Genomic DNA, 139,268 nt, shown 5'->3' with positions numbered 1-139,268 from the left:
TCACATATCCTCAAACAATCCCTACTCTCAGTACTGCCCTAATCAGTATTTTCAAGAGACCGCTGAAAGCAGCGGGATAAGATCATGCACCTTATAGCCATGCAAGGTCAGGCCAAGTGTCTGCCTAAACCCAGTATCTCATTACCAGAGGATGCCTGGCAATCAGTACAGAGCACAGGATCACTTGACAGTCATATCTCCCTGGACAGCCACTACATGAGCTATGAATAACTCAGGGACTTCTTGTGCCAGAGACATCTTTGCATTTAACCATTCTGTTTTCATCTTTATATCCATCCAATGATTTTCCTTCCAGAACCTATCAAACTCCCTTTAGAAACCAATGCAATCTTTGATCGCAGCCTTTTAGAACCCTTAACTGCCTGTGGCAGAGCAGAAACACATGCTGTGCGATGAGCTGTCCTCCTCAGCTTGTCTTTAAACCCGATACTTCCTGCGTTCACTTGATGCCTCAGTTCTTGGGCCAGACGAGCAAATAGTTTTTCCCTGTCCCTCTTCTCCACTCCAATCCTGGCTGTACAGATCTGTTCCAGGCCCTTCCTACCATCCTCTTTGCACACACATTGGGATACCACACTGGGTAGGACAGAAGCTCGGGGATTGTCAGAAACAGCTGGGGGGAGGCAGAAGGGCTCTATACCTGCCTGCACTGCTGGCAGTGCTGGCACATTCACTGTCCTGGCTGCAAGCAGCAAGCTTCTGAGCAGAACGGCAGCAAAGAAGTCAGGATCCTCAATGTGCTCTCCAGACAGCAGCCAGGGAGGCAGCAGAATTGCTGTGGGCCCAGCTAGCAGGGGGAAGGCAGGGAGTGCGAGGAGAAGCGGAGCAGCAGGGTGTCAGCCTCAGTGCTGCCAATAACATCATCTAGCATGGATCAGACCCAACTAGTTACAAGGATTATCTCAAACACCAGGCGCAAGCCAGACCTCTAAAACAAGCCAGATGGAGGGCTGAGGGCAGGCAGGGATGGAGAAGGCAAAGCAGACTCTGTGTGCCAGGGGAAAGCTGTTGAGGAACCAGCACCACCCAGGCTTTGGCTGAGACCTGCATTACATCCCACACTAAGAAACCCCCTTGGAAATAAAGCAAGAGCATCAACTCTGTCCTGATGCGGATCTCTCCTGCTTTCCTCACCAGTGAGCTTGGAGGAGATGTTGCGAGGCTTTACAGAGCTGCTGCCCAAGGGCAGATTTACCCTGGTGAGCCTCAAGGTGTTCCACCAGCACAAAACTAACCGTACCCAAAAGTAAATTACTTCTTGTTGATCTGACATTGCAAAGAGGCTCAGAATTGCAGATAAGCTCTGAGCAACCTGAGACAGGAAGGGTAGGACCTGCCTGTTCAGTGATGGCTCACCGTGATATCAGCTTAGCTGAAACACCAAACCAGGCGTGAGTCTTTGTCACCTGCCTCCCAAAACACCTCCCGTCTAAAACAGCTTTCACATAGGCTCCAATGGAACCACACACCATATCCCTCCCAGAAACATATGCTGTCACTATGCACTGACCCACTGGTAGCTCTGACAAATGCCCTCAGGGGGTCAGAAAAACAGGTGAATTTATCCTGAGATGCTGTGGGGACAAGCTAACAACACAGCCTACAGAACAACCAGGGACCAGGAAGCAACTGTAATCATGGGACATAAAGCAAGGGACAACTCGTGCTGATGTCAAACCCTGAGAGCAGGAGGACAGCCTGCCCCACCTCACCCCAGCTCAGAGGCAATGGCAGGAGCTCAAACAAAAGGTGTATGCTTGAGCAGATGGCTCTAAAAGCAGACTGTGCAAAGAGCACAAGTGCTGCTACTGAGATGCTGCAGTGAGAATCGGCAAGGCAGGCTGAATGCAGAAGTCATGGTTCTTTAATTTCTGTGGCTACACAAGCAACCAAGCCAGCACTGAGGGATCTCACTTCGAACCACTTAATGTAATTAGCTGAGAAATACCAGTGGAAACTTCCTGTCTTGGAAGACACCAGGCAGACCCATAGACAGGAAATTCAAGCTGCATTAGAAAAAAAAACAAGGGGAAAAAAAAAAAAGAAGGTTTTGGATTTCATGCAAAGCCCTGCAGGCTGATACCGGTATGCAAGAGATGCAAGGAGTGCAAAGCTTCACCTGGGAACCAGGGATCTTGGAGAAGTTCAGCTACGCAGAGCCAGAGGGTCTTAAACACAGGCTGTAAGAACATCTACCAGTGCGGTGCAAATGGCTGTGAGCCAATCCCATGGCCATGAAAGCAGATCCGAGGTCCCTGTGAGCAACTCCTTTCCCTGATTTTCAGAAGACGGGGATCACGATGGAAACCAACTAAAAATGTGCTCCTATGGGCTTCCAAAGGAGCTCTGCGTAGGACATGAGGGGCACGCAGGTCTGATGCCCTCATATGGAAGAGGTGAAAAAAGCTCAAAAAGCTCTCCTGATTTCTGCTAGTGCCTCCTGGATCTGTAGCTGCACTTCTCCATAAACAGGTAGGAAGATGACTCCAGCTGCAATCTGCTAACATTCCCAAGGCAGCAGGCTCTCATCTTCCAGGTCCTTTAGTTCCAGCAGACAAAAGACAGAGCAGGAGTCAGTACACAGAAGTAAACACTAAAATTCCAGCTCTGAAGACACCACAGCCACTAGGAGAAGCGAGCCAACAGCAGCAGTGTCACCAGGTGCTGTGCTGTCCCCTTCTTGTGCTGGCACAGCCACCCCTGCAGCTGCCTGGTGCAGAAAACAACCCCTATCACTTGGCAAAGAAATTAGTTTGTTCCAGCCCAGGCTCCTTCCCTGCTCCAAGTCATCGTGTGGCTCCATGAAACTTGTGGCAGTGCAAGGAGAGGGGAAGCAGCAGGAGCAGCTGCAGCCAGATGATGGAATCGCTTCTCCAGGCAGCACGGTTTGAAGTGATTGTGAAAACATGGCCCAAAACTCACATTTGCAGCACTGTGGGAAGCTAGCAGTGATCACAAGGGGGAGGTGGTAGGTTCTGCATCTCTTGAGGCCTAAATTATTTTCTCAGTGCAGGTGCTGAGTGCGGCAGGAATTAAGTACTACTGTTTCACCAGAGGCAGAGTGAATTTTTGCTGGAGTCGCTGGACAGGAAAACAACTTCACAGACTTCTCCAGAGCTGACAGCCAAGCCTCACACATGGAGAGCTTCCACAGAAGGGCTTCCAAACTTCCCCTGTTAACCAAAGGCCAGCAGCACCAGCAAGAGCAGCCAAGTACAGCAGACTGGGCAGAAGCACCACCTTTCCCATTCTCCTACAGCATGTGTGTCCCAGATGACAGAATGACACTCATGGCACTATGCAACATGTGCCCCCGAGCCCAGACATAGTCCAGATAGTGAGCAGCAGGCACCCAGCTCCAGCTCTGAAAGTAAACCCAACACAGAGCCATCCACAGCCTTCCCTGAAACCAGCAAGGGGAGCAGCAAGCATAAAACACAACCAACACAGAGGAGGGAGCAGCAGGAAGCTTTCTGGAGCACTCTGGTGTCTTCATCCTGTTTGTGTTTCTCCATGAACACACCCTGCAGCTTTGCATGGCACGGTATGTGATAGCCACGTTCCTGCTGCCACATCCTCATGCCTCGCTCAGAGCACACCGCTTATGGGCTGCACCTGGGCAAGGGCTGATGGCAAGACTGCCTCATAGCTCCAGCAACAGCACACTGAGCACTGCAGCTGAGCAGCGCCTCCCTCCCCTGGTGAATGACCACTGCCTGATCCTCCAAACGGAGCTGGCTCTTACCTAGATCCACCACCAGCCCCCAGGCAGCTGACACATCTCTGTATGCTTGCACAGGACATCACACTGCTGCTGGTCCGGTGCCACACTTCATGCAGCCAGACTGGGTAACAGCATAATCACATGAACAACCCCAGTATTAACAAATCCAATTATAAATAACCGACTGCCAACACTGGAAGTTCATGCAGAAGAAGGTTCACCTAAACAAGCCTTGTTCTTGCAGCCTTCCCAAAGGTGCCTAGGCTGAGGCAGTAGAGCCCTGGGTTCCCCAGCAGCAGCACAGCAGGCTCCTGGGACTGTGTTCTTCGGCGTCACTGGAGCTCACCAAAACAAAGAAGCAGGAAAGAGTAACCACAGAAACTATTTTAGTACATATTTAACTCACTGCAAAAGCTCACTGGGACTCCAGAAGACACGGCACTGGTTTGCATTAGTAGCACAAGGGATGCACAGCAGGGCTCACCAACTGGTACCATGAGCACTGCCTGGATGATGTGGTAAGGTAAGGTTCAAAAATGGTTTTGTCAGCACAGCCATAATCCCACATTAGAAAGTAAAAGACAACAACAACAACAAAATCCTACCTCTGTGTTTTAAAAAAGGTATCCTTTTTCATTGGAATTTTGCATTTGTAACTTTGATTTTCTAGTAGCCTGCACATTCATTACAAGAACTGCAATTCAGAACACAAGGAAAGCTAAGAACAAGGCACCAGAATGAATTTCAAGGCAGAGAGACTGCTGGCTCTGGCTGCTTTTGGAATAGCTGCTGCCCATGCACCAACTTCAGCATTAAAAGCAGCTAAGAATCACAATTTGTTGCACTAAATAAAAATATCTCGCTGGCAAATGAGATCAAAACTGCCGCAGATGAATGACAACATTTCCTATGGAAAGTTACATAGATCCACGGTGAATGGCAATCTAAAAAAAATTCTTAGAGGAAATAACAAACACAGAAGCCACTAGAAGACATTGTGTATTTGGGAGGGATGGAAGCAGCAGCATTTGAGCCATTTTTTTACACGTTCCTTTGAAATGCAGTGCATCCTCACTCAGCATCACACATCTGACAGGAGTTCTGTTCCTCTAAGTACAACTAAAAGAGTAAGCCCACACACACCAGCAATGCCACAGCAGCGAGGACTGCTCTTCTTGCAAAAGGAGATGCTCTTGTTGCTCTAATTTCTACTCTTGCTGGGGCTCAACAGCTGGCCACCCATCTTCTCTTTCCTTGTCTAAGGGGAAAACAGCTGTGGGAAGAGCTCGTCTTGCTCTGCAGGTGTGCGTTCATGTAAATTCATGCGTGCCCCATGCTCCAACTCACAAGGTGAAGAAAAATGATCAACATTCTAACTTTGTTTCAGAAAGAAGAAAAATAGTGAAACATTTTTACAATGTAATGTCCAGTCTGAGTGAAAGGCAGTCCTGCCTCACTGCTCCCTCTGAGCTTCCAGTCCCAGGGCAGCCAGTGAAAGGGAAGGCATGCTCACACCTTTTGGCAAAGCAGTTCAGAGCCAGCTGTCTTCTGCAGCTCACTTTAAAGTACTGATCTTGCATTCAGGTGAGGGAGAAACATATCTCCCATCTGCCAATTGCTACGGGGCAACAACACCTGAAACATGGAAGCTGTCTTCACCAACCCCAGACATCTGAGTCCCCAAGATTTTAAAATTCAAGCTGCTACAACCTGCATGAAGTTAAAGCTGAGTGAGCGCCAGACCTGCAGAACAGTAAAAGCAGCATCTTGTGCAGCTTCAGGATGATCTCATCCAGATTAAAAGGAAAACCTTCCAAGCAGACACTGCTGCTGACCGGCAGAGCAAGGGGCTGCCTTGCAGCGAAGTGGAAACAGGAAGGGGAGGAGGCAGCGAGGTAGGCTACCCAGAAAAGGCATGATCAGGCATGCCGTCCGATCTCTTCTCCCCTGGGAAGACTTTTGCAACACACTGCTGAGATCACAAAGAAGTTAAATTTCTTTAACGATCACTGTTTTAGAGCTGCTGATTACTAAGCCCCAGAACCTCAGAGTGCCCTCATGTACTGCTCAGGTCTATACTGCAGTAGGTCCAACGTTTCTGCAGCACGCACAAAATAGCTTCAACTAAGTTTGAAACACACGGTGCATCTGTAGAGCTGAAGAACAAGCCCAAAGGAAATTTCAGCACACGCAAGCCTTTTGTCAATTTGGCATTTACTGTCCCTACTGCAAACAGAGCACACAACCAATAAACTTGCACTACATAACATTTGGGGACTCAACAGCTGAGGTTGATACGAAGAATAAACTCTGCTTTCACCATGCAGCAAACAGCCACTGTTTGTTATTCGTAAGGATTTGACCAGAGTTTGGTGAAAAACTCCTCTACCGATTTGTTCTTTGTGGTATCATCTCGGCACTTGGGGTTTTTTTTGTATTTTTTGTGGGGGTTTTTTGTTCATTTTTTTAAAACCACTTCCTCATTCCTAGAGCAGCATGGATTGCTGCAAGTATTGAAGCATCAGGGATGTGGTCTTAAGCGGGCTCCCACTAGTCCTGGTCAGCAGCCAAATGAGCAGAACCAAAAAGCCCCTAAAGTTCAGCTAACAGGACATGACAACACGTAACCTCAACACCGACACACCGTGCACCAACTCCACCAGCTACTGTCTCACTGTTAGAGCTGCCCCAGCCCTTCCCAATGGCACTGCCTGCAACCAGAGGGAGGGCTGACAGACAAGGCAAACCCTGCCCTGCCCTCCCTGTGCTGAGTGAGGGGTTCTGCATCTCAGAGCAAGTTGTGAGCCACACACCGAATCTGTTCAGGGCTCTTCAGGGACACAGGAACACAACCATGGGAAATGGTGCCTGATAAATCCACTCACTTCCAAGGTGAAATCTCGCCTCTTGCTTCCCTCATCCCTGGGGGTCTGACTGCTGCCAAGGCTGGGAACATCCTTCCTGAACACTCTTCTGTCACTTGCATGGCGGGTGCTGACCTGTGAGAGGAGTTACTGGACACTAACAGACTGAGCAATAAGTCCTAACATCCATTCAATCTATAGTTCTACTTTCCAGGCGCACCAGGACATTTTACCCATGAGCCAGACACAGCAATTGCCATTAAATCCAGGTTGCAGCCCCCACAACGCAAGTTGTAGCTAGAGAGGATGCAACACAGCTCTGTGAGCTGGCAGGCAATGCACACATTCCATGGGTTACCTAAAACAACAAGTATATACCCAGCAGCAGGGAGGCAACCTTACGGTAACAGTGCCAAATCTGCACAGTTCCTGTCTGCTTCATTCCAACCAGATGATGACAAAGTTACACAAAGGGTCTGGCACCTCTTCAGCTGAAAAGAACCTAATCCACATCTGAGCTCAGAGAAAAAAGAAAAAAAAGAAGGAATCCATCCTCAAGTTTTAAGTCCTTCTACTGAAACGGGCCATACGATGGTGACAGGCAGGTGGCTGCGGGCATTAATAAGCATTGTGTTTGGTCACAAGTAAGGGTGGAACCTCCACAAAGGGTGTACGGTCTCCACACGATGCCAAAGCCTCCACAAAGAACTAAGGAAGAAAGGTAGAAGCCGCGAGGATTATGGAAGACAGGTTAAAAGTTCTGGAGATGAAGACACAGACATGTCCAGCCCATCTCACCCATAGGCAGCAGCCCCAGCAGCACACAGGGTGCTCTGCCAGCCCTGTCGCTGGGTGCACTGAATAAGAAAGGAAAACAACCCAGGACTCCTGCTCATGCTGCCCGTCTCAGACATTCAGCACTAACTGGGCTATGTGCTCACACTGCAGAAAGATCCAATACATTGAATGGAATAAAATCTTTACTATTTATATCTAAGCATGCGGGCTCCGTGCCCAAAATAAACTGCCCTATCATGCTACACTCAGCAGACCCTGCCTGGCTCAGGGCAACATGCTGGGACTTGCTGGCTACTCTCTGGGGCTGGATTCCAGAGGAACAGGACTGATGATCCCAAAAGGAATTCCTATTCCTGCCTCGCGCTCAGCTCTCAGCTGCAGAGCTTTCAGTCCCCACTGCAGAAGTGCAACATGCAGTCGGCCAGACCCAGCGACAGGGGCTGCTCCCCTCCATGGGGCATCACCCCCAGGGCCGACCTGGGAAGCCCGAGCTCCGTGCCACAGCCGGGCTGAGGCCCACCCCGCACAGAGCAGAGGTGTTGCTCAGCCCTGGGCCACGGCTTTCCCCAGAACCTGAAAAGCCAGTTTGTAGGCAGAGCTCCTCCAAGTGGATTGCTTTTAAAAAAAAAAAAAAAAAAAAAAAAAGGCCTGTCATGGGAAGTCCCAAAGCAGAACGAGTTTTGTGGGAGTTGCTTTTACACTGCCCAGCGTTAACCTCCTTTCATGGGAACACGCTGCAGCGGGCACAGCACTGACACACGGCTGTACCAGAGCTGCTACTGGCAGGAAACTCGGGACAACGAGCTCAGGGACAGCAGCAGAGCTTGCTCCCCTCTCCCTGGCCCAAACCAGGTCTCCCACACCCAGCACAGGGATGGCAGAGCCCTTTTGGCCACGGAGAGACCTCAGTAGCAATGAGGATCTCTGTGCAGAGCAGCAGGAGGGGGAGATTCTGTGAGAGGATAGCTGTGACCAACAGACTGGAGGGACAACCAGCAAACAAGCCACAGGGCCTCTTCTGAAGCTCTTTCATCAGAATTTGAAGGAAGGAAGCACCTAAAAGCTCACCTCTTCTTTCCAACTGTATCAACTGATCTAACACAGCTTATCACCTCCTCTCACAAACATTGCATCACAGAGATACGTTGCTTTCCAGCTCTTCTATTTCCACACACAGAGCAAAGACCTGATTCTCCTTCCCAGGGTCCGCTTCCCAATTAGCCTCAAGTGAGCTCTTCTAACCCTGCATTTATTGTCTTTGTATCAGCATTACCACAGCAAAAACACGGTGTTCCCTCCTCGGCCCATGTTTTGTTTCAAAGCGCCTTCAGCTCCCTTCCTCCAGCTTTCGCAGCCTCGTCCCTTCCCATTACGTATAGCTTTTTTCCTTTACTGCAGAATGCACAGCTTTCTTCCCAGAGGAAATCAGCAGCCAAGGGGACAAAAACAGGAGGAAAAGAACCAACTTCCTGCTTGTTGGAGACATCCCCAACCAACACCACCACAAAGCCAACCTGCGAGAGCACGAGCATTCAGCAGCACGAGCAGTCAGCACCACAGGAAACGTTCCACTGGGCAACCTTCATCTGTGCCCCTGCCATCACTCGAGTTACACGAAAGGAAAGCACAAGACAAAAAGCACTCAGGGGGCCCTTTGGTGCATGCTACAAGCGGGAAAGAGGATGGATGGCTTTCTGACAAGCCCAAAAGGGCTTGGCTCTCAGGGTGCAATTCATACAGCGATTCCCTCGTTTCAGTGAGAAAAAAATCAACGTGGGACTGAATGTGGAGGAAAACTCACAGAAGCCACGAAACCCGCTCAGCTCATGAGGCAGCTGCCCAACGACCAGTGCCAGTGCCAGGGGAGCAGTGGGTGGGAACGCATGGTGAGATGGGGCTGGGAGGGCCTTTCAAGCATGGACCTGGCTCAACTGAAGCGAGCCATGAACACGCTCCTTCCCCTGCAGCCAAACTCGCCGGGGTCGCCAGGGTCACCGGGTCCCCGCATCACCACTGCAGACCCTGTCACTCCCGGTCCTAAAGGCTGAACGGGTCCCGCGCCGCTGCTCCTGCCCTTGGCCGGACTCCGAGAGGTGACGGGACCGGGCTGCCCATGCGGCACCGGACGAAGATCCGCAGCAGTCCGAGGCCGACAGCTGCACCCGAGGACGCCTCGGTGCCCGTTTGAGAGGCGCCGGCCGAGAGCTGAGAACGAGATGCCCAGCCGCAGCGCTCGGAGCCGGCACCTTGCGCGCCGCACCGCGGAGCTTTCTCCCGCCGGCGTTCCTCCGCCGGGCGGCCGCAGCTCGGGACGCACGGAGCCCGGGGGAAGTCCGGGGGGAGTCCGGGGGTGCCCGCGGGACCGGGCCGGGCGGTGCCGCCAGCAGGGGGCTGCCGAGCCGCGGCGGAGGCGGCGGGGCCGCGGAGCGGGACGGAGCCCGCGACTCACGTGCGCAGCGGGGCCGGGGCAGCGCCCCTCGCCCGGCGCCCCCCGCCCCGCCGCCCCCCTACCCCGCACTCACCGGGAAGGCGGGGAAGCGCCTCGGCGAGCCGCCGGACTCGGGCCGCCCCAGTGCGGCTAAGGGGCCGCCGCCGCGGAGCACGGCCCGAGCAGGGCGCGGAGACTCCTCCCCCGTGCCAGGGGCCGGCCGGCCGGGCACGCCATTCACAGCCGCGGCATGCAAATGGCCGCTGGGCGCCGCGCCGGGCTCGGCGGTGCGCGCCCCGCCGAGGAGCTGCGAGCGCCCGGGGCCGCGGGGCGCATCCCGCCGAGCCGCCGCCTGACTCACGGCGCTGGAATGCGCCGCGCCGGGCGGAAGCGGCCGGTCCTCGGCCCCCGCCCGCGGCCCCCGAAGCGCGGAGGCCGCCCCCCCTCTTCCCCCCCGCTCCCCGTCTTGCGCTGCCGCTGCCGGTTGCGGGACGGGCTGCGGCTCGGAGCCCCTCGTGGGGCCCGCCTCGGACGGCAGGCTGTACCCCCCGCCGGAGCCGAGCTGAGCTGCGCGGAACCGCGGTGCCGTCAGAAAAGCCGGTCCCGTTACTTTCGAGCCTTTGGCTGCTCCGGAGCTGCTTTCTCCTGAGCAGCCGTGCCCGGGGTGTGCGGAGTTGATCCCCGACGGGCATTTGCAGAGCCCAAAATCAGGAGTTGGGCAGTTTGCATTGCCGGCCCTGTGTTGGCGGAAGGGACCGGCAGCGTCCGGACCGCAGCCGGCCCTCGGGGTCCCACCGCCACTCCCAGGAGCCTTCGAGGCTTCCCCAGCACAGGTGTATGCTGCCGGCCCCTAGAGCAGCTGGCACTGGCTGCGCTGCTCTCAGCCCCCTCGCTCTTTCTTGCCACTGCACTGTCCTTGACCTCCCTGCCTCATTTTCTTGTCTCTCCTACCCCTCCGTTATTCCTGCGTTTCCCATCAGGTCCTTCACACCTTCTTCTTGCCCAGGGAGGCGGTCGAGTTGTCCCTGGCAGTGTTCAAGAGGCGTCTGAATGAGGAGCTATGAGATGTGGTTTAGTGCTTGTGTTAGCAGTGGTAATGGGAGGATGGTCGGACTAGATGATCTTGTATGTCCTTTCCAACCTTATGATTCTCCCCCAGCCATTTGGTTAGTGTATCATCCCTTCCCCTAGCTGTTTCTTTCCTCCCAGCCCAGCCATTCCCCCTCCTGCAAGGCAGGCTCCATCTCGCTGCTCAGCCTCTGTCCTGGGACTGCTGCTGATGATTTCTCCATCCAGTCCCTGCAGAGCATTGCTCAGCATGCACAGCTCACACTGAGGTTTGCTAGAGCCCCATCAGACGCTCCCATAAGGCCAGCAGCATGTACGTCCACCTTCATCCAGTCCCAAAACCACAGCTCCATATGGTTTTTATATCAGAAATCACTGTCGGGAGCATCTTTTGCTATATTGCCATCTCCATCATGCACGGGTGATGGAGTCAAGTGGGAGGGCTGCGTGCACTGGGAGCTCAGCAGTGCTGCACTCAGCAGTCCCCAGGGAGCCCTTGACAAGGTGAAAACCAAATTGCATGCAGAACCCCAATTGTCCACAGAGCTTCATGAAACTTAACAGTCACAAATTGTTTTCATATGTTTCCACCACACAAACAAGGAGAAGGAGTGCATGGTAACATAAGAGAGATGAACTTGCAGGCCCCTCGGAAGGAATGCACTGGAGGCAGAGCTGCTCTGACCCACCCCTGCTCTCAGCCTCCTGCCAGCAGTGGGTGTGTTTTGTGAGGAAAACAAAGTTCTTGCACTGAAACGTGATTTTTCACTCTTATACAACACCACTGCAGCACTCCTCACACCACTCCAAGCTAAGGTGTTCCTCCTTCAGTGCACTGTATCTTATCAGCCCAAAACACACGGAATGAGGTGACTTAAAGCCAGATTCTGGCAGCAACAATCAGCCTGTGGTCATGACATGAGGCACATCCATAGGATGTGTGGGCATGGAAGAGGCTCCATGGGGCAGTGGTCACAAACACTGTTCTCAGACATGGGGTTTGGGTGGTCCTGTTTGGGTCCAGGAGTTATCAGTGTATTTTCATCTCTGTTCATTGAGTGTCACTCCCCAGAAGGCCTTAGGAGGTTCCCCTCCATACCTGGTACATGATGGGGTAGGTTGGCCCCAAGATGCAGGGCTGTACTACATCCCTCTCCAGGAGGGAGGATGGTCCCCTCTGCACTGGGATGGGATATCAGGTGTTTGCCTCCAGCAACATTTCATATGAATAAATCAATCAGAGTCAATATGAGCCCAAGGCTGGTCGTACTCACCCTGACCAGAAGAGCTTCCCAGATGCAAATGCACTTCTGAGGAGGATGAAAAATGCCTTCTGTGTTTGCTATTTGGGTCTTTGGTTTCCTTATCTGAAAGAAAAAGAGATCTCCTGAAAATAAAGAGGAGTATTTGGTCTTTTTCTAAAAAAGGAAATGCCCAGCCTAGGTCTCAGCCAGCAAAGGGGAGATGATTTGCCTGACTCAGTATCCAAGGGGCTGCTGTGGGAAGGAATGTTAGAGGGAGAGATTGCAAGGAGTGCTTCTGTTTCAAATGGTGCCTCTGAGGACCAGCTGAGGGACAGCACTCTCCTGGTGCTGGTTACATCAACATGAACATGTGATTACATGATTTGGCCTCATCCTTCTCTGCTGAAAACTGGCATTTCCTGTCTTCTGATTAAAATCCATGAGAAACTGTGCTCCTGCCACAGAACGTGGCTGAACTGCTCATGACAGCCACAGCCCTCTTGGTTGGCACATTGCAGAGCCACGCAGTGCTCAGAGCCAGCGCAGTCCCTTTTCCATCACCTTTCTGTAGCCTGCGTGTGCTGCCCAGCAGCTCTTTGAGGACAGCTGGGACACATCAGGAGCACAGAGGTCTATTTTTATCTGTATCACTTGTTATCTAGACAGATGGTTTGATTTTGACCTGCTTTATTCAGTGTTTGGGCCAAAAAAGTATCCCAGTATACAGCAAGCACAGCTGAGAGCATCGGGTTGCAACCTTCAAGGGGAAAACAGGGCTCCCCTGGCCCCCTGGAAGCACACCAGCTTCACAGTGCCTCCTGTGCTGACATGAAGCTGCAGCACAGCCCTGGCAGCTGGCCTAGCATGGAGGGAAGAGGTCCAGAACAGCCTGGGATTTCTCACGGGGAGGATTAATAACATAGAAACCCAAGCAAAGTCCCATGGACTTTCAAACGCAGGTGGCCTGGTCAGGAGCCAGAGAGGGAACTGCCAGGAGCTTGAGGATGGGGATTCCCCTTGGAGAATGCTTTGCCATGGCAGTTCTGAGGCCGCACGCAGCCCCTTGTCATGTTCCTGGGCAGCCACGTCAGGTTGGATTTTCAACTCGAGCCAGGAAGGTTTTTGCTTTTGTCCCCCATGCACTGCGAAGATCCCATGGCCAGCACAAGTGGGATCTGCTCACCAGGGCTGCTGCAGAAATTGTCCCCTGCTCATCCTTGCTACATGCGTGTGCAGCTGCTTTCTGCCACAGCCTCACGCTGGGAGCACACTCAGCCTTTGCTCCTTCACCATTACCGAGGATTTAGCAGGCGGTTGGACTAGAGGTGAGAACAGAATTTAGGCGCTGGTGACCTGATGGCCAGGGTGTGCTTGGCACTAACAGGCAGAAGAGAAGAAAATGAGACTAATGGGTGATGGCTGACCCAAGTGCCTGCAGCACCTTCCCACCCCCTTCCTGGTACAGGCAGATACGCAACAACAGGGGTTCTGTCTGGCAAAAAAAAATAATATTGACACTCTTTAGAATGCAAAATAAATACCAGTAAAGGCCAGTAACAAGTAGCTTTGTCACAACTTGAATTTCTTACAATCAATTTACATTAAGTTCAAAAAACTAACGTCAGGCTGAAGCGTGACCCTCAGGCACAAGCAAATATTGCCAACACCATTATGTTTGATCACGATGTGGCAATGAGGGGCACGGAAGTGGATCCAGCTTGGCAATTTCACACAGCTCACAGAGTGCTGAGGGGCTGAGCTGGCGGGGCTGCGCACAGCAGGGACTGGAGTTGAGCCAGGCATGAAGGTCCAGGGAAGAGCCCCCAGAATAAAGCCAAGCCCCACCGTCCTGGAGCAGGACGACTCATTCACATGTGAGGCACGTTTGGTGAGTCCGTGTGGGATGTGGGGAACAAAACCAGGCTTCTCCCTGAAGACAAGGAGGGTGAGGAGGCAAAATGTGGAGAATATGGGACGCTGGTGGTCTGCCCGACCGCTGACAGCCACAGGAGCTGCTGCCCAGCAGGAGCATGAAGAAATCACATCAAAACTCAACCCAGGCATTTCCTGCCCCAATTAATTGCAATTGATGATTCCTAGCTCTGGCTGTGGGAAATGTGTGTGTTTTCAGCGGCAGAAGGAGGTGGAGGAGTGGAAATAACATAAAATTATGATTTCAGTGCCAGCCCTTACAGAAATATTTATTTTGAACTGCATTTCACCCAGAAAAGCCATTCAGATCAAAAGGGCAATTTTCATTTTGGTCAACCATTGGGGGAATTGGCAAAAATAATATATATAAAAAAGCATGTGTGAGGAAGGCCATTATATCCAAAATATTTAGGAAATACCACTTAGCAAAGTAACTCCCTTCTCCCCAGTTTATCCCACAACAACAAAAAAAGTTTTTAACGTGTGTACATAAAGAGAACATACATATGTGCACGTGTTTCACAATGAGGGAAGAAAAATGTGACGGGGAAAGCAAGATGAAACCCCCAAAATATCTGCTATGCAGCATGAAAGACTCTTATCATTTCCCAATCCAGTGCTGGCAAGAGATTAAATCATACTGCTCCAGAATTTTGAAACTAGGCAGACCTATTCCAGAGGCACACAAGGGCTCTTACAAAGCAGTCAAATACGGAGCAGAGTCACTGAGCCCATGATCAAACCTTGCTATCACAATGCCAGGACACAAGATGCAGAATTCAGATGGCACAAACTACCTCCCAGTTGGTGATTTGTAATTCTGGAGTTTGAAATGGTGAGCTTCATGTCCAACCTCTGCTGAAGACTTGAGAAGAACCTCCTCAGCCAAAGTAACAGGGCTTTGTACAAATCCAGTAAATCCTTACAGAAATCTTGACAAATGCTTTTGGCATAAGCAAATTGGAGGCAAAATAAGGCTGAAATTTCAAAGTGAAATCCTTTTTCCCTATTTCTGCAACACAGCCCAGATCCACCTTCATCAACAACCAACGTAACCATATCAAAGCTAGCAAGATATACTGTAGTGGGTTAGACTTAAGGTGCAATATTTAATGTAAATTCTATTTCAGACAATCCAATTTCAGGGATTCTGGCCTAAACCAATGGATCCCTGTGCTTCCCAGGCAGTAGGAAAAGGTGCAACTGGAAAGGTTTATTGGTACAACTGGAAAGGACCCTTTCCTTGTCCTTTATTAGTTTGGTCTTTCTGCACTAGTCCTCATTTTTCAAGCTGCAATGGGAACCAAAGAAAAAAGGCAGCTAGCTAACCAGGAGGAAGGCAAGTAAGGAATGAGAATTCTTCAGCTGAAAAAGACAACAACAGAGCTGAGTAGAAATCTTGACTCCTACCCAAGACCTCTGCATATATTACATTTTATTATAAACATTTATTTCAAAAAGTCTTCACTTGGAGCAGATGAGCCCAGTGGAGTGATCCCAGTGGAGTGGTTTAGCACCAGCCAGCCTACAATTATCCATGCTGCTTGTTTATCCTCCCCTGACATTCTGGCACACGAAGCATTTCAAAATCATCCGGAGCTTCCTACTGCTCTAGGAGTTGTGAAGCCCCAAAGCCAGTCATTCAGAAAAGTCCCACGTTGCTGTTTGGAATACTTTTGGGTTTATGTGTGACCAAGAGGACTTCTCAGAGCCTTGGCTAAGGCAGAACATCTGCTCCAGAGACTCCTTTTAATGGGCATGACAATTGTACCAATAAATATGGCCAAAGAGTCAGTTAGGCAGAAAACAAAAAAATTAGGGCAACCTCCTGCAGGATTTGAAAAAACAAAACAAAACAAAACAAAACACAGTGAACATGTCTTCATTCCAGATTGCGACAAAGCCCCAGGATTTCAAGCTGTCCACAAAACGTCTGTGACAAAATGTCTGAGTCTTTCAAAAAATAAACCCCAAAACACCAGCGTGTCGACACAGTCCATTTTTAATGTAACCTACAGAAACATCTGAAAAAATGGGTGGGGAATGGTTTCAGAGAAGGGCAAAGCCTTCCAGACTGCTCCCTTCCGAGGTCTCTCAGTCCTGAGGATGAGATGGAGAGCTGTTTTACTGGTACCCAGTGCAATCCCCACAGGGCCCACTCAATTCTCTGGGGAAGGACAAGTTTGCAACTTCACTAGCCCAATCTCCTGCAGCAGATGTGTTGTGCCCTCTGTGCATCTTTCCAGCAGTGGGGCCTTTCCTGGGTTCTGATGTCTATTTGGATTGCAGCCCTCAGTGCTAGCAAGTGAAAGAAGCTGCTCACTTGTCTCAATCCTATTCTCCCCTGAATAAAGCCTTGCAGGAAAGGGAAGGGATCATTCCATTTCTTAAAGGGCAGCTGACTCCCCTCTAAATGGCCACATTCTTGTCCCACTTGCAGAGTGCAGCTGGTGCCAAACTTGGTCACAAAGACGTATTCACGGCTTTTTCCTTCCTACACATTCAGGAGTTGAAAGCCAGTTTGGTACAAACTCTCCGAAATGACTTATTCAGCAGCTGCTCGCCAGCTTCCTGTTTGCAAAGCAGTGGAGCTGGAGCCAGGGCACGAGCCCATACACTGTGCAGGCTGCCATGGGGAGACCCTGCTCCTCAGACAGCCCTCAGGCCAGAGAGCCTGCCAGCCATCACTGGTGGGGCTTGGTTTGGGTACAGGCCCCATCACCACGCTGGATTTTTCACCTTTGCTTTTGGTTTCATCACCAAATTTGCTCTTTCTTGAGGTTGCAGCTCCCTGGGACATGTTCCAGCTGTAATGAGGATCTTTTCGGCAGTAAATAATTCCTGCTGTCTCCAAAGGAATGAAGCAAATACTCAGCCTCAAGCTACTGAGCACTGAGGGCAGCCAGCTCCTACCCTTGCCAATAGCCATGGAAGCTATTATACTCCCTGCGATCAAGAGACTGAATGTCTTGTCTGAAAACCTACAGGAAAACATTATGGGAACAAGGACAAAGCTATCCCTTAGCTCTTAGGTTCATTTATAGCAGGGAGATTAGGCAAAATGGATAAGCTTTGCACAAAGCTTAACAGAGTGCCATCTTTGCACTGGATCCTTCCTGGTACCCACTCACCTACATCACACTTTGGAATTGCAGAGATGCCAAGCTGTCCAGGTGCTTTTCAGTGGTGGGCTAATTGCTCCCAGTGGCTTGGGATGGCAGGGCGTCCCTGTTTTGGGGTCACCATTGGTTAACCAAGGAGAAAAACCCCTCAGGCTGTGCGAGGAAGGTGAACAGCCCATGGGAAAACCAGTGTCTGCTGTGAGCGTGTTGGTGGTAGCTCCTGTTTGCAGGGGGAGGTGACCACGAGGTTTTCTCAAGGGCAGCCTTGGGTTATGTGGGTTCTTCACCATGTGAGGCTTTAGCATGACTGCCAGCAACATGGTTTTTCCTCTCAGCTTCCTACATGGCCTTCTGCTGGAAAATGCCTGTGTGGGTCTGCAATTCCCACATCCACGCTTGCTGCTCAGGTTACAGGGGAGAACTGAGAGCATCTGCAAGTCCACTGACATCTCTGCTAAATGACTTGCCTCATACAAGAGACAGCCTTCCCAAGAGCATGCCACAGCCTACGGGAAAGGATCCTTTTGCTACCAGATACAGGCGTGTTTCTTCTAAAGTGCCACCACCATTACAGCTCACTTCTTATAACCAAGCAAGCTGGCTCCTCGTGGCCACCAAGCTGATGATGTGAGGCAGCAAGATGGCATCAGCAGCCCCACGCTCTTTCACAGCTGTAAACACTGGAAGCTCAGGCTGTCCTCAGATGGAATGACTTTCTCAGCAGCATGCTGATATGCTGACTACAAAAGCTGGTAGAACGGATGCACAGATGATCATTTGTTGCAGTTTGGTGGCAAATGAGCTCCTACCTGGTTTCCAGGAAGCAAGGAAACCCTTCTGTCCTTTGAGTGTTTGCCCCTTCAGCTGTGGTTATTTGTACATGAATGAAAGTGGTCACACCTGACCCTGGCAGTGGATCATAAACATTGCTCCATGATCTGAAGAAATACAGAGACCTTTGAAGGTGAAGTGCTTTCTTGGTATTCTGGTGGTGAGAGAGCCAAGAGTTTGGCACCTTTCTGTATTTAGGATAAAGATCTGGAAGGTTTTCCTCAGAACTGAGGTGTGCAGTTACTGTGGTACCACGAAAAGAGATGGCATGGATGAATAGTGAGCTTCCTAGTGGCCGTGGAACGGTCCCAGAGAGTTTGGCCGTGAATCAAGAAAGTCTGAAATGAATTTCTAGCTTTCATAAGCATATCCTGCATGCGCACATGTATGCAATTACATATGGTCAGAGAGCCAGCATCAGAGCAGTGAAAAGAGAACTCAGTCCTTGATCTAAAAGCCAGAGGAATCGTGAGATCTTCATAGCGTTAAGTCAGACTGAGGAGTCAAATGATTTCTTCTGGATTTGAAATCTATGATTGTATCACACACGCTCTAGGCCAGCCCTTACTTATGCAGAATTAACTAAGAGTTATGTTGGAGGGGCAGGGTCTGGGGAAACAGCCCCATGAAGCACAAGGCCCCACAACCCTTTTGGAGCATCTTTGCAGGGCCAGCAACAGCAGCGCTCCGCATCCCCTTGCAGTGCCTGCTCACACCCTTCCTTAAAGAGCTTCGTTCTCAGGGCAGCCCCCTGCCCCACAGACCTGCCTACACAGCATCCATAGCAGTGATGGTGTTGGAGGATCCCACAGCTGCTGCCACCTGCACTCAGCTGCATGACCTGCCCACGGGAGTACACAGCACCATGCTCTGCCACAGTGCGCTCCTGAGATGAGGATCAGAAGTGCCTGTGGAAGGAGCAACAATCACTGCCAAGAGTGGATTAGAGCAGGAACAAGGAGGGATTTGGCAGCTCAGACACCAGAGATGAAGGATATGGGTGTTGCAGGCATGGAGCCGAGGCATGTCGGTGCTCACGTCTTTCAGACACAGTGCACAGATGGCACCGCTGGGACCTGAGCTCTCCTGGCCGGCCTCCATCCAGTGTTTTCCCTTCTTCTCCTTGAACTGTTTGTGCTTTCCCTTCTGCTCAGCTCTCTCTTGACCCTGCAGCTGTCTGGCTCTGAGCCACCCAAACCTGGGCATCCTCTGGTTCAGGCCTCTTAGCTTGGGATATGGGAGCTATTGCAGACCTCTTAGATTGCAAGGTGTGGATCTCTACTTTCTGGAAACGGGCCTATCCACATCAACATCCTTTGCATGTGATTGCCATGGAGAACACAACAGAAATGTTGTTGTGCCATTACACACAGCTTAAGTTTGAATCTAGCTGCAGCTAGAGTTGTTGATTAGCAGAAGTACTTTGATGACTTGTTCAGCTGATCCACAGGGTAAGACTCTGCGTGCCAGGCTGTGCTTTGTGCAGAGACAGCTCGTACTGATTCTAAATGGCTACTTCCAAGGAAAAATGCCACTGAAGCAATGTAAATTCTCAGCGAATTTGGGTTTGAAAGAAACATTTAAGGAAGTGTTTGAAGGACAGGAGGATCCAGCACAGCACTGGGCCCAGGAGCCCCTCCACACTGGGGGAGCTGGCAAGGCAGACAGAACGTGACATCTGGTGCTACTGACTCAGGCTCAACAGTCACAAAGTCACAATATCTCATATATTTTTGTTGCCTATAATCACACTAAAGCAGCCAGCTCCTTTGGCACACCGTAGGTGAGCGGTGCTGTAAGTAAGGCCAGTTTTCCATGGTATGTTATATATTCTTACAGCCTTTGAATTCAGCTGAAAGGATGTTCCACCCTGGGGCTGGGCAATTACAAATTTAGCAGCTAGAGTTATATGTCCATAAATGTTTTTGTGGTAATGTTTCTCACTGCATCTGGGAAAAGCCCAAACAGGAAATCTCAGGTAGAAATGGGAAACGAAACCTCATAATTTGAGTCATCAGTCATACGGTAAAGTCAGGATTGAAGCTAACCTTAGCACAAAGGAGCTTGTCTCTGGCAGGACTTCTAGAAATAGAAGCAGCAATTTCTTCTAGTTTCCTGGAAATCTTGCATTTGAACTTGCTTTTAATTATCCTGCTGGAAAATGAATAAAATCTGACCTACTTTTGAGCAAGAGTGCCATTGGAATCAGTCTCAAAATAGGCTTGAGCATAGATGCTTTCCTGGTGCCCTCTGAAGCTGGTTGTTTGATGCAATGGGATAATGCCTCTGTGGAAGAATTTCAAAGGAGTTTCTGTAACTGGAGCTTCAAATAAAAATTATCTGCCTTGTTTGTGGCTAAAGAGTCCATATTAATACTGAAAGGCAGTTGTGTTTTCTGTCTAAAGCTAGAGCTTGTCATAAACAATAAAAAAATCATAACCCTGGTAACCAGACTGATGAGAAGCCACTGCTCACAGTGAAGTCAGACCCTGAAGTCAGCCCTCACAAACAGTTGCTTTGCTGGCCTTTCGAAAACAACTCGTTACAAATGTGTGATTGGGAATTTGCCAGGCTGCTCCAGATCCTTCCCCAGAGGTCCAGATGGTATCAGCAGACATGGAAAACAAAATATGTCATTCTTAAGTAAGATAGCTGACGTCCTGCCTTGCAGTAAAATACTGTCATTGTGTTAGCGGAGTTTGAGTGCGTAACCCTCGGGTTTACAGTCCTTTGCAAACAGAGGGTGTTGTGCTAAGCAGGAGGGATGTGTGCAGGGCTGCATGTGCCCATGTGAACCACAGTGCAACGCACCAGGGTGCCCAAGCAGCCCAGTCCGGCTGGAGGAGGTGAGAAGCACTGTCCAAACCACCCCCATGATTTTCTTTAGTTTTAACAGCTAAAGCACTGTTTTTAAGAAAATCCAAGAAGCCACGTAGCAAAGGGCGAGCCTTGTGAGAGTCCCTCAGAACCCTTGCCTCAGCCTCTCAGTAGGGTAATACTGAGAGCTGTCCGATAAACATAAGTGTCTGCAATTTGCTGTTTGCTTTGGGTGAGGAATTCCAGAGAAGGGAGTTTGGGAAAAGTTGCCATTCAGTTTCACAATGAGGACCAGATTGTCAGTAATTCCTACTGAAAGGAAATTCCATCACATTTGGAAACTAATTTTGGAAAACAGAAATATTTCCATCTGTTTGGGGGTGGGAGGCGATTTGTCCTGCACAGATCACTATCCCCAGCATGGCTCTGAGCACCAGGGGTTCACCTGGAGGACGAGGGCTCCCGGCTGGTTGAGGACCTCTCCCAGTGCCATGGGGAGTACGTGGAGGAGATGGCCCGTCAGCCCCAGGGAAAGCTGTCATTGATTCGGGTGCATCTGCCTGACGTTTTTGTTTGTGTATCTCCTTTCACAGGCCGCTGCTGGTCATCGCCCCTGGTGCCCTGCTGCAGCCCCCAGGAATGCTTCAGGGCACAATGATAGTGCTGTGGAACCTCGCTGCCCACCAGACTGCTGTGTGCTGCTCATGCAGAATACTATTTCTGGCACCATCGCCAGCCTAAAACCCAAACCAGAGAGCTGGAGCTGGAGCCTGCCCAATTCCCAGAAATTCCAGTGACTGATGAGACAGGGGATTCTTCTCACACACCCACACAGGAACTCAGAACACAAAAAGCTAAATACAAACGTAAAGCTATTGGTAGGGTTACTTAGGCCTGGGTGCCTGGTGAAGCTGCTTCGTCCTGAGATGTAAAATAATCTCTGGATTCTTCTTTGGAATTTGCTCCTGGGGTCTACTTTGAGCCACCCTGGGGAGAAGGGCCCATCGCTGAGCTAAAACGTGTCTGCCATGTTGAGAGGAGAACAACTCGTTGGGAAGGTGAGGAATCTGAGTTTCTCCAGGGATTATTCTAATTAGACACTAGCTATTTTTAGCCCATATCATGTGCTGGAAACACAACTTTAAAATCACCCTAGAGCAGCCAAGTTAAATACTGTAATAACCCTGAAAATAGGGTTAGTGAATTTAATGGCTAACAATAACATTTCTAGCAATAACACTAAACCAGAGGCACTAACTGCCATGTTTCTTGGCACAAGCTGAATACCAGGAGGGTCAGGAAATAATCTGCAGCACTTGATGGAAGCTCACAAGCCTCTTGTTCTGTTCAGCAGAAGCAGTGCCATTAGCCACTGTGAGTGATGGGTGTCCGAAGTCGCTTGAATACACACTGTCAAACTGTAGAAACAAATTATATTTACAGCAGCTTCTATATTTATGAATATTGCTGCAGTAAGTCTCATAAATTATCCAGCAAACCAGTGATTATGGCTAATGGGAAGCAGGCCAGTGGCTTAGTGCCCAGAGTAGCACAAGAATCCTGGGCTTTGTCTCAGCTTGCTCTGGGACCAGGAAGGAGCAGCACCAAGTCCTCCCTGAGTGCTCCACAGTCCCTCTGTGCCACGGTGTTGAGCACCTCAGCTCAGCAGAGAGCTGTAAGTATAACATACTGGTGAGCCTGATCCATATTTCTTTCTCCTGGGTGATGTAGTATCACCTCGGATCAGGATCGTGCTTCCTGGGCTACATACATGACGAAGCTGAGGTTTGGTAAAAAAGGGAAAAAATCCATTCTTATTCCTAATGTAGCACACCTCTACTACAGCAGCCTAATCTGACAGTCCTCCCATTACATGAGCACAGGTTTGGAAAGATTCGAGTTAAACAGCTCCAAATACGCAAGTTTGATCTTATTTTACAGCCATAGAATTGCCACCTGCTTTAAAACCTTTATGCTGTGCCCTGAGGAACAGCATCAAGTATTGTCCCGCCGTGCTCCCTGGCATATGGGAGCCTTCACACCAGCACAGCCTGGGCAGAGATCTCCATTCCCAGGAGGGCAGGCAGAGGCTGCTGGAGTGGTTTCTGTCTGGCTTGCAATCTCGCACAGCCAGAGACAGTTCAAGTCCTGGTTCCCTGGAGGTAACCCTGCAGATCTGTGCAGTACCATCATCCTCAGACATTTGGGCTTTGTCTGCCCTTATCCACATGTCTTTCACTCTGCAACCTTTTAGCTGCCTTCCCACAGGGTAACAACTGGACCTAGTTCAAGCCACCAGCTGGAGATTCAGCTCCCAAACCAGCTGTGGGAGCAGCTTTATTTGAATATAAGACTTTGGTCCAGACCAAAGCAACAGAGCACACTGCTTCTCTGCTTTCCTGCACCTGGCTCTCCCAAGGGCTTTGTTGTTGGGGATGCAAAAAGCCCCTGGGGTTACACAGTTGGAACTGTCACAGCAGTCAGACTTCGGGTTCCCATGCATCTGGCTGGGGTAAAGACTGTCAATTTGCATCATCTTCAGCACAGCTGTCTGCAGAAAACTGAGATTTCAGTTTTGGACTTTTTTTGCTTTTCTTTTCTTTTCTTTTCTTTTCTTTTTGTCCAGGCTGAAAAATGAATTTGGTTCCAACAGGAACTGATATGTGAGTGAATTTAGTGATGCCCATGTAGGTTGTGTCCATAGCATGTGTAAATAACACCTCAGCTATTTGGATGTTGGTGACTGCAGCAAAGGCACTGAGCTATTCTGCCTCCCTGTGAACGCAACGGCTGCATGAAGGCATTCTTCAAAATTATTTTCTCACTGTAGGCACAAAGAGAAATTCTACATCTGCTCAGACCAAGAAAAGCAAACCCCAAAGCCCAACTGTGGTCATTTTATCAACACAAGGAGGAATTCTGGAATTCTGACTTAACTCTAACGTGTCTTTTGTTACCCCACATCACCATACGTTTGTTAAGACTACAAGCCACACTTCCAGTGGAGACACCATGGCAAGTTTTATGAGAAGGTTTAACTAGCAAGCCCACAACACGTAGCAATGCACAGCTCCTGCTGCACTTGCAGAGAGAAAACAGATAAGTAGGAAAAAGCCACGAGCTAAGTAAATGTGATAAATTTTCAGGAAGTGGGAACAAATAAATTGGAGCTTAGCTATTTTGAAAGCCATTCCTATTTTGTCAGTGCATATTTATATTGGCTCTGCGTTCCTAACTTTCCAGTAAAAATTCTGTTTCTCACCATGTGACAACATATTTTAACACACAGCCAAAAGCAATCCATATTCCAGCTGAAGCACCGTCGATGCACACGTTGTACGTACAGAAAATCCCCGTTATGGCTGCTTGGAAAAAGGGGGAAATGTTTCAGATCACTGCATCCAGGTGTGATTCGTATCTTAACCAGCTCCAGGACTAAGCCTGAAGGGAGTACAAATGTTCCACTACAAGGGCACAAAATGTTCCCAACTGCAGTGCTTGCGTGTCTTTCTTTGCCCACCCATGACCACAGAAGGGTGAGCAGATGGGGAAGAATCAGACGCAGTGTGCCAGCTAAGCCTGCTGCTCAACGAGCATTCAGGCCTTTAGTTAGGGTGGGTGTGCTTTAGAAGAGTGCTGATTTCTGTATAACCACCCCAGACTGCACAGAAGTGACAGGAGGATGTGGCATTGGTTATTTAATCCTGGTTACCCACTCAAGGCCATGTGAAAGCTGGAGGTCCTGAAGAGTGGAGCCCCTCCACCATCTGTGCCAGGATCCAGGGCAAAGCCAACTCCTTCATTCTTCCTTCAAAGCCCATTAAAAACCATCACATAAAGCTTTTCTCTTACACTGCCAAAAGTCTCTCCTTGTCAGTATGGAGGAATTACCACCTCAAACAGGGTAAGATCCCTTAGCAACGGGACTTTTTTTCATTAATAATTAAACTACACTGGGATTTTCCCAACAGAATTTGATTGGTCAGAGCATGACTTTTTTTTCCTTGGTCAGAGCATGATTCTCCTTTTATTTTATCTCTTATTTTTTCTTTTTACATTCCTTAAGTAAAAGCCACAGCAAAGCTGCAGCACAGACCTGTCCTGGCTGAAGCAGATGTTAAAAATGAGAGAACACTGCAGAAAGCCTTGGTGATTTACATTCAAAAGCAAACTTCACCTACATTGCAGTTATGCCCCAGGACTGCTTTTTTTTCCTGGGAATATCCGAGTTCCCATCTCTTCAAAAAAAAAAAAGACATTTGTTTTCAGTGACAGTACTTGGAACTGGAACACTAAGTCCAACGCCAGCTGAAAAATTGATATGCAGAGGGTGCACCCCACTGCTTTCCAGCTCCTTGCATTCTCACCCCAGAGCCTGCACACCACTGCAGGCAATAGTCACATCAAACCCAACGATTTTCTTTCAAATTTGACAGTTCAAGAGCCTTTTAAAGGGAAGAAAAAAAACAAAAAAAAACAAAAAACGAGACCTCAGAGAGAAGCAGGAGATCTTTCCTATTTTAGCTGCTCTCTGAGCAGTGAAACAAAGCACAACAGACCTCCATGTCTGATTTCGCTTTTTTTTCCATCTCCTCCCATCCTCCTGAGGACCTCAGCATGCTATCAGCTCCCCCATCCCCACCTCCCCATAAGCTTCCTGCCCCCATGCCCCATAGGCAGCATGGGACAGGAGGGTGGCCAGTACCCGTGTTGAGAGCCTGGAGCACTTGGAGCAGTGCAGGGAATTGCTGAGCACTTTGTTCTTCTTTTTCTAATGTGGCAGAGAGAAAAATGTCATTCTAGATCTGTACCCACTACCTAGAAACTGGGTCTCATAAAATCTATAGGAACTCAGTCTCAGAATTCAAAAGGAATAGACACCTATATTAAGGCAGTGTGCATCAGGATTCCTCACCCTGGGATGGGTTTAAAGGGAGATGAAACAGCAATTTTAGTCACAGTTACTACATGTGAAACACAAAACCCTTGAGAGGAGGATCTCTGGTTCTTGTCTGGCTTACAAGCCCTGAGATGAGTCTCTCTTATGCAGCATTCAGAATCTTTTCTTTTTTGTATCTACTGGGACACGCAGCTGGAGTTACCAAACACTGGGAATATAATTAACTTACACTTAAGTCAGAGCTCATCTTTTTGCTGCTAGCGCTGCTACACAGGCAGCAGAGCCTTTCTCAGATCACAGCCCACATACAAACAGCTCTGGTCAATGATTATCCCTTGCAAAAATCCTGTGACATCGTCCCTCCGGTCACCTGTTTACATCCCAAATGTTCTCAAGTTCTGCTATTTCAAGCTTAACTCTTCTGACCTTAGTCAACGATATTCAATCCAAGCCCTCCTTCCTATATCCTGCAAGGCAAACAACTTCAGGTCAGTTTTAGCAGCCCGCGCTGCGCCGTGCCTGTGGTCAACGACTAAACATGCCCACGTCTCCTAAATTTGGATGTCTGTGATAGCAAACAGCAGGGGCTGGCTGGGCAGCTCTGTTTCACTGAAGATGATTTGGGGCGATTTTGCTCTTGAACGATTTCTTTCACCTTCAGACCATTGCCTGGATGATTTCTGACTTATTGGAGGGACCAACAAAGCAGGATAAGCAAAACCATTGTGACTCCCACAGAATGCCTCTGCAAGCAGATGAGTCAGATAACAACTCCACGAAGAAGAAGAAATCTGCCTCCAACAGTGCAAAGTACAAAAGCTTACAGATGGTACAAAACCAGGTCAGATTGTCATATTTCTCCTAAATACTTCACAGACTCAGGATGTTGCAGCTCAGAGACTTCCTGGGTTGGAGATGGTGTGTCTGTGTTTAATACCCCTGAACGGAGCTCCCTACCAAGCATTTACTCAAACAGTTCTTGAGCCCATACAACTTTCTGTGTCCATAGTGCCCTACATAAAAAAGCTCCTCAGCTTATGTGTGAACTCCTTCTGATTCTGCTCTTTCCATTTCAGTCTTCATTCACTGTCCCCAGGACAGTGAGAGGCTGAATCCCATTCAAGAGGTGAGCACCTGGTCTTGTTTGGAAAATGCTCTGTTGTCCCAGGAAGGCCAGTCAGCAGGCGACCAGTCTTTATTCCAGCACACTCACACAATACAAACATCACCTTTGCAAAGTTCCCTTTGGCAGACACCAATGCTTTGGTGTAACAAAATGACTCCCTGCAGCTTTTCTGTATTTAAAGGGGTAAAGGATTACTCCTCTAAAAACAAATGTTCAGAAGCAGCTCAGCTGCATCTTAGTTTGTACATTTTTCATCTCTTAGGAGACAGTGCTAAAGCTTACCTGAACTACTCCACGCCATTGCATGCTGACATTGCACAGGTTGCAGAAAAAGCGTTATTCAGTTTGTTGCCCTGACCTCAGCTCTGCTGATGCGTCTCATTTGTGCCTGCTTCTCCTCTTACTGCTCTAGCCTATGCATGCCAAAGGTGATCTGTTGCTGGTCCAGGGATTACAGACACGCTTGCGTGCTTTCACAGAGGTAGACAGCTCTGCACCATCACACCACTCTCACTCTTCCTTTCCTCAGAAGAACCAGTTCTAGGAGCTGGTTTAAGCACAGGTCTGCAAGTTACTGTGCCAGCACAGTGGAGGGGAAGCTGCTATGCAGGACAGGGACAAGGATAAGTGCCTGGAGGCAAAGAGCACTGAAAGTGGCATTTTCCCTGCATCCAGAACATTTTGGGCACTCTTTGCAGATGGGCAGTGCTGGAGGTGGCTGGTAGCTCTTAGGCTTGCAAAGCTCTGACTTTACATACATACATATACATACATGCATACACGTGTACACAGTTCCTTCCCACTATATTTATAAGTCAAGCATGCAGTATGACTTCTACTGATTTAGGCAACACTGAATAAACCATCTTTAACACCTTCAGAAAAGAAAATGCAGTTTTTAGAAAAGCCTGGCTGCTGTCCTGTGGCAGCTCCATCTCATGTCTCCCAACATCCAGTCAGTTCAGCAGACCTTTTGGCCTCTGTCTCCAGCTTCCCACCAGTCCTGCCCCATGCAGCTGGGAGAGATCCCAGGCGCATCAACACCACCAAAACCCAGCAGACCGGCCTGCTTGTTTTTTTGCTATTTGTTCCTCTGCATTGAGTGATCCTGTAAAGCAAAACATTTCTGTCATGTCAGAGAACCAAAATGTCCTGTATCCAAAACAAAAATAGAGACCCAATAAAATCCATTAATATGTTACTAAATAAGACTTGCCTGCCCTCTCTGGCCCAGAGCTGAGATTCCCAGGAGGTCTGTTAATATTCTGTTTTCCCATTACATGCAATGCACTCGCTAGGATTCTTTGCACTCCGAGTACAAAGTGAGTGGAATGGCATCCATCATGGATGTCATCAAATTTAGAATAAAGCATACACATCTGCTTACATAACAAGTTGAATGGGCTTGGTTCACAGAACTAGATATTTGATCCATGGCCCATGGGTGTGGGAGATACCAAAGTGGCTATGAGCCTTTCTCCCAGTAGCCGGATAGCTCTGGTACTAATTTGAGGACCATGTGTACATACCTCTAACGCACTGGCTGGGAATAGCTCTGAACAAGACACACTGGGAATTGAAGCAAAGGAGGCAGCAGCAACCAAGACTGGATGTCACGGGAGGCCAGGAGTGGATGTCATAAAATCCCTATGCTGTTTGGAACTTCTTCATCCACCAATAGGTGGCCCATTACATTTTGCAGCTGACTTGCAAATCCTGGTGAGAGTTATGTGGCCACAGCAAGTGACCAGTCAGCATCACTGTGGGGAACTGACTTCGTGTGTCCTTCTAATTGAACACTAAATCCCATTTCCACAAATATCACGAAAGCTTTGGCATCTTACATGATGAAAAAATTTGGACATCTGCCCCTTAAGCTTTCTTCTGCTCTCATGCTGATCTGCTGTCTGCACATCCTGGAAGCTGGGGACAACCAGTTTGCAAGCATTGTACACATGCAGTGTGCCACAGAGCCAGGACTCCAATAGCCAGATTTTCCAACAGTGGACTCCATTTCTTTCAAGGAAAACATAAAAAATGCTTTTGCCCAATAGAGGGGGAAACTTTAATCTCCCCTTTAATCTTCCCAAACTAATCAGCTTTTACAGGAGGCTATTTTAGGTGTTGATTCTGTAATAGTGAAGTTATTGGACAAATGAAGAACACGGTATACACTGCAGCTTTGAACGATTCACATTCCTCAGGTGCTAAAAGCTTGGAATACTTCCTCTGGGCATGAAACAGATCTGCCATCAAAGAAGTCAGCATTCCTCACAGTGCCTGTCCCACAGATTCCCGTAGGAGAAAGTCTGCAGAGCTGAACTGCTCTGACCCCAGGAAGTCCTTTCCACATCTCTCATTCTTGCCTCGTTTTGCCTTGAATTTTCAGGATTTGCTGAAAGGCCAATTTGATGATTGGCTGTCCACCTTTCCATACACATTCTTGGCCTTCCTTCTTAGATTAACACAAAGGCTGGATGTTAACCATGTGAGTGAGGGGGTCCAAGATGCTAACAAAGCCCTGCTGGAGAATTCTCAGAATTCTGGAGAACTCAGTCAACACTGCTTACACTTTTTTTTTTTTTTTTACATGTCCTGATTTCTTTGCTAATAGCACAAGAAACTGATTTCAGACTGAAGCAAAGTGCAGCCAGACAATAACATCTCCCCAAGGAATTCTAACTATTGTGAGCTTATCTGCGTCCATTTTAGCAAAACAAAGCGCTGCACAGATCTCCAATTAAAATGTCCATAACTTTTCTTCCCTTTCTTGGACCACTGATGAGTAAAGCATGAAGAAAATAAAGCAAGCACGGGGTGTTGCATGGAGAACTTTCGATGTAGTAACAGTTGGAAGTGAACCAAGTAAAAACCAACCCAGCAACTCCCTCCTTCCTATACTGGGAGATAACTACCCGCAAGTTTATGAATTAGATGATGCTAAATGCTGCTTCTTGGCACGGCTGCCTCCTGCACACCCTGCACAACCCGCGCAGTGCTAAGTATCGTTAGGACATTTTACTGTAGGAATCACTTAGGAACCAACAGCCCCAGCTGCATCTCCAGAACGCGACGAGGAAAGCTGCGTTTTGAGCTTGCGCTCATCTGGGTAAAAGCCGAGAATCTCCTGCAGGCCAGGCACTCGTTCAGGGAGCCCTCTGTAAAGTCGGCCTGTGGCCCTGAGCTTTATTCATAGGAGAGAGCAGCGTGCTGCAGAGGCGATGATGAGGCAAAACCGAAAACGCGCAGAACGCTTCACAAGCCAAGGAAAGCCAATACGCGGCCGCCCTTCCACGCACGCCGCCGCGGTCCGAGGCCCAGCCGTGCGAAGGGAGGCGGCTCCCCTCAGCAGCCCGCCCCGCCGCAGCCCGCCCCGCCCCGCCCGGCTGCGCCCAACGGCGGAGCGCGGCCCGGTAGGTGCGTGCGCGGCGCGGCTGGGCCGCCTGCAGGCCGCAGCGAGGCCCGGCGGGGTGCGGGGCGTCCCGGGGAGCCCTTGTCCTCTCTGCGCCCCGGGTGGGCCGAGCGGGTGTCGGCGGGCCGGGCATTGGAGTATAAACGCGTCCTGCGGTGTGAGAGCCGTGCGCTTCTGGGCTGTTCTCAGCGCGGCCCTGACTGCTCTTTTGTGCCGGCAGGAACGGCGAATGCGTCGGGGTTTGTCGTCAAAAAGGCTGCGAGGTCTCACCCAGCTGTCGGCGCGGTTATCGGTGCTGTTTGTTTCCACGTTACAGGGCTGCGTCCTCAAGCATCGCTCCTCTAAGAACTTATTTTCTGTGTGCTGTGAGTCAGCGATGTTGCAAAGGCTGTAATGGACGCTGAGAATCACAGAATGGCCAGGGTTGGAAGGGACCTCAAGGGTCACGGATCTCCAACCGTCCGTCCCCACTGTGTGCATACATTTGGGCTGGGCAGAACGCGGCCTGACGAGCCATGCAGTAATGTGTACACGTGCATTTTGAATAAGGCTGCCCTGTGGTTTCCTGTCACATTGCTCCTGTTCTGCAGGGAGCTTCCTTTGGCCTGCCTGTGCATTAGGTGAAAGGCTGTGGAGTCAGTGACAGGTGGTGCAGAGATCTCAGAGAAGAGGGATCTTGTAGCTGAATGCTGGAAGTTCAACCACTGTGCAGGTGTGTATGTGCCACAGAAGTGACAGGATTTGGACCCGTTCAGGAGGAGAGATGCCCAAGTACAGGAATGCCATCTGACTGGAAGATCTGCTTTGAAAATCTCTTCTAAATAAGATTGCCGTGTGAAAGGGAAAGCGTTTGAGGTCAGCTGGTTCGCGTCTGTGTTTGACTCAGATTTTCACAGCCTTTACAGTAAGCAGTGATTTCATAGCTTCCTGGAAGTGTCTCGTTATAGGAGAGGCGTTAGCTTTTGTTCCTGTGTTATCTCATCAGAAGTTTTGTGTCTCACCAGTAGCAGGCTCACATACAGCATGTGATCCAGAGCTGTGAGGGAAATTGTCCCCACTCCTCAGATCCTTTGTTGATGTAGAGCCCGAAGGCTTCGTTTTGGGGTTCTGAAGGTGCTTGCTATTGTGGTAGACATCAGCTATTCATCTTAACCTGCATTTACAAGTGTGTCTCTGCACATCGTCATCCATTAAGGCCTCGAGTCAGTATTTTGTTTTCTTACTTTAATTATTTGACTGTGTCTGGTAATACAATGCAAAACACAGACAAATATTCTCCCTGTAACCATACAGATTAATCCCAAATCACTAAATGTAGGAAATCTTTCCTCTGAAAATAGAAGAAAGGCACTTTCTCACTCACAGACACAAGTTCATAGCATGTGTGATTCAACGTCTCAGTTGAATCTCCTAGAGCAGCATCTTGGCTGTTACTGAGTTTGTTTCATGACTGATTTTCTGCATCTGGTTTTGCTGGAGAGTTCAGGCTGTTTGTGCAGGGCTTCAATACTAAGACTTTTTAAGCTGGCCTGAAATCTGGAGGAAATTATCTGTCCCATACCCCTACCTGTCAAAACTTTCTCATAGGACTTCAGATATTACTCCTCTGTAGGACTGGGTATGCAGCAGATCCTCTCTGTGGGTTTGAGCTGAGGAGGAACCATGAGCACCTTCTGCTTCTGTGCTTATGCAGGGAGCAACGCCAGGATGCTTCTGGGGGTAAATCTTTGTGCTCTGTGCCTTTCCTCCTGGTCCTTAAGTTGCTGTGCTTCAACAGAAGCCCTTAAGTATAATATCTCTGGATATTATCTGGATGTTTGAGGGTTTCGGTCACAGGTTTTCCTTTTTATCAATGCATTAATGAGAAAGACATCTTTGGTCATTCAGTGAACTTTACAAATCATGAGTGTTTTCAGTGCCGTCATGTAAGTGGAAAAAAAATTACTCAGAGTTTTTGGATGATTCGCCAGACGTTCCCAAAGGACGTTTGCTGCACATGATGTCGATGTGCATCAGAAAACGGAACTGCCTGTCAGTGTTGGTGGCCTCACTGAATGCTGCTTGATAATGGCTTGGTTAACTTGGGTCTCTGGGGACTGAGCTAACTAACATCCGTTGCCAGTATTATACTTAACTGGTGTGCTTTCATTTCATGCAGCTTTGTCACACTGCTAGAATGGTGGGGAAGAATTAGGATAGAATAAAGCGACTTAAGAAAGTCAGCCAAAATTAAGTGGAATTTTGATGAGGGATTCTTTTTTCTTCATGATGTTTCATTGCTTTCTCTCAAGTTGTGTCTTCTTTGGTCTTCACAAAAGGATGATTATTTTTCACTCTGAAAAGCTCAAGACGTCCAGCAGGCAGTAGGAGCATAGACTGGAGCTGGAAGGACTCTGTGCAGGAAATGACATTGCCAGACCTATAGAGCACTCAGTAAGGTGTATACAGTCATTGTTTATTTTACCATCCTTTGGGGGTATGAGTAGGATTGCAAATACTATCAAAGTCTGCCTCCGAAGAAACTGATGTAGTATTTGTGATTACAGTTATCAACCCTGCCTGCACTCTTCTTTCAGGAAGGTTTTTCTGCCTCTCCTCACACTGTTCTCCAGAGAAATGGCTGCAGCCCTCTGGTTCAGTGTGAGCAACTCCTGCCTCAATAAGATGATTCCCATCCTAAACACTGTGCAAAGATAGGAGAGAGGATGTGAGTAAATAGGCAGCCTTCAGAGTGGAGGTCACCTCTAGAGTGCTGCAAGGATGTGCTGAGCAACATTTTGCAGTGACCTGGAAAAGGGGCACGGTGCTGACTGTCACAATGTTTCCAGCTGGTTTAACATTATTTTAGGAGGTGAAGAGGAAGGGTGACTGGTGAATTGTAAATGCAAACTGATTCATGTGGCCGGGGAGCAGTCCTGATTTCACACACAAAACGAGTGCAATGACTACTTCTGTGATGTACTACTGCAATGACTACTTCTGTGAGGTGCTTCTTTGGTAAAGGCAAGGCATGCTTTACCACGTCTCTTGCAAATACAAGAAGTAGGGAGAACCAAACTGCATTTGTGAGAGGCAGGCTCAGAACTCCTTAAGGGAACGTGTAGCAGGGTGTAGGTAAGTGGTGGTTGTTGCAGTGTGGTTGGGTGATGTTACCTTGGTTCAGAGGACCACTGGATAGAGCTCATGGTTATGAAGCACATGGAGCTGTGCTTGCTTCAAAGGTCTCTGGCCAGAGATGTGGAGGACGCTTGGAGAAGCACTGTGTGTTCCTTCTATTCTTTCCTTGCCTTCTGCTTTTGACCTGTGATGAGAGCAGGATGCAGGAAGAAATGTCCTTTGGTTTTGCCCGCTGTGCTATTTGTATATACAAATCTGTACAGCTGGAAATTGTAAAGGAATTGTTTCCCCAGAAGTGGCAATGTAGCCTTGCATACACTGTATTTTTACATCAGTTTCAGTGTTTCTGATTCTGGCTTACAGGGGCCATAGACAATTGTCTGAGAATAGCCCAGCAGGCCTGAACATTTCAGGCACTGCACAGAGCTGTTCAGTTCTTAATCTTTCTCTTCTGACTTCTCTGCTTCTTTATGTGTGCACACAGGTGCTTCACAACTTGCAGCTGGTTTGGTTACAACAGAATTAGTAAAAATGGAATGAATCCACAGCTGGTTCTTATTTGGGGGCACACAGCCTCAAGGCCATGGGATTTGTCTGCAGACCTGCATGTGAAGAGATGGTGTCTCTTACTTCCCAAATAAATAGGGCTTGGGTACTTGAAATGCACTGATGCCTACACTGTGTTTCTTCCTATGCAAGAAGGGATTTGCACATACAGGTTTTCTTTATAGAAAAAGCAGATAGGCTTTGAGGCATAGAGTTTTATGTCTTGTATCGTGGCATGGGCAAGCACAAAGCATGCATTGGGGCTTTTCTGGATTTCTGAGACAGTATTGCTTTCCCTTCACTCTGTTATTGCTTTTAAAGCAATCTCATGTTGTAGGCTCTGAATTTCTCATGACTAGAAGGCAGTATCCTACTGCTGCCTCTAATGAGAGGTGAAGATGCTGAGGTCTGTGTAGGATCAGCCTATAGCAATGACATTACAAGTGCCCTTGGGCTGCCAGTGTAATGTTTGTGTAAGAGCACTCGTATCCTCTAAGAACAACTTAACTGCAAGGGCAGCAGGTGTCGGGCAGCTCAGGTCCTGTGTCTGATGCTGCACTCCATAAAAGCACAAATTACCAATGCAGTTCATGCTCACACAGACAGGTTACGTTTTCAGCGTGTCTTCATGTAGTTCCAGTTAATGCTGTCAGAGAAGCCTGGAAGCAGTTTTTAGCAGGAAACATTCACTCGGTTGACTTTTTAGAAGTTAGCCTGATATGGAGAAGTGTTCCTCTTTTGTCCCTTCCTTCCTGAACTTTCTGCTGTTCACATCCTCCTTCCCAGACAGGACTCATATTTGCAAAGGCCATCAGGCAATTTAATCTGAGCGAGGTAAGTGGCTTCTAGTGACATTTTTAGGAGTTGCCACAAAGTGAAAGCTATAGAGCGGAGCAGAACACCTGACATGGAGTTGGCAATTCTATGGCAAGTCTCTGACATGGCTGAATTATTGCAATACCGAATGCAGATGTTGCACTAAAATACCTCCAACCAAAGCTGGTTGCAGCCTCAGTGCTAATCCATCACCCCCAGCTTCCACACTGTGCTGTTAGCCAGCAGACATTTCAAAGAGCTTTATAGAGTGAGTTTGTTCTGGTTTGACAAGAGTAAGGACTGCAGCACAGAAAAAGACACACCAACTTTTTGAAGCCAGCACATTGGTGAGGAACCTGGAAGAACAACTTCAGGTTATGCAGTTGTCACAGATACGTTCTGTAGTTTGGAACACACTGTTCTTCATCTCTTTGGAAGGTGAGCTGAAGCCTTGCTTTGTGGAGGTCTCAGTGCACTCATTTCTGCAGCGTGACAAGCTTGACAGTGACCGTAAATCAGGCAGCTCCCAGCTCCAGCGCTCTGCGTCCCATGGAGATTTGCATTCTTACCCATTACATCACTATTTGAAATGATTGATATGTCACTTCTGTGAACTTTTTGAACCAGCATTTTTAGAGGTGTTTTCATATTCTCTTTTGTCTGCTTAATAGATTATTTAAGTTCTCAGTGGAAAGAAGATGGTACAGGTTTACCTTTGCTTTCGTGTTTCCTAACCTAACAGTTAGCAAACATATTTTTACTGCTACGTGGACCAGAGTTTATTGTTATCTTAAGCCCTTAGAAGATGAAAGCTCAAACTGCAGTATTCTGTTTGCATGTCAGTAGAGCCCAATATTTGCCTAGCCTGGCGTAAATCCAGCTGAATGTCAGCTGCTCCTGTGCTTTGCCTGCACTGTCTAATCAGTAATAGCTTTCAGAGCCTTTGTATTAAAAATAAGAATTCGTGGAAATGAATTACTTTAAAATAATCTTTACATTTCCAAATACATTTGCATTTATTTTCTAGCACTATGTCAAGGAAAAGAAAGCTGTTGGCTCAATTAAGTGCCCTCCAAAGTAACTCCAGCATCCCTCTTTCTGATGCCTTGAAGAGCCCCACCACGACTCCTGATGGCAACTCTTCTCCAACAAGCAGCAAATATTTTGTAACAGAGAAAAAACAATCTTCCCAACTGGAAGCAGATTTCTTCAACCAGCCCTGTATCAGCCTGGCCAAATCCTTCCTGGGACAGGTAAGCCATAACACTGACACCAGCTCTACATGCTGCAGTACAATAATAATTTAATGTAAAGGGATGATCTTTTTCTTTTTGCAGTTTGCCTCTGGGGCTCTGCTATTTCAGGAGTACTGTTCTCATTATTTTTCTTGTAAAATTCTGTTAAATTGAAGACTAATGATTAAATCTATTTTGGATGTAGTCACAGAGGTAATTGTTTAGGTTTAATTTACTGTTGCACTTCAGAATTAGTTTATTTTTTGTGGAGTTCCTCCTTTTTTTCTGGCTTACTGAAACACACTTTGCTGTCTGTGGTTTGAAGGTTGTTTAAGGCCAATTATTTTCCCTTCAGGTACTTCTGTATTTGTTTTTGGCTCCTGGTTTTCCCACTGGAAGGTAATGCTGTGCAGCCAGCATCATTTCCTCCTCTCCCTCCATTTGATTACCTTGTGATGCTAATAGCAGGTCCTTGGCCTTTTTTGACTGATATCCCCTGTCGTAGTGTACTGACATACTTTATTCTCACCTGGCAGTTCAGCAGCCTGCTTGATACTTTCCTTTATGCTGCCTTGTATGCTCTAAAAGCTCCATCTGCCTTCTTTTATTTTTGCAGTTCTGAATAATTCAGGCTTACCAGTAGAGCTGGTGCTCACCTCTCCCACATTATGAACAGAAATATGTGAGGCAGCACAGGCCCTGGCATGGAGGCCTCTGGGACTCCACAGCTCTACAGTTAAACTCTGTTCACTCTGAAACCTGTTCTCTCTACCTTCCTGAGGTTTTAAGTCATCACCTGTTCATGAAAGGACCTCCTCCCTTTTCCCAACTCAGAAATGCTGAGGAATCTTTGGACCCTGCCTTTGGGAGGAGGAGAGCTAAACTGTCTCTTCTGCTCTGTGAGTCCTTCAAAAAACTCTCATTTCAGAGAGTTCCTCCAGTGTTGTCCCTGTAAACAGTTTTGAGTCTGGAAACCTTGTAAGCACAATTGCAAAATGTGTTTTTAGTACCAGTGCTGTGATCTTACCTTTTCTGAGTCCTCTTTATATTTTTATTACTTGTAGGGTGAAGAAACTTCCTGGGCTCTCTTTGCTTTAGATACTTCAGGAATTTGTTGCAGTAACTTTGTTTTGGGCTGTATCTCTGTGTCTACCCTTGGTTTTACTTCTGAAGGATATTGTCTTGCATGTAATGGACACCTTTGCTCTGCTTTGCTCCTGCTGTGTTTATTTTTGGTCTTTCTCAACCTCTCTCTTATACATCAAATGTATTTTCTCTCTTTATAGACATCCTGCTAGAAGTTTGCCTTTCCTGCTTTGACTTCTGGCTGTCTCTTTTAAGTTCTTAACAAGCTTCCTTGTTTTATGTAGTTTCCCTTTTTGCTGATAAGCAATACTGTAACAGATTATTTTTGGACCTTAATACTTGTGTAAGGATCCTGAATTTTAGGCTTCACGGTCATGACACAAAGTTGTTTTTCAGTGCTGAGTCTTTGGCGAAGAGTTTGGATCAGTTTGAGAGCTTTGTTTTCTCTTGGGAGGTCCCTGATTACTGACTCTGCAAAGCACTTCTTGGTGTCTGGAAGATACAGTCTGTGTCCCATTGCACTGTGAGATTTGTTTGCTGTGTATGAAGACACCTGAAGCTGCATTTTTTGGTGTCTCAATGTCTTTAACATCCCCAGATGTTAAATAGGCAGATAATACTTTACTCCTAATTCGATCCTCTTCCTCTTTAGGCCTAGAATTACAAACCAGGCAAATTCGATGTCACTGTAACATTTTCTTTGAAGTATAACTTAGGTCCTCCTGTGACCCAATCTGTGCTCTTGTTCTCATGTAACTGCAGTTATAATAATAATAATTCAGTGTTTTGTTATCTTTGTTCTGCCAGATCTTGGAGGTGCTTTCTGCACTAGTATTACTTACTGCATTTAACTGTTTCAGCTGCAGATATGTTGTCAGAAGAGGCAGGGAAATGCCTGCATACCCTTAAAACTGTAACCTTGCAACTGCTTTTCATTGTACTGAGAGTGCTTTTGGAGTATTCACATGCACCAGTACTTTTCTGAAGTCATTGTTTTTCACAACAATAAAATACTGATGTTTTCAATTAATTGGGAAATACTGTGGGGAAAGCATGAGAGGCAGGAATTGCAGCTTTGTAAGGAGTCACTCATTGTTTTATTTTCTTCAGGAGAATCTTCTCAGACTTGTGGCTGTTTATTTTTCCTTTCCTCGTCTACTTGGCTTTATTAAGGAGCTGGCAGCGAGGAGCACGCTGCAGTGACAAAGACCTGCTTTTTCTGCCCCAGGCCAGTTACCAGCTCTCCTGCCCTGCTCCTCTACACGGTGCAGAAAACACAGAAGCAGCACTGATGTTTCAATTATGGTTATCTCTAGAGTTAGGCGCCAGGGCTTTTCTGAAACATCTCCAAGGGTCTGTGCAATCACTGCAGTTGCTGTCCTGGTGGTTTGGGGTGAGAATGCAGAAAAGAACCACAGAAGCAGTTCTGTGGGCTGTGCAGATTGCTGCTTTGTTGTACACGTGGTCATACATTAATTCTGTATGATACTGCCACAGCTTTGCACCCCGAGCATTTTGCTGGGTGAACGATAGGTAGAAACTTGGTGTACTGGGATGTGGTCCAGACAGTTGAAATTCATGCCAGCTTACAGACTGCATTCAGAGAATGAGAGGAGAGCGGGCACTGCCTGAGGGCCCTTTTTCTGATGACTTTGCCTCAAGAAGCCTTGTGCTCTGCTTACTTGGCACAGGGGCTGTTGCTAACCGATGCCCTCTGACCTGTTCCAGATTCTAGTTCGCAAACTTCCCGACGGCAGGGAGCTCTGGGGGAGGATTGTTGAAACAGAAGCTTATCTTGGTGGGGAGGATGAGGCTTCTCACTCAAAAGGTGGGAAGCAAACTCAACGGAATGCAGCCATGTTCATGAAACCAGGAACTCTGTACGTGTACCAGATCTATGGGATTTATTTCTGCGTGAACGTTTCCAGCCAAGGTGAGTTGAGGCCAAAGCACAGTGCCTATGTGTCAGCTTCAAACACTATGAGCAGGGCCATCTCTGGCTACATGGCCAGGTGGGATTCTGGTCCCAGCTGTGAGTTCCTTGAGCTGTTCAGATGCAGAAATAAAGATGAAGGACTGGAAGGGAATCTTTACAGGATGGTGCTTTCAGTTTGGATGACCTGAGCCGATGCCTTATCCGTGTGATGTGGTACACTTTGTTCCTTCAGGGTGGTGGTGTGAAAAGAAACTTGCAGTCTAGTGAAAGTCTAAATCTTGGTGTCCACTGTCAGGAGAAGAAAGTTTTCTGTCTCCTGCCTTTATCCCCAGAAACTAAACGCCAAGGAAAACAAAAAGGTCTAACATGTCTGAGCATTAATATCTGAGTTGCTACAGAAGCTTTTTAGCCGCTTTGCTTTATCTTCAAGAAAAACTAAAAAAGAAAATCTCAAAAGCAGGCTGTGACAGGATCTGCAATCCTCCTTTATTGCTCTCATGATAATAAAACCAATCTTTAATCAAATGATTCTCCTTTTAACAAGCAGGTGTTGTTTTCCTTACAGATGATAGTTTTTGCCTCAGAAAAAGAATGTAATTACGTACCTTGAAGCTGCAGTATGTGTTCCTTAAACACTGATTTTGTTTGAAAAATCTCAAAAAACTCTTTTCCACCATTTCCAAGATACAGCATGTTGTATATTCCGTTGTGATGATGACCATTAGCCCTCTGGTTTTGGCCTTTGGAAGGTAGCCAAGCAGAAAAACAGTGCCAGGTAATAGTGTGGGGAAAGAGCCTGTCTTCCTAAGTGGAAGTCTGGAGTCTGATGGATGAACACATGTGAACTGCATTACCACGTCTCTGCCAAAGCTGTTCAGATAATGAAAGCAGAATGATTCTTTGTTCAAAACGGGGCTCTCAGCATTTGAAATACTGGCAAATAATAAAGGGAAGAAGGGGGGATCTTTGTGTACATCATTGAGGTAAAGCTGGGTCCTATGGGATTTTACTGGAAGGAGCCTTCCTCTTGCTGCTGGTAGCCATGCTGTGTGTCTCTACATTGCTTCGAGGAGAAATCCTAAATGATAGCAAAATCTACCCAATGTCTCAGTGCACATGGATCCCACAGCGCATCTTGGTGCTGGCAGCAGAATCATCTTAGCACAGAGACGCTTCCCAAGAGCTGAGAGACACACTGGGCTTCCCTCGCCTCAGGAAGGCAGCAATTGCTGGTCGAGCTTCTCTTTGACTTTGCTGTGGTTTGTTTGTCGGGAGTTTGCCAATGTGAGCATTTTGCTGCCAGACCTGAAGTAATCTCTTGTAAAATGGGGATCCCGGTGCTTCTGTACCCAGGCGTGGGGTCACACAGCGGGGATCCCAGACCGGGACTTTGAAGGAAGTGTTTTGGGAGCAGTGAGTCAGATGGGTGGAGAGAGGAGAAAATTTTCTTCTCTCCAGCGGCCAAGAGCTGTTTCCAAGAGTGAGAGCTGGACTCAGTCCAGGGAAGGAGAAGCGAGCAGCGCAGTGCGGGTGTGGGACTTCCTTATCGTTCTGTGATTCCTGACTGCCCAAGGACAGAACCAGCCTCTTCCTTGTTGTCAGATCCCAGCTTTTAGCTCTAAATCTACTCCTTACATGGAGCGACTCTGCTAGGCATGAGAGGGCAATGTGTGGTGCTTCTGGGCTGGAGCACAGGATGGGCACTGCTGCCAACGGCATGGCAGCAGCAGTGTCTGTGTCAGGCAGTGCTGAAGGCAGGTAGCCCTGGGAGCAAGCTGGGCAGGCTGCACAGAGAAGGCTGCACAGAGAAGGCTGCACAGAGAAGGCTGCACAGAGAAGGCTGCAGCACCCTGGCAGGCAGGAGGTGAGCCAGAAGGATGCAGCTACTGGTTAGTGGTTAAAGAAAACTGATGTGCAAGCACCCTTAAGTGGTCCCGAACTTCCACCTCTGGAGGAGGTGGGCAGAGAAAGCAGTAGCTCATTGTGGCATCCCTGAGCTCCTGTCTTCCCCTGGCGGTCTTGCTCTAACTCTCATCTGTTCTGCACACAGCTAGAAAGAGTTGGAAAGCTTTCCAGTGGAAATGCTCACAGAGCAGCCAGAGACAAATGCCAGGTACCCTGCTCCTGCTGCGTGGGGGTCTGGGAGCGCTGCAGCTGCTCTCAGCATGTGCCTTTATTCACATCAGCTCACAAGGACACTTGAATTCAAGTGCCCGCAGTTTCTACTTGCATTTGTGATGGATGAGGGCAAGGAGTGTAATTAGCAGTTCCTCAGAATCTCACAGTTGGTGAGAGCATCCCAACGTGAAGGATATTTCTGTGTGCATGGATGAAAAGCAGAACTAGGACGTGGAGGATGTTCTTAAAAATCTAAAATGACCTTTGAGCTCTAAATCACTGTAGCAGCTTTTGGCTTCCAGATTAGCCTCATTCCCTTCCTTAGCAAAGGGAGTGCCTGCAAACAGATTGTGGACAGCTGTTGGAAGTGTTTGCTTCACAGAGCTGTGCAGAGGGCAGGGGGGCTCTGAGCAGTGCAAAGCAGGAGGCACACCTGGCAACAGCAAGAGATCAGGCTTTCAGTTGGTGAGCTGAGAGCGGCTTGTTGTGGCACTTTACAAAATAGGAGAGGGATTCTATTTTGGGGAATTGCGGGTCCCTGGGGATCTGCTGGGCTACAACAGCCTTCACCAGGCTTGAGCACAGCTCCAGATGTTTGCGGCTGGAGAGGGAAAGGAAGTCCTTGCAGAGCAGCATCCCCAGTGCTGAGGCGGAGGGGAGGAATGCCGTGGGCAGCCCCGCACAACAAGCACTGTGTGGGGCAGCACACAGGCTGCATTGCCAGGCCCTCACCTCTCCCACTCAGGGTCAGACGAAGACCTTCCCCGCTTTCCGATGGAAAATACTGGAGAAGTATTTCTGTCCCACTTGGGCTGGAAATCCTCCTTGCAGGGGATTTTCTCTGCTCAGAGCTGCCTCGTTGCTTCGCCCTCACCAAAAGGAGGGGGAGCAGCTGGTCACAGTGGCTGTGGGGAGCCATAAGTTCCTAGGCTCCTTCCTGGCAGGGTGATGAATCACACTGGAGAAGAAAGTAGGAGTTTTCTTCACTTCTTGTCACAGGTGGGGCTGTCTCTGCTGAAGCGATGCTCCCAGGGCTGTGCAGCCCCCTGCTACCCCAGCACCCATCTCACAAGAGCTTCCCTGGCACGAGGACGCTGACCTCGCTCCTCTGTATCACCCAAGGCCGTGTTTGTCACACCCACACCTCAGCCCGTCACTTGGATCAGTAATGCTTCCACCCAGGGCTCCTTCAGAGCAGCCCAGCTGCTCCCCAGCCCACAGCTTCATGCCAGAAGCCCTCCTCCAGTCCAGCTCTGCCTCATTCTGTTGGCAGCATCTCGACTTCTTTCTCCTCTCATTTGCTGGCTGGAGACCTTATCATCAGAGTTTATTATAAATCCACTGGGTTTGGGAGCAGTTTTGGATAGTTATGCCAAAACTGAACCATATGTGTATTTATTCCTCAACATTGTGGTGATATAAGAAAAACCTCTTGCCCTCTGGCAAGCCTTGGAGCTGCAGCTTGGCCTAGGAACATCAGGAAGTGGGGCTGGGTGAGGTGAATCAAGTACACAAAGCTGTGGGATGCTGGACATTCAGCATAGGGGAGGGAGTGCACTGACCATGGCTTAGCAGTCTGAGGGAAGCACAGATGCTGCAGGCAACTCCCTGCTCTGCCAGGGGCAGGGAATGCAACTTCTGCTGAGATATTCCTTCCAAACAAACCTGTACTAACACGTGGCTCTTTTTCTGCACAGGGGAAGGGGCTGCAGTCTTACTCCGCTCTCTGGAGCCTCTCCAGGGTTTGGATGTGATGAGGGAGCTGCGCAGCACTTCAAGGAAAGGACCTGCAAAGCCACTGAAGGACTGGCAGCTGTGTAATGGGCCCTCCAAGCTCTGCCAAGCATTTGGGATTGATAAGGCTTTTGACCAAAGGGACCTGACTCAAGATGCGGCCATCTGGATGGTACCTGGACAGGAGCTGCCCAGGGAGCAGGACGTGGTAGCCACGACCAGGATTGGTATTGGGAACAGAGGAGAATGGTCACAGAAACCTCTCAGGTTTTATTTAAGAGGAAACAAATTTGTGAGTGTTGTAGACAAGAAAATGGAGCGAGAGATGGCAGCAATGGAACCCATCTCTTGCAGCTGATGAATCTTGCAAGTGTGCCACCAACCAGGACTTGAGCTGTGTGCTCTTTTGGAGAGCCTCAAGCCATGTTGGGGCAGCAGCAAGGGCAGCTTGGAGGTTTTTAACAATAAACATAACTTTATTGCAGCAAGGTGGAATTTTATTCATGAGGCAGACTAGAATGAATCTTCCAGCCAGAACTGAGGTTGGATTTGAGCACTGAAAGCCACTTTCTCTCTTGTGAATGGATCCAGGCTCTGGTAAGGTGGATGACTAGTGAAAGCTCACCGCTTTGACCTGCTGTGTTGCTCCTCTTTGTGCTGGCCCCCAGGAGAGGCCAGAAGATTTGGTTTCTTCAGTGGAATGCCAAAAGAGTGGGTGGCAGTAGGGCTGTCAGAAACTGAGAGAGCTGGTTTTGATCGGTCTGGAGATGAGGAGGAGAAAGAAGAATCCTGCAGCTGACTACAGCTGCCTAGTGGGAGGGTGCAGAGAAGGCAGAGCCAGAGTTTTGTCAGAGGTACACAGGGACAGGATGAGATGTAATGGGCACAAGCTAGAAAACAGGAAATTCTCATTAGCTATATGGAAAACTGTTTCACCATGAGGGTGGTCAAATGCTGGAACTGGGAGCAATCAGACCACCATACAAGCTCCTGATTGACCTGATGTAACATTTTCTCTGAGCAGAATTTGGACAGAAGATCTCTAGAGACTCTGACCAACCTACACTGTTCTATAAAATCCAGTGAGTTTTTTGCTTTGTTTATTTTTTCCAGCTGCTTTTGAGACCAGTTCAAAGTTTACGAGTGTGGGAGCCTGAACACAGAGAAAGAACCAATGCTGAGATCTCTGCCTCACAGCTCTTTCTGCAGAGCTGCAGCCTGCCATGAAGTACAGAGGGAGGGAAAAAATAGGATTCAGGGGAGAATCCCTAGAATTGCAGCCATGCTGGCAGTTTGCCTTGCACGTGTGGCACCAAGCCCTGCAACTAGGCCAAACAGTTGCTTGGATCTCAGGTTAGCTGCACGCTTCTCCACAGACAGGTGCTCCCTGCCTTACCTGTGCTGTAACCTTGCATCATCTTGCACAAATAATCCACTGCCACACTGGTGGCACCACTGTGCTGTGCCCCAAGCAGCCCCTGGATAAGCTTTGTCTTTTCACAGCTGGGTGACAACCAGCAGGCAGCTGTCCTGCCCATTCCAGACAGTGATTTTTCTCCTCATTTGGGATTCTTGTGCAAGAAAAAACTCAAATTTTGAAACCCTCTGACCCACCCGTTCTGAACAGACTGTGCCATGTCTGGCTCATTAACTCACCTTCAGATGCAGCTGCTGGGGACTGGGTGGGTCGGTGTTGTGCTGACCAGCTCAGACATCACTGTTGTTCTTCTGTAACATCCCTGCTTGCAGCTGCAGGGAAGGCTCACAGAAGGGACTGTGCTGAAGTAGCTGCCATCAGGTATCCACTGCGCTGCAGGCCCTGTGCTGTTCCTTGCAGGTAAGTTGTTGAATGCTCACATTTTCACCTCTAGTTGTGTGAGCAAGTGAAGCCCCTCTCACAGGTCTGCAGCTCTGGGAAAAAGCTCCACCTTGTGTGTGTAATAAGGGAAAGTCTAAATGAGGAACCTGACTGTGTTCACACACCACGCACCCCTGGAAGCCATCAGCACCATGGAAGTTCTTCCCACCCTCCTCGGGTACAGAGCTGTGCAGACACCCTGGGCTCTCTCTTGGTCTTCCCTTCCTGAACAGAGCAGCAATTGCCAGTGCAGCTGCTTTGGCTAGGCAGCCCAGCCCTGTTCCACCATCATAGCTGGCTTAAGTTCATGATGCAGCCAAAAAGAGTAGCAGCTGTCTGTGCTGCTGCCTCTTGTTGTAGCCTTGGCATAGCTGAATGAAGATTGCTGGACCAGATCAGGAAGCAGAGCCATGTACATCCCTGTACCTTGTTCTTCATCCGGACAGCTTTAGTGCACGCCAGCTCCCTAATCTGCTTCCCTGCAACCACAGTGGGACAGAGCAACAAAACAGGTCCCAGAGGGCCAAGCATGACTGCCATTAATCTGCAGCTTTGGGGAACTGATACAATGCTGCACCTGCAGCACAGCCAGCCAGGTTCAGTCCTCCTCAGAGCCAACCAAATTCCTCCCACCACAATTTAAAACAGACCTGCAGATCAGCTAACAAATGGGCTGCCTGGTGACAGCACTGCCCCTACAGACATTCTGTAATAAGGGTCCTGGGGAGAGGAAAGCTGTAACAAGGCAAGTAAATCATTTTCATTCACAAAGCTGTTTACTTGTGATGCTTTGCATTCCTATTTATGTCCCCATTGCTTCTGGATAACAGTGGTCAGACAGAATTAATTCCTCAGTACCCAGGATCATTCCCCTAAGAGCCAGGCCAACTTCACTCTGCCCTTAAGCAGAGGCCAAGCAGTGAGGACAGGCTGCTCATGAGCAACACCCACTGGTGGTGGAGAGCAGGGAAAGCAGCTCTGGTGCGAAGCATCCACCCACAGGTCAGTAACACTCCAGTAGAAGTCATGGACCACTCTCACCCATCTCAACAGCCCCAATGAAGGAGCAGACCCAGGGAAGGTCTGCGAGACAGCAGCTCCTGTGCTGTGCTGTGTGGCACGGCACAAATCCAGGCTGGGAAGGAGCACGCAGCCCCTCACACAGAACTGAGCTGTCGCACGGGGAGGTGTGAAATGGAGGCACAGCAGCAGAGAGCCTGCTGTACGCCGTGTGCTGAGAAGGAACTGGACTCATCTCTTTTAGGCAGCTTGCAGAATATCGAGAGCGCGGCAGTTTCCACTAGCAGTCATTTCAAGAGGGACTGAAAAACCGAAATGACCGGGTCCTCGTGGCTGGTGACCACCAGCACACTGCGGAACTTGTCGAACAGCATCAGCAGCTGCGAGCGCCGCATGTTCTCGTTGTACATGATCTCCTCCAAGTGGTGTCGGCCTCTGAAGTAGTGAAGCAGCCTGCAGGAAGGAGAGCAAGGCAGGCGTGGGCCAAAAGCAATTGCATACAGCAAGAACTGGTACTGTCACCCTCGTGCTCCTCTCCAATTGGACACCAACCTGGAGGCATTCGGGTTGTGTCCTTCATTTAGGTGCAAAGTGAAATGAATGAAATCTGCTCATAGCTCAGCCATGCCTCGCACACAGAATTCCCCTGGAAAGGCAGCACAGGGACCATTACCCACCAAATTCTCATCTCCTGAAGTACCCAATTCCCATCACGCTCACTTGGCTTCACAGCAGCTCTCTGGATGGATGCCCTGCTCCCATGCTGGCCTGATTGGTAACAAGAAAACACAACCCTGGGGTCTTGCAAAGGTACCACAAGGTCTCTTAGCCTACTGCATTTGCTGAGATTGTCAATAATTCTAAAAGAAGAGTTAAAGCTAAAAGGATATTTTTGTGCACAGCAGTCCATTACATGGTTGGTATTGGCAGGCAAGCCCTGAGGTTGGATGAGTCTGGGGGTGGGGGCAGAGGCTGCAGCAGGGAGATGGAAATTTTAGGCACAGGCGCCCCAGGGAAGCTCTGGGCATAACAGAAGCCCAAAAGAAATCCTAAACACTGACTCTAAGCCCGAGCCATGGTGACTACTGAAATCCCCCAGTCCCCTGTGGTCAGTACAGCCGTCCCCTTCGTGGGCACCAACCTGTCACACAGACAGAAGCCTCGGCCCTTCCTCTCCTACTTTGTATCACTGCTCAATAAGTGACTTTAAAGGAGATTTGAAAAGCACGGTGCTCTCTCTGCTCTACGAAGCTGCTCAGGTGACTGTTCCCTGGCACAACCATCTGTGCAAATGATCACAGCCTGGCTTTCAGCAGTCACACGGACCATGGAGGGGTTTTCCAGTAAGTACATCCACCCTACATTCAGAAAGAGTCTGGATTTGTAGCGGGTGAAGATGAAATAGTTTCCATTCCAATAAAAGCTAGAGAGGATATTAAAGAACACAAAAATGCTGCTGGAAGACACCCCAGAGCCCAGCCCAGGCTACTGCTCCAGCCGGACTGCTGCCAGCACTGGAGAACTTCTTCAGCCTTTTTTTCACCTTGTTGGGCAGTGAATATTTATGGGACCCAAACGAGGCATAAGATGGAAGTTTTTAGGGCAGCAATTTCTTTTGGGTCCTTCTGAAGCTGCACAAATACATCTGCTGACAGATGGGTGCCTCCAGATTCAGATGCAGTGATGGAAGATTATTCCTTTCCATTGCTCAGCACTGTTCTCCCCTCTCTGACTTACAAGAGCTGCTCTATGATCAGCAGTGTGGTGGTACAGCAGTTCCCTAAACTACTTCACATTAAAAAAAAAACAACAACAAAAGCAACTATTTCACCTTAGTCATTCAAATAACATTAGCTTGTCTGGCCAAGGAGACCTTCTCTTCCACCAGCACTGCTTGAAGATGGAGCACAACTGTCCACAGCTTGATGTCACCTCTGAATATTCCTCCATGGAGCAAAGGACTCCTGTTTCTCAAGCTAAGAGCAATAAAGAAAATCCTCAGAGTGGCTCAATGCCCATGGCTCAGGAGAGAAGCCACGAGTGAGGCCTCAGCCTGTCTACAAAAGCACTGGTTGACGTGCAGTGAGGAACAGTTTGTGCTCGTAACTGAAGATCTGGTTCAAAAAGAACCTGTGGCTTTCTCAAGTTGATTCTGGAAGGACGTGTCCCCCTCTTCCAGCAGCAGCTATGGAAACATCTTGGCTTTGAATTCTGGTTCAACGCTGAGAGGGTTAATGCAGCCAACGCTGGAGCCAAGCTCCCATTTTCCTCATTTCCCCCTTAAGGTTTCTGCTTGCAAACACTGCTGTGCATAGCAATGGACAGACACAAGTCCCTTCTGTGCCATCTGTTTAATGAATACCAGGAGTTCAGAGGCATAGGCACGCAAAAATGTATCAGGCTGAACTTTACTGCCTTGCTGAAAATAGACCATCCCTTTGTGCACACAAAACTAAACTTGGAAGGTCAGTTACAGTGTATTTAGTGCACTAACTGAGCATTTATAGCAGGAATTTGTTCAGGGAGGCAGCTGATCCAGCACAGCTATTTGCCATAGCACAGCCCTCATTAGGTGCTGCTCCTGAAGACGAAGCAGAAAGCAGAGCTGATGCAGTAACCTTTGCTGGGGTAATGAGGAGGATCAGCTCATTCACTGCAGCAGCTTCTCTGCAATTATTTACACTCTCATTAAGAGCCACAGGTTTACCCAGACACTCACTTCAGATGGTTCACAGCACAACACGAGAGAAAGTACGTACAGAACCACCAAGTTGCACTGCCTCATAAAGTCACAAGCAACCAGAGCATCTTGCATTACCATTCCTATTTTTACACTCCAGCATCCTACCCGCAGGGCTGCTTTGTTTATTCTACCTTCCCTCTTCCTCACTGTTGACTTAAGAGTAAGTTACAGTCGTCAGCTCAATCTACAGTGGAATGGAAATTCAGGCTGCAGATGCCTGGGATGGCTCTGCTAAAGAACCTGGTGCATGGGCAATCTGCAAAGCAAACATCATTATGGCAGCTGCCTGCTTACTGAGCCAATTTGCTGAAGAAGCTGAAGTCATTTTTGGCATCTGCAATTCAAAAGCTTTCACGCTGCTGTTTCACCCAGATGAAGAGGTGACGGGGAAGCAATCACGAGATCCTTTCCTCTCTCCAGGATAATTAACAATCTGCGGTCCATTAAACCAGCCCGGTGTCCCCACAGAGTTTATTTAAAATAACACTGGGTATGATTTTTTTTTTCCTTCCCTTTTCCATAGGTTTTGTAACCACTTCTCCAGTAATGAAGAAAAACATTTCAAAGTTCTCAAGTGGTCCAAAGTGTTGCCACTCAAGCAGAGAATATCCTCTGAAGAGTTTACAGAAGGTGGAGGAGACGCCTACCCAGCAGCACCACAGAGCTCTGCACAAACCCCTGAACTGAGCTGCAAACCAGGAGGAGCAGAGCAGGCTGCAGGGATTCCACCTGCATTTGTAAAGATCAGGGAAAGCTGCAGCTCTCACCCCTGGTTGTTTTCTGCTCTGTGAGTACGTCAGCCAGTGAAAGAGGCGTTCCAGTGATGCCGCTGTGTTTTGAAATGCTGAGCAAAGAGATTCCCCCACTTTTTTCCCAGCTGTTAGGAAGTCGTTCTGCTTTTCACAATGTGCAGAGCCACATCTTGCTTATTTTAAGTGTTGAAATTTGTTGCTGCACAATAAGACTTTAAGCTACAGAGCTAACTAACCCACTCACACGAGCAGCTCTCAGCTAAACAGGCTTGGAAGTCTTTGCAGGCTGTTCTGTGGAAGGGCTCAGGCTGACTTACCTCTGGTGCTTTTTTCCTTTGTCTCCTATTTGTATGTAGATTGCAAACCTTAAAATAAATAACAGCTGTCTTGGGAATACTAACAGACACAAAATGACAGCACCAGCACGACCAGGTCTTTGCTTGGATGCTTAGAATTATGTTCTCAAGCTAGGCAGTTATGTCTACCTGTGTGAACACAGCAAAACTGGAAGGCAAAAAGTGAAGGCCCTCTTGTCTGACCAGATGTCCTGACACTCCTTCACCATCCAGAACTCTGTTAACAAGTGTTCTTGTGACACATACATTAGTTTTTGTTCAAAAGTGCTGTGTGTATATGAAATAGGTACATGAAACAAAATCAAAATGATTTATCTTCCAAAATCCCAAGCTAATGGTATTTGATAAGAGCCCACACCCATCTGCCCATAAAACAGCAAGGATAGGGAAAAAAGGTCACACTCTGCACTCCCCATTTCCTACCTTGCAAACATGCGAAGATCTTCTGGATTCTGGGCAGCAGGGACATTGAGAATAGCTTCCCGCTCGTGTTCCAACAAGCTTGCCAGGAGATTCTCTGTCATCCTTTTATTCAGGGGTGAGTCCCCGCCAGGTATCAACTCAGCACTGGAATTATCCATGCTGGGACTTGTCAGAGTCATGTCATCACTGCTAGCTACCAGGGGAAGAGAAGAGACACAGAATTTCTATGTTGCTCAGCATAATGAAGTACAGATTATCATTTCAGGCCATATCCATGCAGGCTTTCCAAACAGTCCCCTCAGATTTATAGGACCAAGAAAGTGGGTCTGGAAACGCTACGTGTAACTGCAATTTGTGATATGACAATGTAGGGATTTTCTCAATGGGAAAGTAAAGTGTTTCAACAACACCATCAATTGATGTGGAAAACTCTACTTCTGGAGACTATAAACAGTCCATAAAATATTTGAAGAGAAAATTCCCAGCCAGCTCTGCTGGAACACCATGAAGTGGTAACACAAAAAGCCTAACAACACAGAAGATGGAAGCATGCAGAAAGCAAGGCCAAGAAGCAATATCCTCTTGTGAGTGAGCCAAAACAAGCAGATCGCAGACTTATCAGACTCGTGTTCCAAGAGTTCTGCCCTCATTCACGAGCTGCGTAAAGCTGCAGGTTGCACAGAGAATCTCTCCCACTACCCAACCTCAGTGTTGTTTGGCATTCTGAGAACACTGCTCAGAACAGCATAACATAACCACATCCTGGGGTTTCAGCATTGTATCTCATATGCCTTCTTGAAAATGTGCTTTCCTGGAATCACCCTGATGAACGGCACTGAGGAGATTAAAGAGCCCAGGGAAAGAGAAATCAGCCATTTGTGAGACTGACAGCCTTGCACTTCCTTAGGGCAGCTCTGCGGCCCACAGAAACAAATTCTGCTTATAGCACATCCTCACAATGCTATTCCTCTCCTGCTAACCAGAATCCATGCAGCAACAGCAGTGCAGGCAGAGGACCACTGCTGTTACTCTTTAGTTACTGCAAGGAAGCAGGAAGTTCCCTGTCTGAAACACACTGAAGCGCCTCCAATAAATACTAAAATTTTTGACATGACCAAATGAGATCTCAGCAAATTACAAAGAACTACTTGAAGCACTTCAGACATCCACCAATGCCCAGCTCTACGTTGAACAGGGGCTGGTTAGCAAGCACCCAGTAACGACAAGCTATCTTAATGCTACGACCTGTCACCCTCGGCACTGCTAAAAGGAGGGCTAGAAGTGGGCTGCAGTATGAACAGCAGAGCAAAGCTGGCTCGTACTTGGAGAACCAAAGCTAAGAGCATTGGGGGTGCTTAAACTTCGGCCTCCAACTCTGGCGGTGAAGGGCATGTCTTCATCCTGGGCACGGAACTCCTCCTCGTTTGGGGGCACCATCAGACAGACGTAGGTGTGGAGCTGAATGAGGAGTCGGTGTTGGAGCATCCATATCACCATCTGAATGAGCTGAGTCTGCAGAGCGAGAAATGAGGGATTGAGCTCCGTGAGAGAAAAAGCAGTGCTCAAAGCCTAAGAAATCACAAGGAGAAATGCTTTCCAAGACTCAGAACGGTTTCTCATGTTCTCTGAACCATTATTTTGTGCTTCCCATCACAAGAAGGTGACCAAGCACACATGTCCATCACACCAAAGCCTCCACGGATGCTTTGCCTGTAATCAGACCTTTGATGACCAACACATCTTTATGCAGCACTAACCAACTCAGCCAGCGTCCTCACACCAACCAACCCTGCAGCCAAGAAGAGCTTCAGCACCCACTGTGTTTCAGCAGAGCCCTCAGCACACGATGCCAGCCGTATGAACACAGCCACACTTCACACTGCAGTCATACAAACCCACATGTTTGGTCCCCTTCCAACAAAACAGTTCAGAAGGTGCTAAATAAGAGATAATTGTCCTTTCCAGAGATGGAAGAGATAAAAAACGAATCACCCAGGTGCACACCTCAATGGCCAAGGCGCTGGGATCAGTTTGGGGGCCCATGACAGTCAGAAATCCCCACAGGGTTCACCCAAAGCAGTCACATTAAAGCCCAGGTTCTCCCAGGAAAACAGGGAGAAGGCAGGGAGGAGGGACAGGGCTGGATATACTGTGATATACTGTCACCAATTTGCTCTCTGCCATACGAGGGCAGGCCGAAGGCACCTCGCTTTCCATGGTATGGACGGGCAAGACTGAGAGTGGCAAGAGATGAGACTCAAACCAACATGCAGAACACCTCTATAATTGCTGAACAACTCCACAGCGCCCCAAAAGTGATGCTGAAAGCACAGGGCGGGATGAGGGAGAGGCATCTGTAGGTTCTTGGCATGGCCTCTCTTCAGGAGTTTCAGAGGAGCATTCAAAAGCCATCATCGTGTCTGAATTTCTGCACAAAAAGCCTTTTCATTTCAGTGCAGGCAACCCTTCCTGTAGCTAACAGCTCTGAACACACTGAATCACTGACAAAAGCTGTTTGGGGATTTCATAGCAACCAGTGCTGTTTTGGTGAGAGACACGCAGAATGAGCTCAGGCAGAGAAGGAAGCTATAGCTCCACTGCATTAATCATCAGGAGAACAGCCAAATCTCAATAAAAGCCCCAAACTGAAGTTCATCAGCCCACATCATTTTCCTTTTCCCATAAGTCATTTAATTTTCAATTTCTCCTTTGCTGTCGAATCACAAAAGAAACATCTCCTGCCTGCAGATAAGCCCACACCCCCTTTCCAGGGATTACTACTTTCTGAGCCGAACGGATTTCAATCTTAAATCTGGGATCACCTTCAAACACTTATTTTCCAGAAAAGGTATAATTCATTTTCTACATTTAAAAGAGAACGTACAGCAGAGGAAAGTTGGCACGGGATAACAAGGACGTTTGCATATCATTCTGCTAACATCTGAAATCAGCCTGGAGGAAAGACGAGGCCGAGCGCTCGAAACCTTCCAGATGCAGGAAAAGATGCCCCATATGTTTCATGTCAATTTCTGACCTGCTGGCATGCGGTGACGTCCCACCAGCTGGTGTCACAACAAATCAAAAGGGGTCTGACACTTCATGGGACAAATCACTGCAATTCAAGGAGACAGCTTTGCTAATACAGTCTGCTGCCCGTTCTTCTGGACACAAACACAGAATTTACAACCATGCTCCATCTGCTTCTCTCGAGCTTTGATGGACCTCTCAGACAGGTGTGTAGGGCAGGTTTCCCCATCCCACCTGCATTGCTGTCTGTTGGTTTATCTCCACTCTTGGGCTCAGTCCATTCGACTTGCTGGTCTCTTTCCTGAAGCCAAAAAGAGCTGAGAGCAACTCTGCAGGGCAGGGCATGCTCCACCCCACAGCTGCCCCATGAGACATCAGCACTGCAGGAAGCCACAGCCCTGCGAGGCCGAAATGGAAATACAAAAGGAGACCCATTTCACTGTTCAATTCAACACTCAATTTCATCCATCCCCCTCCTTCTCCCCATGCTGCCTCTCTCCAGTCTGGGCTGAGGGGCTCCCATCTGGCACCAATGGGACTTTCCCACTGGAACGGCTCAGCCACCCCATTCCTCACCCCTGCAGTGGCACAGCAGCACACGTTGTGAGGCATGACACAACGCAGGGCACTGCCAACCATACACTGCTTTGTGCTTACTGACCAGAGCAGAGAAGATGGGCACTCTTATGTCAGCTCATCTGGGCAGGGAGAGCCCCTGTCCTAAAGGGGCAGGATCCAGCACTCGTTGTTTTTGTCCCTCTGGGAGTCAAGGGGAGCTTTTGTAAAACTGTTCAGTGTGTGTTAAATAAAGTGCATTTCTTACAAAGATTCTTTAAAGCTGTTTCTTTCCCAGGCCTAAGAAGCTAAATGCCCAGAAAATGGGGACTGGGTCCAGGCTGGATGTGGCTCTGGGCAGCCTGGTCTGGTGGTTGGTGACCCTGCACATAGCAGGGGGGTTGAAACAAGATGATCACTGAGGTTCTTTTAAACCCAGGCCATTCTGTGATTCTATAATTCTACGACTGGCAACATGTTCAGGAAAGGGAAGAGAGAACAGCAGCATGGAATCACTCAGATCTCAGCCTGGTGTTTCTCTCTGTGTGAAGATGCACTCTTAGTTAAAGCACGGCTCACTTTCCTGCTGAAGGACGAGTGCCTCTCCTCCAGCTGAGCTGTAGATGAGACACACAGTGTCCACAGTCTGACTTGAGAACGGCAGTGCTTTGGGTCAGTAACACAGCACCTCCACTGGGGTACGTGTTGAAACACACTGAGCTCTTTTATCATTCAAAATACTCCATTTTACCAAAAACTGAAGCTATTAAAAGTTCTCCCTGTTTTGCACAGACAGCCCCTGTTAATGCAGAATATTATTGTGTAATATTGCCATGTTAATCATTATGTGACAGCTCTGAATTCCACCAAATCAGCTTAACTGTTCTCTCTATTTAGACTTGGAACACCCTATTTTTAAACGTGCCACATGAGAAACCCTGATTTTATACACAACCCCGAATCTTACTTCCATACTTCTGCCACCAAAAGCTCCTGTGACTCTTAACACCTTCCAGACATCCACTCAGCATTTGCATGCAGCTCTCCTCCCACTCCCATCCTCTGACACGCACTATTTTCCACTGTGCTGCTACACAAAGCACAGCACGTTTTCCATGTACAGCAAAGGCCTCATCTGCTGCAGCCTTACTCCAGCACTGTGGCCAGACTTAGGAAATCAAAGCTGAAAAAGCATTTGTTTTGTGTTCACTGGCTGCCGTTGTACTTTCCCACCTGTTTTTTGGCCACAGTTAGCCCAGCCCCATGAAGGAAGAGTTAGTTAGCTACAATAAGCATATGCACTGTGACAGCGAGCTGCTGCAGCAAAGGGGATGCAGGGACAAAAAGGGATGTGGAATTCACAGGAGTACACTCCTGCCTGAGGGGTGGAGAGATCCCCTCTGCATCTAATGCTACAGCACCAGCTGTTGTGCTTCTGAGTGCTTGCACAGCCACACACACACTGTCCACAGTTCCCTTCAGCAATGCTCCTTGCATGGTGGTGACACCTGTATATTCAAGCAGCGATTGCTGCACTCTGAAGTGCATACAGTGACCTGAGCAGTGCTGCTCTGCCACACACTGCAAGAACATCCCCCAAAAAGGCACGGGGCCAGGCTGCCGTGGAGGGTGTTCTCTACACACAGGCACATGTATTCTTCATAAAAACTGAGCCATTTATTCTGTATGCAATCTGTGCACACGGTGCCTCCCTGTCACCCACCTCTTTTGAGGAAGAGCATCCACAAACGTACCGCCTGGTTTAGACTATATTCAGATCCATTTCTGAAAAGGGAATTTGAATTATACCTTCAGTGAAATCTGCAGTCTTAGATAAGCTGAAAATGGACCTAAGCTCAAAGCTCAGAGCTCCCTGATTCTTTTAACTAATGCTGCTATAATGATAAAAGTAATCGTGGCTTATCAGCAAGGAAGGGAACAAGAAGCTGGTAATTCTACAAGCAATCCTGTGCAAATTGGAGGGCCAGATTCTCAGCAGCAAAGCTTGTCATAGTCTTTAGAAATCACTTTGTTCTAAGGCAGGAGAAAACAGAGTGACCCTAAACAGGAAGGTGAGTGCCAGAAGTTTTATAACCTGCTTGCTGCGACCCTTTGCTTCTGTACGTAACCTCAAACCTTCGTGATCAAGACAATGGCAGGTCCAGGCAGCTAACACTGCCCACAGACTACACAGATGTGCAGCCAAATTCTTCCCAATAACAAAAATACGTGATACCAATGCTGTTCTAGCTACAAATGCAAAGCACATCACTATATGGACTGCTGTGGGGAAAGCTAACTCCAACCCAGCCAGACCTGGAACGCCATTCCAGCAAAACCATTCCAGATTTGTTCCCAACCACAGAACTCCATTCTGTGCAATCTGCTGTGCAATCTGCTGTGCAATCACCAATGCTGTGCCACACAAGGGAGAGGAGAGGCTGGGATAAGAGCCCAGAGTCATGGGCAGCAGAAGAAAGACAGCCTTCTTGGGGTCAGGATAGAGGAGATGCAAATTGCTTTTATTCCAGAAAAAAACACTACGAGAGATTATGAGTTTCCCCTGCCATGTCAGCTCATGAGATCCAGTACCAGCAGTATGAGATACATGGGCTGCTGGTCAGGACACAGTCCCAGGTGGGGGGCTTGCTGGAATTCCATGTAACACTTCTCAGTGCTGCTAACAGGCAACTCACCACTGTGAAAAAAGGGAAGTCACATCTGCTTTCCTCACTCATTCCCAGCTGCAGAAGTGCCTCCCTTGTTCAGCACCGGCCCTGGAGCTGCAGATCCTCCCCTGAGTGAATTCCACCTGCTAACCTGGCAAAGAACTAGAGTGGCTGAAATGAGTTACATGAATAGAATCGAGCTGGACAGGAGCCAGAGCTCCAGCACAAAAGGAAGAGGGAAAGGAGGAAGGCATGTGCACATACTGAGTGGAAAAGAGGGCCCCTTCCCCCTCTCAGCAGCACCAAGCTTTCATTAGACCAGCTAAGCTGCAGTCACAGGCTCAGTGCAATGCTGCTATCCAAGCAGGGCAGATGTAACAGAAAAAGAGAAGCTGGCTTAGGGATCTCTACACAAAGACCAACAACTTCGCAAATATGAGCACGAGACCATGGGTGACAGATATAAAACCACTGCAGAGCTCAACTGCAAAGTACAGCTTGTCATCCCAGGCAAGAAAAGAGATCGAGAAGACTGGCTCCAAGAAAGCTACTGTCTCATGCTCAGGACATGGCTGAGAGCACAGGCAGTGCTAATGGAGGCCACTGCCTGGACACCTCCCCTACCTGACAGACAGATGCTCATCCAGAAGGGCACTGCAGAAGGAAGGAAGCCAATCTAAAGACAACAATCCAATGGGATGGGTGCCATGAGACCTCAACAGCTCCTGCAGACAACACAGCCCTTCCCACTGCACTGACCTTCAGAACCACAGGCAGCAGTCAGCACGATGAGTGGCACAAGGTATGGCCACCAGTCAAATTCTTCAAAGCTTTTTTGAAAAACAGGACAAAAGAAAACAAAAAACATCCACTCCTATGTACAGAGAGTAAAATTACAGTGAAAGATCCAAACTTCGTTCATTTTTTTCAAAGGCAAAGCAAACATAATTTGACAGTATTTACAGTTCAGAGTGCAGCACATTTTATTGCTGCACAGCAGAAAAAAAAGCAAAAAACAAAACACCCACATTTCATCAGATTAATCACTCTATCGACTAGATCTCTGTTAATTATAGTTAACTACAATTGGAGCCTGACCACTCCTGCACAGGGGTTAGATTCATCTCATTAGGAACCAGCCTTTAAAAAAGGCTGTTTCATAATAAAACAATACTGCATAGGTAAATCAAAGCAGAGGAAGGTACTTTTTTTGCATGAATGTATGATATAAAACCACCTAAAAGCTCTTTCCAGACCGTATTCCTCCAAGAACCAGCATGCTTGCCCTCATGGGAAAGAAACTAACCATGTCTCACAGCAGCCCAAGGCACGTGATGGCCTCCACACCTTGCCACAGCAGCCCCAAGTGTTCTGCAAGCACAGAGACTCACTTCCCCTTTTCTCAGCACCATCCTCATCCTCAGTGTGTGGACTCACACCACAGGGCTGAGGAAAACCCCTCGTGCTGTTGACCTTTAGAGCCCCACCAGGCATGTGAGCACCAACCTGAAGACACTCATTCCAAAAGAGCCATTTCAGCACTCCAACAGCTCTGGCAAACGTAGGCACACCTTGCTGTTTCAGGGCTTTCCCCATGGCTGCAGCAGTATGTGGCAGACGTTCGTTATGTGTTTTAAACAAAGACAACTGAGAACAACCAGAAGTGTCAATGGAAAAATACTAGAGCAAGTCATTAATCTTAAATGGGCTACTGAGAGTAAGAATGCCTCCCAAATCTACTGCAGCTACAACAGAATTAATGCTTCCATTTTCCAGACACAGATTTGTCTGTAATACAGCAAAATGCTGCCAGAACAGCAGGCACTGCTCTCCCCCACCTCCAAAGATGGCAGCTGACCAGTACATACTACTGGGATTAGAAGCTTCATAAATAATTATCTCTGATCATAATCTCTGCCAGCCTGTAATTACAACAAATTCTTCTCTCGTAATTGTGTCTGTGTGCTTAATTGATGTTAATCTTCTAGGTGTTTGAATTGTGACTAATTTCATATAAACACAGCAAGTCATCAAAGCACAGAGGCTAGCAGCATTTGGAGGCACCCCAGCGAAAAATGCCCAGGCTCCCTTTGCCACAGTAAGCTGTGCTCAGGGGTCTCATTTTCTTCACCTGGGAATGTAGCAGCGTCAGAAGGCGTTATGTTTGTTATGTTCCTGAGCCCTTTCTTACATTTCACTGGTTCCCAGAAAGGCTGCAAACCATGATCTTCATCAAACCACGAGCTTCTGCCCTACTAACGGTGGCAGATTACAGCAGTCCCTACTGCATCACTCCAGGAAAAGAAGAATTCTGATTTTTCTTTCAGGAATGTGCTTTCCTAACACAAATCATCCACACGGCTTCACCATGACAGTCCCCACAGCCTTTTGGTACGTGAATATGAAACAACAAATTACGTTTGGAAATGTATTAAGAGGTGAATTCTACAAGAGCAAGTTCCTAACCAGAAGCAAACCCAGTCCTCGTTGGCAGGGCAGTGACCCAGTGCCCAACAGCTCCTGCACGCTCCCCCATCTCACCTCCTGCACGGGAGGCACGAGGGGGTTCTTGAACTCTGAGAGTGACACTGGGAGGGAGAACTTGGAGAGCATTGATGGCAGATTGTGGCCCCGGAACTGACAGGAAAATGCATCTGCCAATGGAGAGTAACTGCAAAAGAGAGGTAGAGCAGGAATCAGTTAGTTTGATATTGCTGGTCAGGATAATATCTATCCACTTCAGTATTACAGAAGTGGGAATTCCCAAATGAAACATCTATGAAACACATTAAGGGTAATTCATGGCATGTTGCTTCTTGCTTTAAGTAACCAAGCAGTGTATGTATTTTCATCCTGGCACTGCGTTCAGCTTCACTGTATTATTCAAGGTGTTGAGGAAATCCAAAAGACACAAATAAAAATTACAAAATTGTAAACCTGAGCTGTCTGTGATCAAAGAGCAGGGACTGTACAGCTGAGAGACTAGAGTGGGGATGGGCAGCATGTCAGCACACCTTCAAACACACAGCGTGCAGCTGCAGATGGGACTGCTCTCCCTGCCTGAGCAGAACAAGAAAAGCAGTACTGATGATTGATTACAAGTGTGGGAGAAGCAAGTTAAATATTAGGAAGACTGTCTTCAAGAAGAGCACTCCCATATATGAGAGGCACAGCTGCTCCTGAGTGACCTCCAGGTCTGTTTCAGCCCTATTTTTATACCGCCACCCCATAAGTTTTGACCTAAAATTATTTTCCTACAGCAGAGTTCCAACACAGATTCTATAAACATCTCAATAGAAGGAGCATCACAGTGTAAATAATGTTTCCAAGTCCACGTTGCTGCAGAAGCATACTGATGCTTTGATGTTGCTCCCTGCACCAAACTCCTACATGGCTTTGTGATTTCAAGCACAGGGAATGGTTTGCACTCCGCACAACTGCAACAACTTGGTACACACAGAGCTGCCCCGTGCTGCATCCAGTAACACAGGGAAGGAAGGGGTCTCTGCACTTCTCACTGCCTTCTTACTACAGCCATTCATCTTCCTTCTACTTACAGGCAGACACTGGCATTTGGTGAAAGCATGTAGACATTGTTCTCACACAGCGGATAAATAATAATTGCTTTTCCCCAGTAAACGAGATGTGCAGCAAGCTGGAAAACCTGCATCGAGGGAACATGGAAAAATCAGGAGAGCAAAAAAAAACTCAGACCCTTGGCAACACTTACATACGGTGACAGAAAAATCACATCAGATGGCTGCAAAGTCTTGCTGGAACTGAAATGAAAGCGAAACATTCCGTCCTCTCACGCTGCCTTCAGAGAGCGTTTGGGCTTGAATATAACACATGGCACTTCAAAAAGCTTTGACAAGGTTATTAATTTCCAGAGATTTGCATCACATTTCTGAGGAACTCAGTATTTCCTGTTTTTAAGGAATTCCTTCAAACTGTATTAACAGACGTTTAGTTGCATTTTATGCACTGACAACCTATTTTTGTTTATGCACAGAATGCACTTCAGTTTATGTATGAAAAATAAAGTGAATTGGCCTCCACCATGCACAAACATAAAGGAAACAGAACGGTCTTTTTAATGCTTGGAGATATTTCAGTAATGAGTTACACAACGCATTTTAATACGTTTTAAAAGGTCAGTGGTTGTTACAGGCTCTGGAAGAGCCACATAAGTAGCATCTAGGAGACGTAAAATCCAGCCTGTATCATTAGATGTATTTAACTTTGCTTTTTTGTGGAAAACACAACCGCAGATGAGCAGGGAATTTCCAAAGTTCATCCCACAGCTGTAGAATGCCAAGTAAAACCACAACCACCGTAAGTAAACCTGCACATCTTATTACAAAACAGGACAAGAGAGGGCCTGGACTCGTGAGACCCAGAACACCTGAGATGACAAGCCATGCTCTCCTTTGTCACACTGAGCACAAGACACATCCCTGGGTCTGAACCTGTCCTTAGCAAGGCTGAATAGCTCTCCCCACTGCAGTCTCAGCACAAGCACCAGGCCTGACAAGCAAAGGGCCACATAACTGTGCTGCTCCAGTGCTAAGTGGCCAAGTAACCTTACACATGCTTAAGGCAGCCAGCAGGTAAGAAGCTGCACCTTGGCTATCTTCTGCCCTTGGGCAGAGAACTGCAGAGATGCACTTTGGCCAAGCAGGTCCAGCCACCTATTTGGCCACGGCAACTGTAAGCACTTTGGATGCCTTCATTTGCACACAGACAACAACAGCACGTTAGAGCCATGACAGACCACTGTGGAATAAGTCAGCAGTGCTATTTGTTCCAGGTTTGTTTTGCTCTTAGCTACCTAATGGGAAGGCACAGAAAAGGCAGAGATGTTCTTATCAGTGGAGCAGAGAGACTGGACAAGAAGTATCAGTCACAAGGTGGAACACAGGAAATTCCCACTGGATATGAAGAAAAGTTTTTCACTCAAATGCTGGTGAAATGCTGGACCAGGGCCCAGAGGGGGTGTGGGATCTCCATCACTGGAACTATTCAGAATTCAGACATACTCCCGAGCAGCCTGCTTTCACAGACTTGCTCTGAGCCATGGTGGTTCAGCCTCCAGGCTGCCCCACCACCCCACAGCAATTAGTGATTCAGATGTGGACGCACAGTTACTGCACCACTGATCTTTGTCTCTCCGGTCTGCCCCACACTGTAAGGCTCAAGAGTTCTGTTCACACGGAAAAAAACTGGCATCTCATATACCACAGAAACACACTGGCACCAGAAAGAAAAGTCTCATGAATTGAAAGAATCTCAACTACTGCTTACAGTTCCCCATACCTGCAGCAATGCCAAGTCAGCATCCTGAGCCAGCTGCTGCAAATTCTTCACAGCAGAGGTAGTTTTAATTACTCTCACCAGGGCAGGAGAGCAGTCCAAGGGGAGCTCATTAAGCAATGACTTCTCATCATTTAGAAGCAATAAGGCATGGTAAGGCCTGCAGAAAAAGAAGGGAACACATTTGTAGAGTAAACTGCAACTTTTCCTGAAGGTGTAGTTATTCCCAGATTGGGATACCCCGTCAATCTACTGGCAAAATGAACCTCTTAACATCCTTTTGCTGTAAGCAGATTTAGAGTAAGCCTATTTTTATTTTACAAGATAAGATGTTCCCCATTAAGAGGGGAGAGAGAGCCATATAACTGGATTTAATGCAGGCTGAACTTACTGAAATATAGAATGAAATAGAAGAGAAAAAAAAGCAGGAGCTGGTTACTTTTGCAGATATAAAGCTGTAAACACAGAGAGCAAAAAATTAGATATCAAGGGGCCCAGGCTCTCTCTCCTATACAGGTAAGATTAGTCCTGAGTCAACAGATTGAAATGGACAGTCTGAAGGACTTGCTCTTACCTGATAGATTTCAGGCTTCTCTCAATCGCCTCAGGGGGAATAAAATTTGTTGCAACATAATGGATTTTATGAGGCAGGCAGAAGCTCACTTCCAGCCAGTTGTTGATATGTAACCGGACCACTCCTGTTGTACAGAGGCTACAATAGGAAGAAAAAAACCACATACAGCATTTATAGTGTATTGCAAATGAAAATAGTGGTCCAGATTCACTTCTGCACATGAGTCACATCAGGACAAGAAAGGAGTGAGTGTCCACCTCCAGGCTGGCTGAGGTCAAGCTGGCTTCTAGCTGTGAGGCCTCCTCTGCCTTGTACTCGCAGAGCACTGCACCCTACGAGGCTTTGGGGCAACCTTCTTCCCACTGATCTGCAGCTGCCCCTGCTGTTAACACTGCAGCAGTATCTCATGAGAGAACAGTTTCTTGAAGGTCTATGTGAGACCCTTACACTAGAACACACACACACAGGGCTCGCTGTGCGTTGTGACACTTCCAGATACTTCAGTGATGAATGGAATTGAGTCAGAAGCACTTCAGAGGAATGGAAAGAGGAGCCTCTGAATCTAAGCAAGAAATGAAGCACACCCAGATAGGTACCTACAGCTATTGGAAAATGAGCACAGGTGGGGAAGAGAACAAGTCACTAAGCTAGCAACATCTCACAAATCTTTATAATGATCCCAGCCTGCCAACATGAGAACATGCCTGGGGTCAGCTTTGGTAGAGGACTGAGCAAGGGAGAAGAGGCAAAGCGGAGCATCATTCCTTCTGTGGGGAGTGAGGAACAAACACAAACTTGCAAATCAATCCTAAACAACAGCCAACTTTGTGCTGGAGAGCTGCTCAGCGTGCCTCCAGGCTGCTGTCCTCCGAGATGTGTATCAGAGCTCAGGGAAAACTGCATGAACTCACACCTCATCCTGAGAAGCAAGGCCAGCCAGCCCAGCACCAGCCCCTAAGGACACACAGCCTGGGGTCAGTCACAAGGAGTGTGCATGTAGGTCTGTCATACATGTAGAACTTAACAGGCCGTGTTCTCAGACAGAAAGAACATCTGGCCCCTTCCAAACATCCTCTGGTTTTAGAGTTTGTTGTAAAAGATGTTTGTTTTTTTTTCTAAACAAGACAATATTTTGAAGTTTGCACTCTGAAAATTCCCGTCTAAATTTGAAGCAAAATTGTGTTGAGATTAGCAATAGGACTTCTGTGTCAAGAAAACATGAGAATTTCCTCTCTGCACAAAACACTCCAGGAACAGGCAGTGTGAATACACGTCCTGGACACTCCCTATGAGGTGGCTTAAACACTTCTATCTACTGCTCAGCTTCCAGACACAAACTAACATGCTCCTTTTTAACCTCATCTGGTTGTAGATAGAGCTCAAAGAGAGATGGAAATTCAGCTTTGAAACAAACGCATCAGCAGCTCATGCTGCTAGCAGAACCGGCCACCAAAGCACACCAGTGTGAGAGCACCAATGTGATCCCATCCTGCCCTTTCATGAGGTCAAACCTCACTGTAGACAACGCTCTGCAAAGCAGTGGCCGTGGTTTTGTTCTCAAATCCTGCACGGAACACTGAGAGGTATTTATTTGTCAAGGTGCAAAAAGAATAAGCACTGCACGTCTTCCTCTTCTTAAGAATGCACTGAAGAGATGAGCCTGCTCTCCTGGTGCTGCCATCTCCCACCTGCTCAGAGCTCCGGGCCCTGAGGCAAAGCTTTGACAAACACTTCCCTTTCTCTTGCATTAAATGCTGCAAGTCCATTAGCACTGCTTATCCCACCAGATGTACATAGCTGACAGGGAAAGATGGATTATCTTAAATACATGCACAGAAAGGGCAACCTGAAGCAGAATTCACCCATTCACACCAAACACTAGCAAGAGAAAACGTGACAAAAAATCCATGAGTGATTAAGAGAGGACATGAAAGCAAATGGGGCTGTTAAAGTGGGCGACCAAAGAGCGACAGCACGAAGCACTTGCAGGGATATTTTCACAGCAAAGTTGAATGTTCAGAAAACAGAAAAAAGTGCAGTTGGCTCCTTTCATCCTCTGGCCCATGTGCACGATTTCAGAAGCTTTAATTATATAATTACCCTCTCCACAGCATAATTTTGTCTGCAGTGCATTATACAACAATAGTTTAAAATTAAAGACAAGGAGAAAAACAGATTTTGAGTTCTGATCTCGAATTTAATTTCATTTTTCCACATTTGCATTCAATCCCAAGCCCTCATTATAGCTTTCTATAATGGTTTCTCCTCCACTCCTCCCCCCTTGAGCAGAAAACAATTTAACTCTAATAATCTGGCTGAGAATAAGCAGTGACCCCAGCAACAACGGATGGGACTGCACCCGGCCAGTCACAGGCAAGCAGTTACACCACAGTATGTGCAAGGATTTGTGAAGCACGAAATACAGTCACAGCAAGCAGACTGGGGTTGAGTCCTGAGAGCTGGGGCTGCTCTGCTGGAGGAGCCTCAGGGGATCCCAGCAGTGCCATAAATACCTGAAGGCTGTTTGCCTCACGTGCATTACTGTACATCTGTCCCTCCTGAACTTCATCTGCTGTTTTATCCAGCAGTTTACCAGCATTCAGCAGTAACAGCGAGCCCTGGGAGATGGCTAATGAGACCAGGAGGAGCAAAGTTCAGAAAGAAACAGAAAGAACCAGAGCAGCCATGGAGCCCCTTATCAGAGGATGCTGCGGTCATTAAATATTTACTTTGGCTGGCAGGAGACAGGACTGAATTCGGGAAGTGAGATCAGCTGAAGGCTCTGGAATATACAGAAAGCACCTCCAGAGCTGCCAGCTGCAGGAAGCTGGGGAATATTGGATTCTCCTTTGCCCTATTCCTATGCTCTGCCCAGAACAGAGGCTGGAAGCCACCGCCCCAAAGTGGGAATCCAAAGTTTCCCAGTATTCTGCATGATTCCAGCCTTCTCTGCACAACTACCAACAGAATATTTCACCTCACATTTATGAATTCCTACAGACACACAGAGTATTTTATGTTTATCCCATTTACATCAGAATTTAATAACACCTGCTAGTTGCAGTAAACTCACATCTGAGTTTGTTTTTGCTAGAAGTTGTGACTGTTTGGAGCTCTGAAATGGTTTTACGCTTTGGTGTAAAGGATGCACTCACTGTCCTTTGGTCAACTAACTGCAGCTCATTCATATCCTACATACACCCATACACATCCCCATATAATAATTTATTATTCCCCTTCTCAAGGTAGGATGGACTAGATCCACTGAGCAGTTCTAATCCCACTAGCTAAAAATGTATGAAGGCACTTTGTGTATTAAGAACAAAGAAATAAAACAAAAAAAGCCAATCCTCCCTTTTCACTTTTTTTCTGATATAAAGCTAGTAGAAATTTGCTAAAACCAGATGAGCAGTTAGCTATCATCAGCTAACCAACTAAATTATCTGCACCTGTAGATAAACTTAGTGAAAGCAGTCTTTATTCCTTAAAATGAACACTGGCCTGAAAGAGGCTCACACTAGAGAAGAGGTCACTGGAGGTGCTAGCAATGGCAAATGTTGGTCTGGAGCCATTGCTCCTTGCTCTATTACAGTGCTGGAGTGTGGGAGGAGGAAAATGAAAAAAGATCCCCACATCAGTTTTCTGAACTGACTGAAGTGAAACATTCTGGTTTTAGCCCTTAAGAGTCAAAAGGTCCCAGGAAGTCATGCAGACTACCTCTAAATCCCCACTTTAATAACACTCGCTTCCTACAGCAGTAGTGTTACAGTCCAGATGACCTGGAATTGCTTGCTGCCTTATAAACTATGGATGTTTCATTCCAAATGCAAAGGACATGCTGAATTACAAAAAGATTTACACACTTGTGGTTCTGCATAAACCACCTTACTAAGAGATGTGTTGGATCTTGCCTGAATTACCCCAGCACCATCTACAGGAAAGCAAGGGCTAGGCAGCATTTCTGGAGCAACTGGGGTAATTCAAGTGGCTCTTTGTCTGGAATTCCAAGAACACCATCCAGCAACACCGCTGACTGCTCTTAAACAGAGCTTTGCACTCAAATGCAAAGTCATTTTTTACTTTTACTAACAGCTCATTTCTTAGGTTTGCTCATGACAATGCTGTGCAAAGCAGAGTCAAAATATGCTGCACATCCCCTCTCTCCCTCCCACACTGCCTACATGAGAGAGATTGCTTTATATTACCTCTGGGAGCCAGCACCAATGCGTGCTTTGCCCTGCTCCTCGTTTTGTGGAAGGGCAGCAGTAATACACCCCACGAGCTTGGGCCTGTGTGCTCCCACAGTCACAGCTACGTGCCACAAGATGTCACTGTGTCACTAAAATGTTTGGAAACGAGATAAGGAATTGCCTAGTCACCAGCACACAGCCTGAGAGGAACAGAACAAAGTAAGAAGTAGGTGACAAATTTCAGGTAAGAACAACAGGCTACACAAAGAGTGCCCTATGCTAACATTTAGTACAGATGTTGGGAGAGTTGCACTGAACAGTAAACAAACACGCTGAAAGTCAGAGTTCTTGAACACAGTGTAAAAACATCTTACTAAAAGCTTTATTATCATTTAATTATTTAGGTTCTCAGTGTCTTCCCTCTGTATAAGGGAAACTGCATCCCAGGGAAGAGTTGCTCTGAGATAATGCAGTGCTCTGAAGTCAAAGAAGGAACTCAACAGCAGTTTGCCTCAGCCCAGACAAACACCCACATCAAGGGGCACATCTCTCTGCCCACCAAACCCTTCTGTTCTCTGTCCTTATTTCCCCAGGTGCATTTCCTGAATGAAACTGTCTGCTCAGCATGAGGAGTCAGCACTGACATGCTGCTGGAGGAGGACGCTGGAGGAGCCAGGTGCCCAGCTCCTGCTGAAATCCAGCCTTTAATCCACACTTCTTTGAAATCCTCGCCAGAGCCTTTAATCCAGTCAAGAAGCAGCATGTTGTACTTTCCATTCTGCTGAAAGTCTCACAGTCTAATCCAAATTCTATGTCTAGACATGCACAGTGTAGACAAATGCAGGCAAGGCAGTATCTGGCACTGCCATCAGTGCTTGATGTAGTGTTTTTCCCTTACCTGTTGGTTTTGAACACTTCTACAGAGATAAGATATTCATAATTTGACACTTTCCAATTCTACAATTTGTTTGTCATTACGTGCCTCTATTCTGAAGAGGAAAATAATTCTTAAAGCTGCAACAGACCACCAACTGTTAAGAAACATAAAATACCCACAGAGACACCATGGTGATGATTAGGAGAGCAATTCTGTAACCATTTCACCTGACAGCAAGCCTTCACATCATTCTACCTGGTCTGAAAACAGATTTCAGTGAATCAGCAACATGAGGAGATGGATAACTGCCTAAGCAACAGGGCCAGGAGGTTTCAGTGAGAAGCAGTGTGCTACAAGCTACAAAGAACATGCTACTTACCTGTCATAAGTCTCTTTGAGATCTCTGGCCAGTTTGCACTTGGGCAGGATGTGATGAAAAGGTGACTGTGGCCCTTCTGTAGCTATGGAACATTTCAAAACAAGAAAGCAAATAACTAACTTCAAAGTAGAGAGAATTTCCTCTTCCCCCTCTAGGCACAAACCAGCACCTTAGGCATAGAATCCCTACCTTCTTGATTTACACTTCTATTTCAAAGCTTTTATGATAATCCAAGTTAAGTGTCAAGATAATAAAGTGAATTAATGTCAGCTTCTTCTGATGCTCAACTCAGCTAAACACACATATTTGTGAACTTGACAAGCAACGATATTAAATGGTTTTGGTTTTATACATACTAACTCTAGTTTTCAACACCTGCAGCAAGACGGTGCATCAGACGGGGCAGTCAGTTCACCCTGACTGTGCTTATTATTTTAGTTAATTGCTATAAAGCATAGTCAATAAAAATGCTGTAATACAATCTGTTGGCCGTGTAAACAGGGAAAATTTCTACACAAGACGTCTGGTGACTTGGGACACAGCACTTGCACGTGCCAGGCTTGCTCTAGGTTGAATGAAGCTGCACCACACGAGTTCTTCCATCTCAGTCTGACAGGCAAATTCAAACATTCAGTGCACACTCTCCAGTGATTGCTCTGAACTAAGATAGCAGAGAAAGCAGCCAAACTACTTCACTTTTAAAGCTGACATCTCTGCACAGGAATTGTGATCTTGGATGAGGCAAAATGCAATCAAAAGCTGTCAGAATGCTAAGGAGCACCAAAACGTGCACGTCCTGATCCCAGCCACAAAAGGCTCCATCAGCACTTTTCTGAAAAAGTACTCCTGACAAACATATTCCTGTCCAATCCAAGCTCAGTACTCACTTTCTGACATGGCAGACACTTCATCCTGAATAGCTAAGATGAGTTTGGCCTCCCTGGTCAGGTATTGGCAGCGGCGCTCCTCGTGCTGCAGGACGATGGCGATCCGACGGGAAAGGTTGTGTAGGCAGTTTATCACTGATGGATCTGCATTGGCCTGCAGGCAACACAGAAAGTCAGCCACAATCACATTTATGGAACTAAAGTGATGGTAAGTAATCAGAAGCAATCAAAGTAATCATCTTCAGCAGATACCACGGTCAGCCTTTGGCAACAGGCGGAAAAAAGGAATTTTCTCCGAGAGCAAAAAAGCTGTCAGAGATATCCACAGGTAAGGAAGAGCAGGATGAGGGATTTCTAAGCTTTTCCTTACACAAGAAATTAACGCAGTGCTTGGAGCATGTGACTCAAAGCTGTTTTATTTTTTCCAGTTGTTTCTGGGCCTTTTGCTATCAGAGAAAGCAAAGAACTCAATTGTACACATCCGGGAAGAAAATATCAAGTTGTTTGAAAAGGAGGAACATAGAATCACAGAATGGGTTGGAAAGGGACCTCAAGGATGATCAAGTTTCAATCCCTGCGCCACAGGCAGGTCTGCTAACCTCTAAACCATGTGCTAGAACAGGCTGCCCAGGGCCCCACTCAACCTGGCCTGAACACCTCCAGGGCTATCTCCAGGGCCCCTCTGGGCAGCCTGTTCCAGCACTTCACCACTCTCTTGGTGAACAGTTTCCCCCTGACATCCAATCTAAATCTCCCATAGTTTAAAACCCTCCCTCCTTGTCCTAAACATCATGACATTCAGCTCACTGGGAGTGCAGGGACAGCAGTGCCTTCAACACTGTTTATACTGCGATTCTCTTACTCCTCACAAGACAAATGCTAATTTTATTAGAAGCACCAACGCATGATCAACACTTTGATCCGAACCACAATGAATGTGGGATTACATTCCAAAGCATTTCATGAATACGGCTCGTTACAAACACTACATTTGTGCCAGTCCCCTTTGTGCTGGAAAAATCTATCACATAAGGACAGCTGACAAGGGGGGACTTGGTGGCTCTAGTCAGGGAGTGCACAGCACACAGCTGCCTCATGTTTGTTAAGATATTCAGAGGAATTTACAGTTCTAGCAAGTGATAACTTGGCACGTAAACTAGCAAACCATGAGTCAACACTTCTGAATTCTGCTGTTCTTGCTGAGTCACGACACGTTGTAGCCCTGAAGCTTAACACAGCAGGATGGGTGCTGATTATAGCTTTTGGGACTTTGCCTGCTGTCTGCCTGCTGCAGATGGACTCTCTTTATCTCAGAATACCTCCACCCACACTTTGCAGTGCACAAATTTCCACTTGCTTTACGCACAGCACTTTCCAAAACCTTGACAGTTCTCTACGAAGTATGAGTGTCTTATTTGGCAAATACCATTCACTGCCGCATTAAACTACATCAGTATCCTCACTCTGCCAACAAAAAAGCAAGTTTTCCCTAGAATCACTAAACCAGATTCTAAATAAACACCTCACCAAGCCCTGGCAATGCTGTGAGTGAAGCAGCATTGTTTGCAGCACTCCTGCTTCCTCAACATGCAAAAGTGTCTGCATGTCCAGTTACCTACTTACAATCAAAGCAGGATGCTTTACTAGAAGATCAAGACTTTTGAAGCCAATGTCTGCCAGTGTGTGAAATACAAAATCAGCTTCTATTCAAACTTAGCACCTCCTAACCTAACAATATCCCATAGCACAACACTGGGTCCTCAGCAGAACTTGAGGAACAACTTCTTGCTTGATTCGGACTGGCATAACTTGCTGGCATAACTGTCAGTTGTGAAGCCTTGTTCTTTCACTGAGGAAAAGCCACTTGGACTGTGGGTACGCATATGTTAGTCACCACTGGAAAGCCAGCAGTAAGAAAAGTACTACAAGTACTTCACAGCCAGGTAATTGGAGGCTTTTAAATCATGACACCGTATCCAAAGTCGTGGTCAAGCCAAAATCAACCATCTCTAGAAGGACAGTTATTCCAGCTCTCATTTAAAAATGTTCCTTTCACATGTATACAAGGCACAAAAATAGTATGATGGCTCCACAGATGTAATATGTGGGCTGCAAAGAGCCAGAGCTCAGAAATCAATGTGTGAACATAATGAAATTTCTATAGTTTTATGCTATCAAATTAACCAAGTCAGGATCTCTTGACACAGATCCTAACTTCTTATCAATAGATTAGATCTGAGGAGAAAAAAGGAAAACATAACTTCTCCAGCTTTTTGTTTAGCATTAAAATTCATTTATTCCTCACATGTTCCTTCACTTCAATCAGAATGCTACAGCCAGCTGCTCCCTGGCATGTTCCTTCTTTTACAGAGATCTCATGCCTAAGAAGTGGCAGCTTCCAAACACCTCCCACTGAATTGTAAAAGAAGCCTGGAGGCAACAGCACAGTGCATCACACAGCATGACTATGGGCACAAAACAGGGTTGTTCTGACATATCATTTCAAGAAAAGCATCAGGGTTATAAAAAGGAACAGCTTTTGTCCAAACACACAAGGACTGCCAAGAAAACTCTTCAGGCATCAAATCAAGAGCACCTTCATCCACAGACCAGTTTTAGGTGAAACTGCAAGACCATTACCCCAGGAACGTGGCCTCACTCAAAGCACTATGAGAAGAAAGAGGGAAAAGGGGGGGGTGGGGAGAGGATGCAACTACATAATTTACATCGTTGGACAAAGTCAAGTGCCTAATTTATTATTTCCATAGACTCAATTGTCTGTTATTCAGAGAAGCACTGAATTAGAATGCTCCACATAATGGGAAAAAAACAAACAACTGGCAAAACAGGTCCAAGGACTCAAACCCATTCCTTCTGATCCAGCCCACATAACTCCTGGCCCAAGCGACACACCTTCCCAGAACCCAGAGCACCGCATAGCACACGGAGCTGCCCCCCATCCAGGTCTGAATCCAAGCTAGTAAACCTTTCCAGTAAGGTGTGATGGCTCCAGAGTGCACAGAGCAGATTTCTGATGGCTCTGCACTGAGCAAGCTTCAGCTAACCAAAGCCATGGCAAGGCCGTCACTCACAAGGCTGGCCACAAGTGCCACTGTCTGTGCGTGCTGCTGCTCTGATTCTGGAGCAGAATCGGACACCAAGGTCAAAGTTGCACGGAGCCACAAAGGCCCAGCAACATGCCAGTGCACTACAATGGATCTGGGCTTATTCTGGGCAGAAGGAAAACAGAGAACAGCATCTGGCACACAGCACAGGAAGACACAGGCTGCCTTTCCACACAGCTAGCTTGGACAGGATTCAATGGCACTGTTAGAAAAATCACAGCAGGTCACCGTTTCACAAATCACAAATGACAAGACATGAGCAAGATTTGCAACAGAGGTCATATATCATTTGCAAAGTGATATCTTGCAAGCCTCTACCCTATGGCTATTTAAAATAAAACAAAGAAAAAAACAGCTCTACAGTATGTCCTGAAGAGAATAACTGTGCTTGAGCTATATAGAGCACCAGGCTGAAAAAGCTTCCCACTTCTCAGTGTGATGTTCTATACTGTTTATTTTTGTTGTTTGAAGTGAAAATCTCCAAGTGAAATCAGACACCAAATATTTCAAGAGAGACCACTGGAACATGAGCCTGCTGCACTCTGTTACACAGCTGAGGTGCATCCCACTCCCCGGTGACAAGGGACAGTCCTTACCCTTAGGGCAAACACGACATTGAAGAGGATCATAGTGGGCATCTCCCTCTTTGGTGAAGGATCTGTTTTGGATACCTGAAAAAGATTTAGAAGAATTCCATAGGCTTGTGTGCTTTGGAACCGGTAATGAAGGGAGAAATAAGAGAGAAAAAAAAAAAAAAAGAAAAAAAATGAAAAGCCTAAATCAGCCAAGTAACAGTTTGCTGAGAGGACAGACAAATTGAATTAGAACATCAAAAATGACTTGCAAAAAATAAAACCATGTTATTTTTTGAAGTGTCACAGTTGTTCTACATTTTCCAAGAAGCTGATAAAGCATTTTGGTCAGAACAATAGGAGTGTGCAGCAGTCTGAGAGGTGTCCTGTATTGCATCTTAGTACCATTAGGGACCTACCCAGCAACTTTCCTCAGCACAACTGTCATATACTGTTAGCACAGAAAATTTCTCAGCCCCATCCACATCTATTTCTCTCTTTCTAAAAATCCCTCAAAGCCCCCATTTGGACTGCATCATGATTAAAGCTACTGCTTTCATCCGAACAGCTATGCTCTAGAACTGCCCCAATTCCAAATCACCTTGTTGTGTCCATTTCTTCTCAAGCTACAGGTTCTAGGATGTCTTGTGAACTTCAATAAAGATTTAGAAGCATTTATGTGCAAGGTCTGATTCTTCCTTAAAATCAAAGAAACCACCACAATTAACATCAGCTGGAATTGAGCTAATTTTCACCTCACCGCTTGTGCAAGAAAAAAAGAATCAAATACTAAAATGGAATAGAAAATGGTGAAAGAATTTGAAGAATTCAGAACATCACTACATAAAAGGCAGTCTGACACCTATAATTAAATACCGGTGCTTTTGTAGTTTCTGAATCTCATCTGAGGAAGAATTTGCTGAGCTGTCCTGTGCAGTAACTGACTGTGGTATGAACACCAAAGGAATTCAAACCAGAGACTGTCAGGTTACTCCAGCCACTGCTTCTGCACCATGGGAAAAGAAAGAAACAATCTAGCTTCTTCCTAACTGCCAAAGGGTCCCTGATTTATCCCAAGTGAAGCAGCAAAGATGGCTGCCACGTTCAGAACATTCTGGAAACTAGAAAGTGCCTGCTAGGGTGATAAGAACACACCCAAGAAAAAGATTCTACTAGAAGCAACAAGAAGGTGTTTCCTGCACACTGTCATGTTGTTTATTTACCCAGATGCAATTTCATTTAGACAAACTGAAAATGAAGAGAAATTTCATGGCCACTGCTGTCAGGGCCCCGAGGGCACCAAAAGGTCTCAGCATCATTGACCAGCACCACTTGGGTCCCCACTTCAGCCTATGGCCCAGGAGCCATGCTAAGGCTCAGTCTGGGGCCTTCGATCCCTGTCCAAAGGATTGTCCAAGGATTGGAGCTGTGCTGTGGGTAGCTTGTTTCCTGGATGGACCCCACCAAGTACACAGCAGCCCCATCCTCCAGCCCTGCCTCCGGCTCCATCTCCCCTTGCTCCTGGCTCCAGGCCCTGGGCCTGGTTCATCTCTCGCCTCCTGTGGGGTTGGTGACAGACCCTGACCACAGCAGTCAGACACACACCTCTGTGTCCCATCTCGGGGGGGTGCTGCCTGTGTGGGATTGCCCAGACAGCAATGCAAAAGATCCAGAGCATCCCCCTCTTCTCTCCTCCGTTCCTTAGTCCTTTCCTCCATCATTTCACAAAGCCTCATACACACTGAGATGGGAGTTTCTTTGACAACAACACAAGGTAACACCTTGTCTCTCTGTTGCTGTTTGCTGCATGTGTCTGAGCTAGAACCATGAATGGCAAAACACGAATTATCTTGCAAACCTGCTTCAGCTTCCCAACACCTGACCAACTAGCTTTCTCCCACCAGCACTTTTGGTGCCCTAGGGTAAGTGGGCACTGTTGTTCTAAGCACAGACTAGGCTTTCTGAAGTACTTGCACAGCTTGGGGGCACTTGAATTTTGTCTTCCAAAGCATCTTAAACATTTGAGGGTTGAGCCTCGGTGATATTCAGTCACATTTCCTGTAGGCTTACGAATGAGTTTCGGAAGTGGAACACCAGCAGCTTTTGATGCTTGATGCCAGCTTCTTACTTGGATGAAAGCAGTCCTACAGCAATCCGATCCTCTAAATATCAAGCAGCAGTTGCCAACAATCTGTTTGCACCTCTAATTATAGACAGAAAGGATGACAGAATTGGCAAGCAGATCTCTGCCAGAAAAACCGAACAGTTTTGTAAATTTGGTGAAAAATGAGATGAAAGCAGTTCAGTGATACAGATTAGTGTTGTATTCAGAAATTACCAGGCCTACTTCATTTTCACGGTCTGTCAGGACGAAAGAATGGGAAAGGGATTATTTTCTATATAGAACCACGCAAATTCTTTCCTAGAGTTAAGCAGGGCCTTTTCCATAAGCTGGGTGGCAATTGCTTTCATTCCAATCGGATAAAACACAGGCCACAGATCAAGGTCTCAATACAAACAGCAGCCTAAATTTGTCCATGAGAAAACTTTAGACCTCTTTCTAACATCTGTGAGGGTTTTGTTTTGTTCGGTTGTTTTTTTCTTTCTGCCATGCTAATTGGAGGTGCAAAAACCCTACTGGCATCATAAGAAACATGGATTTTGGGGTGGACTGTTCATTACTACTTCTCTTTATCCACACAGCTTTTCTTAAGTAAGCAGATGGGCTATTCTGGGAACCACTGACACAGCTTCCTCAGTTTGCCACTCGCTGTGGTTACCTGGAAATACATACAGACAGCTCCAAGCACTGTGAAGAATCAGAAATCAGGAAGAAGCAGGATCAAAAGAAAACATATCCGTTCTGAATTTTAAGTCCCCTAACTAAGATACACAACTGGAAAAAAAAGCATGCCTGCAAGCAGCTCTCTTACCATACCTGCCCAAGGGCATGCTGAAGCAACGTAGGGTGGCCAACAAAGCGAACATTATCAATCTTCAGTTCAAATTTTTTGCCACACATATCTGACTTTGTAGCCAAAATTGTTGCCAGGATGACATCTGAAAACCTTGAAGAGCGGAAAGAGAAGTTACTACAGTTTTCAACAAGCACACCACTTGAATGTTCCTCCAAGCAGATTCATTTAATTCGTGAGTTTTTTTAATATTGTAAATTGTGTCCAAATTACTGTACCTGCAAACCCCAATTATGGAAAATTAAGAATCCCTTAATTATATCTCTCAGATCATCGCAATTATCAAACAGGAAGCATTCAAGACAAAGGCTGCAGGGTCATGCTTATTTAAGTACATGCTCAGCAAAATACATTGGAAAGATTAGATGCAGTTTGTTTAAATATAAAAAACAGCTTGAGTTAGCCATTGCCTGGATTTAGCTGCAGGTTAATTAACTTACTAAGCAACTACATACCAAAACAGCCTGTCACTCAAGCACCACAAAGACCTTTAAGCCACCCACTGTGACAGAGGGGAAGGCAAGACAGAGCTGATTCAAATAAGAGAAATAAATATTCTACGCTTGTCCCTCCTATTCAAATCTAACCTCATGAAAGTTACTTCACTTAGCAGATCTCAGGCTGCAGCCAAAAGCCCAGCAGCACCCTTCTGAGAGCTGCATGGCATCACCCAGGCTCATGTGCTGCACTGAACCAAGACAAAGTCAGGGCAGTGAGTCCTCATTGGTGCCCACCTCGCTGCAGTGGGACTGCGCTGCTCCAGAATTGTGGTGGGAAGAACACAGCCACGAAATAGGAAGGCAAGTAATTACAAGGAGTCTGCCAAGTGAAACACATCCACAGGTGCAAAACTGGGTCAGAACTGCAATGTGACAGGGAAGGATTCTGCAGCCACTTTCTGATGACTTTACAATATTGGCCCGGTCTTTCAGAATGCTCCTTTTCCTCAGGGCATCCCCTGAGACAGCAGAGCTCAAATCCCTAGGAAAGGGGACCTCAGTGAGCTGCCAGGGGAAGCTCACGATTGCAGGATGGGAGCAGTGAGAGGTTTGATATTAGCAATGTTCTTTCCTTGTCTGATTTCTCTGAGACTCCCATTTTACCAAATGGATATCGAGCCAGCTTCTGAAGAGACCAGCTATTTTAATCATGGCAATATTTATTTCAGTTTCTTTATTTACATTCACGATGTGTTCCCCTGTCTGACCACCCCCTCCACCACGCAGGTACCCCAGATAACACAGTATCACTCAGAGAAAAGGGCAGACACGGGTGTGTTCCACAGCCACCTTATCTCCGGGCCACAAGCAGGCCCTCAGTGCCCACAGAAGCAGTCAATGTGCCACATTCTTGGTTTTCTCTGAGTGAGTTACAGTGCATTACAGGGACAAATATACACACAAGTCTTTTGGGGTATCCACCTGCATATGATTCAGGGGCTATTTCTTCACTAGACCTACATACACTGAAGGTGTAGGATAACACAGGGCCTTTTGAGATGTGAAAGCCTCTGATGCTTGCACAATAAAGTCATCCAGACCATGGCTGGCTAGTGGAAGGGGCAGCTCCATACAAACTTCCAAACCTCTGGCTGCTCTGCTCCAGACAGGATGCCCAGCACTGCTGAGGGCTAGCAGAGACAAGGGGAGACTGGCCACAGGCTACTGGGGCACTGAGCCAATGCCCCTCAGCCACAGCACTGGGGTGGGCTGAACAACACATGGAGTTTGTAAAGAGAAGGTAATGCTTCCTCAGACTGGGCCTGGCTTGGCAGTCCCTGGTGATCACATTTGAAATAGGAAAGTCACCGAGACAGCAGTGAGCTTCCCCTGTTCTTTCTGTCCTGCTCAGCTGTGTCAGTAACAGGCTCTTCGTGGGGCCAGGCAGACTGTAAAGCAAGAGATCAAACTGACCGTCTGCTTTGTTAAGTGGAAGCAGGAGGGCAAACTGGGAAGTGCCTGCTTGCTGGTAAGAAATTAGTCACTTCCTTCCCTCAGCAAAGGACATCCTGGGAGCTGGAAAACCAAACTTCATTGTGATGACTTACACCACTGTTAAGATTTAACTTCAACATGGAATTACAGCAACAGTTGCTTTCATGCGGAACTGTGGTGCCAAAAACTTCAGCATTTCCACAGGAGAGCTCATGACACTGACATTCACCATCAGCATGACTTTGCATTTGGCTCGGTAGGGAGCAGCAGATTGAAAGGTTAATTTTGTAAACCTTTTCCTATCTTCTTGCTGGCTGGAACCTCCTTCTGGGAGAATGCTCCAACAGCAGCCAGGTGACATGCTCAGGATATGTACAACCCTCTGGATGGCTTGCAGGGGTTCCACCTGATGGCACCTCCAGAGCAACCTGGACTCCAGACATGTTTTCCTGGTCTGACAGCCTGGATTCATTGGTTTGGTTGTTTGATCCTACCTCTCACCCCCCAAAACCACTGCACGTGATTTACTCATTTCTCAGGCCTCTGGATGACAGGGAGATTGAGGGACAGCAGATATGTCACTGCCATCACTTGATCTCAGACAATAAAGCAGCCAATGCAGGCTGCCTGCTGCCACCAGCACCTCCTCTGGAACTGACACAGCTGAAACAACAGCGCCTTTGCCTTAGCATGCAGACAAGAGGGGGAAAGGATCTCAAACAGAACTTCAGTGTTTCCCCAGGGGTGGATAACCACTTTTAAGGTGCCACAGAAATCCAAAAATTCTTTATAATTTTCAAATTACAAAGAATTTGTATTGGAGGTAGGGTAGGGGGAGAGCTGACTATCTAGGTGACCATCTTTATGCTACACAAGGACTAGAAATGTATTTTAATACTTTTGGGCCCTTGGCAGAGACAAGCCCTTTTCCCTCTGCACGTTCAGGAAGGGCTATAATGCACTTGTCAGTTCAGCTTAGAAGGGCACCAGGAAGGAGCAGCTGCTCAAAAACAGCTCTGCAACGAGCTCTGCATAATTAGTGTGAGATTATAAATAGTTCAGTCACTCATCTGTACTTTTCGGTCATTGCTTGTCAGAAGGCAATTTGCTTCAGGGCTCCTTGCTGGAATAACTACAAAGCTAAAGCTATTCTTTTGCACTCTTGGAGGATCACAACTTTCCTCAGTTCACATTAGGGACAGTACACACTCATTCTGGTTGCCCTGCAGAAAGCACAGAAGTGTTAGTAGGACCTCTGTAATTATCCTAGCATTAACTGTTAGCAATAGTTTCCTACAGATACTGTGATTTAGCACATAATTGCCTCATCATTTGGTGTAAAGTAGAAACCAGAAACAAAGCACATTGACAGGATGGTGAGAAAAGAAAGCCATTCTAGACAGAGGTGGTTGTTGAGAACATTTGGTCTTACCCTGAAACCAATTGTTCATCGGTTAGAGGACATTGGTCTCTGAAATGGGAACATGGCCATAAACACAAACAAAAACATAAACAAAATAAACGACGCAGGTACATAAAATACAAAAAGAAAAAGAGAAAAAGATAATGTTAAAAACCAGGGGGATCTATTAAGAGTTAAACTCCTGTAAAGAAAACGGTAAGTATTGAGAAGAGGCACAAGTTAATGGTTGTGAGGTGCTGGGATGTGGTGCAGGCTGAGCTTGGTGGCATTTCAATTCTCTCAGCAGTGCTATGGCAATGTGTTCCCACAACCTGCTGCACTTATGGAACTGCACTCATTAAACTCAAGCTTACCTTAAAACAGACAAACAAACACATAAACAATAACAGAATAACAGCAGAGGTTCCACTCTGGTTTAGAGCAGACTCCAAAAGTCGGTTTGTTTCCTAGAGCTTCGCCAGTGGTTTAAAAGGCTTTAAAAGCTTCACGCTGCCCACTGTACAAAGGGGAGATCAGATGGAAACCTCCAACAATTATTTAATGCAGGAGAGAGCTGATTTCCACTGGTCGTGTTGAGAAGGCAGAACAACCCTAGAGGACAAACTATACAAAGAGGGTGATATTACAGAAAGGGATGGATGGGTGACCGGAAAGGAAGAGGCTTACAGAAAGGAAAGCTTTCAGAACAAATAACAAGGAGAACACTGAGGTTCCAGTGAAAGGGGGACAGAGGATATAGAAACATTACCACAGGAGAACGACTGTTTGTTAGAAAGGGACATCCTTTGTTTCAGTAGCTTGGGTTTCTGTAACAAAAGTATTTAGCCAATTGATGACATCAATGCTGCAAAGCTTACTACATCTCTTTGGTTAAGTCAGTTATGCTACTGAAAAATGCAACGTCCGGTGCAACAGGTTTCTTTATGTGCATCTGCATTAGAATTTGTGCTACTGTATCCCCTCAAAAAAACCACCAAAACAAAGACATTTAAGACCAATTTAACAAATCTTCTGGCTTCAACAGAGCTAATGCACAACTTCACATTTTTGGGAGAAAAAAAGAGAATAGCAAGCATCTCCAATAGCTCTGAAGGGTGTATATTTTTGGGATAGCACTCAAATCTGAAGGATGTTTTTGAAGACAGTAAATTAGGGAAGTATGAGAAGAGGCCAGCATGGAGAGTCACTGACAGGTCATTCGTTTCAGCAGTGTCAGATTTTTCTGAGCACCTCTCTGTTGCATGGCCACCCCCAACACACCTCGACCACTTGTGCTGCTTGACTTGTTTTTGAGAGGAATAAAAGATCTATATTCAAAAGACCTGCAGTTACAACTTCGTGGAACAGAAATCATATTGCCAATACACACCAGTCACTTGGAGGTAGGACTTCATGAACAGACTGCAATTCTCTTTAAGTAACAGAAAGCATAATGAACAGCAGGAAATTCATGTCTGAAGGATTCAAGAAATCCAGTTACGCATGCAAAGATGGAAATGGAGAATTATGGCACCTAAACTGACATAATTTTCTGGAGCCATAAAGAAATACTTACAACTCAACTGCTCCACAAGAGATCGGCTCAAAAGTAACTGTTCTGGCTTCTAACAGCTTGGAAAAAAAGTGATATTGAATGTTCTCTAGGACATATTTGATCCTAGATTGCCAGTGAATTGAAGGCAGTCATCCAGTATAAAGCAGGATGGGTCCAACCTTCATACAAACTATTGCAGTGACTAGATAGATCTGAAATAGCCTTTGTTACTAAACATGAGAACATTATCAAACTTGCCACACACCATCCGCTCAGCTTAGCATCTGCCCTCTCCAAAACCCCAATTCATGCTGCCAAAAAACATCCATAGCTACTACCGATACGTGGTGATTTAAAGGCATCTTTTTGCCAACCATTCTTTGAAGCAGCCTTCCAGAAATAACACAGTGATTTACAAATGACTTTCACGTGGGACAACTCCAATCAGATCATCGAAACCAGCAGCACGTGGATGGGACTTCATGCTGATGAATCTGAGGACTGCTGCTCCAAGGAGAGCGCTGCTGCAGCTCTGTGCTGCACCAGGACAGAACTGCTATGGGGAGACAGGAGGGGCTCTCACAAACCTGGTCACTCCTGTGCCTTCAATAGAAACATAAAATAACCTGGAGCCCAGGGGAAAAAAATCATACAGCTTCTCAGCCAGAATCCCACTGGCTCACTGACAACACTGGTTTTAGGGCATATAATATTTAAGCTCCTTCTTTTCCTCGTCCACTCACAATGACTACAAGCCACAGGTATCTCCCTCTCTCCCCAGCCATTGCCCCTCTGCCTCTGCTCACTCCCAGGATCTGTTCTTCTGCACAGTCCCAACTCTGTTACACCTCCACCTGTCTCATGCATACCTGAGCCACCTGCTGTGCACAGCCCTGAAGAGACTTTATAGCTTCCTGATGGAAGGTGCACTTGTGTACCTAGTGCTGGAATATTATTTCTATCTATGTCATTAAGTCTAGTGAAAAGATAAACAACTTCTTGCCTAATGTGACTCATCAGTACTTATGAAGAGCATTGGTAATTTCTTCTACTAGCAGGTACTGCTGAAGAGAAGGATATTTAGCTGTTGCATTAAATGCGCCTGCAAGCTTCCCTTCTACATTCCTGTGAGAGAAGATAGCTTTTTCAGTGCATTCACAGCACTGGGAATATGGGATAGAGGTTTTTTCATAAACAAAACTGAAACAAATGCAGTTTTGAAAGACGCTTTGAATTTCTGAGTGCAGACACACAGCTGTGTGAGCAGGACTAACACTTCAGAGCAACAAGATGCTGCTCCCACCACCCCCGTACCTGCATCCATAGGGGATGATACCAAGGCACGTCCTGATAACAGACCTGTGTTGGCAAACACCTCAACATCAGGTACACAAATATAGAGCTTATAAGCTCCAGTAACCTCAATAACCATCAGGTGCAGACAGTGCAGGATGGATTGGTGTGTATACTGCTGTGTAAGACTGCACAAACAGCAACTGCTTTTTCTGAAGGCCATCACTGCAGAGGGGGATTTGTGTCTTGGTATTCTTTCACTCAGTGCTTCAGAACGGCCCACATCCACTCGGTGGAGTGCCACAAAACTGATACTTTGTGCTGAGGGAACTCAGCTCCCTAGAAGCTCAATAGCTAATACCTGACCCAAGAGACCTGAGTGCTGGCCCTCAGCCCCTGATTCCTGCACACTGCTACAATAAAACCATCTGCTTGTTTAAGGCAGACTGCAGCTCAGGACATTCAACCATTCAATACTTAAAACTACTTTCAGTAAAATACTGGACTACAAGCAGTGGTCTCATCTGACCACAATTTGTCAAATTATCACAACCACCAAACACTCACTGGGCGCTGCCAGGCTGCACACCTGGCACTGTCCTGTGGACAGTCTGAACTGCCATTCAACAGATATCAAACTTAAGAAACACATTTTGGTCTTGCTTCAGTTCTGCACTGTACCACACTGTGTTCCATGGAGACAAGACAGAACGCTGCAATGGAAGGTTTCAAAAATACCAGAAGATGTAATAGACACAAATGACCTCAAGCAAGATGTGTTACCTCTGTTATACTGTTTTCCTAAGGTGCCAGTCCTGGAAAAATGTACAAATTTAATGAACTTACTGCCAGGGATGGCTGTAATTTTAGTGAAACTATTCTTAGTCAGACTTAAGAACCAGCTTACATTTTTCAAGATTGCCATCTAAATTGCCTTTTGCTTAAAAGCAGTGACAACTTCTTCATTCTTATATCAGAGAACAGCAGCAACTACTCCAGCATTAATATCTGAAATTAAAAGACATGCCACAAAAAAAAAAAAAAAAGTCTACAACTGAACTGTGGCCCAAGTTTGTCTCCTATCTGATAATGATAGATTTAGAACACAGCAGATTTCAGATTTTCTCCCAACACCAGTTAGAGGGCCCATGTCTATGTATGTGCATGCTGAACAACGCACCACCTCTGCTCGGTGTTTTTGTTACTCTCTAATTTCCTGCAGCTGAAAAACTCAGTTTCTAAGTCTCAGAGCCCTCCTGAGCCACTATTTCACTTCATGAATACACAAGCAGCTACAACCCCGGAAACAAAGTTAGTTACTCAGTAGTGCACAGCAATTCTGTATCAGGATCATATCTGTGTTAAGCTAAGGAAGAACATGAGGCAACTGTGTAAGAGAGCCAGTTACAGGTAGGTAGGTGGAGAAAAGTGGAATTTTGCCAAAGGATTAATGCTCCTGGCTCTGAAAGAGTACCACAGGCTTTCTGACAAGCACAGCTGACCCGAGCTACACTTTGCCTGGAATACAGCAGACTCACCAGCATTAGACATTTCTTACTATCAAACACTGATTTTCTCCTAACTCAGCATTACAATATCCCTCTGCAGGTCATCTGTGCACTACAAGTGTTTGCCTACTGAACTAGCAGTAAGAAAAAAGGAGGCCAGCTCCTCCCCAGTTGTAAAGTCAGATGAGGAGAATCGTTTTCTCCCTACCTGGAGTCCCCATCTTGGTCCTCTGAGGTATCACCAGAGCTATTCACCGCATATCGACTCCGTGGTTTATCTGAGGCAAAGAATAAAGACAGCTTTCTCAGGGAGCAATCTCCTGAAGCGCACAGTAAGGTCTTGGTTTTGTTTTTGCAGCTCCCACTCAGACACATTAACAAATGGGAGCAAGAAGCTTACATTTTCAAGGGACATAGAGAAAACAAAAGCATTCAAAGAAACAACTTTCCTGCCAAGTACCAGGGAACAATTCATGTTAGCAGAGCCATTTTGCAATTCAAGGAAGTGAAAATTAAAAATTCATCTCATTAATTATCCACATTCTTGCTCATGTTTCAGGACAATAGTGATGTTCCAGAAGCCCCCTCTGCAGTGACACATATCCAAATCTTTTACCAACAAAAAGCTGGGGAGCGGCAGGAGGGAAGCAGACAGTAAATAGCAATAATCTTGTCAGGTTTTACTTATAAGGACAAAATGGGGTAAAAAATAATTCCTCCTCAGTGAAAAATGACTCACAATCTAAAAAGGGGCATTAAAACTCACATGAGATACAGGGACTGGTGTGACAGGACAAGGGAAAATGGTTTCAAACCAAAAGAGGGCAGAGTCAGATTGGATGCGAGGAAGTTCTTTGCAATAAGGGTGGAGAAGCACTGGCACAGATTGCCCAGAAAGGTGGTGAGTGCCCTGCTCCTGGAGACAGTGTCAGGCTGGGTGAACACTGAGCACTGATGGAGCTGTGGGTGTCCCTGTTCATTTTGGGGGAGTTGAACCGTAAGGCCTTTAAAAGTCCACCCCAATTCAGATGATTCTATGACTGTGATTCTGTGACATATGGCAGCTGGCAAACAACCCAAGGGAAACAACCTCATCCCTGGTTGGGACACACAGGGCTCACCCAACACGTGCCTCTCATGATCACTTTGGTGTGTTCTCCCGAACTGTTAGATGTTCCTAGGCACCACACTCACACTGAAACCGAAACCTGATTGTAACGCTGCCCGGTGACAGGTTAGGTTTGCAAGCCGTGATGCTGTAATCCCACAGCACTGACCACGCTAAGCCCTCCCAAACCCACTCTGGCTTTTCAGCAGCGCACTGCAAAGCGCAGGACACCAACGCCAGGGCGCACACGTGGGCACGGCTCCACATCCGTCACTGCAGACCCAAGGCAGGGCTGTGCGGAACGGACAGAACTCATAGAGCAACTCGAGTAGGAGGGGACCGTCAGGGATGCGGTCCGACCCTCGGGCCATCCAAGCACAAACCCTGCGCCTGACAGCGGGGTGCCACGCCAGCCGAGGGAGGCCGTGGAGGGGCCGCCGGCACCGGGCCGCATCGCGGCCCCGCGGCACGGAGCGGCCCCGGGCCCGGCGCGCACTTACTGGCCTGGGCGGCGGGGTGCTCGGCGCCGCGCTGGAAGGGGAAGCGGAAGAGCAGCTTGTTGCCGCGGCTGCCCGAGCTCACAAGGATAACGCTGATGGGGCTGGTGCTCTCGCCCATGCTGCCGCGCCGCAGCGAGCACCGGGCGGGCAACGACGCGGCTCGGCAGGAAAGCGGCCCGGCCCGCCCGACTTCCGCTTCCGCGCCTCCGTCGCCGCCGGTTCCCCCGAGCCGCGGTCGATCGGCGGGGCGGAGCTGCGGGCGCGGAGCTCCCGGGCGGCCCGCGCTCAGGGCCCGGGCCGCCGCTACGGCGCCCTCGGTGCGGCCCCGCGCCTCGCAGCTCGGCGCCGTGCCCGCAGCGCAGCCCGCACAGCCCGGGTGCCCGGCGGCTGCCCTCGGCCTTGTGCCCTCTGTCCCTCCCGGCACCTCGCAGTGCAGACGTGTGCCTGAAGTGCAGCCCGGCACCTCACAGCTGAGCCCCGAGCTCCCAGTGCGGCACAGCACGTCAAGTTGGAGCCTCTTGTCCTCACAACAGTTCAGCGTCTCACATTTCACACAATCACAGAATGGCCAGGGTTGGAAGGCACCTCAAGGATCATGAATCTCCAACCCCCTGCCACACGCAGGGCCACCAACCTCCACATTTGATACCAGCCCAGGCTGCCCAGGGCCCCATCCAACCTGGCCTTGAACACCTCCAGGGATGGACGGGGCATCTGCAACCTCTCTGGACAGCTGTTCCAGCACCTCACCACTCTCTCTGTAAAGAACTTCCCCCTGACATTCAACCTAAATCCTCCCTCCCTCAACCCCTGGTGCTGCTGTTATCTACCCTTTCTAAGAGTTGATTCCCCTCCTGTTTGTAGGCTCCCTTCCCTGTGCCCCCCCCCGTCAGGCCAGGACATCAAACTGGAGCCCTTGTGCCCCCAGCGCAGCACAGCATCTCACATTCAGACCCCCAGCATGCCAAGTTGGAGCTCAGTGCCTCCAGACAGCCAATATAGAATCATAGAATCCTTAGAGTCAGAAGATGTCCAAGCCCTTGTGCCCCCTGTTCAGCCCGGCACCTCTCACACCCCACTCAGCACTCCCACTTCAGCCAAGGGCTTACAGCTCGGCCCAGCACCTCACGCTACCCAGCAGTGCTCCCTCCATCAGCCCAGTGTTCCCATTGTGGATCAATACCTCACATGCCCATGCACAGTGCGCCAGATCAGCCTGGCACCACCAGTGCCTTCCAGCACCTCACATATCCACAGTGCCCCTGGCACCTCACACCTCTCCAGCGCCCATGGTGCCTCAAGGTTCATTCCCACCTCTTGCCGTGTGCCCACACACCCCTTCACTATTTTCATGTCTTGAGATCTCCTTTGGTCACTTTGAATCATTCAGTTATTACAGTTCCAGAACTACAAGCTGCTGGCCAGCTGCAAGTGCCACAAACTGTATTCCCCTGGCAGCTCTTTTGGCTCATTTGTCTTACTGTGTGTCCAGCTGAGATCAGAAAACTATCAGCAATTATATCAGAGAATGGCCCAGGTTTTTCACATAAGTTCATCCATATTTGATAGCAATATTTAGATATTTGAATGTTCTGAGATATCCCCACTCTGGGTTTTTCTCTGTGAGATTCTTCCCTTGGACTTCAGGCAGAGATGGGTGGTTGGGGACTGAAAGGGAGATGAGCACCCGCAGTGAGGGCTTAATCTGCACAGCCATTCTCTGCCAGGCAGGTGATAACAATTGAAGCAAGAGAAGCTGTCATTGAGGGGAGAGAGTTGTTGGTGAGCGATTAAAGAGCAGTCACGTTATCACAGCAGAGCATTCATCGTGCTCCAGTGCTGGGCAGCTACGTTAGAATTTCCCAGTGTGTCTGCTTCCAAGCATAACTTTATATTCTTCAATAAAAAAAGTGCAGGCGTATTTGGCACTTCCAGCTCTTGGAGATGAGTTAAAGCAAAGCTCTAGAAAGCTGCAAGCTCTTTGAGTGCTAGTAGGAAATGAAAGAATAAAGCCAGGATAAAGATTCTGCTGTTAAGATTTCCAAAGCTTAATGCACCCAAATTCTTCAGTTAGAGCAGATGTGTGTGCCACTGTTACCTGCTGAAATTCCCTTGAGAGAGAGGTGATGGTGCAGAACAGGCGCCCATGGGGACAGTTACCCCCTCTCATAGAGGTACAACCGTTCATTTAATGAGCTGGAAATTATAACCCCACTTATAGTGAGCAAACAGGTCTGTTGCTGACTTCAATTGACACCCTGCTTTGGGAGCAGGATGAAAAGAAGAGCTACATTAGTGCAAAAAAGCACTTTTCGTGTTTGCTCCATGCTTTGTTCCTGCAGGAGCAGCATGTGGCAGGACAGGCAGCCCCAAAGCCAGGCTGCTGTGCAGCAGGACTACACGCCAGCTCAGCCTGCTGCTCCTTCCCAAGGCCCTGGAGACATTTCACAGCTTCATAACAAAGATATATAGCCTGTACTCATGCTGTAGGTTTATGAAGCCTAACTATGAAAAGCAACAGAAAGAGAGGGAGATATACATTTGAAGCAGCTTCCCAGAGGATGTATCAATCCTGCGACCAGAGGAACAAGAGTGGCTGTGTTGTCCAATTCCTTGAGTCGCGTGGGCCAGGAGCTCCAAGGCTCAGCACCCTGTGGGCAGCCGGAACAGTGGGGCAAGGAACTTGGCTGAGAAAGGACAGCTCATCACTCTCCATGTCACATTGCTGCACATGGCTGCAAATCACTCTACTCCCACCAGGCTCCTTTCTGAAGAGCCCCTGAAGCTGTCCCCAGCACAACTCTGACCCTAGGCAAGCAGTGAGCCCCTCCTAGCAAACCACTGTCACCTTTGAGCTGCTCTGACTTTTGTGATAGTGAGGAGCAACTCTTGGAAAAAGAATCCAAATTCAATAAAGATTTCAGCACTTGTAGTTCATGTACAACCAACAAGCCTCCGGTGCAGGCATCACTCTGATCTTCATGCCTACTTTGACATTAATCCTCCAGTCGTGGAGGATCGCTGTTCAGGTTAAACAGCTGGCAGCAAAATAGGAAGGAGTATTGCTGGCATCTGCCTGGCTATATCTGAGTCACAGGGACTTCCCTCAAGCACTGTCAGCAGAGCTTGGAGCATAGCCATGCAGTGGGCGATGTCGGAGGCAGCGCTTTCAGAAGAAGACAACAACAGCATTATTTTCAAAGTATTTTCCTATTGGAACACTGCACATGTTTTTTAAATGCGTGTAATTAGAGATGATGAATACAGCTTCTCTCAATACCTCCATCCATTTAAGCTATGTAAACTGAATACAGCATTTTCCTGTGTAAAGAGCTTAGTGCCTGTCCTGTCAGCAGGGCAGCCACATCTGGAGCACATTGCGTGCAGCCGCTGGTAGTGCTGTGAAACACAAACACATCTTGAGAAGGAATCTGGCTTATACATGTCAACCTGCTCAGCACAAGATGCAGAGCTGTTTGGGCAAAGAACAGGATTTGACACCTGCCCGTGCCACCAGCTTGCCATGCACTGCTTCTGAGGTTCAGTGGGGTGACAGAGGGACTCACCTCTGCTTCATGTGCTGACACAATATTCCCCAAGCATTGGTAGCAACCATCTCCACCTGGGTATTTCCTGGATACTTTGCCCACTTAGCTGTGATTACAGAGCTATGCTGGCCTTTTCTTTACTCATTTGTCCCTTCACCCACCACACGTGTCCATGCACTGAAGACACAAACCTTCTAGCACAGGACTGGGCTTTGTGTGCATGCCCAGCATGCAGCACAGTGTACACCAGCACTGTCTGATGTGCTGAGGGCTATTTCAAGGCACAAGGGATAACTGGCTGTAAGAATCACACAGCTGCAAATCAAAGAGATGCAGTATGGGGTGTTTACTGATGCAGCTCAGTATCCCTCTGTATCAGAGGGAATTACAGATTAAGGAAACAAACTGCTGGGAAATATCAATGTTACTGTCTCAGGAAGCACTCAGCAACTTGAGATCTGTGGATGGTGAGGAACTGTGCACATCTGACTGGGCTTTCTCCTATAAACATGCTTCTTTTTAGTACTATACTTGATTTCATAAGCTGTCTCTCCCTGTATCCATGTGAATCACGACTACTGGTGCTGTAATCAGCAATATCAGTAGTGGAGTCAGTCCCTAACTCTTCGCAAGAGGCCAGTAAATGCCTGACAGTGCTGGAACATGTGCCAAAATCTCCAGTTTGCCTTAGAATCAGGGTCTCACTCCCCCCCCCCGAGCCATACTGCACACATCCCAGCTGTCCTTAGCACTACCTAGTGCTAGAAGTACTGAATGTGCAATACTGGGCCATGTAGTGGCCGTGTGTATTGGAGATATGGCCCAGAAAGACCCAGTCTTGTGTGCACATCTGTTTGAAGCAAGGTGACAAATACAAATTACTATCCAAGCTTTTTAGTTTGCTCCAAATCCACTTAAAGGCATGTCCTGATCCTCCATCACTAGAATGTTCCACCTCTATCTCTCTGTTCATATGCGCCCAGTCAACTTTTTCACACCACGCGGCCAGTACGTGCTAAGAAGCAAGAAGCTGATAACACCAGCAAACCAGGAGGCCAGTGCACTGACCCTTACCGAAATGGGCTTTGTTTCAGGGGGAGATAAGGGTCTCCCACCTCCATGGGTGGGCCTTTGGAGTGACCAATGAGTGCGGACAGACGCCAAGGCCCGCTCTCCTCTTCCTCTTTATAACCAGGGCTGCGAGGGCACTTAGTACAACCTGCTCTGGGTGTTCACTGAAGGGAGCCTGAGCCAGCACTCTCCTGCAAAATGACGCTGACCCAAGCTGAGAAGGCTGCCGTGACCACCATCTGGGCAAAGGTGGCTGCCCAGATTGAGGCCATTGGGGCAGAATCACTGGAGAGGTAAGTCACCCGCAGCACAGGGTGCTTCCTCTGACCTTGCAGTTAGGATGCATCTTGCTTCAGTGCTGCATGAGTGAGATTCATGCAGTCATGTTAGGATTGATGAGAACTGCTTGATGAGCTGTATGTTATTTAACATGCGTTTTTTTTTTCTGGAATCACACCTGTGCTACTAAATTCTGATGGCTTCAAAATTTTACAGCAAAAAAAATATTTTTTTACCATCTATGGGCTTGCTTCCCATTATAGTAATTGAGAATTTATAGCTAGGAGCCCTAAAGAGGAATTCAAAGTCATTCATACTCGGTGTCCTGAAATAGGGTTATCACTACTAGGAAATGAACTTAAACTGATTTATCACCTAAGTTGCCATGTAATGGACATTAAGAGAACAGCTGTCCACATTTGTTAAATGTTGTTGTTCAAAGTTATTTAAATGCTATTTACAATCAGCCTGAAATATTGTGAGATTCCTGCTGGGACTCCAGCACCACTCACACCAACCATTCATTCAGCTTACTGCAGTTTGAAGGAGTGTATTTCTGCAGCTTTACAGTGCACTTGTCCTGAGGCTTTGCCAGATCAGACATGCCTTTTCCACTGCTGAACTTTGTTGTCTTGTTCTCCTCCAGGCTTTTTGCCAGCTACCCTCAGACAAAAACCTACTTCCCTCACTTTGATCTCAGCCAAGGCTCAGTTCAGCTTCGTGGTCATGGCTCCAAGGTCCTGAATGCCATTGGGGAAGCTGTGAAGAACATCGATGACATTAGAGGTGCTTTGGCCAAACTGAGCGAGCTGCATGCTTACATCCTTAGGGTGGACCCAGTGAACTTCAAGGTGAGCAGGCACACTTTCAGGGATGAAAATTACCAGCCACAGAACTAGAGGCCACTGGTCATTTAAACTAATAGGAGCTTGATCCCTGACTATGTGGTACAGCCTTATGTTGCTGCTGGTTCCCCAGCTGATTTTTAACCTGAGACTGGATTTTCTAGCAAACCATCTGGTCGAGTTTAATCTGTTACCTGGTTGGGACATGGTTGGGACATTACCCTGGTTGGGGATTTTTTTCATTCCAGAGCACGTTGCAGACTCTTAGGTTGGCATCTGTTACTGATCACAATGGATTTCACCTTTTTTTTCCCCCTTTCAGCTGCTTTCCCACTGTATCCTGTGCTCCGTGGCTGCCCGCTATCCCAGTGATTTCACCCCAGAAGTTCATGCTGCATGGGACAAGTTCCTGTCCAGTGTTTCCTCTGTTCTGACTGAGAAGTACAGATAAATGGCTTCCACACTGTGTTAGGGACGTGCACCGATGGCACACAACAGCTGCCAAGTTCTGGGTATTCTTCCAATGCAGTCCCCTCAACTGCCCTATGCAGGGGCTCAGCCATCTGCAGACCACAATAAATAATTCAACTGTGATCTTTGGTCTCTGTGCTTTCATCTTTCATGTTGCACCCCCACCTTAGCGTCTTGGCACTGTGTTTGGAAATCACTACATAATACAGAGGGAAAAATACTAAGCTGTGTAAGTTCATGTGCATAATGAGAATAACATACTGCTGAGCAGAAGCCCAGAACAGGATAGAGCCCTGTGACTACTACTGCTCACAGTTCAGAAGCTATGTCGACCCAATGTAAAGCTGATCAGGAAATATTCTTTTACCTTGCTAGAATAATGAATGGACCCTGGCTTCTTGTTTAGACTCTCCAAAATCCAGCACAGCCTGTTCTGAACAACAGCTGCATTGCCAAATGGCATGATTTGCACAGGGCAGTGCTGCTTATTGACTGTGCGTGCTCTTCTCCAATGGGTCTGGACAAGGTGAACACCTTAGGCAATCACACCTGCTTAGTCCCACCTGTTTGGTAAAGACTCCTTCCCCTCAGCTTGACATTTCCTATATTTGCATCGGGAACTTTGCTTGCTTTTGAAATTTGGGAAGACTAATGGCCCCTGGAGATCAATGATGACATCTGAGGGACCAAAATTCCCAGTGCTTGGCATTCCCCTGAAGGGAATGCATGGATCGTCCATGGCTCTCGGCCAATACCCCAGCTCCCAGCTGATAAAAGGCTTGCGGATTTCTTTGTTTTCATCCTTGCTTTCTCTTCCAAAGTATTTCCAAGACTTTACAGTGGTACACATCACCTCTTCACACACAAAAAAAACACCTGGAGTGTTAGAGCAGCTTGAAATTCAGAAGCCCCTCCTTTGTTTGTTGGTGTGTTCTCCACCTGAGTGATCCACGTGTTGTGGGCAGGTGAATAACTGTGATATCATCCCGTGCATCTGTGTCTAAGGGCAGAGTGATTCCATTTCATTTACTTCATTTACTGAGCTCCCTGCTCAGTTCACTCACTGCTCATGCAGGTCTCAGAAGATTTTTGACATGAAAAGATGTGTGCAAAGCCCTAAGCAAATGAGCATGAACTGGCACTACAAGCCGCAGTGCTCTTCTTGTTCACAAAACATAAGCACTGTATTTGGGCAAGGAGAACAGGGATAAGATGCAGAACTTTTAAACCACTGAGCTGCTCTAAATCTGCTGGTGTTGACCAGGGCACCTTCTGTGAGCAGTAAGTTTTTAAAGCATCCTATCTTTGTGTGTCTCTGGGTAACCTGAATGTTTAAATCAACAATTTACATTGTAGGTCAGCATGGGGTACACCCCTAAGCCCAGATTTGTATCAGTGATTTCATGCAGAGGCTCAATGAAGGATATGACAGTCCCCAACCGCTGCATGCCCTATGGGATGTCCTGTGGGAGAGCGGCAGGAGCACACAGTGGGATGGGAACAAGGCAAGGATGATGAGCAAGCAGGTACAGACTTTGGAAAGACCAGGTGCCAAAAAAGGAGGTTCTTCCTCACCCAGGTTTCTCTAGGCTGCTGCAGACAGATGATGGGAGCACAAAGGTGGCATGGGAGGGGAACAGGCCCAGGAGCTCTTTGGAGAGGGCTGGATGTGTCAGAGGCTGGAGGATAGCATGGCCTGGGGAACAAGAAGCCACGCAGGCTCTGGGCGAGGGAAGAAGGGTGCATCCTGACAGGAGCGCCAAGCAGCACAAGGCCGTGGCTGCAGCATCCACAGGACAGTAGCTGCCAACTACAGGGTGCAGCCCTGATGCATGCCTTCCTCCAGCCTGGCGAGGGGCTGCCTGGGATCCCCTCTGCGTGAAGTGCAGAGGGCCAACCCAGCTGGCAGAGCAGGGCAGGGCAGGGTAGGACAGGGCAGGGCAGCAGGGCCCCCTCAGGGCCCCCTCTGTGGGTGTCAGGGCCCCCCGAAGCACTGCCGCTCCCTGCTCCCAGCGCTGCACAGCCACGGCCCCACCGTGTGGATAAGATAAGGCTGGGGCGGGTGTGCAGGGAGCTATAAGAGGTCGGCCCTCAGAGTCCTCCACCACGCACTGCCATCAGCCACCAGCCCACCCCACCAGCTGCCACCATGCTGACTGCCGAGGACAAGAAGCTCATCCAGCAGGCCTGGGAGAAGGCCGCTTCTCACCAGGAGGAATTCGGAGCTGAGGCTCTACTTAGGTGCGAGCCAGGCCCAGGAACACCTGGTGGGGTGGGAATGGGGGAGGGGGAGCCAAGGGGTGCGGACCAGATCCTGGGGTGTGCGGGCTGGGCCAGGGGGAGCTGCAGGGCAGCAGAATGACCAGCCTCGTTCCGGCAGGATGTTCACCGCCTATCCCCAGACCAAGACCTACTTCCCTCACTTCGACCTTTCGCCCGGCTCTGACCAGATCCGTGGCCATGGCAAGAAGGTGTTGGGTGCCCTGGGCAACGCCGTGAAGAACATGGACAGCCTCAGCCAGGCCATGTCTGAGCTTAGCAACCTGCATGCCTACAACCTGCGTGTTGACCCCGTCAACTTCAAGGTGAGCAGAGGCTTGGGTCTGGGGGTCCTGGGGTCCTGGGGTCAGGGGTCTTGGGATCTTGGAGGTCTTGGGACCAGGAGGTCCTGGGGCAAAGGGGTCCTGCAATCAGGCAGTCCTTGGGTCAGGAGTCCTGGAGCCTTGGGGTCTTGAGGTCAGAGTGTGATGAGTTTCCTGGGAGCTGGGATCCTGGGAGCCAGGAGCTGGAGGCCAGGGGTGGTGGCAGGGCCAGGATGGGAGACAGACTGGGGCTGAGAGACCTCCATCCAGAGCAAGGGTACTGAGCCTCTGTTTGCCTTGCAGCTGTTGTCGCAGTGCATCCAGGTGGTGCTGGCTGCACACTTGGGCAAAGACTACACCCCAGAGGTGCATGCTGCCTTCGACAAGTTCCTGTCTGCCGTGTCTGCTGTGCTGGCTGAGAAGTACAGATGAACCATCGTCTGCAACTTCAAGTCATCAATAAAGACACCATTGCTGCAGCACTGTGTCCATGTGTGCTGGGGCTGGGGAAAGGGCATAGGGGTCCAGGGTGGGCTGGGGTACACTCAGTGCTTCCCTGCACCCTGAGGGAGGGAGGGAGGGAGGAAGGAAGCTCCTTCCTCCAGGTCTGGCATGGGGCCTGCTTGGTTAAACGTGATCCTGAAGCTGGTAGCAGGACTCTGTGGATGGAGCTCAGCCTGCACCTTCCCATGCCTGCAAACCTGCTTGGGGTGGGTGAAGCCAAATGTGTTTCTTTGAACACCTTGAACAATTTTCCATAGGGGAAGGATTGATCTCTCCTGGCTCTATCACCATGGCTGTTCAGGACTTCACTGGGAATGCTGTGGGAGCTTAATGCCTGCATGAATTTTGTGGGCAACTAGACGAGTTCACTGAGTGAAAAAAATCTACTGTGAACTATGAAGTACAAACACAATTCATAGCCCCTAAGCCACAACTCTCTAGCAGTTGCCTGGGAAGAGCCCGTCCACTTGTGCCCTGGGTGCCTGCTTTTCCCATGCCATCTGGAGAGGCTAGAAATGTCACAGGCAGAGCTGTAGTCCAATACAAGGCTGCTGCTTTTACGTCACTGGCTTTAGACCTGAAGGAGATGGTGGGTCATAAGATAGTAAACTAGCCCTGGGTTTGCTCTGCATTGTGACCAGTGGAGAAAATCGGGGTTTGTGAGGAGTAAGGGAAGCTGCACCAGGAAATCAGCACCTGCTTTGATAGGGAGTACCAAAGCTATACCCCGTTCCTGTGAGCACACTTCCAAATGCAGTGCTTTTCCTCCATACTTCAAAGCACTATCTACATCTCAGCACATCTGTGTTCACTTTCACCCAGTTATTCCTGTGCCCTCAGTTGGAGGAGCTCTTCTGCCTTTGCAGTTTGCCCCACTGACGTGTGCATGGGCAGCAAATACACAGCCTCCCCTCCTTCTGCTTCCCAGAAGAGCAGTCCCCCTCCTCCACTCTTCCCCTCCTCCTGTGCTCTGATATGGTGCCAGGCCAAGCTAATCTCCCCCAAACACAAATGATAAGAACCGCTGGAAATGGAGGAAACACGGGTGTGAACTGTCCCTCCCCATGCCAGCTCTCAAACCTATTGGAACCACTGCAACCTTTTTCACCTTCCCAGCCCTCCTTATCTTCCTCACTCTCCTCACCTTCCTCCTCATCTTCATCATTTGCCACATGCAGAGCTCACCAGGGGTCGTTATGGCCATACATTCCCCTTTTCCCCTGTTGCGAACTCCTGTGGCTGCAGGACAGTGCCTGCATCAGGATCTGACCCTGTAGCTCTTCTTTGTGCCCCATTTCCAGCAGTTAGGGTCACCCCGAGCCCCCATAGCAGCAGGGGCTGGGACAAAGGGAGCTCTGGGGTCTGTTTGCAAAGGGATGCAAACTGCGGTCAGGGAGAAAGACATGAGGATGCATTGGGGTGCACTGGTGTGAGGAGTGCAGAAGAAATGAGCAGAAGGTGCAGTGAGAAAGAGTGGTGGTGTGTGTGTAGGGGCTACATTGCAGAGTGGTGTGCGTAGGGACAGTGCATGTACTGGGGCAGTTTGCATGCATGCAAGGGCTGTGCTGGAGAGGTCAGTCTGCATCACAGGGGCAGCTCCTTGAGGCACAGACTTCCACAGTGCTCCTGAGCCTGCAGCCCCCATATTTCTGTCTCCTTCACTCTGCCTGCTCCTCCTGAGTAGAACACATCCTTTCTGGCCTCCTCAGGGACCCCTCGTAGGCACCTCAGCCCTAACTCCATGCCAGGGGACTGGGGACCGACTGCTCCACCCTCTCCAAGGCAGACCCTAACCTCAACCCATGCTGATGCAGACACTAACCCTAATCCTAACCCTAAATCCAGATCATGCCAACATCACATTGCCCCAACCGAGCCCAAGCTCGTGCCAGGATCCAACCCCCCCAGCCTGTGCAGTATCGTGGGTGGGGCAGGGCAGCAGTCCTGCCTGGCTGGGGTCCAGAATCTATGGGGCGGGCTGGGGGGCGGGCAGTGACCAGCACAGCATATAAGGCTGACAGCAGACTGGAGGAGCACCCGTGCTGGGGGCTGCCAACGCGGAGGTGCAACCATGGTGCTGTCCGCTGCTGACAAGAACAACGTCAAGGGCATCTTCTCCAAAATCGGCAGCCATGCTGATGAGTATGGCGCCGAGACCCTGGAGAGGTAGGTGTACTTCTCTGTCCTCCGGCTGCCTCTCTCCCATCTGTCGCTGATCCTCTTCCTGTCCTCAGTTGTCCGTGTCCTATCCCTCCCTGTCTAACCTGTCCCCCTCCCCTTCTGCCCTGCTGGCCCTGACTCACTGTGCTCCACAGGATGTTCACCACCTACCCCCCGACCAAGACCTACTTCCCCCACTTTGATCTGTCACACGGCTCTGCTCAGATCAAGGGGCACGGCAAGAAGGTAGTGGGTGCCCTGATCGAGGCTGCCAACCATATTGATGACATCGCAGGCACCCTCTCCAAGCTCAGCGACCTCCATGCCCAGAAGCTGCGCGTGGACCCTGTCAACTTCAAAGTGAGTGTCTGGGAAGGGCTGACCCAACCTGCCCCCACCCCAGCCCTCTCTTGGGCCGTGCAGCCACCCTTCGCCTCACCCTCTCGCTCACCTTCTCCTTTTGCCTTGCAGCTCCTGGGACAATGCTTCCTGGTGGTGGTGGCCATCCACCACCCTGCTGCCCTGACCCCAGAGGTCCATGCTTCCCTGGACAAGTTCTTGTGCGCTGTGGGCAGCGTGCTGACTGCCAAGTACCGTTAAGACAGCGTGGCAGCTAGAGCTGGGGCCAACCCATCGCCAGCCTTCCAACAGCGAGCAGCCAAATGAGATGAAATAAAATCTGTTGCATTTGTGCTCCAGCCCTGGTGTCCTGCTCTCGTTGCTGCCTGTGGGGAGGAAGTGGGAGGGATCTGCTCTGGGACTCCATGCAGCTGAATTGGGAGCCCCCGGGCCAGGTGGATGTGCAGAGAATATGGGCTCAGGTGGTGGTGTTTGGTGGTGTTTGAGTGGTGTGCCCAGAAGACAGATGTGTTTCTGCTGTCTGTAGGCATGAGTAGAGCTCTTACAGGTGCAAGTGGATGGGGAAGCTTTACGGAGAGTTTTTCTTGAGGTCTCCAGCCCATCCTGAGCTCCCCAGCTGAGCCACATTCCCACGCTGGGATCCCATGCACTCCTTACCCCACAAAGCCCAAACCGTAGGGAAACAGATCTCGTTCTCCAAGGGCTTGCAGGAGGTGGTGGGGAACAGTTCCCTGCATCTGTCACTGCCTGTGTGGTGACACAGCAAGGACATGCTGAGGACCTTCTGCACTGGGGCAGCTTTCTGTGCGTGCCTACAGACTGTGGCCCTCATAGGACTTCTCTGCTTCCATCTCCTAACACCTTGCTACATGCCACTTTTGGGGGTCCCAGGGCGCACCGAGTAGGCAGACAAGCTGGGGAAGACTCCAACAAGAACCATCAGTACCTGGGGCTCAGTTCCTGCTCTTTGGGCTGTGAGCCTCATCAGGGCAGGTGGTGAAGAGGTGCTGGGTGCTGTGTGTGGGCCCTGGCTCTTATCACAGCCAGCAGCAGGGCTGGGGATGGCCATAGCCAGTGGGGTCTGCAGGTGGCTGATAAAGAGCTGCACGGGCTCTCCTCCAGCCCACGGGTGTGGTGAGGGACATGGACAGAAGATAGCCTCGGGGGGGTAAAACCTGCCAGGTGCTGAGTAACTGCAGCTTGTCCCTGCCAGGGATCTCAATGCAGAGATGGAGGTTTGAGAAAGCCCCAGGGTGGCAAGCACAGCAAAACACAGCATGAAGCCAGACTGGGGTTACCACAGGTCCCCTCATTCCTTGTCACATGTACCACACAAAAGGGTCTAAATGGAAGGATGGACACTTGCCCCAGTTCTACAGTCTCCAGTGACCATCAGGGACCACAGGTGACTCCAGAGAGCCTCCAGCCCTCAAAGATTCCTCCTACAAAGCAACAGCCTCAGGTGCCACAACTCCATAAGGCCATGCTCCAATTTTCCCTTCTACCTCACACCATCCAGACACATCTATGGGCATTGCTCTCCACAGCAGAGAGCCTCTGCTCCTGGGGAGCACAGAGAGAACAGGGAGTAGGGGCACAGTGCAGGCAGGGCATACGTGGCACTGGGAACTGGTTTGTCAAGCACTGGAAGAGCCAGTGCCAAATCCTGCATTGATCTGGCTGCTTCAAACCGTGCTGCAGGGGATCCTTGCAGTCTGGAGCGTGGCAAAGGCAGTGCTTGCACAAGTGGGGCAAAGCTTCATGTAAAGGAATGCATGTTCTCCAGCCTAGAGCTGGAGCAAGCAGTGGGAAGCACAGATGGAGCATATCCATGTGTGTGTGCATTAATAGAAAAGTGTCAGGAGCAATGCAGGGGGATGATGTGTGCCGGGTTTGGCTGTTGTCCCTGCTGCCTCTGCCAGACCTCTGCCTCCAGTTGCTCTCACACCTTGTTGTGACCTCAGGTAGGACTCAGCAGGGGCAGTATTTTGGAGGAGGCAGCGAGCAGCGTCTTGGCTGTCTGGCTAAAAAACACTGCGCTGCAAACAGCTGTGTGTTTTGTCCCAGCTACTTGTCCCTGCTGCCACAAGATGGAGGCCTCAAGCCGTGTTGCCTTTATCAGAGCCAGCCAGACAGCTCAGCTTTGAATTGGAGCCCCCAGCCTTGGCCAGGATGGGCTTCCATCAGGTCCCAAGCTCCTTGGGGTGCTGGTGCTGGCTTGGAGGGGTGCACAGAACCCCATGTTGACCAAGGGGCAGGAGGGTCTGCACTGCCAGCTGGCAGGTGTGCAGCCTGGGCATGGTGTAGGAACAGGCTCCTCACCCTCTTCCTACAATCAGAAATCACAGAATCATAGAATCACAGAATGGTTGGGTTGGAAGGGACCTTAGAGCCCCCAGCTCCACCCTGCTGTGGGCTGGCTGCCCCCACTAGCTCAGGCTGCCCAGGGACCCTCCATGGCCTTGGGCACATCCAGGGATGGGCACTCACAGCTCCGGGCAGCAGTGCCAGAGCCTCACCGCCCTCTAAGTGAAAGATTTCCTCCTCACATCTCACCTAAATCTCTCCTCGTTTAGTTTAAAACCATTCCCTCTTGTCCCATCACTATCTACCTGTGTAAAAAGTCGATCTCTCTTCTGTTCATCTGCTCCCTTTATGTACTGGAAGGCAGCAATGAGATCTTGCTGGACCCTTCTCCAGGGTGAACAAGTCAGCTCTGTCAACCCTTCTTCACAGCAGAGGTGCTCCAGCCCCATCCTCATGGTCTCCTCTGGTCACGCTCCAACATCTCCATATCCTTCCTGCGCTGGGCCCGAGGATGCAGCACTGCAGTGGGGGCTCAGAGGGCAGAGGAGAAGGGGACAGTCCCCTCCCCGTCCTGCTGCCACCCCCACCCCCCTGATGCAGCCCAGGATACAGCTGGCAATGGAGAGAATGCTTCCTGGAAAGGGACACAGTGATATGTACTTGTGGAAGAAGGCAAGCATCTTAGAGGAGTTTAGCAAGAATTTCCCATTCAAAATGTACTTCCTCAGTTAGCAAAGAAGCAGTGGGAAAACACAGAATTTTCTTCCTGAAAGCCAACTGCAATATACCAGTTGAGAGATCTTCTTGCTAGAGAGATGAGGGAGAACATTACATGTTTACAAAAGGTTCTTCTATGTTTTCATCTGACATTGGCATTCAGTAGGCTGATAGCAAAAAAAAATAGCAACCTATAGGTCTTTTGCTGAAAAAATCCTGTCTAAGCAGCTTGTTTGCCTTAGGTTTTGACAGTTTTTCCTTCCTAAATGCCAGCCTTTCCATATTCAACTGCTCTCTCCGATACATCCAAACCATTTTTAACCCAATGCTTCGGGTTGCTCACAGCCCTTCCAGCTCAGACCCATCCGAGATTTTAATAAGTGTATTCTCTATTACAACACATAAGTTATTGATGAAGGAACAGTGAATAATGATGTTGAACCAAGAACTGGAATCTGTCACAGAAGGAAAACAGACTCATCTGAAATGATTCATTCTTGGCAGTAGCAATGCTTATTACTCATCTCTTACTTCGATTAAATGTCCCACTGTTAGTTGTGAATTGAAGTTGACTGCCTTATAGTTCCCTGGTTTCCACTTTTTGCCCTGCTAATAAGAATAGACCTTATTGTCTTCTTCTGCAATGCCGTCACCCTCCACCATTTCTCAAAGATTCTGATGGAGTGAAATGGCTTCAATCAGTCGCTGAGGTAAAGGGGAATTTTTTTCAGGCAGTCTGGAAACACTGAAATGATTGCACTATACTTTAATCCACTCTTTTCAGGACCTATCTACCTTCCTTAAGTGTTAAGTCCCTTATCAAAAATGACATTTTAGTGAAGGCTGACTCTATTTTCTCTCTTCTGTGAGTGCTTTTCCTGTCCCTGCTGCGTCAACACCTTCCTCAGGGGATATTTTCTTTTTAGGCTTTAAGACTCTTGTGATTTTTCGTCTTGGTCTTTTGTCATGTCCCTGTGTGCTCAGTATTCCTTCACCATAATGTCAGTTTTGATGGAGGACTTAAAGTATTTTCTCTCCTTCCTTTCCTGAAAGCAGAGACTGCTCCCAGTGGAGCAGCCACATCAAGCATCAGCTGCATGAGTCTGTAGAGAGAACAGGGATGATAAAAATAAGCCTTATCAGAACTTAAACACTGTCTGTGCTTTGTTGCCACCACAAAAAGTTTAATGCCATAAACAATATCTTAGGAAAACTTTTTGCTCATCACCCTCCAAGCTGACCTGTCCAAATCCCATTCCGTGAGTTCCCTTTGACCAAGAAGGCATGAAGCACGCTGAACCCCTTGCTGCTGGAGATACCCATGGCAGAACCCAGGCCTCGGGTTTTACAGCTGACAGGAGGTGGAACAGACCTGCAGTAGTTTGACATTGGCCACAGATTCCTCCTCCAGGCTGTCACTGCTGCATGGGAGCCATTCATCAACCAAACAGCAGAAATTTACCACAGCTCCCTCACAGTTTTTCCCCACTTTGTTTGTGTGGCTGACCATGTGTGTTTTGGTCATCAGATCCAGCCAGGTTTCCACTGTGACTGTACCACCGGTAACCCTTTTCAATGAAGAAACCTTTTGTGCCAGGCCTGCTGGACGTTGTCCACTAAGGATTGATCCGATTCTCAATACGGAATGGAAATGCAGACACTTCTCCCTGCCAGTCGCCTACCTTCCTACCACACACCAGCCACCTGAGATGATCTGAATGTGCTTAGGGATGTTGATACAAAGAACACAAGCTCTGCTGGATCTGATGGTTGGATCATCTCACTCAGTGCTGTGCTCAGCAATAGGAGATGGCATTGGGGAGAGCACAGAAGCCTCGCCATTTTAGGTTGTGCTCCTCCAACACCTGCAGCAGCAGTAAATGATTTCAGAGAATAAGTTCCCGCACGTTGCCTTCAGCATCTGTTCGTTGACCTGTTGTTCATGAATTTGCTCATCCCTTTATAAACCTGCTGACCCCATTTGTTTCTACAGCCTCCTGTGGCAGCAGGTTCCAGAAGCTCATTCTCCCTCCCTGCCTCACATGAAGTCCCTTTTATCTGTTTCAAACCAATCTACTGGACTCATCGATGGCCTCTAATTCCAGTACTGCAGAATCCAGTGAGCACCAGATCCACATTGCCCTTATGACTGAGTAAAGTAGGCCCTTTCTGTGCCCTCTCCTGACAAACCTCAGTCTTCCCAGACCATCATCATACTGCAGCTGCCCCATGTCCATCTCACTTGCTCTCAGACTCTCAGTTGAACTTAGGACTCTCCCTGCATGCACTGTGTCCATAGATTTAGAGGCCAGAACTGCACAGCCATGCTAGGAGCCAACCAGTGCCTGGCCAGCCATAGGTGGGGCTCCCAGGGCAGAACAAGAAAGGCAAACCTGCAATGAATTTGATGAATGAGAAAAGACCTGAGACACTGCTGGATCATATTAACCATACACTACAATGGAAAGCCTTTCACCACTCTCCTGTAATGAAGGAACAAAGTCTGATATTTCCATCTTGAGTTGAAGTATACAGCTCTCAGGTTTTTGATCCATGTGCCTGAGATGCAGCTCTTCATTATAATCTTTCTTTCTAGATCCTGTATCACTGTGATTTCACTTAGGCAACGAGCTGCAAGGCAGACATAACACAGCCAGGCTGTAGCTGGAGGGGGATGGAGAATAGGGTTTCCCACCCAGCTCTGTTTTTTTGACTGTTTGTACCAGAACCAGACAAACAGGGCTATGGGAGCAGGCTGTGCCAGCTCTGTGCTCTCTGCTTATGGCCAGGAGGAGCCCAGCAATGGATTTATGGAAAGCACTACAACAAAATGTGCAGCTGCTTAGTCAGGAAGATTTTATGCCTCCTTCAACAGCTGAGTGTCTTTTTTTTAATAGTAGAAGTGTATTTACCAAAATTCATGGGTCAGCATTGTTAAAGCTCCATGGACTGAATTTGGACAGGTCACCATTACTTATTTTTCCAGATCATACCTTCAGATGGGGATGTTTGCAGCACAGATATCACTGCTGCTGGGTTATCTGCCTGGGAAGAACACGGCAAAAATCATCACAAACTCCAGTGAAACCCCCAGTAGACTCTTACCCACACCAATTAGCAAACTGCAGATGTAGCCCATGCATGAGATTTGCAGGGGTTTTAATGGTAAACAAGGAAGATAAAGAATTTCTGTTGGTTCATTAAACAAAAAAAAAAAACATTCTCGGGAATTCTTGACGTTCTCTTTGAGGCAGAACAAAAGTGAGATCGTGTCCTCGCTTTGAAGGCCAACCCTACTTGTGACAATGGGACAATTCCTCTGTGCAGGATGGGCTACAAAAGATGCCGCTGACCTCAGGAGCGCACAGGCTCTGAGGTGCGATTGAGCCAGGGTGAGCCTGAGGGGAAAGGGGATTTTTTCAGCCTTGGTACACACAGGTTACTGGCAGGAGGTGAGCAACCCGTTCCCTGAGCACACAGCGGCTGGGGCAACAATTACTGTGAGCGATGTGTACTTCCCGGTGTCACTGCAGGGGCTCTGAGGTACAGAGGCAGAGCTGTCACAGGGTGGGGGGGGCGGTTTGCCACGTCCCAGCACCCGAAGATGTTGGCGAGCTGCGAGCCCTTTGTTTGCCCAGCTTTGCCGTTGCCGGGGCAGAGGAGCAGGACAGGATCAGCCGCCGCTGCGAGCCCCGGGCAGCGCAGGGAGGGCGGCCGGAGGTGAGCCAGCATCGGGCCCGCGTGCGGCCGCACCAGGGAGCGGGCAGCATTCGAGGACTCCGGGAGAGGCTCGGAGCAATGCCGAGGCTGTGAGCCCGTCCCACGTCACCCTCCTGGGGTCTCGGGAGCCGCCAGGGTGCCGGGGGGACGCGCCAGGACCGCGTGAGCTCTGCGTCCGTGGGATCCCCGGGTTACCCGCGGGCCCTGGGGCGCAGTCAGGGCTCCAGGACTCCCCAAAGCTCATCCCGAGCGCCGTCCCACCACGAGGACCGCTCCCAGACACATCCCGGCGCTCCCTGACGGCCCGGACCTCCCAGCCGCCAGCGAAACACCGCGCACCGGCTGAGCTCCAGCCGTCCCGGGGGCGGAGCGGGGCGGGGCGGCGGCGGCGGAAGCGGGAGGCGGCGGCGGCAGCGGCGGCGGCGGCGATGGCGCTGTGGGGCGGGCGGCGGGCGGCGATGCCGGGATAGCGCGGGCGGCCATGGCGCGGGGAGCCGGCCCGGCGCTGCGCCTGCTGCTGCCGCTGCTGCAGCTCCTGGCGCTGCCCGCGGGGCGCGGCAACCGCACCGGCGCCGGTAAGTGCGTGCTGGGGGGGCCGGCCGGAGCCGTCCGTCCGGGAGACGCGGGGTCGGCGATGCCTGTCCAGGATCGCGGCCACGAAGGTCGGTTTGGGTCCCCGCCGCGCCGCCTCCAGCCCTAGGCCGCCGGCCATGGATCCTCGCATCCCTCTGCGGCCGCATCGTGGCACGAGGAGAGGGCGAAGTTTAATTGGGGCATCGCGGCAAGGAGGTCCGGGAGCCCCGCTGGTGCGGACGCGGTCTGCGTGTGGCACTTGGGGCAGGATGAAGCTCGGGCTGTGCAGGCAGCGGGACACGGCTGGGATGTGTGTGATGGATGGGCCTCGGGGCACGCTGAAGGTCCGGCAGGGCCGAGCCTTAGTTCACAGTGGGCAGAAAGCTGTGTGGAGTACAGTGTGAGGGCTGCTGAGATCCCTGAGCTCGGAGCCGGGAGCTGCTGGGAGCTGCTGAGCTTTATGCTGTATGAATTGTCGTCTGTGTTCAGCAGAGCAGTGCTGTGCACCTTCTGGGGCAGGCTGGTTCCTCCTGGAGACACTGGGGATCAAGCCTGGGTGGATCGATGGGCTGCAGCATCTCTCCTATGGAGACAGGCTGAGAACTGGGTTTGTTCTGCCCGGAGGTGAGAAGGCTGCAGGGAGACCTCAGTGTGGCCTCCCAGTGCTTGAGGAGAGCTTGTAAGCAAGAGAGGGACTGACTTTACATGGCTTGATAGTGATAGGAGAATGGCTTTAAACTGAAAGGGCGGAGATTTAGGTGAGATTTTAGGAAGAAATTCTTTACTTAGAGGTGCTGAGGCCCTGGCACTGCTGTCCAGACAGCTGTGGGTGCACCATCCTGGGATGCACAGAGGACCAGGCACTGGTCCCTGCACAGCCTGATCTGGTGAGGGGCAGCCAGCCCACAGCACAGGGGTTGGAACTAGATGATCCTTCAAGGTCCTCTCCAACCCAAGCCATCCTATGACTCTTAAGATTTTCCCCTCTGTGTGTGGTGGTTATTCTGTTTCACAGGTGATGTGTTGGGGTGGATGGGCAGAAGCAGGCTCCGAGTGGGCTGGAAGCAGGTGCAGTGGTTTTGGAGGTGCAGGGGCTGCTCTTTGGGGCTGTGTGCGTGGCAGGGGCTCTGCTGGGGACCTGTGCTTCTCAAGGGCTGTGCCTTGTCCAGTGGAGAGCCAGCAGCTGATTGTGGTGCTGGAGAAGTGTAGTTGTTTGCTCTCTTCACCCTGATGTGGAGGTAGGTGTATGTAACTGTGGTTATCAGCTGCTGAGAGTGGTTATCATGCTGTGCTTCAAATAGCCTGCTCGGGGAGCTGCTGGCGCCAGGGTGAGATGTTGCTTTGCCCCAGGCCAGCCCTGCTCTGGCATCCTGCTCGGTGGGTTCCCTGCCCTCAGGAACCTTCCCTGTCTTCAAGGTGTGATATCCACGTCATCCTGCCAGATCAGGGGAATGCCACATTGGGTCTGAGAGCTGTTAAGGATCTGGTCCTCCTGAGAGGAGTAGAGTCCTGGGATAGATAAAGATGGGGTTTTGACATGGGTTACGTTATAAACAGCATGAAAAAACCTGCCACAGCCATCTCTTGTCTTGAGGCAGATTGATGTAGCTGAGTACAGTTTGTGTTGCTGTACTGAGGGTTTTCTTGCACTCTGTGTCCCTTTGGAACTGCTGCTTGACCTAAGCTCTGCACAGGGTTGAGCCTGCTGGCTTGTGAAGTGCTGGCTCTTCTGAAGCCCCAGAGAGATGCTTGCATCTGCTCCGAAACTGGGACCTTGTCCTTTTCATGGGGAGCTCTGAAACCAGCAGTTAACATGTCTGGAAGTAGAGTGAGATAATCTTTGGATGAACAAATCCAAGCTGTCGCAGGTGGTTCTTTATTCAGAAATTCAAAGAATGTGTCTCCTCTGTGCATCTGTGATTCTCCTCATGTTTTGTTTGTTTTCTTAAAATCTTTTCTGCTTTTTGCATCATCTGTTTGAAACTTTTAGAAGGAAGCTGTTGTTCAGTGTCAGATTATGTTGTTTCCATCCTTTCCCACAGGGGTTTCACAACTGCCTTGTTCAGTTCAAAGAGCTGTGAGCATTTCTGGACGGTCAGGTCTGACTCCCCAGGTGTTGCTGTGCTTCTGAAGAGTGTGCAGAACAGGGTAGAAGCAGGCACATACAGAGCACAGCAGTATTCGAATGCACGCTCAATGCAAACAGGCAGCAGGAGCACATGCCTCACTCGCACATGACCTGTCTTTCTGGCTTTTCTCTACTAATAATCTGTTTTATCTGCATGTAGCATTTCCTTCTCAACCCAGGCTGAGGGTGAAGCGGGAATCAATTCATCTTGTTTCCTGGATGCCCAGCATAGCAGAGCCTGTGAGTGGAGCCCTGGTAGGTTCTCTCCAAGCAGAACTGTGCCTTTGAACTTTGTCCACGCTGCTGTGCCTGGGTCTGTGCCATTCCCTTGGGCTGTAACTGCTGCTCACCTCAGTGAGTATAACTGACCCATCCTTAATATGACCCACGTTTGACTTCTTCATTTTGCAGCCTGCCAGCCCTCTACTCCTCTCTAAAAAGCCTCGTAAGTTATTCTTCTGCTTCTATGGCCCTTTGAAGGTGAGGAGCTGCTGATGGGTGCTGTTGGCCATGCAGAGCGTGGCTGGAGAGCTGAAGCAGGTTTTGTTGGGTGCTGGCAGAACAGTTCATCCCCGATCAGGCTGTCCAGGGTGACCTTTGGGCAGGACCACGGCTGTCCAGGCTTTACTGCTCTCTTTGTCTACCCTTGGCTTGTGCTGGCACCCAAATGTCACCATGGACGTCCAGAAATGAATACGCTGTGTGTATGCAGAGTGCCACTGGGTGCAAAAAAGCTGCTGATTAAAGGCTTCTCTCTTCTGTAGCTCCTATGCATGAAATAAGACGGGGTTTGTAGGAGAGCACAGCTGATTTCCTGCCTCCACTCTTGTCTGTAGGAGCCCATACACTGCACTGGCATCACATCTGCATTTGCTTGAAGGTTCCCTTCAGTGATATCTGCTCTTTACTGGCCCAGAGAATGACCAACCCTGCAAGGACTGCCCGTGTGCTGTGCTTTGCTCTGTGAGGAGTTTGTGCTGCCCTGTGCTGGGGTGCAGCTCACTCAGGTACCCTCGTGTGGCCCTGGGTGGGCTCTGATGCAGGACATCAGCTGGGGCAGCCAGTGGCTGTGGTGTTCTGCTAGCACCCTTTTCCTTGGAGAGTAAATCCTCCTGTTGACTTATTCTTTGACAGCAGTGAAAGCTGTGTGGCTGGTATTTCTTGCTTTCCTGTTTCCTCCTTTCTCAGTTGGGATTGCAATGTGCCTGGAGGCTTTAGCTTGGTAATTTGCCAAGAAATTAAACCCATTATGACTATTCCTGTCTCTTTGCAGTGCCGTGTGTTCAGGTCAGCATGCATCCTGCTCTGGGGCATGAATCGTATTTCCTGCTCGGATTAGTTTCCTCTTGGCACGAAGTACAACCCAAGGTTCTGCTCTTGCCTGAGGAGTGCTTTTTTCCACTTTTTCTGGCACTTCACTGAAACTCAGCTGTGTCCTGCGTGTTTCCACATGACCCTGAGCAGCATGAGCTGAAGACAAGCTACACAACACTTGCTGCTTTATTTTCTGATCAAATGGTTCTTCTGAGTCTGAGAGCTACCACAGTTTCTCTCCATTTCACAGAATTCCAGAGTAGAAAAGGAGCATCAGGGAGGGCTGGGTAGAGATATGAAGGCAAATTCTTCATCTTGCTGACTGGGAAGAACCTCATTTGCTGGCAGACAAAATGACCTTGGCTCCATTCCTAGTACGGTTTTGCCCTGTACCCAATCCTGATATTACGTTTCTTCTCTATCCCTGATTGTGGTCTGGTTGATTTCTTGCTGACAGTGACAGCAGTGTAGTTCTGTGTGTGGAATGATCTGCAGCCTGGGAGCGATCTGTAGGCACACCTGGGCAGAGGGATGGATGAAGGCTCTAGTTAGTCCTACGGCACTTTTCACTGTTGTCCTTTTGCACAGTCCTTACGCTGGGGCTGCTGTCGCTATTCCGGCAGCCTTGCTTCCAGGTAGGAATGTCTCTAAGGTTTATCTTTGAGAGCAAAGTTGTGTTTGCAGCGAGTGGATTTTCATTGTAGTGCATGGTACAGGGAGGCAGTGTGTTGTACAGAACGTGTCTTAGCCAGTGAGCGCAAGTGCTCAGCAGAAACAGATCCAGGCACAGCTCTTGCTGTCATCTTTACACCACGTTTTGTGGAGCTGGCTAAGGCTCTTCTAGTGTTCTCTGGCTGTGACAGTTTTGCAGTGGATCTGTGCAGCTGTTGCTACTCGGTCACATCTCATTCCTTGGGACCTCAGTAAATCACCAAGTAAATGTCTGTTGGAACTGAGCTGAGAAATCAAGGACACAAGGGCTCCTCTCCAGTGGCCTTAGAATTCTTGTGTGCTCCCATGGGTGTCTGTAGCAGTGCAGCCTGCTCCCAGCTACCCCAGCAGCTGCTGTGCTCTCTCCCTTTCAGGCTCCCTGTTCGTCTCTGAGTATTTCTCACAGAGTGCACAGAGGCTGTCCTTCTACAGCTGGTATGGGAACGCCAAGGTCTTCCACTTCCACGTGCCAGAAGATACCGTGCTGCTACGCTGGCTCCTGCAGGCATCCAGGGGGAAAGAACCTGAGTGCACCAGCATGGAGGTCACAGTGTATGTATGTCCCCTCACCAGTGTGTGCACATGCAGTCTTTCTTATCTTTCCTTTGTCCTTGTCACTCACGATTAGAGTTGTTTGTTTGCAGGAGGCTGTGAATTCGTTCACCAGTTGGAGCAAGCATCATTTCTTAATGTTATACTAGCACTGCATCTGTGGTTTTTAACCTGTTGGAGCATTTCATCTTACCAGTGGATCAAGGAGCTATCAAATGCAGTGTCTTAGAGAGCCCTTAGAAACAGTGGAAAGAGCTTCACAGTGAGGCTGTTGTTGCTCTTCAGAAACAAAGGTGTTCCTGGACCTTTCTGTACCTGTTGGATCCTGTGCATGTTACCAGAGGATGTGGCAGAACTGCAAAGGGCTTGAGAGGATCCAAAGCAGCTGTGCTTTCTGCATCCCAGAAAGGTTAAATAAAAGCCTCCTGTATTACATAGCTGCCTACTTGTCTGGTATTTCCAATTTTGAGATACTTATCTTGAAAGCAAAAGCACTTGTGTTCTGAAGTCAGTCACAAAGATCTTCCTTGGTGAGTGTGTTTTAATCTGTCTGCCCTCCTTAGGGGAGGAAATAGGGAAGATGCAGATCTTAGCTATAAAAAGAAAGCTCTTAATTGATGGTTTAGCCTAGCTGGCTATACAGGGAATTTGCTGATGGTTATTTAAAAAAAAAAAAAAGAAAAAGCAGTTTTGTATGGGGGCTTTACCTAAGTAAGTGTTACGGAAATGTGCTTTCAGGCTTGATGGAATGATGTAAATCCTTATCTTAATAAGCAGCCAAGTTAAATCAATCTCTGAATAAGTCCAAGATAAGGTAATGCCAGCCAGTCCTCACTGAATGAAGATGATGGCTCTGTGCTCCACTTAAAATGTGGGTTATTTCTAGCCTGCACCCTCTCTGATCTCAGACCAACCTGGGTGTCTATTCATGAGTTCGTGTTCCAGTGTATCTTGTGTGTGTATTTACATCCCTTCATTTATTTGGATTCTGGTTTCTCTTGAAGGCACTTTCGCTATGGAGCCCCTCCTGTCATTAATCCACTGGGCACTCATTTTCCTGCAAACGCAACCGTCCGTCCCTCCTATAACATCAGCATCACTCTGAGCAGCACTGTGCAAAACACCACCTTTGTGAACATCACTACCCCTGCTGCAGGAGACTGGTTCATTGCTGCACATCTCCCTGAGGCCGCTGGCAGAATTGAAGTGAAGGTAAGGGCTCTGATGAACATCTCGTACAGCCAGCATACTCTGTCCAGTGTGTCTTGCCACATCTGACCGGTCTGCTCTCCCCTCCTGCAGGGTTTCTCCACTCCATGCACCTATATGTTTCAGGCAGATATGTTTGTGCTTAGACTCACTGATATGCCTGTTCTGGAGCCTGGTGTTGCCATGCCACAAACCATCGTCTCACCTGCTAAGCCACTGCATGTCAAGTGAGTGAGAGCAGCGGCTGGAAACACTTGGGGCTGTAGGTGGGAGGATCAGATTTCTCACTGGTGCTGCTTAGGGTAAGCCACTGTTGTTTCCATTCTGGATTGAAACTCGAGGCCCTTTAACCAGCTCCATGTGGCAGGGTGATGAGGTCTGTATGGGCACCGCACGTGGGGGCCCTTCTCTGACTCTTTGCAGGTGGACTTAAAGATTTGGCTATGGGAATTTGTTAGCTCCTAGAGACCCCTGTCCTCAGAATGACATTCACAGTGCAAATCAGGGCAATTCTAGTTCTTGTCACAAAGCCACTGGGACTCTGTGGTGGGCTGTGGCTGCCCTTTGTTCAGAGTACAAATTGTGCAAGTTGCTGGTTCCTCTTCCTGCAGGGTTTTTGTTCCCAAGTACACTGCCAGAATGTGGTTTGAGCTTCGAAGCTGCGTGACAAGTGAGCGGAAAGCATGCGCTGTGCGGGTAGTGCTGGGCTCCATCACACTGCCACAGTCCTTCCAGAGGATCATCACTTGCACAGGGAATGTGAGCTGCAGCGTAAGCCTGGATTCACTCCCTTGGGAGAAGTGGTTGCAGATCATGGTGGAGAGTCTTGGTACTGCCAATGCCAGTGTGTCACTGGAGATGCTGGCTTCTTTCACAGGTGAGCTTCCATTTTCTCTAGCTACGTGGGGGAGAGACTAGAGAGAATTTTGTGTCTGTTATGCTTGAGAAAGCAGTGTCTAGTTTAAAATCTGGCAGGGAGTGCATCTGCTCGAAATTACACTGGCCTCCATTGGTGTGTTGACTGTTTATTGGCCACAAACAGGCTTCAGACAGAAATCCATCTCATGGAGGTTTACTTAGGGTAATTTGGGTTGTAATGGCATGTCACAATTCCACGTGCCTCAGGAGGTCACAAGGTCCTGTGGCTGTCGTAGGCACCTTTGTGTTGTCCTGTAACATGACAGTGATCCCAGTTTGGGGGTTGGAACCTTGGAGCTCAGCAACTAGATGCGTTTTTTAAAGAATTCTTTGACTAGGGCCTGGCACTGGCAGCTGAGGTGTGAGAGGGGCATTAAAGTCTCTGGGAACTACGGGTAGGCTCCAGCAGTGAAATCTAACTGTTGTGTTTGGCTCCAGTCACTGTAACTTGGTGTTTTGTGCCTGTAGCTGGTGTTGAGTTAGCTTATCTCTTTCGCCTAGCCTTGCATGCCTAGGGCTGAGAAACAGCTAGAGCCTTTTTTGCAGCCTCTGGTTTTGGGACAGTGAAATGCTGTGCTCAGTCAATGCCTAGTGAATATTCCCTGTCTGCTGGGTACACTGATGTGTTATGATAGCATCTATTATCCCTTCTCTAGTTCCTCTGCTTCCCAGCTGTTTCTCAGCAGCTCCAGAATATTGTCACCCGCTGTACCGTTTGTCTGGCTTTTGTCAGTGTCCCACATTTGGATTCTAGGGTCTCCCTGGCAAAGATGGTGCCTTTCAGGGTCTGTAGCAAATTCTGAAGTGCTTGAACCAGCTGAAATACCCCGCAGTGTGTGCTATAACATGAAGGTCTGAAGTTACCGGGGCCCTGTTGAGCTGCTAGTCCTGACTGTGCTGATTCCTCTTCCTTTTTCTGCTTAGCAGATTGTAGACCGGGAAGTACCAGTTCATTCCTTAACTTCAGCAGCCTAAACCAGAGCCAGGCTGGGAGTCCCACTCCATCTACAGGAATGGCTTTGCGCAACACTTCTGAGCAGAGGGGCTTCTGCCTCCAAAGTCAGCCTGTTGTTCGTGAGGACCTGGACGTGGTGTCTGTGCGGTACAGGCTGTTGAATGGTCCCAGCGTAGCCGTGTGCTCCATCTCCCCAACCCTCCTCCTTCTCAACTTGAACAGTGGCATGGATAGCGGGGGTTCCCTTGTGGTGAATCTCCTGCTTAACAAGGTGCAGTAGGCTTCTTCATGTGATTGTCTTCTCTTTGCAGTCCTTGTCCCTCTTCCAGCTCCTGGGTAAATTTGAGAGGTTGTAGGTACCAGTGAGACTATTTTCCTTTCTTTCTTGATGTTGCAAAGCACTCTTGTCCTGTTTTTGATATTTACATCGTTTACTGCTTGCCAGTTCCAATTCAAATACCCCTCCTCACTGGAACGTGGTGGTGGAGGAAATGGAGATGCAGCTGCTTTTCATCTCCTCCACGGAAGCCTTGAGCATTGCTGCCAGGAGAGCAGACTGATAGGGAAACCCAGGGATTTCCTATCTGAGTCACTGATTCCCAGACTCCTTTGTTGGCACTTAGAAATTAGTTCTCTGAAAGTGTGTGCAGGAAGCTTGTTGCAAAGGCTAGTTAATGCCCTCCTGAGAGCTGGAGCACAGCTCAGCCCTGATGTGCATCTGCCTCCTATTTCTACCACCGTGAATTTGTGCTGAAGTGATATGCTGGTGTAAATATTCCATCTGGGAGGCATTTCCAGCCATGCAGTCTCCCTGGGAAACATTTTCTCTGTACCTTTCAGCAAAAAAATACAATGCAGTGACAGGGCAGGGAGAGGTGAATGCAGGTTGGCCCAGAAAGAGCTGGGGAATTGACGGATGACTTTGATCAGCAGGTTTTACTATCATCTGCTGCTCCCATAGATTGTGAGCAGCATGAGAGATCAATAGGTTGTGGGGGTGGCACTGAGGTGCTCTGATTGGGGTATTTTTCTGTTTGCACAGACGTCGCTGAGCCAGGCCAATGCCACTGTGGTTGCATGTGTGAGTGCTGCTTCGCCGGTGCTGTCTCTCAATACCACGCAGAACTGCAGCACAGGTATGAGAGCCACTGACAATCACCACCAGCTCAGCTACAGAATCTCAGGACTAAGCTTTTAGACCTTTGCTTTTAGGAGGTGCTAACTGACTCAAATCCTTTGTGTGATGTTTTGAGGCAGATTATTTTGGTCCAAGCCCTCCTAAGGCTGTCATCACTCAGTTCTGGCAAATGCCCTGAAGTATAAGAGTGCAGATGCTAGTCTGGAACCAGGAGCCAGGCTTCATCAATTATACCATAACTGTGGTTAGCAACTGAGTCTCTTGCAGCCTTCTTAGCAGGTTTAGGGCTAGTCAGGACCTTACTGGTATGCAGAGAAGCTGAACTTTGCATTGTAGAACTAGAATCATAGAATCATATCATAGAATGCCCTGTGTTGAAAAGAACCACAATGCTCATCCAGCTCCAACCCCCTGCTGTGTGCAGGTCGCCAACCAGCAGCCCAGGCTGCCCAGAGCCACATCCAGCCTGGCCTTGAATGCCTGCAGGGATGGGGCATCCACAGCCTCCTTGGTCAACCTGTTCCAGTGCCTCACCACCCTCCATGTGGAAAACTTCCCCCTAATATCTACCCTAAACCTCCCCTGTCTCGGTTTAAAACCATTTCCCCTTGTCCTATCACTGTCCACCCATGTAAGCAGCCATTCTCCCTCCTGTTCATATGCTCCTTTCAAATATTGGAAGGCCACAATGAGGCCTTCCCAGAGGAAAGCAAACAGGCTGTTCCATGTGCCTTGTGCTGCCCAGGCAGGTTCTTTCAACACCCCAGTGTTCTGTGAGGATGGGAGTAAGGAGCAGTAGGAATATCAGATTTCTGTGCAGCTGGTCTCAGCCGAGGATTGCTGCTGGCCCTTCTCCCCAAGTTCTGGCATATCACAGCAGTCTCTTCTCTTCAAGCTTTCTTCCAGGGCTACCCTCTGAGTCTGAGCACGTCCTCTGCGGAAGCAATGCTGATTGTCCTGTACCCACAGACAGATGACTGGTTCCTTTCCTTACAGCTCATCTGCCCGAAGGGCCAGAGGTGAGTCTGGTGTGTTATCCAGCCTTGAAGCTGAGGCAAAGCACTGTACCTCCTGGTCTTGCTGCCCTTGTCTCACATAAACAAAACAAAATGCCTCCCACTGTCCTGCCTTCTGCTGCAGGCTCAATACATGTGGTAGCAGTAAGGCAGTGGCTACAGAGAGGAAGGAGAGAGGTGAGTGGCAGTGCTGCTCTCTGATAAGCCCTCAAGCAGCTTGTCTGGTGTGACCTGCTGTGTCTCACGCTGACTGCATGTGGGTGGCAGAGTCTGCTTGGATGAGCTTTCCCAGATGCGTGTTGAGGTGATAAATTGGAGAGAGCAGTGTTGTAAATCAGAATGCTGTTACTTCCTCAAGGGGTCTTTGAAATGCACGCAGTTGCTCTCATAGTCAAGCATTTTGTGTTCCTGTGATTCATCTGTGTAAGGAGCCAAGCACGCTCTGTAGAATGGTGCTGGAAATCGATGGGTCTGAGGACCGGTCATGAGAATCTGAGACTGTTATAGCAGTCTGTGGAAGAGTTGAGGCCTGCCTGTACATGGGTTGGTAGTCTGAGTAGAGAAGGAGCCTTTCCTCTTGGGAGCGATGAAGCAGATCCACAGCTGGCTGTGGTGTGAGGGTCCCTCTGCTGAAATAAGAGAGAGCTCATGTGAGTGGGAGCAGCCTGATGGCAGGGCACAGTGAGGCCAGGAACTTTCAGAAGCCCTCAAGCAGAGTATTCCTGTGGCACAAGGGTGCCCAGAATGGCCAGGGTACCAACAGCCTGTTTTCATTGCAGTGAATGTAACACCGCAGAAGCCAAAGTGACTGTGATAGCATACCTCACCCCCTGCTTCAATGACTGTGGGCCGTATGGACAGTGCAGCCTCCTGAGAAGACACGGCTACCTCTATGCTGGCTGCAGCTGTAAAGCTGGTGAGTGCCCTTTCCTATGAGGCCTTGCTATCTTCCCCCAAGGGAAGGCCACATTCTTTCATGTTGTTGTTTAAATAGCAGAGCCAGGACTGTCACAGCTGTCACAAACAACCTGGAATCACAGTGCCTGCCCAAAGTGACTGTATCATCTGTAAAAATGTAAAAGTGTAAAATCACTGTACCAGTGATGCCCTCTGTGGGCAGTGTCCTGATTTCCCTGAGGAGTGTCAGATTCTGGGAAGCGCCACATGGGGAACAGTAAATCAGGCTGAAGACAACTTTCAGCTGAATGATAGTTTTACTTCCAGCTTTGAGTCCCCAATGGCCTTGAGAGGTGCTTCTGAGCATCCCCAAAGAGATCAAGATGCTGGCAGGGCTGCCTGAAAGTGTCAGCATCAGAGCCTACGTCTCTCAGGGCAGTTTATTACGTAGTGTCCTGGTACAGGATGTGATGAGACAGGCTGGCAATCTCTGTGATTTGCTGCGGTGCTCTGTCTCATGCCAAGAGCCACGATGCAAGCCAACCCTTATGCTCAGAGGTGCCCCTGGAGGAGGCACATTTGTGTCAGCTGCTAATTATAATGAGATGAGAGAACTGGGCAGGAGTCACTAGCTAAGGGAAGATGATAGCTGTTCTGTGCCTGGATGGATCCTTGTATCTGTTCTTAGCAGAAGGGCAAGGTGAAATGTGGTTCACTGTTGCTTTGGACCTGATCCAGGACGCCCTTGCTGTCTTCTGCAGTTCTGCTGCTAGGCTTGGATTGTGACAGAGAATGACATCCTAATTTCCTCAAAGCGTGCCATGTTCTGGGAAGCATACAGCACCCCAGGGGAAATGAGGAATCAGGCTGAGGACAGCTTTCTGCTGAGTCACTTGGAGCAAAATGCCCCAGCTGAATTTTCATGACCCAGAAATAAACTGAAAGAGAGCAGCCTCCTGTGGGCTCTGCAGGGACAGCAGGGGGAAGGGGACACAGCTGCTGGGTTTGTTTCTCGTGGCACTGTAATGGCATGGATTCTACTCTTAACTCTTCTTGATGACTGCAGAGTGCCTGCATGTGCCCAGGTTGCCCTGTGACTGACCTTTCTCCAAAAGGAGGGCATGGGCATCCTAATCTTGAATAAAAAGAAAATTAAAAAAATTAAAGTGGCTAACTGAGCATATTAGCAAGCAGGGCTGCTGCAGCAGAGCACGTTAGACAGCAATTGCAAACATCCAAACAAGTCAGCTGCTTAGTGTAAACACTGTTGGGGTCCTCAGTGAAACAGCAGTCTGTTTGCGAGCTGCCCCAGATGCTGGGTGTCTGATGGGCTCCCAGAGGGGCACAGCTGTCTGTCCTTCCTCCTCCTGACGTGCCGCCTTCTAGGGCAGTGGAGACAAGGCTCGGGGTATTTCTGGGGTGAGAACACCTTCTTCTGAGGTCTTCCAGGCTCCTGCTGCATTCTGCAGGAGTACAGGGTGGGGCATGAGATCCACACAGGCCTCTCTGCTCTGCAGGTTGGAGCGGGTGGAGCTGCACAGACGATACCAAGGCCCAGTCTGTTGGTGCACAGAACCTGGCCACCCTCCTGCTCACGCTGAGTAACCTAATGTTCCTGCCAGCCATAGCGGTTGCTGTTTATCGGTACTACCTGGTGGAGGCCTCTGTCTACACCTACACCATGTTCTTCTCCACGGTAGGGATTAACTTGTCTCAGGCCCTCTGCCAGTTCCCCCTTAGCATCAGGAATTTGGGGAGCATTGAGTCCAATGCTTGCTGCATCGGACTGAAGGCTTTGGTGGAGCAGTCCATCCTGGAGCTCCTCAAGATCCTTCTAGGATCATTGGACATGCACCTCCATGGTTGTGTCCCGCCCCTTCAGAGCTTGGATGAAGAGTTATTGGCACTGGGTTGTTCCACCCACGCTGCAGGTGCTCCCATTTAGGAGCAGACTCCAGGGAGCTGAAGTGGGAACCCAGCACAACGCTGGGAGGGTACGGATTGATGGCTGCTCTCCAGCTGCCTTCTGCAATGCTGTGCTGGTTTAGTGGAGCTTCCTGGAGATGCTGCCAGGTGGGATCCTGGCTACCATTCTTCTGCTTCTTTACATAAAGCCGTGTGGTGGTGCTGGATTCATGTTAGCCTTTCCTTTTCTTCCAGTTCTACCATGCATGTGACCAGCCAGGCATCGCAGTGATGTGCATTATGGACTACGACACACTGCAGTACTGTGACTTCTTGGGCTCTGTGGTGTCCATCTGGGTGACGATTCTGTGCATGTCCCGGGTGAAGAAAATTCTGAAATACGTGAGTGCAGGATTTCATTGTGGGTACTCCTGCGCTGCAGGGCCAGGCGCGGCCGCAGGTGGCCATGCTGTGCCCTCTTGTGGCAACACTTCGGTAACACAGCACTGCAGCAGCTCCTGCAGCTCCTCTGCTGCTTGCTAGGTTCCCTAGGTAGCCCGTCTAGGTAACAAGACTGTGATCCAGTGCCACTCTAATTTTTAACCCAGTGTTGTTTTATCCTAGGACATTGCATTGTGAACCTGGATGCTTGTTTGTAGGTACTGGGCCCTGAAGGAGCTGAGGTGAAAGATTTGTGGATCCTCTAGTTTCTCCTTCTAAAGGCAGTGCTCCTGAATCGTGCACGCACGCAGGACTGGGCCAACCAGGCAGTAAAATTCTCCCTGTCTTAGGCCTTTGGCATGGCCAGCCATGCAGCAGCAGAGGATAAGCTGCTGATGTTAGTGGTGTTCTCTCATTCATAGGTTCTTTTTGTCCTGGGGTCACTGCTAATCGCCATGTCCCTGCAGCTGGATCGCAGAGGGGTGTGGAACATGATGGGTCCCTGCCTGTTTGCCCTCATCATCATGATCTCAGCATGGGTAAGTAATGACAGCCAGATAACCTGCTGCCCTTTGATCCTCTCCAGAGAAAATGGTGGCAGAGAAAATGCCAACCCATCAAACACAGACCTGATTTTCTTGAAACACCCTAGTGGACAGAGTGCAGGGCAAGGAATTTACCTCCCATCCTTCCAATATCCCCTGCTTATGGGTCCCTGCAGCTGCAGCTCCACTTCGGATCGCACTGGTGGCCAGAGTGTCATGTCAGAATGGTTGGTTGTTGCCTATGCCCTGGATGGGAGCTGTGGTATCAGCATTGCCCTCTGCCTGCTGGGTTTTGGTGCCACATCTGGATGCGGGGTCTTGCACATGAGCCCAAGATGGAGGGAGACTGAATTTTTCCAGAGCTGTATCTCTTGCTGTGAAACATTCTGTGCTTTCACACCTCCAGGTTTACCACGGAGTGAAGCGCAGGCACTGCTACCCCTCCTCGTGGAAGCGATGGGTTTTCTACCTCCTCCCAGGGATCACCTTGGCTTTCATCGCCATCTCAGTATATGCGTTCATGGAAACCAATGAGAACTATTACTACACTCACAGCATCTGGCACGTGCTGGTGGCTGGCAGTGTTGCTTTCCTGCTTCCACCTCGGGACAAGCATAAGAAGCCCTGGGCCTGGTCACAGAAGCTCACATGTCGCTACCAGATCTGCCAGAATGACCGTGAGGAGCTCTACGCTGTCACCTGAACTGCTTGGCTCCATGTCCCAGAGGTGAAGGGCTGGTAAGGTTGCTCTTTGCCAGGCCAGCCTGGGCTGCCCCTCTGTAGTGCACTGGCCTATCTTACGTGCTCGTTCACTGTCTGGGGCAGCACAGATATCTAGACTGGATTTAAAGATGAAGACGGTGGGCTTGTCTTGTGAAGGCAGGTTTGAGGCCCCCTCCGCTTTTCTGCTGGGATGGGGCAGGCTCTTCGTGGTTCCAAATCAAGGAGTAATCTGCCCACCACCTCCCCCATGGCCCTGGGGGAAATTGCCAACCCATCTTCCCTCTCTACTGTATCAATAAGGCTTCGGTTCAGCCCGTGCTGCCCTGGAGCCAGAGGCTGCAGGACTCTTCCCTGCATTCACTCTCTTAGCAGAGGTCTGTGGGACAGAGATTTCCCTTGCTATCCTGCAATCAAAATTTGCTTTGTCAAGAGAAGAACAGACTTCTTCTGCCCCTGACCTAGAGGTAGATGCTTTTGAGTGCTCTTGGTGCTAAAAGGGAGGGAGCTGATCTTAGCATGCCCTGGGTCCTTGGTTGCTGTATGCTATGTGAGTCTAGAGCCCCTCTCTAGATGGTGCCTCTCAGGTGATGCTGCTCTTACCTAGTCCTGATTCTGGAGGGGATGAACAAGACCTGAACTTGGGCCCTAACTTCAGGATCAGACTTGCCAAAAATGTGAAAAAATTGTGGGCATATGCAAGAGCATCAGAAGCGTCTGCCTCAGAACTGTGAAACACATAGCAGTGCGAGTTTAGTCTGAGGTTTGTTTTGCCCCTTTTAGTACATCTGGAAGGAGCTAGGCTACTCTACAGTTCCCCTTCCTCTCTTCATGTTCAGGCATTTACTGTCTTCCTTTCTTTTGTGGGTGCAGCAGCTCTGCCCAGCTAACATAGGTGGCAGTGTCTCTCAGGACTCAGTGTGGTTGGTGGTGGGCTGTGGCACTTCACTTGCAAGTTAAAATAGTTACACTACTCCCAGTTCCTGCACCTTTGGACAGCAAGAGTTCACTCTGTATCTGTGTTGGGGTCAACCTGTGCTGAGCTGGAACTCAGGGTCTAGAGCAGCTCCAGTTTGAAAGCATGCTTCAGTCCTGCAGTCATCTGAGCACAGTATGGTCTTATGGCAGGTTTGTTAACGTGTGCTTTGAATGTGTGCTGCACTCAGCACCTTTCCTGTGCTCGCACACAGCATCACGTTGGAGCTGTGCCACCCCTGAGCTTGGCCAGTTGGGCTGAGAGGCTGAGAGTGCTGCAGTCACAGCTGCTCTCAGGCCATTGGCAGTGTCTCAGTCCCTCCAAGGGCCACCTCCATGAACTCCCAAGGTAGCTTTAGTCACTTTGGGTTCATCTGTCTCACCTTAGCCTTACTGGAGGGCACTCAGATGTAAGAAAGCAAGACCAGAAACAGAATTGGCAATTAGGAAAGTAGTCTTTGCCCATCCTTATTATATAGATAAGGGCTCAAATACATGGTTCCCTGCCTGTTTATTCCAGCCATGGAGGATGGCTGAGGGAGAACAGCTTAGGACTGCACATTAGGACTCCTTTCTATGCTAGAGTCAAGATAGTGAAGATGCTGTGTGTTTTTGTTGCAGCCTGTGGTCTGGCTCTCTGCAAGCTGACTAATTTCTAGACACCTGTGGCCCCAGTAATTGGTGCATATCCTCCCACTCTGGGATCAAACACCACGTGTGTGGTATTTAATCTTTCTAATTGGGGAAGGTGAAGGTTCACACTGCGTTGCTCCTGTCTGGTGTGCGTACTGCTCAGAACTGATCTGCAAAGCCAGCTATCCTTTGGGAAGGAAAGAGCTAGTAACAAAGGATAACACTTCCAAGTTCATAGGAAACATTTATTTCTTTGCTTTCAATAGCAGCCAGCATTCTGCTCAGCTCTGCACTTTAACTTCTTGCAATTGTCCAGTCTTCGCCTAATTAATCTGCCTGTTAATCCAGCCTTTGCACCAGGGAAGGAACAGCCCCAGGCACCAGCACATGCTGGGGGTGCCCAGCTGGAAAGGCCCCTGGGGGTCCTGGTGGACAGGGGGTTGAACAGCAGTCAGCAGTGTGTCCATGCCACTAAGAAAGCTGACAGTTCTTGGCTTCATCAGGCGAGTAGCACCAGCAGGTGCAGAGAAACGATCATTGCCCTCTGCTCAGCATTGATGAGGTTGTGCCTGGAGTGTGGCATCCAGTTCTGGGTCTCCCAGTGCAGCAGTGCTCTGGGTGTACTGGAGAGTGACAAGCCACCAAGAGGCCGAAAGGACTGCAGCACCTCTCCTAGGAGGAGAGGATGAGAGCTGGGGCTGTGCAGCTGGGGCAGGCTCAGGGGATCTCATCCCTGCCCGTAAATACCCGAAGAGGGGGCACAAAGAGGACGCAGCCGGGCTCCTCTCAGCGACGGCTCTGGGCACAACCCGGAGCACAGCAATTCCCCCCGCCCAGCGGGCAGCGCTGCCGTGCCGTGCGGTGCCGGAGCCCTGGCGCAGGCTGCCCAGAGGCTGCGGGGTCTCCTCCTTGGAGCTGCGCCCTGCTCTGGGCGGCTCTGCTGGGGCAGCGCTGTGCCAGAGCGACCCCGCGGTGCCTCCAACCTCAGCCGTGCGGCGACTGCGGCGATGCAGCCTTCCGCAGCGCCTGCCTGCAGGTGCTCAGGGCCACCCCCCATCCCACTGTTTCACTAACACACACAAGGCTCCGGTCCCCTTCCCTGCGCGTTCCGTCCACGCCCCGTGCGCACCGGGTGCCCGCAGCCTCGCGCCCGGCCGTGCTGCGCCGCCCGACTGAAGCAATAATCCTCCTCCAGCCCGTGGTGCGGCACCGCGCTGCGTGCGGAGCTGGAGCCGCGTTGGCCGGGAGGGCTTTTACCTTCTTGATTTCGGGTCAAGTCGGAGGAAATCCGATGTCGGTTTTTTTGGGTTGTTGGTTTTGTGGGTTTTGTTTTTTGTTTTTTTTTCTTCCTTCGCTGTTCATACCTGTGATTATTTTATACGGTAAATTTTAAAGCTTCTGATTTTATAATTTAATAAACGTAATGGTATTTGAGGGCAAGCTCGAATCGCGCTCTTACTGTGTGCGGGGCGTCTGAGTACTGGAGGGGGTGGGAGGAACGGCGAACGAACGCGGTCGCGGATCGACCCTCGCCGGCCACCGTCGGCCCGTCCCTGTCAGCGCTGTCCAGCCAGCCAATGGAAAGCCGCCCCACCCTCCACTTCCGATCGCGAGTGCCGCTGGAACCGGAAGCGGAAGGTAGCGGCGATGCCGCTGCACAAGGTCCCGCCGCGGCTGTGGCCGAAGCTGCGGCTGCAGGAAGGGATTTGCGCTCGGCTGCCCGCGCACTTCCTGGCGCAGCTGAACGACGACACGCAGCCCACGCCCGTGCACTGGCGGCCGCTGGGCGTGCGGTACCGGAGGAACCCGCGCACCGGGGAGCGGGAGCGCGTGCAGGACGTGCCGGTGCCCGTGTTCCTGCCGCGCGCCGCTGACGAGGGGCTCTGGGGCGGCGAGGGCTGGATCCGTGGCTTCCGCTACGCGAACAATGATAAGGTGAGGCCGCCCTTCCTCCCCGCCCTCGGGCTGCCCGCTGGGCTCGGCTCGGCTCTGACCGCCCGTCCGCCTGTCCGCAGCTCTCCGCGCGGGTGCCGAAGATCTGGAAGCCGCAGCTGTTCGAGCGGCAGTTTTACAGCGAGATCCTGGACGCCAAGCTCACCATCACCGTCACCATGCGCACGCTGGACCTCATCGACCAGGCCTACGGCTTCGACTTCTACATCCTGAAGGCAAGGCCCCGTGTCTGCCCTGACTGCCCTCTGTGCCCCTGGACCGAGAGCTGCACCTGCTGGGCTCTGGGGGTGGCTGAGGGACTCCTCTCCCGTGTGCCTGTCCTGGGGACCTGCAGGCACACAGCCAGCTCTGCCCGCTCTGACACGCTTGTGTGTTCTGTAGCCCCTGTGCTGTGTCTGTCAGTGTAATTTATTTTCTCTCCCCAGACCCCAAAAGCAGATATGTGCTCGAAGTTGGGAATGGATTTGAAGCGAACGATGCTGCTGCGACTGGCACGGAGGGATCCCAAGCTGCATCCTGATGACCCGGCCAAGAGGGAGGCGATTTATAACAAGTACCGGGTGTGTATTGGGCCCGTGGTCCTGGCTCTGCTGCTTGCAGTCCCTGTTCTGGTGCTGCAGTGCTGTCTCCTGTTTATCCCCACTGGTGCTGTGTTGTTCACTGTGTTGCAGTGCAAACGAGCTCATTCTTCTCTGTTCATGGTGATAAGCATGGCTGCAGAAGATCTAAACATCTTTGCCAGCTGTTTCTTATCTCCCTGTGGGTTGCTGTAGTTTTCTTACTGACCAGTTAGCAAGACAAACATCTCTTTTTGGTGTGAACCAGCACTAAGCGCTGGTAGGAGCACACACTGCCTACAGCAGGCAGGAATTTGGCAGGGATCCCTGTCTGCCTGGGTGCCGTTGCTTCACTTTGTGTGATGATGGGCACTGGCATAGAAACAGCACTGGTTTCCACAGTCTGTAGGATTGTGCTGAGAAGCAGGTACTGTTCAGAAGAGAAGCAGAGCAGTTTACATGATGATGTATTTGCTTGCAAAGGGAAAAGAAGAAAAGGGAAGAGGGCTTTGGCTGCAGGAAGTGGAATGAGCAGGGGAACAGTGTTTCAGGCTTATCTGTGGTAATGTTCCTACTGGGTCATTTGTGTGAGTGGGCCTGGAGGGGATTTGCATGTTACTCACCTGGAAGACACTCTAGCATCTGTTTTTATTGCAGGAATTTGTGATTCCAGAAGAGGAAGCTGAATGGGTTGGCTTGAGTTTAGAAGAAGCAATAGAAAAGCAGAGGATGCTAGAAAAAAAGGTGAGTTTCTGAGGCAGTGTTGTCCTGCAAGCACAGAGGTATTTTAGCTGCATTGGGCTGCACATGCAGTTGATCTGAGCATCCTGAGAGCTTCTTGTCAAAGAAGTAGCACTCCAAAATTCCTGAGCAGCTGTTTGAGCCCAGTTAAATCTGGGAGCTCAAAAGATGGTGTTCAAATCCTTTGCAAGATCTTATCCTCCAGTCAGGGGATGGATGTGTAGTGGGGATGATTCTCTTCCTGTCAACGCAAACATTTTTGCCTTTGGCTCTGTTCTATAATACAACTTGGATGCACGTTCAGGGCTGACTCGGTTTTGTGACCTTTGGTGACAGCAGCTCTGTTAGAAGCAGCATGTCAAGGAGAGCACACCAGATTGCTGCTGAGGCGCGGGCCTGGCTGGGCTGGGCTGGGGTCTCTTGGTGACATTTCCCCAAGACCTGTTTCCTCCTGTTGAGGGTGCTGGGCCCTGCACTGTGTAGGGCTCCAGCTTCTTCAAAGAGCGTGTTCTTTTGACATGCTTCAGAGCAGCCCTGACCTGGGGTAACAGGAGAAGGGAGGCAGGTGGTTTGAGAAGGAAAGGGGCCCCTGGGAGCTGCTGCTGATTCGCATGGATGGGCAAAACTAGAAAAGCTGAGGAATGTCCCACACAGGTGCCTGTGATCTTTGAGGCCACTTTACAGAGCTGAACAGCTGGTGTAGGTAGAGGAGTAGCATAGCGAGTTGCTTTGTTCATGTACTGAACAAACCCAGCCCATCTTGCACTGGTTGTAACCATCAGCACTCCTACAGCACTGGCTCTCTGGACCCAACTGCATGCAGGGGCAAAGGCCCTTGTCTTGAATGAGGCATTCATGAATCTCACCAACATCAGAGATCGCAGATGAAGTACTGTGGGTGTTCTTTCTTCCTGCTCCTATAACTGGTACTTCCCAGGCTGCTTTCTGTTGCCCTTGTCAGGCTGCAGACTGGATAAGCGATGCACAGTTTGATAGCACGTGTGAAAGTAGGGTTGGTGCAGTTGGGCACCTTCCTGGCATTCATCTTAGACCAGCTGCTGCTCAGGCTTTCAAAGTAGCTTAATCTCCTCTTTGTTGCAGGACCCCGTCCCACTCTTCAAGGTATATGCTGAGGAGCTCGTCAACCAACTGAAACAACAGGCACTTGAGAAGGAGAAGGAAAGAAATGCATAGAGCAGAACTCCCTGCTACAGATGAAGCTGCAGGGTTTTGAGAGCCTTCTGTGTGAGCCACACGTGTGGAAGAAGCAGTGCGATGAGCGTGCCAGGGAGCATGTTGCAGTTATCAACATCTGATTACAGCAGCCTGAATTCCACTGAGGAGTTGTCCTTGTTGGCTGAGGAAAGGTTTTCTGTCCTCTGGTCTCTAAAAGCATTTTTGTAAGACTGACTTGATGTGGTGGTTCTGCCTGTGCAAGTAGTTGATTGCTGTTTAGTTTGATCCTGGTATAAAATGAAATATTATGCGTCTTGAGAATATCAGTAAACTTTTCTCCGATATTCACTGGTCGTTAGTGTGTGGCAGGGACTGCAGGATGTAGCTGTGGTGCATCTTAGATCAGTCCCCAGTTCTGTTCTGCAGAGGAGAGAAGATTGTGCCCTGAAAGGACGACCTGGAATTGTGTTGGATCCATCTCAGCCTGTATCTGAACCAACAGATGAGTGTGGCATGGCTATGCAGGCCCTGGCTGCACTGCGTTTGAGCAGGAGGCTCAGCACTGCAGGGGACAGCTTGGGTGGCAGAAGCTGGGATGTTTCCAGCCTGCTTGCACATCCCAGCTCTGGCAAGTCCAGGTTCCCAAGAACAAACTTGCACAGAAGGTCACATTTGCCTAATTAATGATTTCTTAGCTAGGCCAACACAATGACATTTGCTTAACTTCTCCCTCTCCTGCAACTGAGCCGAGCGGGAAGCTGCTGCCCAGCTCCTCCAGGGACCCTGACATTCTGCCCTCATTAGAGATAATTAGCTGGGACAAGTTCTTCGTTGACAGCTCTGCTCATCATTAGGGCTAGCACAGCTCATGCATTTTAATGCAGCTCTGAGCAAAGCTGCTGCCAGTGGCTCTGTCCCTGGAACATGCTGGTTCCGTGGCTGTGTGGTTGGCTCTGCTGCATCCTGGCATCTCAGCCCTGCTCTGTGTTGGTGGGGGGGTGTTTGGGATGGCTGGTGGGGCAGATATCAGCTCTTTCTTACCTGAGCCTGGGTTTTAGGTACAAAAAGTGATCTTGCAGTCCTGTGGTGCCCATATTCCTCAAAGGAGATCTTTGGCCGCGTGGTGTCCCCAGCTGCAGTGCTGCCAGCACTGTCCTTGGAGGTGACTGTTCCTCAGCACTTCTCATCAGGCATGCATGTTCTGCAGGATTTGCCATCTTAGGAAGGAGGAAGGAGGCAGGCATAATGGGAGCTTTCAGCCAGATGTAGGAGAGAGCTCCTGTCCCACTGGGGCAGGACTAACGCCAGCTCTGCACAAGTGCATTAGGAGCTGTTCTGTGGGTGAGAGATTGGAGGCATGCATCATCCTGCCTCAGTTGTGATGGCTGAATGGATTCTGCGTTCTTCAGCTTGCAAGGAGCCCAGGCTTTGCACTTTTGCCTTCCCAAGCAAGGGCTGGTGCTTTGAAACCACGTTTGAATTTTTGTCTGTCTCACTTGTGGTTCCTAGCAAATCATAGCCACTGATCTGAGAACTTGCTTGAGGTTAAGGCTGCATTCCTCCACCAACTGAGCCATTTAAATTAATGAATTAATGAGTATTTTACTTGTAAATTCTCAACAGACCCATCTGTGCTCAAACGCTAAGTAATGCTTTGGGAGCTCTAACAAAAGCAGCAGTTTTGTGTTGGAGGGACAGAGATGGAGAGACAGCAGCATCTCCGAGTCTGAGATGTTCCGAACAACAGCGCCAGGCCCTGAGAAACCTGTTCTAGTGCTGCAGCCAGCTCTGCTTGGAGCAGGAGGATGGGCTGGAGACCTCCAGAGGTCCCTCCAGCCTCATTTTTTCTGTGATTTCACTCCTAGGAGTTAATCCACCTTGTGAAGCTCCCTGTAAAGCAGCCACGAGCTTGAGGAGGAGTCAGAAATGAAGCACAAAGGCCAGCTGCTGTGCTAGATGGAGGGGGAAAGCCCACTTAGGGCAGGGGGAGAAGGAGTCTGATAGCTCTGCTCCTCTGGGGCATGGAAAGCCACCACCCTGCTCAAAGCTCCTTCTGTGCTCCCTCTTCCTCCCATATGTGCACAGAAGTAGCTCAACATGCAAAACCGCCGCCTCACAGGGATCAGCTGCAGGTTGGCACAATGGAACTGCCAACCGTGTTTTAGGTCACCAGGGGCAGTGGTGACAGCTGAGTCAGTGTGAGCAGAGCTCCAGTGCTGCAGCTGCAGGCTGTGGGGCCAGGCTGTGCCCAGTACTGGACCCTGCAGCTCTCCATCACAGAGCACCTTCCTGCTCCTGCTGGCTCCCGGCTGCCCCGGCCCAGGACTCGAGGTGAGGGATGGCTGCCTCCACTTGTGGCTGCTGTGTGGAGGGCATGAGGTGGGACAGGAGGGCTGTGGGGCAGCCCTGGGACCTGGCCGTGAGTCCTTTTGCTTCAGCGTGCTCTGCCATTCTATGTGCACCTCCATCACATGTCTTCTCTAGGCAGCCATTGCCATGGCAACACTTAAGGTGGTGCTGTTTCAGTCCAGTTAAAGCACAGAAGATGGCTTTAGGGAGCTCGTGCTTGGCCTGCAGGGTGCCTTGAGGTGTCCCCTCACTGTGGGCCCTGTGGGACCCATTGCCCTGGGGCTGGTGGTCCCAGGCAGAGGCAGCAGAGGGATGGAAAGCACTGGGAAGATGCAGCTCCTGCACCCTGGGCTCTTCCCGCAGTGCTGCTGACATGGCCGGGGCTGGCAGAGCCCGGTGTGTCAGTGAGAGGCCTGTGGTCAGTGTGAGGGGCTGGCAGCCATTTTGTGACAGTGCATCCTCACCCCATAGTAGAGCTGGTGCTGCTCTGCTACGTGGCTACGGCTGTGCTGGGCTGCGAAGCAGCGCTCTGTCCCTCCTGAGAGAGCAGCTCTGCTGTGTGGATTTTTCCTCATATGCATTACTCTGCTTTGATGAACTCCTGCCCATCCTGACGGCTCCTGTGGCAGCACCTCCTCACCAGCGCTCTCTTCCTTGCCCTGCACTGTTCATCAGCACAAGCTTCAGCTCTTGAAAGACAGCAGTACCTCCATTGCTCTCCTGGCTCTGTTGGAGCTTCTGAATCCCAACCTGAGCTGTTGGATACAAACCCTGAGAGCATACAAATGCACAGACAGGCAGGTAGAGCATCTGTCTCCTGTCTTTAATATATCACATTTTGAGGCATAAGCCATTTTCCAAAGGCTGCCTAGTGTTCAGAGCAGCAGAGGAAAGCATCCAGCGCAGCAGCGTGCACCAGGCACTGGGGCTGAGCACTCCTGGCCCTGCCCTCGCTACCTCCAGCTCGTGCTGGGCTGCTTCTGTGCTTTGTTTCCTGAAGCAGCTCTACATGATGAGGAGAAGCGGTGGGTCCCCATAGGGATGTCCAGGGGGCTGGAAGGTGCCTCCCATGGCAGCAGTGCTAGCAGCTGGGGATGAGGGGAGAGGGGGGCAGAGTGTGCTAAGACCCTGCTGGGAGCACAGCAGCATGAGGAGCGCAGCAGGGCTGGTGGTGGCTGCGTGCAGGCAGAGCTCTGGCGGCTCTGAGCCAGGAGTTACCATGGGAACCGACAGAGGATGCTCCTCGTGTGCAGAGCAGAGGTGCATGGTATTGGTACCTGCGGCCATGCATGGCATCAAGCCTTCAGCTGGTGCCCACGCTTTGCTCTGAGCCACCTGTGGCCATGCAGCGAGCAGGCACTGAGCTGGGGCTGCAGCAGTGGGATCTGCGTGCTGCTCGTTGCTCTGAGCGGCTCCCCTTGGCCCTGCTGGAGCTGAGCTGCACGCTGAACTGGGGCCAGCAGCATCCTGCGTGCAGCTGGCTGGCGTGTTTGTGTAAGCAGAGCCTGCCCGGCTGTACCAACAGCCGCCTGTTTGTCCGCGTGTGGGTGGTGAGAGCCCTGACGTCAATGCCTGCCTTTCATCTCCCCCGCACGGCTGGGCTCCCCGCGAGCAGCAGGACGGTGTGCCCGACTCACCGGCACCAGCTGAGCTGTGCAGCAGTGCCTGCTCCACGCTGCAGCTGCAGATGGGGCCAGAAGTAGTGATGGCATGGGTGCTCTCCTTGCCGGTCTGTGGCGAGCGCTGCAGAGCTGCTTGGCTGCTGGTCTTCCCTTTAGGGTTCTTCTCCAGGGATCTGTTCTCGGTGGGGCTGCCCACGGCTTGGGGGCAGTTTAGAAATAGACCGTGTTGGTCATCAGTGTTGTTCATCCTTTGGGTTGTGCTCCTCAAAAGCACCTCTTGCTCACTCCGTGTGCTTGTAGCAGATCTGGGACAGCTCTCGGTTGGGCTGGGGGGAGGCAGGGAGAGCCCATCTCCAGGTCGGTGCTGCTGCTCAGTCCCACATCTCTGAGGGCTCTGTGCCCTTCTGCCAAGCACCCTGTAATGCCCAGGCACCAGAGTGGTGTGCGCTCTGCTGGTGTCATCCTGAGCCCATGCAGCAATGCTGAGAGGTGTGATATGGCACAGGGACAGATCTGGAACCTGGGGGGGACCCCCTGGCACCATGTGGCAGCCACAGCCTCTGCCTGAGCCCTGGTGGTACTCAGGACAGCTGGAGACGAGGGCACAGCAGTGTCTGTCTTGAGTCTGCTGATGAGTCTGTGCATTCACGTTCCAAAAATGAGCCCACAGTCTCCTAATTCTTTGGGATGGTCCTATGAAGTGTCCTGTGTGCTCCCTGCGTGCTGCCTCCAGCTACACAGAGGTACAACCAAAACCCCATTCCATGCCCCTCAAAGCTTTTGGTGACAACACTATCTCCAGCCAGCACAGCTGTACCTCATGCACCACGCTTTCCTCCCTCGCTGCTGACACCTTCCAGGCTGGCTGCTCCAGGAGGCAGACTTCCCTCTACACATCATCTGGCCTTCCCCACAAGGATAATGCTTTGATAATATTTACACAGGTGTCCACAAATTCTGTTCCCAGTAGCATTTCTTCTCACCTGCAGGGACAGGTGTCTGACACAGTGCCCTGCTGTTTCCGGGACCTCCCTGCAGGAGATAAAAGGGAAAAGGGATGCTGTGTCCACCAGGCGGTTCTGGGCAGTGGGTGCACAGGGCTGGGGGAGCTTTGAGCTCTCACTCTTTGCCCCACGTCCTTTCACCCTCGTTTGTCACTGTGTGTTGATGTCACACTCTGTGTCCTTGCAGCAGCACAGAGTTGGGAAGGGAACAGGGCCGCACCATGGGGCAGCTCAGGGCCACCTGCCTGGCCCTGCAGTGGGGCTGAGCAGGACGAGGGGGATGACCCACCGCTACAAACACGCTCCCCATCTGACCGTGTAGCTTTCCTTTTTGATTCTCAGCGAGCCGATTCTCTCTTCTTCCCTGCATCCCATATGCAGGCATCATCCCATGTGCCCACAAGGCCTGGAGGACACATGGAAGAGGAAGGGAGCGGTGTTTTGTACAGTTCTGCAGTGCCAGACCATCCCTGCAGATGGGCATGGCCCCACGGCTGCAATCCCACTGCACTGCTCCTCTCCACAGAGGGTGCCATGAGGTGTGGTTTCTCTCCCTTGCAGCTCCCTTTGTTCCCGCAGTCCACCCAGCTGTCACATTCTCCCTACACCCCTTTTTCTTCTGTTTTCATGGAGCTCTGTGCAGCTGCCAGCGCTGAGCACTGCAGGCAGGATGACACTGTGAGGTCTGTGCGGGCATCCTGGTGCTATGCCAGGTGCTGGCTTGCTGTTCTTTGGCTGAAGCACGTATCCCTGGGTGGCAGGGACAGGCTTGTGGCTGTGTTCTCCAGTTCCTGGGAGCAGGATTGGTGCTGGTGGCTCATTGGACGCTGCCTGCAGGACCCAACGGCCACGAGCACCAATCCTGCTCCCATGGGCCTGGTGGGCCACATACGTGGGGCTGGCAGCAAGGCACCTCTGCAGCTGATTGCATTGTGTATTGCTCTGCCTATCACCATCAAACACCCTCCAGGAGCAAAAAGGGTCTCTGTGCTAGAAACAGTGCAGCCAGCAGGACAGCAAGGTGATGGTCCCTGTGTACTTGGTGCTGGTGAGGCCACACCTCAAGTGTCGAGTGTGGTTCAGCACCCCTCACTGCAAGAAAGACTCTGAGAATGTGTCCAGAGAGGGGCAGTGGAGCTGTGAGGGGTCTGAAACACAAGTCTAATGGGGAGCAGATGGGTGAGCTGGGGCTCTTCAGTCTGGAGAAGAGGAGGCTCAGGGGAGACCTCATTGCCCTCCACACCTGAAAAGAGGCTGTGGCGAGGTGAGAGTCAGCCTCTGCTTCTGGGTAACAGTGATAGGACGAGAGGTGTTGGCTTCAAGCTGTGCCTGGGCAGTTCAGGTTGGGTGTTAGGAAATGTTCCTGCTCAGAAAGAGCGGTGCTGCAGTGGCACTGCTGCACAGGAGTGATGGGGTCACCATCCATGGAGGTGTTACAGAGCTGTGGGGATGTGGCACGGAAAGATGAGGGCAGCGAGCATGGGGGGGTGGGTTGGGTTGGATTTGATGACTTTTGTGGTCTTTTCCAACCTGAATGATTCCATACTTGGCCTCAGAGCCTGGCACTGCTAGCACGGCCGGGCCAAGGGCAGAACTTCAAGCAGCCCAGCACAAGGTTGGCAGCACTTCAGCTCAGTGCAGCGCTGTTCCCAGCAACGTTCCCATTCCCAGCGCTCCCCATTGCTTCCCCACCTGGACAGAGCCGTCTGAAGGTTGGCTGTGCCTGGGAGAACCCAGCACTGAGGAGGATAACGATGATGATGGTGATGAGGGCTGCAGCGTGGTGCCAGGTGGCCCCGCGTGGAGTCATTGTGCAGCTGGTGGGGAGCGGCTGGCCCGGGGGAGGCAGCGCTGTCTGCAACAGCGTTCAAAGAGTTTTGCTTAAGTGTTGCTGCTCTTCAGGGCTTCCTCCAGAAAAAAAGAAAAAAAAAAAAAAAAAAAGGAAAAAAAAGAGGGGAGAGAGAAAGAAGATAAATCTTTCCATGCAGGATGAAAGCGGCCTGTCTTGACTATTTACCCAGCAATTATAAGTAAATCGGTGGTGCCTAAAGGGGCTGGTTGCCATAGTTACAATAGGATTGGAAGGACCATCATTTGGTCCTGGCCGCAGCCAATCAGGCTGAGAAGCCAAAGCTGCAATATAAAGTAAAGATTCCCATCTTCCAGCCACACAGTTGCCAAGAAAGGGAAATAGGTTCAAGAGTGTTGGAAAGTGCTCCGGACAGCAAGCAGGGCGGCTGCTCCTGTCATGGCGGACTGCGAAAACCCAGGCGGCGCGCGACGCAGCGGGGCAGGCAGGTGAGAAATCCCAACGCTCCCCATCTCCCCGCTCATTGTTCTCCTTCGCCACGGCCCCCGCCGCCCCACCCCACCCGCGGCCACCACCGACCCCCTCGCCCCAGCCCCAAAACCCACAATGAAACCCCCTTCGGGCGAGAGACAAAGAGATCCGTGCGGAAAAACGCTCCACCATTCTCCCCAAATTGTGATCGTAGGCCTTTCAAATCAAATTTCGCAAAGCAGCTTCATCAAAGGCCCCCAGCTGGGAGACGCAAGCCCCATATTCCTGCCTCCCACACGGCCCCCCCAGGTCTTGGATGGTGCGACAATCGCACACAAAGTCAGCGCGGCTCGAGAAGAGTGTTTGCAAGAAAAGGGGGGAAAAAAAGAGAAAAAGCGAGAGCGAGAAAGAGCGGTGCCTAAATTGATCATAGTCTCCAAATCTCATTACTCGAGACTTCTGAGGACGGATATTTCCAAAGGCTGCTATTAAAGACTTGTAAATGGAGCCCCTTTATGAGATCAAAGCCCAAGGGCCGGGCGCAGGGCGTGCGGTGGCTGTTGTGGCGGTGGCGGAGGGGCGAGCGGAGCCGCAGGATGCTGGGGGAGCCTTCCTCCCCTGCTGCTGCTGCCCTCCATGTTTCCAGTGTCGCTGCTGCCGCTGCGTGACCCATCTTGCAATGGATGCTGCAAGCGTGATGTCGGGCAGAGCCGAACGCCGCCCCGGCTCCCAGCGACTGGAATGGAGATGGGCAAACTCCACCACCCGCAGCGCCGGGGATGGAGAGAGAGTCCCCAAACTCAAGCAGCCCCCTTCCAAAATTTCATAGTAATAAATGAGCTTATTCCAGTCGGGACCTCTCGGGACACCTCGAATTGCAGATCAGCTCGCGGCTCAGGGCGCTGGCTCCGTGGGGCCGTCCTGGCCTCGGGTCTTCTCCGTTGGGTCTCTTTTTCTCCCAGAGTTGCGGCATCTCGCTGCCTTGTTGGCCGTGGGCAGAAGGGCCGAGGACAAAGGGAGGTGGACAGAAGTTGCACGACTTTCTCTTCCCACTGCCTCCCCTCAGATAAGGGCTGATTTCTGTTGTCGGTGACACATTCAGCTCCGGGCAGCATTCCCAGCACCAGCACCACCAGCAGGCAGGCGCCCCATCATATTCATGGAAAGCAAACTCACAGATGGTAAAATAACAGAGTCGTGTATGTTTCAAAGAGACCTTCTATGTCAATTGTTATATTATTAGGTAAACTCTAAGAAGAAAATCTTTTAATCCACTGTGGCTAATCCAGTCCACTTTTGTTGGCTAGGACATATTCAGCATCAACAAAAGGCTCTGGCCGACGAACACCGGCATACATAATGTATTTATAACTCCGGGAGCTGGCTGGGCAGCTCCCAGAAAGAGACACTCCTTGGGCCCACAGCAGGGGCCGGAGCAGAGGATTTGCCCGACTTTTATCAGTTTTATTTTCATTTCAAAGAGCCCGACCGATATTTTCACTGCATTGCTTACCAGGCGAGGCACAAAGAGGGCAGGGACATTCCTGGCTCCAGGCAGCCCCACAGCCCGGACCTGCTGGGATCCGCACCCTTCATCTCCCTCTGTGTCCTGGGCAGCACGGGGGCACGGAATGGCCGGGCCTGAGGAAATGCATCCAGGCACCAGGCAGGGAGCATGCGGCCCTGAGGTGCCCGGAGTGCCGGGATGGAGGCGGATGGGACGGGGAGCACCGTGCCTTCTGGGAGGATGCAGTACTTCAGCGACGCAGGCAGGTCTGTATATCCTATATATCCCACTCAGCCCCTCTGCCACGTGCTGGGGACAGAGAGAGCTGGAGCGGTGCCCCAGGACAGACTGTGGAGTGCTGTCCCCATGGGGACAGGCTGTGGGAGCAGAGGAGCCATCAGGAGGTGTTGGCTGGGCACTGCCAACTGTCCCCAGAACAGCAATCCTGGTCCCCTGGGATCTATGTGGGCTTTGCTTGGAAGGTGTCATCACTTTGGGAGCGGAGAGCTCACCTTCCTGCAGGACTGGGGATATCAGTAATACCACAGCACTGCTGATGGCAAGCACTGAGCACGGGAAGGCTGGAAGGTGTGCAGGGCTGCCAGGAAGGGACGTGGAGTGAAGCACAGAGACAGACTATGTCCTCACACACTGGGGAAGCTGCTGCCACACGAAGATGCATAGCCCAAGGTCTGCAAAGTTTGGTGTTGTGTACCCACCACCATGTTTCATCATGCTTCAGCCAATTGTAACTGTAAGAGTCAGGATGAAACATAATCTGAGGCCTGATTCACTCACGTTTGCCTGCCCTGGGCTCTCCTGTCTCCTGCAGCGTGTGAGGCTGCCTCCACACCAGACAATGCTTGTCTCCATTGCAGGACTCGTGGCAGAGGAGATATATTGGTAACAGCAGCCCCAGGACAGCCAGAGCAGGGAACGTGTCCTCTGCCAGAAGATGGGGAGTGCACCTCACAAAGGCTGTGGGCCATCAGGCTGCTGCCTGCTCCCACCATAGCAGAAGGGCTGCGTGAGGTCGAGGACATGGTTGGCACGAGCACAGATGGTGTGAGATGGCTGCAGAGGGGCAGAACCTGGAAGGTGGCTCCAGCCCTGCAGAGCAGGAGGGACAGCAGCTTCCGCAGTGTCCCGATGGGGACAGGAGCCCCAGGGCTGGGAGGCAGCACCACATCATGAGGTCAGCCCGAGTCCCAGTGCTGCAGAAAGGTCACTGACAGCCATGGGGCACTTGCCCTGATGCTTCCATCTGTGCACAGCAGGGGACAGAGCAGGCTGCAGTGTGTTCACAGCCGCTGCTGCACAGCCCTCCCTGCCCCCAGACGCCCTGGGCTCAGGCTCTGCTTCCTCCATTGCTCCCAGCCCTCGATTGCTCTGCTCTGGTCCTCCTTTGTCATGGGGTGGGCACGGTTTGTGGGGTGGCAGAGGCATCACAAACCTGTTTCCAGCAGCAGTCAGACAGTTCACCTGCCTGCTGGGGCATGTGGAGGGAACTGTAGCAATAAAACAGGATGGGGTTTTGCACAGGATAGAAGATACTGGATACCTCTGATTGACACAGAAATGCTGACAGAAGGGGCCTGGGCAGCCCATACCAACATCCAGTGCTGGAGCAGCTCAGCTCAGGCCTCAGAGCAAATCCTGAACTCCAGAGACAGAAACCCCCCACCTCTCTGTTTCCTCTCTCCCAGTGAACTACTTTCTGAGCATTTTTTCCACCTCTGTATCACGACAACTCCGAGACATTTCACATTTGTTCACTCGGAGACACCTGGACACACACTGCACCTCGACCTTCCCCCTGCTGCATGGAATCCCATCCATGAGGAGTGGCCTCTCCTGGTGCCAGTCTTGGGGACCTCCCAGCAGCATGAGGACGGTGGCACTCAGAACTGTCGCAGCTCAGTGCTGGGGACCCTGGGGGTCTCCACGGCCCATCCAAGGTGGTTTTTGAGGTTCAGAGGCCCCATGCTGATGTGAAGTCCTAAAATTGGCCAGCATGGATGTAGGAGGAGGGAGGAAGTGCTCTATCACTACTTATTGATGTAAGCTGTGATTTCCTGCTGCCAAAGAAGCATCTGTGCCATCTGATGAAGGTCCCAAGGTTCCCTATGCCACCCTCTGCAGCACAGCCTTGCCAGCATCCGTCACAGGAGCCAGAGCAACCAACACCTTCTCCATCAACTCCTGTCCCCCATAATACATCCCATACAAATCAGAACTCACTCTGCCCTGTCTGAAAGGTGTGAAGCAGTGAGCAAAATCACTCTGAGGGAGAAATAAGGAGCAGCCACTCGTCTTTGCAGCTTCACACTGCTGTTGAGCACTGTAGCTCTTTGAGCCAGGCTTTCCAAGCTGCAGGATAGGAGACCAGCAGGTTTCCCCACCTGGCCCTTAGTAGGGAAGCCTAACGAGCAGAGCTCATTAGATCAGAAACCTGGGAGCTCAGCTGAAAACTCAGTGCTTCTTGCATTAAGGGGCAGCATGGACATGGTTGTGGGGTCTCAGCATACAGGATCTGTTTCAGAGGGAATCAGCACTTGTTCCAGGGAGCTATGTTGGGAGATGATGAACAGGGTGCTGGGGCCTCTCCATGGATGCTCATCTCAGCAGCAGTGTGAGGACTGCCATGCTTTACCTCTGCCAAGCTGCTGTGCTGGAGATCCCAACTCAAGTGCTGCTCTGGGGCTGAAGAAGCCTATATATTTTCTTAAGAAAGTGTGATAAAATTCTGAATGATCCTCTCCTGAATGAGGGAGGTGTGGATGTGAGGATCAAGTTTTCCTTGCTTCTTCCGAGAGCAGAATGAGTTTGCTGCTCAAAAACTAGCAACCCTGTGCCAGCCAGCAAGGAAACGTGCTGTGGATTTTGGCAGACCCCCTACAGCAGGAGCTGGCTTCCTCCATGCATGGTTTCTCCACTCCAGGGTCTCAGTTTGCTGCTCTTTGGATTCCTCTCCACTAAAAAGCATGTTGCAAGAGGTGAGGCAACCCAGTGCACCCAAGATTTCCAGCTGGCTGCTGTGGTGTTCCTAGAAAGATGTCCTTACTTGAACACATGAACAGGAGCTCCTGGGCTGCAGCATTAACATTAACAAACACTTGAGAAGAGGATAACAGGGAGCATCCACAGAATGGGCTGAGCCTTCCTGCCCCACTGGGCTTGGGTCAGCTTTGACTGACATGCTTATCTTTGGAGAAAATGTGTTTCCATCAGCAGCACCCCATGTGATTCCTTGTCTCAGCCCAGGTTTGGCTGCTTTGGACCTGAGTAAACCAGCCCCAGCATCAACTGCCAATGGAACTTCATGGGTTGGAAGCTTTCCTGGAAGAGGACAATGCCAAACTGAGATCTGGACTGTACCATGAACACACAGAGCGTGTGCAGGTGAAATGATTCCCAGAGCTGTCCTGAGAGCATGAGTGTTTCCTCCCAAAGCTCATTGTGCCTCTCAAAGCTGAACAGAAACCCGTGGGCCGCTACAGGACTCGTGATCAGGAGCTCACTGACCATCTTCTCTATCTCCGGGAAGAACCTCCTCAAAGCAGATGCATTGGATGGCCCAATCCTGGAGGCAAAAACTAAAAAAAACCATTGTATGCATTCTACTTGCATCACCGACCGCAGGCCAGATGTGGGCTGAAACACGGTCAGTAAGCATTGCTCATTGAAAGCTTTTTGCTGGCTCGCTCAGAAGAGCAGGAGAGCTGACCCTCCATGACAGGTGAGCCAGGAGCTCAAGCACTCACACTGCAGGCTGAGCTGCTGATCGGGATCGTATGAAAGCACTCTGGCTGAACGTCTGTACAGGCTGTAGGACAGACATCAAGGCGTCGCCGAGTGCTGAGCTTGCTTTTGCCAGCTGGGCTAGTGACCACATCTAAGCCTAAGATCTTTCACAATATTGTGAAACACATCCACAAGAGTGGAGCAACCAATATTTCCAGCAGTGCTCTTGACATCAGCTTTTCCTTACCGCCGACCAGCTGATTGGGATTATTGATGGATGGATAAAAGATGCACCTGATACAGGAGTGTCAGGTTCAAACACCTTGATTTGGCATGGGTAGGCAGCAGGGCTCACCTGTCCCAGTGCAGCATCACAGAGCTGTCAGTTGAGCTCTGTGCTCCTGTCTGAGGATGGTGACTGCTGTGCACTCACATCCCATCGCGTTGTGGAGGCAGGCAGCAGCCACAAAGGGACAGCAGGCAATGCCTTGCAGCAGGTGGGTGAGCCCCAGGTGCACAGCAGGGTGTGGGGATCAAGGACAGCAGTGCCCCACAGCCACCACTCCCTTCTCTGGCTCTGTGTGACCAGTAGTGCCACCGTACCATGACCAGAGTCCTTGTGCACAGACAGGACCATCACAGCACGGCTCACAGCAGATGGGGAGTCCGGGCACACAGATCCCTCACCATTCCTGGATCCCAACCTCCTGGCCAGCCCTGGGACACTCCTGGCATCCTTGGCCTTGAGGCTGCCTGCGAGCGGGCTCTGCGCCACAGCTTTTTTGTGCCCCTCACAGCACAGCAGTGCTGCCAAGTCAGCAGGCTGCCATTTCAATATCCTTCCCTGCTGACCATTACCTTGTGTAGCCCCAGCACCTGCAGGGGACGAGCTGACATCTTTTCTCTCTGCAGAGCAGCACTGCTGGGACACATGGAGACTGCATCCCATCCACGGCCACCCGAGAGGAGCAGAGAGCCCAGCAGCACAGAGCATGGAGCGGCAGGCCTGGGGACACAGACCCAAGACGGATCCCACAGGTGGGTGTGGGAAGCTGCGTCAGCCTGGGATGTCACCTGGGGATGCCCCTCTTTACTGACCAGTGATGAAAAGCACTACTGAGTGTGGCCTTGCTGGTGGCATGGCACATGCCTGAAGGGAGGCTCACCCACACCCCATAAGCCTCAGTCCCCTAGGAGCAGTCCTACTGCTGCTGCAAGATCCTGGCGGTTACTTTCTTATTTGTCCCAGCTGTGTTGCACAGACCATGCCTGTTGGTGTGCTCAGGCCTCAGAGTTTGAATGCAGTGCTGCCAGCCAGCCTGACAGAACCCAACAGACAGGAGGCTACTGGTACCCAAATGTCCAGCACCCTGGGAGCCTAGTGCCCACCCCAACCCACAGCATGGCAACGTCCCTGTGAGATCTGGAGGTGCTGGGTTTCACCTGCACTTGCCTGCCTGTATGGGCATCACAGGGGACTCTGGGCATGCAGGGCTCAGCACCCAGATGGCAGAATGACTCCAAGGGTGGCTGCGTTGTCCAGAGGTGAGCAGGCAGTGTAGATCAGAATGGGGGAGTCTCTAGCTGAATTTTCAGATTTGCAATTCAAGGACTTGAATTTTGACTTGTAGCTTCAATTCCATAGCTTCTGCTGCAGGTTTTATGCTTGCCTAAGGCACCGTTGGACAGTTCATCAGCCACAGATGACTTTGCTAAAAGAAAGTGCACTAATCCCAGGGCACTGTCACTGTGAGATAGAAATAACTGTCAGCTTATTGATGGCTGCCCTCAACCCCCTTCCAGTGCAGGCTGAGGGGATGTAATGGTCACTGTTGTAGACAACGACTTCTAATACATACCATGTCCTGCTTTACATGGACTAGGTGGTCAGACCTGAGCAAAAACAGGGAGATTTTGGGGCAGAAAGATGAGAAGGAAAGCCCAAGAGCTACTTGAGGCAGTTAGTCCAGGGAGGCATGGAGAAAAACATCCAAACCAATGGGTGTTGGTGCAGCCAAGGGCAAAGGAACCATAGGCAGGCAGGCCATGCCAAAAGGGCGGAAAGCTGCTATTAGCCATTACTGTTACCAGTTATTGCTCTCACTACAGAGGTGCAGGAGCAAGCAGGAGACAGCTGCCAGTGAGCTGCTGCGCTCTCCCTGGTCAGATAGGAGAAGTTCTGGATTCCTGATCCTCTTATTTAGCCAATGCTAGGGACTGTGGATTCATGTGTGGTCTTTATAAAACAAAAATAATAATAAAGCAGTATCGGAGCAAAAAGGCATAAGCTGTTTGGAGGCAGTGTCCAGAAGGACAGACTGGTGGTAGAAAGGGGACAATCCCAGGGCAGCATAGAGGTGGCCCTAACGTTCACCCAGTGCATCACAAGGAGGCAGAGCTCAACACAAGCTGTGTCTGGGGGAGTGCCAGCCCTGTCTGTGAAAAGGTGGCTGCTGCATACGGTCTTGAATTTCATTCGGTCAGTGGTTTGCCTCCAGTTCTGTAACTGGGAGCCAGACTGGGCTGGAACAAGTGTTTCTGTGCTTCACCCCTTTTGCCCAGCACTGGAGGCAAATTCAAGCTGAGGAATTTGGGTGTGTTCATCTCTCCCAGGGCAGTGAATTGAAACGAGGTGGGATGCGCTGGCACCCCGCAGAACCTGCACTGCAA

At 49.5% G+C, this 139,268-nt stretch overlaps 8 protein-coding genes across 17 annotated transcripts in view; 6 read left to right on the top strand and 2 right to left on the bottom strand.

Annotated features, from left to right (window-relative positions):
- The window catches only part of RHBDF1 (rhomboid 5 homolog 1), a 34,711-nt gene extending 22,455 nt beyond the window's left edge, over positions 1-12,256 (bottom strand). The window contains exon 1 of one of the 2 annotated variants that reach the window (XM_042827677.1): positions 12,178-12,256. The gene's annotated coding sequence lies outside the window, so the exon portion shown is untranslated. Of the gene's footprint in view, positions 1-9,929; positions 10,010-12,177 lie in introns of those variants that run through there. The other variant, XM_042827676.1, reaches the window with a different exon arrangement.
- An 18,006-nt stretch (positions 12,257-30,262) lies between these two features.
- MPG (N-methylpurine DNA glycosylase) lies at positions 30,263-43,363 on the top strand. 5 transcript variants are annotated; one of them, XM_042828040.1, is made up of 4 exons: positions 30,263-30,288; positions 35,794-36,019; positions 38,816-39,020; positions 42,839-43,363. In XM_042828040.1, the coding sequence occupies exons 2-4, from the start codon at positions 35,798-35,800 to the stop codon at positions 43,231-43,233; spliced, it is 822 nt and encodes a 273-aa protein (XP_042683974.1). In that variant the 5' UTR covers positions 30,263-30,288; positions 35,794-35,797; the 3' UTR covers positions 43,234-43,363. The 5 variants fall into 5 exon arrangements, with proteins under 5 accessions (XP_042683974.1, XP_042683975.1, XP_042683972.1 ...); XM_042828041.1 differs by having other exon boundaries at positions 30,263-30,292; XM_042828038.1 differs by lacking the exon at positions 30,263-30,288 and adding an exon at positions 30,390-30,999.
- A 2,124-nt stretch (positions 43,364-45,487) lies between these two features.
- Positions 45,488-84,637, bottom strand: NPRL3 (NPR3 like, GATOR1 complex subunit). 5 transcript variants are annotated; one of them, XM_042828033.1, is made up of 14 exons: positions 84,471-84,634; positions 83,071-83,140; positions 78,537-78,575; positions 75,134-75,263; positions 72,220-72,294; positions 68,499-68,652; positions 67,612-67,693; positions 62,166-62,303; positions 61,595-61,751; positions 59,836-59,942; positions 58,820-58,949; positions 51,350-51,539; positions 50,028-50,220; positions 45,488-46,206 (listed from the first exon to the last, which is right to left on the bottom strand). In XM_042828033.1, exons 1-14 carry the CDS (start codon positions 84,586-84,588, stop codon positions 46,041-46,043), a joined length of 1,749 nt encoding a protein of 582 aa, XP_042683967.1. In that variant the 5' UTR covers positions 84,589-84,634; the 3' UTR covers positions 45,488-46,040. The 5 variants fall into 5 exon arrangements, with proteins under 5 accessions (XP_042683967.1, XP_042683968.1, XP_042683970.1 ...); XM_042828034.1 differs by lacking the exon at positions 78,537-78,575; XM_042828036.1 differs by lacking the exons at positions 58,820-58,949; positions 59,836-59,942 and having other exon boundaries at positions 84,471-84,637.
- A 4,650-nt stretch (positions 84,638-89,287) lies between these two features.
- Positions 89,288-90,664, top strand: LOC122165072 (hemoglobin subunit pi). The gene is made up of 3 exons (XM_042827704.1): positions 89,288-89,382; positions 90,015-90,219; positions 90,536-90,664. The coding sequence occupies exons 1-3, from the start codon at positions 89,288-89,290 to the stop codon at positions 90,662-90,664; spliced, it is 429 nt and encodes a 142-aa protein (XP_042683638.1).
- A 2,111-nt stretch (positions 90,665-92,775) lies between these two features.
- LOC122165272 (hemoglobin subunit alpha-D) lies at positions 92,776-93,745 on the top strand. Its single transcript, XM_042828114.1, has 3 exons — positions 92,776-92,925; positions 93,065-93,269; positions 93,570-93,745. Exons 1-3 carry the CDS (start codon positions 92,834-92,836, stop codon positions 93,696-93,698), a joined length of 426 nt encoding a protein of 141 aa, XP_042684048.1. The 5' UTR covers positions 92,776-92,833; the 3' UTR covers positions 93,699-93,745.
- A 2,049-nt stretch (positions 93,746-95,794) lies between these two features.
- LOC122165259 (hemoglobin subunit alpha-A) lies at positions 95,795-96,628 on the top strand. Its single transcript, XM_042828086.1, has 3 exons — positions 95,795-95,936; positions 96,086-96,290; positions 96,402-96,628. Exons 1-3 carry the CDS (start codon positions 95,842-95,844, stop codon positions 96,528-96,530), a joined length of 429 nt encoding a protein of 142 aa, XP_042684020.1. The 5' UTR covers positions 95,795-95,841; the 3' UTR covers positions 96,531-96,628.
- A 6,887-nt stretch (positions 96,629-103,515) lies between these two features.
- Positions 103,516-121,104, top strand: PGAP6 (post-glycosylphosphatidylinositol attachment to proteins 6). Its single transcript, XM_042828168.1, has 13 exons — positions 103,516-103,609; positions 108,135-108,312; positions 109,317-109,524; positions 109,615-109,748; positions 110,133-110,398; positions 111,364-111,665; positions 112,437-112,530; positions 113,428-113,551; positions 114,328-114,464; positions 115,963-116,141; positions 116,606-116,752; positions 117,214-117,330; positions 117,743-121,104. The coding sequence occupies exons 1-13, from the start codon at positions 103,516-103,518 to the stop codon at positions 118,037-118,039; spliced, it is 2,277 nt and encodes a 758-aa protein (XP_042684102.1). The 3' UTR covers positions 118,040-121,104.
- A 184-nt stretch (positions 121,105-121,288) lies between these two features.
- Positions 121,289-124,439, top strand: MRPL28 (mitochondrial ribosomal protein L28). The gene is made up of 5 exons (XM_042827811.1): positions 121,289-121,599; positions 121,680-121,832; positions 122,043-122,177; positions 122,832-122,918; positions 124,017-124,439. Exons 1-5 carry the CDS (start codon positions 121,312-121,314, stop codon positions 124,107-124,109), a joined length of 756 nt encoding a protein of 251 aa, XP_042683745.1. The 5' UTR covers positions 121,289-121,311; the 3' UTR covers positions 124,110-124,439.
- The last annotated feature ends 14,829 nt before the right edge of the window (positions 124,440-139,268 follow it).

The sequence above is a fragment of the Centrocercus urophasianus genome, unplaced genomic scaffold (genome assembly GCF_019232065.1).
Source record: "Centrocercus urophasianus isolate 14NV4802_14NV808 unplaced genomic scaffold, USGS_Curo_1.0 seq_29, whole genome shotgun sequence".
NCBI classification, from domain to species: domain Eukaryota; kingdom Metazoa; phylum Chordata; class Aves; order Galliformes; family Phasianidae; genus Centrocercus; species Centrocercus urophasianus.
Note: the sequence above shows the minus strand (reverse complement) of the source record. Positions and strands in the feature narration are given on the sequence as shown.

Bases quoted from the DNA above. Each gene is read 5' to 3' on its own strand.
- MPG (XM_042828038.1), top strand. From the start codon at position 30,974: ATGCTGGAAGTTCAACCACTGTGCAG. The intron at 31,000-35,793 runs GTGTGTATGTGC...TTTATTTTCTAG, and splicing joins GAAGTTCAACCACTGTGCAG to CACTATGTCAAGGAAAAGAA. The intron at 36,020-38,815 runs GTAAGCCATAAC...GACCTGTTCCAG, and splicing joins CCAAATCCTTCCTGGGACAG to ATTCTAGTTCGCAAACTTCC.
- NPRL3 (XM_042828033.1), bottom strand. From the start codon at position 84,588: ATGGGCGAGAGCACCAGCCCCATCAGCGTTATCCTTGTGAGCTCGGGC. The intron at 51,540-58,819 runs GTGAGATGGGGG...CTCGCTCTGCAG, and splicing joins TCGTGCCTCCCGTGCAGGAG to ACTCAGCTCATTCAGATGGT. The intron at 50,221-51,349 runs GTACGAGCCAGC...TTCCCCTGGTAG, and splicing joins TCTTAGCTTTGGTTCTCCAA to CTAGCAGTGATGACATGACT.
- LOC122165072 (XM_042827704.1), top strand. From the start codon at position 89,288: ATGACGCTGACCCAAGCTGAGAAGGCTGCCGTGACCACCATCTGGGCA. The intron at 89,383-90,014 runs GTAAGTCACCCG...GTTCTCCTCCAG, and splicing joins GGGGCAGAATCACTGGAGAG to GCTTTTTGCCAGCTACCCTC. The intron at 90,220-90,535 runs GTGAGCAGGCAC...TCCCCCTTTCAG, and splicing joins TGGACCCAGTGAACTTCAAG to CTGCTTTCCCACTGTATCCT.
- LOC122165272 (XM_042828114.1), top strand. From the start codon at position 92,834: ATGCTGACTGCCGAGGACAAGAAGCTCATCCAGCAGGCCTGGGAGAAG. The intron at 92,926-93,064 runs GTGCGAGCCAGG...TCGTTCCGGCAG, and splicing joins GGAGCTGAGGCTCTACTTAG to GATGTTCACCGCCTATCCCC. The intron at 93,270-93,569 runs GTGAGCAGAGGC...TTTGCCTTGCAG, and splicing joins TTGACCCCGTCAACTTCAAG to CTGTTGTCGCAGTGCATCCA.
- LOC122165259 (XM_042828086.1), top strand. From the start codon at position 95,842: ATGGTGCTGTCCGCTGCTGACAAGAACAACGTCAAGGGCATCTTCTCC. The intron at 95,937-96,085 runs GTAGGTGTACTT...TGTGCTCCACAG, and splicing joins GGCGCCGAGACCCTGGAGAG to GATGTTCACCACCTACCCCC. The intron at 96,291-96,401 runs GTGAGTGTCTGG...TTTGCCTTGCAG, and splicing joins TGGACCCTGTCAACTTCAAA to CTCCTGGGACAATGCTTCCT.
- PGAP6 (XM_042828168.1), top strand. From the start codon at position 103,516: ATGGCGCGGGGAGCCGGCCCGGCGCTGCGCCTGCTGCTGCCGCTGCTG. The intron at 103,610-108,134 runs GTAAGTGCGTGC...TCTCCCTTTCAG, and splicing joins CGGCAACCGCACCGGCGCCG to GCTCCCTGTTCGTCTCTGAG. The intron at 117,331-117,742 runs GTAAGTAATGAC...TCACACCTCCAG, and splicing joins TCATCATGATCTCAGCATGG to GTTTACCACGGAGTGAAGCG.
- MRPL28 (XM_042827811.1), top strand. From the start codon at position 121,312: ATGCCGCTGCACAAGGTCCCGCCGCGGCTGTGGCCGAAGCTGCGGCTG. The intron at 121,833-122,042 runs GCAAGGCCCCGT...TTCTCTCCCCAG, and splicing joins TCGACTTCTACATCCTGAAG to ACCCCAAAAGCAGATATGTG. The intron at 122,919-124,016 runs GTGAGTTTCTGA...TCTTTGTTGCAG, and splicing joins AGAGGATGCTAGAAAAAAAG to GACCCCGTCCCACTCTTCAA.